This window comes from Carassius auratus, chromosome 16 (assembly GCF_003368295.1).
Source record: "Carassius auratus strain Wakin chromosome 16, ASM336829v1, whole genome shotgun sequence".
Taxonomy (NCBI): Eukaryota; Metazoa; Chordata; class Actinopteri; order Cypriniformes; family Cyprinidae; genus Carassius; species Carassius auratus.
Genome location: NC_039258.1, coordinates 6,015,705 through 6,159,883, shown reverse-complemented (window position 1 = coordinate 6,159,883; position 144,179 = coordinate 6,015,705). Strand labels below are relative to the sequence as shown.

Sequence of the window (144,179 nt, the reverse complement as noted above, 5' to 3'; positions counted from 1 at the left end):
TGAACACAATGATTCAGTTCGTCATGGGTCTGACAGGCATGCAGCAGAAATCCTGCATGTCCCACCCTGACAGACACTGCCCTGCCTCCCTGCCCTGGGCAACTGCCAATATTGGTCAGTAAAGCATACAGAAGCTAATTGGTCCACAGTCCAACACATCCAATTCCAATACAGATCAGCAAACAAAAAAAATGCAACTGTGTTACATAAAACATGACAACGACAGCAATCCATGAGAGAGAGAAAATGTCATGTACTTGAGTGACCTCCCCTCAGTAAAGCGCAAAATGATATAAGCAGCTAAAAAAAAATAAATAAATAAATAAATAAATAAAAACTTTCTGCAGAATATTTCTACAAAGTCAATTGTGTAGATATGTTAAGCTTATATGGATCTCAGGTCTTGCATCATTCAACTGAGCTTACATTAAAAGAGCATGGGGTGATTCCTGATACATCGCAATGGTTGGCCCACAGAGAACGCATTTTCATTTATTCTTTTGTTCTTGTTGCGAAAAGAGCAGATCAATGGATGCTCGAAGATAAAAAGAAAGAAAGAACAATCAGAACGGCAGAAAATATAGTTTAGTGTGGAAGAAGTGCCATCTAGTGGCCACGTGTTTTTATGTTGAATATTTTACAGTATTTAACAGCTCCTGGAGACTGGAGTGAACTATAATATTTAAAGACAACAATACAAAATTTTATTTTATATAACATTACTTTCACGATTTTTTATCATCTATAGTATTAAAAGGCGTTCACTTTTACAGTAACCTAAATGTTGCATTAATTCATCTCAGTGACGTCACATCTGTTGAAAAAGACTTTATAGTTTTTGTTTTTTTGTTGCTATAAATGAGTGTCGATTAAAGTGCTACACCCAGTTAAAGGTGAAGTGTACGGAACAGCACTTCTGTTATGACATTGAGTTTTATAAGTGCTTTTATTTTAATATGTTAATTATTCATAAGCTTTTATATTTATATTAGTGCTGTCAAACGATTAATTGCATCCAAAATAAAAGTTTTTATTTACATAGTATATGTGGTGCATACACTGTGTATATTTATATACACACACACACGGTATACTTTGAAAATATTAATATAATTTATATTATATATTTCATATTATTTATTATATATTATTATTTAATATATAGCATTTTTCTGAATTATATTCATGCATGTGTGTGTATTTATATTTATATGCATATTACATATACACAGCACACCCACATCTAGTGTAAACAAAAATGATTAATCATTTGACAGCACTAATTTATATATGTGTTTTTATTTTTTAGCTATTCATTTATGTGTGTGTGTTTGTGGGTGTAATCAAATACATATAATAAAAAAGTATAAAATATACATGAAAATGTATTGAATAAATAGTTAATAAATAACACAATTTGTAAATAATTTGATTTGTATAATTGTTTCCATTTTAGCTATTTATGTGCATGTGTAAACAAAATGTATACATTTATTTACATATAATGATTCAATAAGTAATTAGATAAGTAAATGATAAACAAATATTGACACATATTTAAACTTAATTTTATTTTATAGTAAATTTTTATTATTAAAACATTTTTCGTGTACACTTTCATAATTGTGTATAATAAAAAATAATCAAATGTATTTGTTCATATTAATTAACATAATGATGATAACAATAAATATATTTAATAAATAATAACTTATCAATATTTAGATGTTATATTTGTTTTTATACAATTATATGTGTATATAGTTTATTACACAGAACTGATTAACATACATATTTTAATTATTTAAAAACATATTTTTGATTTTTTTTTGTCTGCCCTAAATTGATTTGAATCTTGTGTTTTATTGTGATTTATGATCAACACAAGATGGCACTAGAGAGAGCAGTTACTCCGCGTTTCTCCTAGTCCAAAGAGTCAAAACAAAAACACATCCAAACACCAAACATTCTTTGCAGGGAGTGGCTCCACAGTACATTTCCTTTAGCCAGTGTTTCCAAGCCACATGTTACTACATGACCTACATCATTTCACAGATCATAAACATTAAATGGGTTAATTCAGGCTTTGCGTTAACAATGTGAAACAGCATTTACATTGAGATACTTAATTACTTCACGAACAATCCCTATTGTTCGCCTACCATTGTCTAGTGCAGTTTCTTTGAAATTATATAAGTTTACTTTAATACTAGTGTACAGGCTTTTCTGAGGCTAGTCTAGCAACAAAGTGTCTTACCAAACAACAAAATGAAAGTGTTCATTGGTTGCTCTTCTGCATTACAACCCACAACTTCTTGAATAAACACACACATGCTTACACATGTCATGAGAGGAACAGTTGTGTTGTACGTGAGATATGTGCATGTCTTGAGGCAGGAAGAAGTCCCCACTGCTGCTCATCTCATTCATTACTATGTTTTGCAATGAGGGAAGTAAGAGAGTAAAAGGAAACAACATCCGAAACACCCGATGACTGAACATGTTACTGTCCCACCCTGCTAGGGCCTCTTATGACATCATGAGGGATAAACTGTCCTCTGTGGTTGAATTCAAAAACACTGCAACCAAACTGTCATGGTACTCTCCCTGTGTTTTATTGACCTTTAGTTGCATTTCAGATAATGGCATTTGATGAATCAGTGCTGTAATTCAACTTTTAAACTGATATGCAAAAACTTTGATGCATAGACTTTTTTTTTTTAATGCAGAAATGTGTTCTGTATAAATGGCACCCATTAGTCTTTTAAAGCCTTGTCACACACATGTACTAAAACTAAAGGGGTGTTTACACAGTTATATTTTCAGCTAAAAAGGGCAATTTCTGATTACCCCAGATTGGCGTTTTGGGGACCTGAAAACACAAACTAAAAAAAAAACTTATTTAAACCTTTTTTTTTTTTTTTTTTTTTTTAATGCAATAACATTTTTAACTCAGTGGTAACTACAAAAATAAAAATTTGTAAAAATGCTGAGAGATGTGGCATTTCTTTTCAAAGTGACATCGCCAACTACTGGCCTGGCGTGCATAACATTGTTGTCTGTACACAAAAGTTTTCGAAACGCAGACAAAAAGTAAATTGTTGTTGCAAAAGGCATTATTCACTTAAAATCTTAACTTTTACAGTAGCCTTCTCAGAATTTCTCCAGTTGAGATGCCAAGTCACTTCAACTTTATGAAAAACAGAAGCCTTTGTTTTCTTTAGAGAAAAATAAATGTTCAAACAACATTTTTAAGCTTTTTGTAATGAAATACCGAACAAAATATTTAAACAATAGAATATAATAGAATACAATAAAAAAATTGAAAAAACAAGGGGTGGAATGGGCTAACATGGATTTTTATAATACGACAGGAAGAGTTTTACATAAAAGTAGATTAGAGAGGCTTCAGGAAATCAAGGAAGGTTTCCCACAGAGCTTGGAGTCAACAGTGTAGATTGGGCTCCAATAAATGTACACCTTCCAATCGTAAAACATGGAACAACTCAGACAACCAGGTTTTGAAAAATCGGGAATCTGAAGATTTCCATTTTTTTTTTTTTTAGCAAGGACCATATCCAAAAACAATTATGGCTGTTGAGATCTTGAAAAAGTGTTCAGTACCTCAGAAGTCTCCAAAACTGCTAGAACGGGATCAGGCTTCACAACATTTTTAACATGATTTTTGGATGACTTGTCCTTTAAACTAGTTGAAGTAGTAGAGTGTATGAAGAATATTTACTCACAAAACATTTCATAACGCAGACTCTAATCTGACAGTTGTTTACTTGTCTGTTGTAACACAAGTGCTTCTAAGAATAGTCCCCATATTTCCACACTGACCATTCTATCAATAACTGTGCCACTCCACAGTCCATGTCATTTGAGATTTGCTTCACATTTTAATTGCTCTGGCAATGAGCTCTGTTTGATGAGGTGATATACGTGAGACATACATGCGTGAGGCTTGCGCTGTAGAACAGCACTGGGCTAAGAACGAACGTGTGTGCTGACCACAGCACTTCGCTCCGTTTTCATCCGTGGCCTCCAAAATGGAAATCCAGAGAAAGTCAAAAAGCAGAGGGAGGGGAGTGTGCTGTTGTAAACACAGCTATTAGAGCTCGCATGCTGGCTGCAGCTCAAGGGCCGAGGGCAGCCAGTGCGGCTCTCAAACACGTGCTCCCGTACACACACACATGGCCTCCATCACGGGGGAGGGGCGCTGATTCTAGGAAATCATAACTCTGACTGACACAACCTTCACTAAAACTAACATGTGGCTCTGAGAATTTCTCCCTCCTTCTGTTATGAGAGATGTGTTTTGGCATCTCCGTAATGTTTAGTATTTTATGCCGTCCTAAATTATCAACCACTCTTTTGAGCAATATGCAAGATCATATATCACACGCTCACCCTATCAACACATTACCAGGCAGTCATGTTTATTTCTAGACTATGATGAAGTCAACAACGGCATAAACTCTTGTTTGTTAAGAGGCATCTTCAGGCAATCTGTGATTTCAATGACTGTGTTTACACAATATTCTGATACTTAGTGTTTTTGCTCATAGTGTCCTCCACATGCATTAACATTACCATATTAAACCAATATTTCTAGAAATCGAAATGCGGCCGCTGGCATATGCCTGTAATAATCACAGTTTTGGATCATCCACACACCTTTTTTGGGATATCCACTAAAGCAATAGGCTGTGTACATTACTAAACTAAGGATATTAGATACAGGTGTTTTTAAAAATAAATAAATAAATCAGTCTACTGTAGAATACTTTATTGTAGCAATTAACATTTTAAAAGCATTAAAACAAACGTCGTGTTCTACATTTTGCAATTCGTCACTGTTGAATGAATGATTATTGTTTATGAATGAGTGATAATGAGCTGTTTCGTAGATCTTAATAACTGGCAAGAGCAATCATATCCAGTATTTCAAGAAAAGATTCCAGGAAAAGAATGTGCATTTCTGTCAAAATGTCAGAAAAGAACGTGCATGTGCATGCAAATGACATTCAAACAGGTAAATTCCAATGACTGTGAAGCATGTAAACATCTTTGAAAATAAAGGTTTCACCCTGATCACAATACAATGTGCATGTACTCCCATACAAATTTTACAATAACTGTTTTCTATTGTAATATATTTTCAAATGTAATGTATTCCTAAATCATTATAAGCTGGTTTGGTGCTCAAGAAACATTCTTCTTCTTAGTTAATAAAAAAAAAAGTATTCATTTCTTAAAAAAATAAACTGACCCCAAAGTACTGTCATCAAGTAGCCTAATAAAGTGATATAATCAAGAAGCGTACAGCATTGAAGTTTGAACTAATAGTGGTGACCTCTCAGCTTTTCAGTACTGTCCCAACTGCAATCACACACTCTGATTAGGATGAGTCTCTCTTAAGTAAGACTGTATGAGATTTACAATTGTCCCTTGCACAAGAAAAGTCTGTGGCTAATCCAGTTCAGCCCAATCCCCGTCCGAGAGCTGAGTTCACTCGTCTGAGGAGGTCGACACCAGCCAGCTACAGTAAGACTCCTTTGATAGTACAGGAGAAGTTTCTGGAACACATCTAATTGAGTGTTTTGTCCAAAGTCAGAATTGTTTGCGTTCATGCAACTACCATTCATCCACCCCCACAATTCACACAGGTATGATGAGTCAGGCAAATGCAACCTGACTGGGGAACTGCATATGTGGAGGTCTTTAACACTTCAGGAGATCTAGCTTTTAGCATTTACATTCATCGTAGAAGCAGCTGTTAAGTTGGGGCAGGACTCCAAGGAAGTATGTAATTTGAAATCTGCCAACATTGCTCATGGCAGTTAATGTAAAAAGATACTTTTGGGCCTAGAAATGGTGTGGTTATGGCATGTGGAACACTGGTATCTGTACAGAACCTTTCCAATGCCCCAAAGGTTCTTTAAGAAAATATTTTTCAAATTAAGAAAGTTTGCTTATTTTAAGGATTTTTTTCAGTGAAAGGTTCTTTTGGGAACCAAAAATGTTGAAGCCTTTATTTAGGCACACAAAACAAAGTTAATGGCACCCGCAGTTCCATGAAGAACCTTCAATGCCCAATGCAAGGTTCTTTATAGTGGAAAAATATTATTTGTATTATGTGTGTGTGTGTGTGTGTGTGTGTGTGTGTGTGAACCTTCATTAGCCTAAATGAAGACAAAAAGGTTATTTTATGAATATTCACTGAAAGAATCTAAAATGGTTCTATGGCATTGCTGTTAAACCCACCTTGTGGAACCTTTAGCAATATTTTTCAACTCTGCACTTAACATTTTTCATGTGGCCATATGCAAACAAGAATGTTGCCACTTTAAAAATAATAAACTATCAACGTTCATACATTTATTTCTGTACCCAGAAGTATATTAGACTGAAGATGGCATTTAAACAGGAAGAAAATAAGCAATAAAGCTTCTCGCTTAACGCTATATAAAGAACAGGGCAGTAAATCAGCAGGGAGAGGTTCTCTGCCGCTCATTCACTGGCTTATGGATTATCTCCTTGGTTACTTGGCCCTGATTTGTTGTATGCTTCCATTTAAAAAACAAAGCTAGCAGAACACTTAGAAATACCCAGAATCCCTCGACCCTTCATCTGAAACAAGGCCTCTTGAATCCTTGAAACAGACAGAGCACTTCCTTCCTCACATCATGGGTCTGTGTTAATGTTTCTGTTTATTGGCCTCGCCCACAACAAATAACCCATGCTCCCCACCCATGTAAACTTCAAGGACTGACTTGTCCAAAAAGAAACAGGCCTGTTCTTCCTTTCTGAGAAACTAATCTAAGATAGTCCAAAAGCAACAGAACAAGTTTTACAACTTTGACGATAGCATTGAAGATTACAGACCATTACCTCTCCATTCAAATATTTTATGCAGGCTAGATTTATACAGGTTTTTGATGATCCTCTTATGAGGGTCTCCTTCTTAAAACATTAAAGCAAAAGCTATATTTTTAATAATACCCATTTACATTGTATAAATTAATAATTTGTTTTTATACTGTTATAAAAAATGTTGCATTTTTAATGCATTTTTTATTCCATTCAAACAGCACTTTTTACAATAAATATAATTTGATATTATATACATTGTACACATTGTTTACACATTATTCTGTTAAAGCAGATAAGAGATCCTTTGCAGCTGGTTGCATTTTTTTTTATAAACATCTATAAAATAGAAAGCCTTAACTTAGATTAACTTAATTTAAAATCTGAAGAAAGATGCGAAAGTGTGGTGCTTGTTCATGAAAAAGTAGCTGCCACAATGATAATATATTGTAGGGAAGATATTAGAAACATATTGCCAAAGTGTTGCCGGGTGTATTTTAATGGCCCAAGTTAAAAAAAAAAAAAAAAGTCTCTTGTATACTGGTCTTTGGAATCCCATCAACCGTTTTTATTCAATGCAATTTTATGGCACGTTTATACTTGTTTTACCATCCTTTAGGTGGTATTCAAGTCTGATGCTTATGAAAGTAAAAGCACATCTCTCATCAATAAAGTGCAAGATTTGAGTCTCTAGCACCAACAATTATCAATATATATAAGGTTAAGGTTTAACCATAATATAAGCAAATACTGAGTATACCTACTACAGTAATAGCATCAATCAATATGTGACTGAAATTTAAGCACATGGTCAGACAACTTATTAAACGTTTACTCATATCACAGTAGTGTCTGAATAAAAAAAGAATGACCTCAACTTCTTTTATCACAATGACCACATGGCACACTGGGTTCTCAGTAAGTTGAATTCTGAGAAACAAGGTCCCTGTGGGCAGGCTGATGACTGAGACTGTAAGCAACGGCACACCAGTAGCCTGTGTAGATACTTCAGTCTGTGCTTAAGACTGTTCTCCTGCTGTGAGGTAAACAAAGAAAGCTGCTATGGATGTTAGATGGTGCAATCTGTGCAGATACAAAATATATATAGAATCACAGCTTACAGGCTGACATATATTAATTTACCATGAAAACAAAACATAAGGAACCTCATCTCATTTTTAGATGTAGAATAATGTGCTCAAAACATCTAAATAAGAGTTTGAATCGACAATTCAATCCCTTGATTCACTAAATACATCTTATCCAGCAGCTCAGATCATGGAAATTATAATCACATGCACATGGTAAACAGTGGCATTGTATTCCATGATCAATACATTTCTCTTCTTGTACTACCCACCCCCTTATGTTGTGTAATACAGACACCAAAACTGATTGTGTAAGTTAAGAAATATGATATTCATGTATGTTCTTACTTTTTCTGCAAACTGTCAGCATACATTATCAGATTAATACTTAATTAAACATTGCAATGTGTGTCATGAATGAAACTCTACTCACTGAAAAATGCTTGTGCAACAGCTGGTAAAAAAAAAAAAAAAATGTAAGCAGCCCTGAGCTATATTCAGAGTGATGACCAAATAAAAGTTCAGTGCAAAAGTTTGGAATGAATGACCACAAATCTAGTTTCAGGGCACAGGGCACACTAAGGATAGATAATTATTAACCAGCTGAAACACTGGACATTAATTATATGGTTTGGTGCCATATGCAATCGAACATCCAAACATAGCAGTTGGGTGAAAATAATTCACTGACTGTTTCTAAGAACTCAGAGGCCTCTTCCATTGAAAGAGGACGTGGTCAGACTAACAACTGGGAAACAGAACAGGAAGTGACAGAGCAGACATTAAATACTATTTACATTTGTGCATGGTTAAGAAAGTGACAGGAATAATTCACTTCAAAGTTATTTTTCCCCTCAAAAGTTATTCAGGCAATTACAATAAAGTGGTACTGATTTCAAGGACATAAAATCTTTGTGAGAGTATCATAAAAGTAATCCACATGACTCAACCTAAAAGATGATTAATTCAAAGAGCATTATTGTCAAGAGTAGCATAGATAAAAAAGAAAATAAATACACTGTGGCCTGTTTCTCACACAAAGCACATGAGTCATATGGACCAAACAGTAAGTAAATAATGAAGAAGATTCATTTTAAGGGTGAACTATTCCTTTAATCTGCGAGGATGATTCAACCAACAAGCTGCTGCAGCTCAGCTAACTTCTGTAGAGTCACTGTTGCAAGTCTGAATAAATCAGGTTATTTAATTAGATTTTTGACACAGTTACATAAAGACAGAACACACCTTTAATACTGGTATGATTGCAAATATTATGCAAACATAGTACACTGTAAAGCCCTTCCTTAATAGCTATATATATAATATATATATAGGCCACAATATATGCACAGTAGAAACCAATGATGGAGATATATGCTCTTTACAAACAGATGTCTAAAACTAACCGTACCATGAATTTTTTTGACCCTTGTACGACGTCCCTGCCTACATATTTTAGTTCAACCTATTTGTCATGTTAATTCAATAGGCAATTAATGTGTCTACAATTTGATTACTTGCAAAATAACCGCCTGCCACATGCCAGACAAAACAAACAGATCACCCGTTCCAAAAATGAAAATTAAGTTATCAAGTATCATACTGATTTGATGACCGTGTATACTTCAGAAACTTCTTAAACATCAAGTACTTCTAATAATCTCACATCCAGTTACAACAGCAATTGGGTGCAATGAGTTCACACGTGTCGCGGTCTAGTACAACGTTTTTATCCATCCGGGACTGTTATGTAATGCCATGATTGATAATACAGAGATCTACGGAGATGCATGGCGGAGCCAAAATAAATGAAGATTTTAAACCGAGCGGAAAATGTAATTTATGTAGCAGCTGATACGTATAAAATAATTCTCCAACTTTCTGAATACAATATAACACACGGGTTTACATTTTAAAACGACCGAGCATGCCCCCCTCTTGCTCAGAAATGGTACGTGCCGGATTCTGCGTCATCCATTGTTTACAAATCAACCCTTTAGCTGTTTCTGTTGGGCAGCGTGGCGGACGCCGGCTAAACGGTCGCATCTGTTTGAATAAAAACAACCCTCTCGGCTGGATATTTGTTATCTGAAGCTATAATAAAAATGCCATGTCTAAAGGAGAACTATTTCTTTTTGGAACAGTCGGTAACGGTTGATTCTAAGGAAGTAGACGCACTCGTGTCGAAAATCGGCGAGGCGCTGCAGCTTCACAACAATAGCTCGAGCCAGAAGGCGATGTCACGTCTACAGGGTCTCGCGAGCAGCAGACCTGACGTTAACGACGGCAGCAGCGCGGTGGGCGCTCAGCGGTGCATCCGTCTCCGCAGCCGGAGTTTACGTACCACCCGGGCCAGTCCGTACAACCCACCTGGATCCAGCGATCAGGAATGGGACCATTTCAGATCCCCGTGGAACCGAAAGAAAATCGACGAGGACGATCCGCACCAGCTCCTCCAGGAACTCATATTGTCGGGGAACCTGATCAAGGAAGCGGTCAGACGACTCCAGTTTACCTCAGAACCAACGGAGCACGACATCTCCAAATCTGTAGACTGACTTGAACAAGTGAGCCCGTAGATGCATGAACGTCCTGGCGTCTTCAGAGCTCATTGTCATACGTTGGTTTGACAAACTTTGATATCACACCTTTTTGATTTTTCTATTGTATATTACTAAGATGGAAACGTTATGTATTTGGACTATTTTGGAACTTCATCCTACCCTATTCACCCATTTTTAAATCTCAGTGTTCGGATTGAAATGCAAACGTGATGGAAAATTTTTATTATAGTATTAACTGGCCTCTGGTTGGTTTGTCCTAGAATGGTGCATCATGTTTTGGTTTGCTGGAGTACAGCACTGTGTGTCAGTAGCAAACAAGAACTGCTCAACTGCTTTGTTTACAATGTAGATGTGCTCGGTCTGCTGGTTTGCAGTCCTCGCATAGATCAGGTAACGGGTCACACTTTTTGTTTACTCGTTTTGAAACCGTTTGGATACCGAGATATCACTATTTTGAATTCAAACTGGCCCTGTGTGCAAGGCCCTTGTTCTCAATCTCTTTGATTTCCATGCGAGGAGCAAGGCCAACACTCCTTCTCAAAGAGAAAATGAGATCAAACTCACGTGTGTGGGTAAATGTGTTATACACTGGGAATGTGATCACAACATGATACTGTGGTGCTTTTTGACTCCAGTGTGGAGTTCTCAAGGTTTTTTTTTTTTTCGTTTTCACTTTGTGTAAACCTGCGTATGCTTCGCAACGAAGTGTTTTTAATAACTCTGATTGTTCAGGGAGTTTGGTGTCTAATAAACATGGTGTTTTGGCATAAGATAGTTTCATATGGTTGTTATTGCAATCTCTGGTTTGTGTACTCTTTATTTTATTTATGAATATAAATTCTGCAGATCACCATCGTTCATATAATATGGGATTACTTCAAAGTACTTAAGACCAAGTACTTCAAAGACCATATTCAAAATTCAATGTTAATACTGGGAGATTTGATATTAGTGCCTTAATCATGCTTATGTTGCACATAGAGTAAACATATAGTTTTTATTGTCCTCATGTACACATAAAGGAAACATAAACAGGTCGTTCAAGAATATGGCCACGTTATTATGATAAGCGAAAACACCAAGTTAGCTGACTCACCACAGCTATGATATCTGAAGCGATAAACGCAGCTATGCTCTTTGAACACGGTCTGTGATTTAAAGTTAATTAATGACTAGTAATGTATAAACGCAGAATTATTATAGGGTCTAGCTGCTACAAATGTGTTTAGAAATTTGGTGTCACAATTCCGTGTAGGCATTTTGTTTAAAAGCACAGTAGATGGCAGCACAATGCAAGTCACAAAAGTGCAGTATAGTGTTCCATTAGCTCAAGTGGTAGAATATTGCTTTAGCAAGCGCAAGGTTGGGGGTTCGAATCCCAGGGAACACGTGTTAGGAGATGATTGTTAGCCTGAATACAGTGCAAGTCGCGTCTGCTAAATTTCCAAAATTCCCACTTCCCACCAAGACTGCATTCATTGATTCAACAAATGTGATTGACCTTGCTCACTTGATTTTGATTGGTCAATAAAACTTTCACAAATTGTTTGTAGTCTATAACCTTGTAGGCATATAGCTGGACCTAAAGTTCTTTAGAGTGTGTACTGAACTGTGTAGTTATAAATACATCCCCAGGCATAATCTACTACACTCTGCTGTTGTTCTTAATTTGACCATCTAGGACTCAACCAACTTCAAATAACAATTTATTTTGGCATTAAAAGTTATTGACACAAAAAAAATTTAAACGCCGTATCAAACCAGACAGATCTACGACATTTCCACAATTCATCATTTCGACTGTCATAGTCTTATTAAACAAAGGGTGGATTGGTGGCACACATTAAAATCTCATTGGGATGTAGGTCATCAGGCTAATTTTTACCTATTGAATATCCAGATGTTTAATTTATTTGACTTATATTGGGACGTACGGATGATGTTGACAACAAAGCTGTTGTACTTCCATATCGACTTTTTATACTAACACAAGGTCATTGGCGCCATCTTGCAATTCAAAAAGGTACTGTAGAAAACCATTTTTAAAAGTGTTAAGTTTTATGGTGAAACAATCTGATAGCTGAGGAGTATCCTGTTCGTGCTAGAAAATCAGAAGACCTATGAGTTAGAAAGAATGCACCCTTAAAAAATATGCAGGGTTCCAATTTCATTTATTTATTTATTTTAGGTGATGCCATATGGAACATTTTTGGTTTCTCAAATAACCTTTCAGTTAACAGTTTTTAAAATAATGTTTTTTCCTATTAGTGTGAAGTACATTTTAATAATCTGACTAAATCCTTTCCCAATATTAAAAATAAATAAATGTCCAGTTGGTTCTTTTTGTTTCTTTGGATATTAAATGTTCATCATAGAGGGTGATGAATAATCTTTATTGTGTGTGTGTAAATTAGGTAAAAACTTGTTATATTCTAAACTAAACTAACTATAGGCTATTTAATATTGTAATATTATTTAATATTTTTTGTCCGTCTTGTGGCCAGGTCAGTTGTTTTCTTAGTGGAAGCTTTAAAATGTAAGTAAGATAATTAACTATTGTTCTGAATCATTTCATCAAATTAATGAAGTTGGGATGCTTTTGTTTTAGCAGTGCTAAAACAATGCATTTTTTATTAGCTTCAGTCTAGAGAATCTAGACTCTTCAAAAGCTTCTTTTTAACTTTGCACAATGCACCGGCTGTCTTTGCCTGCTGAATAAAACCACGCATCCTCAAAGTCACACAGCACGGGTACGGCACAGTTCTCACTTCACATTCCCAGCCACCAGAGGCTTCTGCTGTTCTTTCAAATGTCACAAACACCCAAGGCTCAAAAAACTATACATAAACCTTACATAAGAAAAAAAATCTCATGTCCTGTCCTACATTCTGACCTACATCACAAGTGACAATGATTAAATCATGGATCCAAGATCCAAACCAAAGAGTGTTGCTGATTTTCTTGCTTTGAAGGCGAGGATGAGTCACACCGGCAGATATTTTGCTTTTGAGATCATGTGGTGTGCCTCCTCATTTCTCATGATATGTTATGCACCTGGACATTTGACTTAAAGGAACACTCCACTAAAATAGACTCATTTTCCAACTCCCATAGAGTTAAACAGTTTACTTTTACTGTTTTCGAATCCATTCAGCCGATCTCAGGGTCTGGTGGTACTTTAGCTGTAGCTTAGCATAGATCATTGAATCTGATTAGACCATTAGCATCTCACTCAAAAATGACCAAAGAGTTTCAATAAATTTCCTATTTAAAACTTGACTCTTCTGTAGTTACATCGCGTACTAAGACTGATGGAAAACGAAAAGCTGTGATTTTCTAGTCTGATATTCTCTAGGCGCAGTGATGCAGCACCATTGGAAGTTAGCTGGGTACTATTTTGGGCCGAATGCATCATGTAGCATTTTTAAGTTGCTGTGCAGGGGGTTTTGGATAGATTTTAGGTTGTTCTGTTTGGTTGCTAGGCTGGTACAAGCAAAAGTCAAGAGTTAACTGCCAAGTTACAAAATGACTTGAATACCTTCTTAAATGTTTATATTTTTTGACAATTTGTTCATTAGTTCAACCAGTAGGTGCCAGCCATAGACAGTAAAAGAAATGGACACAGCGACCCCATTGGAACTCAACTGAGACAATTGAAGCCAATTTTTAGCGTCTTTTAGCACTTCCGTTTCTGACGCGCAGACTCAAACGAAGCTTGAAGATGTCAGCAACCTGTCTGACAGATGTAAATCTTCTAGTAGCTGTGCGTGCAAACTGCCATCGTTAATCTTGCAGAGACGGCGAGCTTGAGCGGGGAGTTCTTTGGCGTGAGTGAGCAGGAGTAATATTCTGATTAATTATTTTGTATAGTATTTTAAAATGTAACCCCAGTACGCCATATTAAGTAAATTGCCTGCGAGCTTCTACTCCTGTCTGTACGGTAATGCGACAGAGAGTCGAGTGGTTATGATGCAATCGTTAGCCTATTTTTTACAAAAACTGTTTCTACGGGGCCATAATGTAACATAGAAGGTAATGGAGCCCTTTATACATTGTCGTGTATCTTTAGAAATAAATAATGGACAAACGGAGTCTTTAAACGCCTCAGATGTAAAGTTATTTGCTGTCAAAGTGACGCCAAAATGAATGGGAGTCAATGGGAATGCTAACGCAAGTGAAGTTCTGCTACAAGATGGCAGCAAGCAGCCGACTTCAACCTCCGATTGGACTTCCTTGCCGCCTGGTGCCAGCAGATGACCGTTTGTATGAGCGAATCACCTAATAATTAATTCGTCCGACTCGTTCAAAGCACTGATTCATTTAGAGATGATACAAATGACTTGTCTTTATGAATGAGTCATCGAATCATTTGTTCAACCAATTCGTCCAAAAACACATTTACAACAAAAGGTCAATGTATGTTTGTTGCTTGGAAACATGGTCAATTCTGAGTGAATATTGTCGTTTTTGAAACAAAAACAATGTAACTGACAATACTGTAGGCCTAGCTAAAATGTAAGTTATCACTAATTAACTTTTTGTTTATTGTTCCATTGTATAAAAACATTGTAAAGCCAAAAAATGTTCATGTTTTTTTCAAGATTATAGAAACGTATGATGTTGTGTGGCAAAACAAAGATTATAAGATCCTATGATATTGTGTAGCATATTAATATCAATAATGTTTCCCTCAACAGACACAAAAATAGGGGCATTTTGCAGTGTCCTTTGTACGCATTTTATGGGAGGTATTGAGACTGTTACCATACTGAGATACCAATAAGTTTGTTTAGCCTATTTCAAAAACCTTTTTTTTTATCTCACTGCAACATATCTTGCGATTTTAAATGCAAGAACATTCTGTAGGTTACTAACGACCACTAAGACACAAAAATGCTCTAAATTATAATTGCACATACCAGACAACAAAATATATTTAGAATGCTAAGTGGACGATACTGTTTTTAAAGCAAACAGCTTTAGCCCAGCTTTGACACAGACCCAGACGCACACAGTCTGCTTTTCTGTAATTAGTGCCCATTGTGTGGCATCATTCTCTCTGATCAGATACCTGCTGGTTCACAGGGCCACTTCAGGGCACACCTGTGAGCAGTTGGAACATGAACAAACAACACCAGAGACTAATGTGTAGCTAAAAGCTGAGATAATTAACCTCATCATCAGGGTCCACCTGGGAAAAGAACAACCATGAGAGTGGCCAGCGACCAGAAAAGCAGCTGTGAATGAGTGCAGCTAAAGGGGTGCATTAATATTTGATTAAAATGTTTGTAGTCTTTGGGCCCATATCCAAACACACAGGCGGCACTTCAGCTTTAGATAACATTCTTATTTTTATTTATTTATTTATTTATGTATTTATTTGCCTGTTCTTTCACAGTGTCCTATTTACCAGGGCCTTCTAATGACAGCACTGTTAGTGGAATCAAAGCAAATGGTGCATCTTGAATTCATTTAAAAGTACACTGATGCATTTTTAAAACAACACTTACAAAAGAAGTACCACGGTGTTATCAATGTATTTTGGACATGTGCCATTCATTATGAAACCATGGTTTTCTTTGAGATAATGAACATATGCAATAATTGTTCACTATTCATTTCCCCAAATCGTTTTTGACAGGAAGTGTCTTTATTTTGAAATTAAGTTTATATATTGACAATATAATTTGGACAAAATACATTTGTAGAGAAAACAGATGTGAAGTGAAATGATATTGAAGTTATGGCTCCCTTAAAATTGGGGCAAACGTTGTCATTGGTGTTATTATTTAATCAAATAATTTGTGTATTTTATAACGTTATTTTATAATTCCATTAAGTAGGCTACTTCTCAAGCATTTCTTCATTATAAGCTAATGACCAATTGAGAAGAAATATGAAATCTGAATTTACAGCATTGCTATGTGATCTGTTTGAATAATAGTAGCCTACAGGCTTGTATCATTATTCATTGCCATATATAACTACATATAGGCCTATATATATATATCTAATCAGAAATATTCAGTGTAATTTAGACACATCTCTTTGACTAATTCTGTCATTTGATAAAATGCATATATTTAGAAATAATATTTCATTTAGTCTTTTGCATTGATGACAGCATTTAAAAAAAATCATACTTACAAATGACATTAAATGTAATTTACATATTTACTGCAACACAGCTGGGATGGAATTAAACATTGCCCAGTTTAGTGAAATGTTTTGCTCTAAGTTTGTGCTATATTTTGTTAACATAAATGTCATTTGGTCGGATCATTTGTGATATAACATATACAATGACATATATGGGTGAATTATTGTTCTTCTGCACTGAAGTACATCCAAACAGCACATTTTTTGTAAAGGAATCTCTTGAGAAACAATACATTTGGTTTTGAAAGAAGGTTTCCCACAGTCTTTGTGAATTACTGCTTTTGTTGTCCCAAATAATTGCAGTCTTGGAGAAAAGTGCACAGCACAATGGGCTTCCACAGCTTTCTATCTCTTTTTGATTCTCTCTTCCGTTTCATTCTGTCTCCCTGTTTTCTGGCAGGCACGAAGATCCATCAATGTTCAGCCCCCTAAAATCCCGTCTTCAAAATTGGGCGAGCTTGTGACTCACTGCAGCATTTTTTTGTTAGGTATTTATGAAATCTCTCACACCATGTGTTATTGCAGATTAGCAATTACATGAAATTGGTGCTATAATTTAAATATTTGTGTTGGACATGATTATACATTCTAGATTACTCTTCACCTATCTGAGTGTGAAAACAGATAGGGTTTTGAAATGAATTGTTGAATGCTGTTTGATTGCTTCAGGAAAAAGAATTCTAACTCTCAAACATAAATGCTATTACAGTCTTTTCTGCATTATTACAGCATTATATTTGTTCAAAACCTGCATTTTAAGTCATCATAAATGCATCCCAAATTTGAAAGCTGTTCCAAAAGCCATAGGCAAGAGAATCATGTTGCTACATTTTGCTAAATTCTAAGTCAGCACTGAATACATTGTAGCTGTATATTTATGTGATTATTTTATGTATATAATTATTTTACCATTACAGTTACATTTTGGAACCGAGCTAATGTGTATATCTGCTTATCTAAGCACATTAAGCACACTTCCATTTAACTTATTTTAAGTTCACCTCAACATTTTGAATATTTTATAAATGTCTGCTCTGCAGATATGATAGCAAAGTGTCAGTTAGCAGCACCACAAATAAAACAAACCCTCTGTCTTTCACATTTTACATGTGTAGAATATCAAGAAAAAGTGTTTGGCGTACAAGCAAATGTTTTCTGACACGGCTTCAGATATGGGATAACATATTCCTCCCACAGAAAAGAGAAAAATATCAGCTGATCTTCTCTTGAGCTACATAAGTAGCACTAATGTTTGATCTGTTGCAGGAAGTGCGGTAGATAGCGGTTTAATCCGGCATCACAGGTCTGCAAAAAGGACCAAAGAGTTGCTAAATTGAAACATACTCTTGCTCTGAGGTCCTGCTGAAGGTTAGGGTTAGGTTCACTTTAAAACTGCATCTTTCTGCAATATAATACAGTATATTAATGCAACGCTGGAGATATGCGTGTGCAGATAGCAGACACTTAACAGATAATCGTCCCAGTTACCCATTTCTATCTGGCCTTGAGGAAATCATTTTGTGCAACTGGATGGGCCTAGGATAAGGCCAAGGATAGTCCTTGGGCAAAGACAAGTTGATATGCTAAACTCAGTTTATAGGTCCTGTCATAAAACAGGGGCAACCATTAGCACCAACAGGTTGACTTCAGATGCATAAAGCTTCCTCCCACTCACCCTACAGGCATGAGTCCAATTTTAGCTGTCTGTGGAACATTGACTGTTAAATATGAAAAAATGGTGCAATTTTTTACCAATTTCATGCACTGGAAACTCCCCTTGAGCAAGTGTGCTTCTGTAAAGGCTTAAACTAGTTACTGTATGTCCAAAAGTGTGTTTTCCTTAAGAACTGACGGTTTAAAAAGCAAATGTTTGAAGTCTGACATCAAAGACTTGTGCTCAGGCGATCATTATTTAATCAAAGGAATAGTTTTTATTAAGGCAGAAAAAGATAAGTTATACAACAGTGAAATCAGTAAAATTATCTGAAGGCCAAAAGACTTGCTCACTGGATAAAAAGTCACCGAATGGGCGCAGTTAATTATTCTTCTGCATTTTTAAGGTCATTGCACAATTACGTGTGCTCGGCAAATTCATATGCTTAGATATTCAAGATGTTTCATACAGCTATAATAAGCCCATCCTTGGTTTCAGTGGCCTTGTCCTACTCATATGTCCCAGCTGTAATTTGTTTGCACATCTGCCTTGGGCTTTCTTCACTTCATTTCTTCACTTGTTTTTACTTTAAGGCCGTCACCTGGTCAACATTTGACTTTGCTTCTGTCCTGCCGCAAGTCTGTTTCCAAGAGTATGCTCAGTTTTTGGAAAGCATAGAGAGATGCATAGACTGTAGAGTTGAGAACATTGCTATATTTAGGACATTCATTAATTGATTACAAATGACATGGAATGACAGGAAGATAAATTTACTGTCTTTCTGTCTCTCTGTCATTCTGTTTGTTTGCCTGTCTGTCTGTCTGTCTATCTGTCTATCAGTCATTCTGTTAGTCATTCTGTCTGTCTCTCTGACAGTCGTTCTGTCAGTCAATCGTTCCTTCGGTCATTCTGTCTGTCTGTCTGTCAATCTTTGTGTCTATCGGTTCTTCTTGTTGTTTGGTAGACGGTTATTAGGTCTGTCTGTTGTTCTTTTGGTCAGTCTGTCTGTTGTTCGGTCTGTTTGTCTGACAGTCGTTCTGTCTGTCACTCTGTCTGTCCTTCTTTCTCTCTATCATTCATTCTTTCTGTCTGTCAGTCATTCGTTCTTTCGGTCTGTTGACTTCTGTCTGTACTGTAGGTTTTTCTTTCTGTCTGTTTGTCTGTCTGTTGTTCGATCTGACTGTGACTGAAAGTCATTCTGTCTGTCTGTCAGTCTAATTCATTCTATCTGTCTGACATACATTCTTTCTGTCTGTCAGTTTGTCTGTCAGTCTGTCTGTCGTTCTATCTGACTTATTGCAGTTGCAGTATTGCAATTCAATTTGAATTCCACTATTTACATTTTTAATTTCAATTGCTTTTTATAATCTGAACTGAAATTCTGGAATTTAATTTTGAATGGAGGACTCACAGACATAGATAGATAGATCGATCGATAGATAGAGTTAAATGTAGATCCTTGTTGCAAACCACCATCCTCCATATACAGTCCTGAAGCCTCACAAAATGCTGGCCGTCCTTGCCTATGCTCCAAAAGACCGTGGGGGCGTCCAACTACATTGCCCTGGGCTTGTTCAGATCGAAGAAGGAGGTTGGTGTTAAAGAAGTCAAAGAGCACAATACAGTGGTGCACAAGTGCATGAAGGCTCCAACTGAGCAAAACTGTGCTTTATATACAAAAATAGATGATCCACTTCACTTCTCCTTGATGCTCCAGCTTGTGTTTCTTTCTACGTGGATGATGTGAAATCTATTTAGTGCAAGGTTGATCAGTGGGGCAATTTCACAAACATGGTAAATCGATAACAACAAGATCTTCAGCCATTAAGGTAAGTGAACCAAAGGGCAATTTGTTTATTGAGTACAATATGCAAAGAGAGAAGAGAGCTGTACATTTTATTAAACTACTGAATGTCATGATGTGGCAGTAAATTGGACAAAATAGGATTTTCATATGAAAAAAGTCAGACGGAGAAGTCTTTCATGTCAGCCCTCGGGTTCTGCTCAAATTACAGGGGAATCTATGGGATCACACTTCACCATGCTGTTTTGATATGAATGACAATCTTCTGTGTAGATGGTATTGATTTAAATTAAACCTATAAACAATACATCACCAGTTCAATATTTGCATCGCTTAAATATTATTTAAATATTAAATAAGTATTTGAACATCTTTAGACAAACAGTCTTTCTTCTAGTGTTTGTTCTAAGCTTGTGCTCATCTGTCTCTCAGGAAAGGCCCTTACCCCTCCCCAGGTGCCCTGACCTAGATGTGAGACGCCTCATGGAATCACGGGTCATTTTAGCACTCGTTTTTCATCACCACTGTCAGGTCTCACCGGTAAAGAGAACAGCTTGACCAGTGTCCTTGACTTCAAAGAGGAAGGATATCCTGGTTACCAGGTGAATGGAGGATTTTATAACCATTAGCCAGTGTCTAGTATACAATGCTAATGCATCTAATAAAAAATAAGTGTATTGTTACTTTTCTAAAGTCAAACTTTATAGTTCATACAAAAAATTTAAATTCTGACATTAATTAGTCACCCTCATGTCAATCCAAAACCTGTAAAAACCTCGTTCATCTTCGGAACACAAATGAAGATACTTTTAATGAAATTCAAGAGCTTTCTGACCCTCCATAGACAGCAACACAGCATGTTTAATGCCCAGAAAGGCACATCGTTAAAATAATATATGTGACATCAGTAGCTCAACCATAATTTTATGAAGTGTGATTCTGTGTGCAAAAAAAGAAAAAAAAAAATTATTTAGACAATTTCTTCTCTTCTGTGTGGTGTGTTTACGAGACCGCCATGATGCATGAATGTGATTTGCTCTGCTTGTAAACAAAGCACAGCGCATCCAGGTTTTAAGTCAAAATGCAGACTCTTGCATCAGCAGCACCACACTCATGGCTCCCTGAGTGTCGCAGCATAAATGATGCCCACTGCTCCGGTCGTATGTGTGTGTTCACTGCTCTGTGTGTGTGCACTTCAGATGGGTTAAATGCAGAGCACGAATTCTGAGTATGGGTTACCATACTTGGCTGAATGTCACTTCACTTTCACTCAGTAGTAAAGCATACATATTATAGTAAAATTCAGTGCTCTTGAAACGTTTTAATTAAAAATTTTTAGAGTGATTGTTCAGAGACACTTTTTACAGGGGATTTGGTTAGTGTTTCCGAGGTGATTTGAAAATTGCTACACTTCTCTGCTGACAGTCTTTTTTTTGCTCAGGCAAAATAGTCTCAAGAAGTGCTTCTCTTATTAAAAGATGTCTTATTAAAAGATGTCTGCTTATGAGTGGAAGAATAGCATTTGGAAAACACAGTTAAAGTTTTCTTTCTCAACACTGGTTTGTGGCCCAGGAGTAAAATAGGTTCTCTTTGAAGTGATAAGTAGTATATGAAGAGCTGGTGTGTGTGTGTGTGTGTGTGTGTGTGTGTGTGTGTGTGTGTGTGTGTGTGTGTGTTTTATTAGGTTAACCCCTTATATCGTTTTCAGGTCATTTTGAACCATTTGTAGTAAAAAAAATTCACTATAAAAACCAACACAGTTGTTTTTTTATTAAAAAGTCTTTCACAGATTAGAACCACACTTTACTAACCAGTCACAAACTTTCACCTTTGACCTTTCAGCGTATTCTGCAGCTTTAAATATACTACTATTTAAATTAATACAAAGACTGAATTGAATTCAGTAAAATACACTAAAAACAGCATTATTGTAAATTTTATTACAATTAAGCATACCTGTTGTCTGTTTTAATTATTCCTGTGATGACAAAGTTTAATATTTACCATTACTCCAGTCTTCAGTGTCACATGATTATTTTTTACTATCGATATTGAAAACAGTTTTCCTGCATTGTATTTTTGTGGAAATCATGACACAATCTTTACTGGTCAATTTAATGCATCCGGATATAAAAGTATGAATAAAATGTCTTATTTGTCCAATGTAATCTATACTTTTTGTCCAAATTGTACTACTTCTGTATTTCATATACATATTTGTTTTTTTAACCACCGTACACTTGAACCTTTGAACCTTTTTAACCTTTTTAACCAGTCACTTCTCCTTGGTGTTTTTTATGTCCCCTCTGCTTCTGCCTTGTCCTGTTCATTTCAACTCATGCATGCATGCATGCACACAGACCTCTACACACACTCACAAATGCAGCTGGACAGACAGTTCACTTTAATTACATGCGGGCCCTTTGGACTCACATCTGAATTTCTGGTGCCAGGAAGACAGGCTGGGGACGTAGTCACCTAGGGAATAGACACTGCTCTTGTCTGTAGATCAAACACATTCAAATGCATCCTATTTTTAGCTCAACCAGGGCACGTAGAGTGCTGTTTTCCTTTGACTGAGTCCCAAATGAATCAAGTCAATTTTAATTTTATGAATGTAGTTGAAAAAATGCCATGTTTTAACATGCTTCACAATTCACATATGATACAAAGTCAAAGAAAATTTCTATCAGCTGTGCATTTCAGTAAAATCTAAGACATTTGTTAACTTTTTTTTGCAGGCCTTTTGTTTTCCAGCTGAAAACAATCTGCTAATGACAGAAATGGGACGCACACAGTACGCCTGTTTCCGTTTTAAATCATACACTAACTACAATGGTTGTCATAATCCCTCTTATTTTTAGGTGCATTTAAGATGGTTACTGCACACTTCCTTAAGGTATTAAAACATCTTCAGGCGTTTGAGCCAGCCCTGGGAAATGTCCTGGGAACAGGACGAGCAATCTACTGTTAGAGGAGCCAAAGCACCATTTAAGGACTTTCATAGTCTGATATATTGTGAGCAATTGAGAGGAGGTATTCTTTTTCATTTGGAAAGTTTTCAAAAGGCACAAGAGATAGAAATAGCACAAATCCATCATATCTCCAGGATGTGGATTTAGCATTCAAGTTGGATTCAGTGGATTTATTAGGATAGCATGCCTGGTGATGTCTTTTTCACAGACATGATGGCTTTTCGTTGATTGATTATTTTCAAAAAAATGTTACATGAACAATGTTCTTCTTTATTGAAAGTCTATGTGATATATATATATATATATATATATATATATATATATATATATATATATATATATATATATATATATATATATATATATATATATATATATATATATATATATATATATAAAATGTTTTTTTTTTGCCAATTGGACCAAAAATATTTTAGAAAATAATATATCATTAATCTCTCTAGCACAAAGAATACAGAATTAGTTACCTTGAAATCATAAATTAATCTGGGGATCTATTTGAAAGCTGATTTCTTCTGTTTTCTTAAGAAGAATTTCACTGAAATTTAGATGAAAGGCTTTAAAGGCTTGTTATCAATTGACATGTCATATCTTGTCATATAATAACATGTTCATGCACTAAATCATTGCTACTGTTTAGCCATGGCCAATCTCTCTAAGATTTTAAGCTCTGAATGTGTAGCTGAAACTGTTTCAGAGCAATGTGTCAAATAAGCCATGCGTCTTTGAGCAGACCTGTTGGTCTTACAAGGTCATCGTAATCTTCCAGCCATTTGTGGTTTTTTAAAAGGATCAACAAGTCGCAGGGAATATGCACAGGAAAAAGTGTTGGTCTGATGTAAATGCTGCAGCCCTTAAAAATACAACCTAAACGGGAAAATTCAGACATAGATTTTATTACTTGTCTTTAAATGGAACAGTAAAAACTTATATTACAAATAATCAGTGAGTTGCATAAAGATGAACAGAACAGGCATGTAGCAATTTTGAAAAATCATTTTTACGTTAAAATACCTCTCCCAGCTTAATGTGCAGAGACAATTTGTAAGTTGATTCAGTCAAAATGTGAATTGCTCTGGTTCTTTTAAGCAGCATAAAAACACTGATTCAACCAATGGTGCGAGTCTGGGACGGGGTTAAGTGTTGTCCAGCCAATGGCAGTGTTTGGGAAACCTGTTTGAATAAAGTCTTTATTTTTGCAATTCTGTTTTGTGCCACTAGTCGTGAAGAAATCACACACTTCACCTTAAAAGGATTTGTAAGATATTTTATCTCAAACATGTTGATAAAAAAATATATATAATAACAATTTAGTTTTTTTTTTTTTATATAATTTATAATAACAGTTGTAGTACTTTTTAAGAACATTTTTCCACTCTGTTAAATGGTCTGTTTTTGCTGCTGCTGTCTTTTAAAGTTGGTATTAATGGAAAATCTGTTTTCTAATTGCATTTTATTGATCTTATTGGGAACCATTAATTAATATATATATATATATATGTGTGTGTTATTTTTTGACCTCGTAATCTTTAATCAAAAAGTCATGTCATGTCATACTGCTGGCAACCACAGTTTTGGTTCCCAATGACTCGGATTGTGTTTTTTGTCCATGCAATGAAAGTCAATAGGAACCAAAATTTGTTTGGCCACCAACGTTCTTCACCAATGTTCCACAGAAGAAAGAAATTCATAAAGGTTTGGAACAACATGAGAGTGAATACATTTTTGGGTGAACGATACCTTTAAATCATGCCTCTTACAATTGACTGCATGTTTGCATGTACAACTGCCTCTATCCAATCAACAACTGAACCAAGTTCCCAATGGATGTACATCACAGTATGAAAGAAAAGATCTGTTGCTACTTCCATTATATCGCAACATTAAGAAATGCCCCATTTGCATGTGAAACGAGCAGCAGTTTGCACTCATTTCAAATACAGTTTTACCACTTCAGTCACTTTGCAAAGCTGCATTAGATTGTTACAGGATTGCAAAGTAAGGTTTGTGACATCAGAAACATGACAGTTGTTTTTGCAGTATGATTTAAATCAATTATTTTGAGGCAAGTTACAGTATGTTTTCCTAATGCAATAAACTCTATAAAGATAAAGCAAATTTTGATTCCTCATGATATGAGGCCTTGTGAAGGATTTGTGGTCCTTAAAAGACCTCTTTCGCTCACTTGTTCTTTATCTGTCCAGTAGCTTGCAGGCCTACTGTTACCACCAGAGATCTCCTGCACTGCTGCGTGTGCTGGCTCGCTCTCGCCCCTGCAACCGCAGCATCTCCAGCACGCTTCTGGCGTAGGCGTCCCGCAGGTTTACTCCTATCGCCGACATATCTGAGGCCGAGCTGCGCGTCAGTCGCTTCAGTGCCTCCCCATGTCGCAGTGCAGCTTCTTTCATTTTAAGCGTGAAGTAGCAGGCAGAGAACCGATCGTTGATGATGGCGATAGGCAGTGCGAGAATCAGAATGCCAGATAGGATGCAGATGAAGGCCATCACCTTTCCTAGCACCGTGTCCGGACGGATGTCTCCGTACCCTACCGTGGTCATGGATGTGGTGGCCCACCACCAGGCGCTGGGCACGTTTGTGAAGGTGGTCTCTGGCATGTCATGTTCAATGGCGTATTCCACTGTGGCGAAGATGGAAATGCCCACAGAAAGGAACAGCATCAGAAGGCCAACTTCCTCGTAGCATTGGGCGATCGTAATTCCCAAAGACTTGAGACCTGGAACACACAATGAGGAGATAAAGTTCCTTAATCTAAAGGCTAATGTTTGTTAAACTCGTCAGTGAGAAGAAATGAAGTCAAACAGTATATACATGTTTTGGAACAGCTGTTCAGAAAAAAACATACCAAAAAAATAATTAGTGGCACGTTAATATTTGTTGCATTTTTAACAGATGTACTGGGATAGTACACCCAAAAACAAAAATTCTGTCATAATTTACTCACCCTCAAGTTGTTCCAAACCTCTATGACTGACTAAGTTCTGATGAACACATAAGAAGATATTTTGAACAATGCCCGTAATCAAATAGTTTTGGTACCCAAAGACTTCCATTTTATTTTTGTCCACAAGTCAATGGGAAACAAGTTACCAACATTCTTTAAATGTGTATTCTTTTGTGTTCCATAGAAGAAAAGAATTGTCAGTCAATTACAGAATACTCAGATTAAATCATAAATTGAGCTGTAAATAATTGCAAAATTAATTAAATAATTTAATAGACATTGTAAAAGTGACTTTGAAACTCAATAAAGTGGCTGTTTTATTTGCATCTCAGGTGAATGATTTGTTTATACTCTTTAATTTAAAAAAATATATTATTTAAAAAATATATATATTTTAATATTCAAATGCACTAAATAAATTTGGGTAACACTTTAGAATAAGGTTCCATTAGTTAATGTTAGTTAATGTATTAATTAACATGAACAAACAATGAATAATACATTTATTAATGTATTTATTCATATTCGTTAATGTTAGTTAATGAAAATACAGTTATTCATTGTTAGTTCATGGTAATTCACAGTGCATTAACTAATGTTAACAAGCACAATGATTTGATTTAAATCACACTTTGATTTAAATAATGCATTAGTAAATGTTGAAATTAACATGAACTAAGACTTATAAATGCTGTAGAAGGATTGTTCTTGCTTAATTCATGTTAACGAAAGTAGTTAACTAACATTAACTAATGGAACCTTATTCTAAAGTGTTACCTAAATTTGTTAAATTAACAGCCCTAATTTGAAAATTATTACTGCATGCCAAGAGGATAGAGACTAATAAAACTAATTAACCTAATTATGTAATTACTTTTAAACTTGAAACACTAGTATACAAAAGGAGAGGCCTTTCAAATAATTAGGAAAGGAAAAACATTATGGCACTTTCGGCTAATTTATGCCAGCATTCCCCAATGCACTGAACTCTGTGTAACAAAGACTCAAGCTACAGGAGTTATATGTTAATCTGTTGTTGTTGTTTTTTGTTTTTGTTCTTTTTTTATATGATGCTCAAATGATTTAATATTTGACCTCTTTTGCCACTGACCAATTGAAGTGTAGCCAATGATTACTGGACAATTTGCATGGCAAATCATGACTAACATGAGATATTGTTGACAGAATTTGAATCACAGACCACATGGTTTTATTTTGTCTGTAGCATGTTCTACACAGAACATGAACTTCTCTTAGTGATGGATGAAATTGTGTTGATTTCCATATGCAAACAAGTTAAAACTTTACAGGATGGCTATAGATATCTTTTATGGAAATACTACTTAATGTAGACTCAAAAGTCAGTAGTGCCCTTTTTTCAAGTAACCGTGCTCAAGTGTTGTTCTTGTTTTCAGAGAGCCTTTTGAATGCATGTTTTACATTCTCTAAGCTTATAAAGGTTAGATCCCATATAGCAACTAAATGTCTTTCTTAGTACATATAGAAAAACCTCTAAATTTGCATCTGCCAGTGTTTGACTCTTACAGCAAAATATAAGTCGAGACGTATAACAGTAATCAAATCATCTTGGAGATTCTAGCCTTTAAATATAGACACCTGAGAACAGCTGCTACACTTTCACACACCAAAATGGCACGGCTTCCTGAGAAATGCTTTATTTATTCTTTTTTTAGCTGCCTTGCTGAATACATTTGCAGAAAGAACATAAATTCGACATCTAGCCTACTTATTGTGCATATCAAAGCATGTCCTTTTATTTTTAGTAGCAGAAACACGCTGATTTTTAATGCCCCTTGACCTACGTCTGAGGTGTTGGAGTCAACATGAATGGCTTCTATTTTGAGAAAATGAAAATGCACTGGGTACCAATCAAAAGATTGATATCGAATTAGTTTTTTCATTTATTTTCATTCTCATCTTGACTAACGTGTCATATTTGTCTGAAGATGGCTCATATTTGATGTTTACGACTATGGGGACTGTCTGCCTGAGTCTGATTTTCATTTGGTTTGTGTCTTCTGATCAGATTAGGTACTACTGAGAATAAACACCTTCAGAGGGGCCGAGAGAACACTGTAGACGAGAGGGACCCCATTATTAAAATGTGACGGATATGAAAATTCCCTCGTGGATTATCTGTCAGTGTTTACTTCAGATATTTATCCTGAGAACAGAACCTACATTGTCTGCTTAGAAATGTGTTAAATCTAAATTGAATGAGAGCGAGACCCTGTGAAAATTCAGTCTAGCCACAAAATAAAATCAAATACGGCTTTATCTCCTTTAAAAAGAACTTTTGGAATGATTTCCCATCCAAAGGATTAATAATCAAACTCTGTTTTTCCTTATTTTACATTTTCACATTGAGATTGGCATTTGAAGCCCCAGTCCCGCCAAATTCCCCAACCGTACCCTCCTCTTTTTAGCTCTTGCATATAATGTTGTTTAATTATTCATGACTTCGTGGCAGCATCTTAGAAAGAGTTTTTTTTCCTTCCACAAAAATGCAAGATCAAAGCCACAAGTCTGTGCTCAGTAACTGTTTGTGTGTCTAAGGATCTTCCACTAAGTCTCCCTGGGATACTGTCAAAATATGAATGGATTAATACATTTACTCACTCTCCCAAAATAGACTTGCATCTTCATGAATTATTTCATTCTCCAGGTTTAGAGTCCATCAGGAGAGAGTGTTAAAATGCCCAAATGTTCTGGTGGACTGCTGAACAGTGTGCTGTGTATTCTACTTGATTTTATGGTTTAGCCTACAGTGTAGTCCATTCATGCTCGAAAACCCTCAAATGTGGCCGAATTAAAACAATTCTGCAAAGAAGAGTGGGCTAAAATTCCTCCATAGCGATGTGAGAGACTCATTGCCAGTTATCGCAAATGCTTGATTGCAGTTGTTGCTGCCAAAATGTGGCACAACCAGTTATTAACTTTAGGGGGCAATTACTTTTTCCCATATACAGGGTCAGACAAGTTTGGACAGGTTTTTTCCCTTAATAAATCATTATTTCAAATTTGCATTTTGTATTTACTTAGGTAACTTTGTGTAATATTAAAATTTGTTTGATGGTCTGAATTATTCAAATATGACAATTATGCAAAAAAACAAACAAACAAACAAAACAAAAAAAACAGGAAGGCACGGCATATGATTTTATATGCAGAGCTTCAATGCAATTTCTTCATCTTCATTAATACATAAATACGCATAAATAAATGTATTATGTTTAATACAGGTTTCGACATTGATTTTACTGATTTTCTTTTTCCATTTTGCCTTTTTTTAGTTGAATGTAGTGGAATCCTTGCTTGAATTTGCTAAAATTCTATGATTATACTGCTTCATGTGACAAATAGACTAAAATGTACCGTACTGTAAATGTCAGTCTCTGTATTCAGGCTTACGTATTTGTTTTGTGAGTACCAATGGCAAATATGGTGCACTTGATACACTATTTAGGTTTAGGTTTAAATATGTGCAACTTGCAACAAGTGCATGTGTGAATGAAAGACAGACTTCCAGTAAATTACTTCATTTTCAATTTGTTCCTTATGCAGCATTTGTGTTTGTATATTTTCTGCCTGAATTCACTTAAAAAAACTCCACTATGGTTCAAAAGTTTAGGGTCAGCAAGATTTTTTTATTATTATTGCTTGTTTCAGCAAGGATGCATTAAATTGATCAGTAAATATTTATAATGTCCCAAACGATTTCTATTTGAAATAAAATCTTTAAAAGCTTCTATTCATTAATGAATCATGAAATAAAAAAAATTATCATGCTATCCACAAAATATTATTATTTATTCATTTTCAAACAAATATTGCATATTGATGATAATAGTAATGATACATTTTTTCCTGAACACCAAATCAGCATATTACATATGACATTGAATACTGTAAATGAGAGTAATGGCTGATGAAAATTCAGCTTTGCCATCACAGAAAAAAAAAAAAAAACATTTTAAAATATATATAAAAAGAAAACAGATTCTTTTAAATTGTAAAAATATTTTGCAATATTACCGTTTTTACAGTATGTCTGATCAAATAAATGCAGCCTTGGTGAACGTAAGAGACTTCTTTCAAAAAGATTAAGAAAGCTCCCCAAACTTTTTTTAACCAGTAATGTATGATTATATGCTAAGATGATTTGATAAGTTTCAATAGGTATGTCACCTGTGGAGTGCCGGCCAAGTTTGAGCATCCTGAGAAACCTCATAAGCCGCAGCACCTGAACTACACGTCCAACGTTCTCCAGCTCCGTAGATCCTCCATGCAGGCTCTCCACAGCCAGAGTCACATAGAAGGGCAGAATAGCCAGCAGGTCAATGATATTCACCACACTCCTGCTGAATCTACACTTATCTCTAACACACATGAACCTGAGCACCAGCTCACCGGTGAACCAAATGATACAAATGTACTCAAGAGTGTCCAAAATGATGGGTGCGCCAAGTATAGTGAAGTCCAGAGAAATCAGAGCCATGTTCATGATGGACACCACCACAAAGAACATGGATAGCGTCCCAAACGTCTTGGCCGCCTTAGAGGAGTCCGGCTTCTCCATAAGGTCCCATAGACGCTGCCGTAAGTCGTGGCACAAAGCACCAGTGAAGTCCTCCTCCTCATTGTCCATTATATCAGCATCCTTACGAATATCCAGTGACTCCTTCATCTCTTTCCTACGGTAGTACTTGTCCCTGCAACAGCTGTCTATGCGGAGCTCATCGATGCCCCAGTACTCGATCTCCTGAAGGAACGAGATCACACACAGCTCCTCTCGCACATGTAAGTGACCGGTCTTGTAGAAGTTCATGATGTACTGAAAGGTCTGCGAGTTGCGGTCAAAGAAGAACTCGTTCTCCAAGAAATCTGCATCATCGCACAGATCTAAAGCAGAGTCTCGATTGGAGAGTGCCAGCTTTCCCAGGCGCGTTTCTGGGTGAGAGGCCAGCAGTTCCTGAGAAAGGATGTAACGGCTGCCTCCGACATTTATAATGAAGAAGTCCAGCGGATCGTCGCTCGGTAACGCGGGCTCGCTGAAGAACACACTAGAGTCCAAGGACAGCAGCGATGCCTTGTCCTCGTAGAACTCTGCCGGAATTGATGAATCTGTGATCATGGTGTTCTGGGTAACGGTGAGCACTGAGAGACCCAGTGAAAGAAAGTGCATTAGTATGACGGACTGGAAAGAGCAGTATCAATAATAATGAGGATTTGGCTTCTGGTCTAAATTTAGAATGAAACTGACAGATATTTTAGCTTTTCATATTTGAATCGTCTTTCTTGACTCTGGGCGAGCAAAACTGAGTATCATGTTTTACACTGTTCTTACTTCACCATGGTTTGGTAAATATTCTTTAGTCAGGTTTTGAGATTCAACACTGTACATTTGTGAACCACTGGTTTATGGGGATAACAATAATGCACAAAATATATCTGGTTATATTAAAAAGTTAAATCAGATTGAATAATAAAGTCATCATTCACCCTTGTCTGTTTCCAAACCTGTATGTCTTATTCAGATATTCAGAAATATTAACGTACAGGTACATCCCTTTGAAGGACAGTGGGGTTCACTTTTATTTTGACAAAAATGGTTGAAAATTCTTCAAAATATATTATATTGTGTTCCACAGAAGAAAGAAAGCCATACAGGTTTGGAAGGACATTGTGAGTAAATGATGACATAATTTTCATTTTTTGGTGAACTACATCTTCAAGTCTTCAGAAACATGCAACAAAAAAAATAATAGTCTCTGCATCACTCCAGTTAATGGTTTTTTTTTTCAGATCCTGGAACTTTCAGCTTTGCAAGTTTGCAAGTGTGTTTATCTAGCATCATATCACACGACTTCATCTGCCTTACTTTTCCAACATATGCATTTTAATTAATATAAAAAGTCAGTTTGGATAGTCTGTGTATAAAATTATATGCTAAGTGTTATACCAACCTATTGAAAGCTCTGTGTATTGAATGAGCAAATTCCCTTAATGAAAATGTTTTTTTTGTTAGTTTTTTTTTTTCACTTTTATGGCATCACTGGCAGACATCAGACACGGTGGGAGGGAGAAGAAGCCTTTGGCAGTGTCCTACTTTTTCAAAGCTGCGTTGAGATTTAAATATTTTAGCTGGCCTGTCTAATTAATTGAACTAATGGTACTATTCTTGTGATCATTAATTCTCTTTGGTAAGCTCCTCTATAATATTGTCAAGATGGTCATTTTAAACCCTGCATTTTATAACAAGATCCCATGGGATGTCACTAAAGAGATCTGAACACAATCTGAGAACAATACCTTTCAGTGGAGATTTTATTTTCGAGCAGTTTTATTTTTATTCACTAAAGCAACCCACTGTCACTGTACTCTAAAAGTGAATAAAAGCACTGCTGTTTATACCTCATCTGATCCTTAAAAATACTTTCATTAGTGTAACCCAAAATACTCAGCCAGTCCAGTCACATTAAATTATATTTCTGACTTAAAACAATCAATCTAGATGTTCCCATATTACGTACGTTAGGATTTTTAATTAACTTAGATTTAAGTGCTTGTTTTACTTACATGCTGACAACATAAAAACATTAAGATTGCAGTGGAAAAGAAAGGATTGTCTTTGATTGCCAAAAAAAAGAGGAAAGCATAGAAGTACAAGCAGTCTTTATCTTAGCATTCTGAAAATAAAAACGTCCAAACTACTAAAATAATACTGACATACTTTTATTTATAAGCAAAATCTAGTTCAATGTTAAACGTATTCATTAGGGAACAAAAAGAAGATGTTTGGATCCAGAGAAGTGACAACAATAAATTTATATTTTATGAAATTCAAATAATGCAAATCTCTCAATCGAATCATGCCTCTGCAAATTCATGATGTCTAGAAGATTCTAAATTAATATTCATATGAAATAAATTAATATTTTTAAAAGCTGTATTTAAATAATTCACAAATTAATGTATAGTTTTATATACCAAACAAATATCTAAAAAAAAAAAAAAAAAAAATACAGAAATAACAGTAACTGTGGACACCCACCTTCAGTCTATAAGCCTACACTGAAAGCTTGTGCGCTTGTGTGAGGTGAGCTGGATCCATCTGTGTCTTTACTCTGTTCCCACTTCAAAAGATGCTGCTCCTCTGTCGATAAACTGAAGTACATAATGCAAACCGAATGTTCCAAAATGCTGACAGTGAAGAACCGATGCAGCTCAAGGTTTCACGGGTTCACCAGAGTTCGGAACAGTTCTGAAGCGCGCTCGCTCGTGCACCTTTCACAAGCTTTTTAACGCGCTGGAGAGAGTGCGAGCTATCAACCAATCAGGAGACATTTTCAGGCTGCTAGGCAACAAACTCCAGACACTTAATACAACCAGTAAAAAAATTAGACGCGTTGTAATCGTCTGGAAAAATCAAAGCCTTCGCTGTCACGAGATCTACGCTTGGATGCGCGCGCAGCACGTAGAAAGCAACTGTGCTTTGTTCCTCGTGGGTGGGTCAACTTTGCTCTTAAACCTACGCTTGATTCAAATAACTTTTCCCACACATTTCAAAACAAAGTACATGGTTTGGTAGTATGAACAGGGTGGACACAGGACATGCAGCTTCGAGTTGCTTTACAAACTCAGATTTAGATCATTAGACCTGACAAACAGCGTCCCGTGAGGTGGATATGTGGAGAAGCAGGTTATAAAGGTTTGGCAGTCCCTGCTTTTAGGAAACCTAAAATGAAGAAGCACATGACAGAACACTTCTTTAGCACATCAGGTGTATTTATTTGACTGTTTTTTATGTTATATGATATACCGGATATATGAATAATAACAGCAATATGGAATTAAATGTACAATCTATTCACTTTGATTAGAGAATTGCTGATCTTACTGCAGACATGTATGTTGTATAACTACATAATTGTATAACTGATGTTGCTTTAATGAATGAATGAGTAATTACTGAATCAGCAGTTGAGATGGATCACAAATGTGTGGTTGGACTGTGATCAGAATAGCAATAACTATAATGTGTGCACATATTTCCTCTACACATTAGTTGTGATCTTTGACATGTTTTTTCTTGATTCATTATTTGGTCTGACTTCCTAAAGTTAGAACATTTCTATTGGATTAATTACTGATTTTATGATGATAACCACTTGCTGAATGTAACTTGCAGAGTGATTGTTTGACAAATATTAAAGACACATAGTGTGTAGAAGCTAGTAGTGTACGCTTTTGGAAGTGTTATTCCACTATTTCTTAGTATGCATGCAGTATAAAGTAGCATGTTGCCCCCTGCTGTTGGAAAAACTATTGCTGCTATAACCAACTGGAAATATTCAGCTGCCTAATATTATGTAAATGACACAATCGCATTTGTTTACAATAAGAGAACAAAATTAAACAAATTAAAAATATTTTATGATATTTAATTTCGTGGCACTAGGTATGAATCTTGTTAGATGTTCTAAATGAAACATGAAACATTAATTATGACGTGGTGGCCCTGGCCCCACAAATATATGGACATTTAAGTAATTGAATGCCACATATATCACTTTGTATTAGAATAGGCAAACAGAAGAAAAAAAATCAAATGGCATCTAGACATGGACTAAAATTAGCTAAAGAACAATCTGGATATAACAAACAAACAGACACACACACACACACACACACACAAATAAATACATACATAAATACCACATACACACACGTGAAAAATGTAAATGAATAAACGATAAAGGCTACATTTATTTACATTAAACCTATCATTTTAATGTCACACGCCAAGCTCATAACTGACTGACCCTCATGGTCCATACTTGAATATTATTATTCTCTGGACAATGTTATTTACAGGCAACGGTCACCATTTACTTTAACTGGACCTGTTCTTCATACAGCAAACGTGAATGCTGACAATAGTGAGTGAGTTTGTAATTCTTAAATCCTAACATCTCCACAGTATAAATAAAGTCTTACTAATTCGACACAACATGGGGTGAGTAAATAAGTATTATCTGTAAAACTTATTATCATTTTAATACGTTTTTGTATCTGTGTGGTCACGTGACAGCCCGCCCTCTCTCTTCAAACGCCATGTTTACTGCGCGCGCGCGCACATCAACAGCGGCAGCAAAACTAACGTACAGTGAGTATGTCTATATGTATTAAAAGTATGAGCACATTGAGGCTTTACAATCTGTAAGATCTTCTCTAAATTGTATATTTACGTATACGAAAGCAGGACTTGCCAATATTTGTTGCAAAAGGAAATTTAATTGTGTTTTTTGAGCAAGTAGGCGGGACGAATATGCTAGTCTGCTGTGCTATCAGTCCCGCGCCGCCTAAAAGCTTTCAGTCGCTAGCTTATGTCTAAGTAAAAGTTTATATTTCTCTCACATTTGATTATGTCATTTGCGTTTTCCACCGTTTTCACATAGTTTACTTCTACTTTAACATACTTTCGTAGCCTGTTAGTACGCAGAAGTTTTGTGTCTGGGGCATATTCAACTGGGATGCAAACGCGCCAAATTCGTTCTAGAGCAAGAGCGCACTGTTTATAATGTGATTACTAGAGGCGATGAATAGAGCTGTTGTGTATGTCTATGGAAATTATATAAGTAATACACCTCTACTAGTATAGTACAGTATTCTGTTGAATTCGACTATTATAACACCACGACGTGTCTTTTTATCCATTTAATTTAGGGTGAAACTGAGAAATTACAATCATGAGTGAAGAAATGGATGCAGTCAAGACAGAGAATCTTCCTTTGGATGAAAATTCAATGAAAAAAGGAAAGGAGGATGACAAGAAGAAGAAAAAGAAGAGTCCATCTGATGATACAGAGGAGGATGAATCAGAAGAACTGAAACATAAAAGCAGGTCTAAACCCAAATTGTGTAAGTAATAGTTTATGTGAATTAAATGCAAAAGCTTTTATTTCAAGAAATGGTGTTTATGATGAGAAATGTCATTATACTTTAAGTATTGTTTCTTTGTATAGAGTTTATATATATATATATATATATATATATATATATATATATTAGGGCTGGGCGATATGGAGCAAAAAATATATCTCGATATATTTTGCTATATCTCGATATACGATATATATCTCGATATCTTTACAGGAAAAATAACCCCCAAAAAACTACTGCAAAAACAAATATGGCAAATATTACATGTTAAGGGGCCTATGAAACATTTTATTTTTTTCTTCACCATATGTTTTATTGTTACCTAATTCTGTGTGCATAAATGCATAAAAACAACTTAATTAGTTAAAAACAATTCTTAAAATAGCCTTATGTGAAATGTTTTTTTCCCTTCAGAAATTATGTGTATTTACATTTTACTGATTATCAAATGAAGGCATAAAACATTCATTTAATTTATCTTTTAATTATTTAAAGGGGATTTACTATTAAAAATAAAACATGGGAGAAATGTTGTGTGATTATTCCTTATAAAATTATGTTCGTTTCATTTTAATAGTAGTAGTAGTGGGCTATCTACATTCTGCTGTACAATAGTAATAGATTTCTGTCAAATACTTTTATTTTGACGGGTTTACCTTTACAGTTCTGTGTATGTGATACCACAGTCTATGATGTGATATGAGCTAGTCTTACTCAAATCAAACGGTCAGATGCTCATGAAGTGACTCTCAGTGCAGTTCTGGAGATGTTCCTCATGTGTTCACGTCTTTATTTAGAGAGAGGAAAGACAATGTAATCAGCGCGAGCGTTATGCGAGCTTCCGTGTTTAATGAATGAAGACGCGCTTCTGCTCCATTCGTTGACACAGACACGCAGAACATGCAGGATTCATATTTAAATAGACTTTTCCGGGTTAATATTTGCAGATATTAGTCCATTTCGCGATTTGATGTAAGTGCATGACCGACTTTTGATTAATTCATTTAAAATTTGACCAATTCCGTGACATTCCGCGTTAAACTGTAAATTCCATTTTTATGACTGGATTCCGCGATTCCGTCCGCGTTTCATTGGGCCCTACAGTAGACATCTGCCTGCCGTTCGCCCTACGCCTTAAAACTGAAGTATCTCCATATAATGGAGCCAGTTGTCTTTTTTTTTTTTTGACTAGTTCTCTACACGCGAGGTGAGGGGGGACAAAAGCAAGGAGGCGGGGGGCGAGCACAGCACAGGGAAGGCAAACAAGCAAAGTGGCGGAAATCAGAATATAAACAATATATCGATATATACGATATGTCAAAATCCATATCGTGTTTAAAAAATATCTCGATATATTTTAAATATCGAGATATCGCCCACCCCTAATATATATATATATATATATATTAGCTTGTGAATTAAATTGTCCTTAGAATCTCCAGTAAAAGTTACAATTCTTGTCCTTTTGTAAGTTATTTTGTGTTATTGTCTTTGCAGTTGAACCTGAAATTCTTGAAGGAAAACGGGAGAAAAAAATCATCCAGAGACTTGATTTGATGAGCAAACCGAAGGAAAAGCCAAAGATTGAGAGCACAGGAACAGGTGCCAAACTGGGAGACATTGTACGGATTAATCACTCCATCGGAAAGCTTAAAGCGCCTCTCCTCAAACCTCTGCATAAGATTGTTTATGATCGCCCGGGAACTGTAAGGATTAGTTTTAGAATTAATTTAACACACTCAAGTAGCCAAACTCGTGTTAATACAGATTATTTGTTAGATTGCAACTTGTATCTGAATAATGCTACTTAATGTTCTTACAGGCATCAACACTGCGGAAAAATCTCAGGCTGTTTAATGGATTTCCTTTTGGGGAAGAAAGTGACCTTTACAACAAAAAAATGGAGAAGGTGAAAAGGTAGTTCATTTAACTTTCAGAAAAGTGTTTTTTTTTTTTTTTTTACTTGAATATGTTTACACATTATTGGAAAGTAAGGCTGCACAATATTGGAAAAAACCAGAGGTGTCAAGTAACGAAGTACAAATACTTCGTTACTGTACTTAAGTAGAAATTTGGGGTATCTATACTTTACTTGAGTAATTATTTTTCAGCCGACTTTTTACTTCTACTCCTTACATTTTCACGCAAGTATCTGTACTTTCTACTCCTTACATTTAAAAAAATAGCTTCGTTACTGCTATTTCATACCGGATTGTTATCGTTCAGAGAGAGAGAAAGAAAAAAACCCTATCCAGATAAATCGCGCCATCAGGATGGAGTGAATTTGATTGTGGTTGGATGAGAAGTATACACATATACCATTCCGACACCCTATTGGTCCATACGCGATCCATCACACCTGCACATGACACAAGTCACATCACACTGCATAGACAGTTTTGGGTTCGTTTATCAAAAAATATATTTCTTAAAAGTAGGTTGGAATCAGTAGTATCCGATCGACTCAGAGTCAGTCCGCTTAAATTTCTAATGAAACCGGCGTCAGTCCGGTCTCCTCCCGTCTTTCAGCGCGCTCTTCAATCCGCCGACCACGGTGGAGCAGCGCGAGCTCAAACAGAGACAGAGGACACAAGGTGTGTGTTTACCGATAGATTGTTAGAATATCTGTATCTGTGAAGTTCTTTGTCATAAATACAGTTTACAAAAGGTCACGATCAGTCGGTTTCTCATCTAGTGTAAAGTTTTCGCTTGTCACCGCTAATCACGAAACAGCTGTTTCCTTACACTTATTTAAATATACTTCATTTAATCATACGTACATACACTGCTGTGCAAAAGTCTTAGGCAGTATTTTCACTTAAAAGAATGGTGTTCGGCCAGTTATTTATATATTTTGCTGTAGAGTGTCACTGTCAGTATAAAATATCAGTTTACATTTCCAAACATTCATTTTGCCATCGTCAAACTGCTTGTGCATTCAAAATCGCACTAGATTATTATTAAAATTAATGGCAAACTACTGTCCTACTGACACATTGCAGCAAAAGATATAAATAACTGGCTTAAAACCCTTTTTTGGGGTGAAAACACTATTCTTTCTTTTCCATAAGACTTTTGCACAGTACTGTATTTTAAAAACGAGATTGTTGCTACTTTATAAAGAATGAGCATACAGTCATTCACAGAACTGATTTAAGACAGTGACAGACAGCACTCATCTTAACTAAATATCAGAGTGAGTGACAGAGATACAGTAGAAACATTATGTGTACTTTTGTATTAAATAATGACCCAGATTGTGAAATACATTTATTAGCCTTAGATTAAGGGAAGCACAACTTGGGAAATGAGAGCATCCAAGGTGAAAGCTATGGATTTATTTTAAATATTTGTAATGTTCTTTAATGTTATCCATAGTTTTTTTTTGTAGTTCTTTTTTTTTTTTTTTTAAGTATCGGTTCAGGCACGTTGAGGCGCCAGTACCATTTTAAAAGTATCGAAAAGGCACTGGACCCTACTTAAAAGTTATTATTTATTTCTCACTACTGGCTCATTTGCCAAATGGGTGCTTTCTCTTCGTCCTCCACAAATTAAGCTACTGTAGGTAGTTGGGTAGTGAGACGTTTTAATAAATTATCGTTTGCAATTAATGACGCAAATTACAATGTTGTGATATCTAGGCTATAGAGCATCACAGTCCCACCCACAGCTGGTGCCGGAACTAAAAATTCAATGCAATTTCTGCATTGACATTTGGGGTACAAGCCATTAAAACGTAACCATACATGGTAGACTTAAAACCAGCTACGGCTGTACTAAGCAACAGTATATGCTCATATAAACGTAAAAAGATCATGGGGGCACTAACCTTGTTTTGATCTAAATGCCTTTTATTCGCTATGTCTTGGCTAAGTACTTCATTACCCACAATCCTGAACAATCCCACAATCCCACAGTGATGCATCTGATTGGTGGAGCTCGTATAACCGTCTGGTTAAACCCCTCGAAGGTCCGTGAAGACTGAAGATCATTAATAAAAAAATAAAATAAAATAAAAACCTGTATTGCGTTTTTGCACGGTAGACTTATCAGTGCAATCATGATCTCCTTGGCTGCCATTGAGAGTTTTGCAGGGAGGTTGGTAACTTTAGTTAGCATTATCGTCCACTTTAGCTAGGCTACTGTAGCCTCCATATGAAATGAGTCATATCAAGCATTTTATAATGCCACTGTCAAAACAATATTTAGCCTAGACATACCTTTTTGTGCATTTACTGAACATTTGTGTAATGGCAACGACATGTGTTGACAACTGAGCAGTGATTGCAGTCAGATACAAAGCACTGCACCATTGCTGACGTTATCGTTAACCACTTTCACACACGCACACAATATAAAATACACGATGATAAAATAAAAATCAATACACAATACATATATAAAACACTATTTATTTACACGATTAATACTGAAAGAACTGCTATTACTGCACATTCACTATATAAAATAAAATTCACTGGAGGAAAAAGTTCGCGCGAGCGGCCGTCATCAGATTTGGATGTCGCTAAAAAGGCTCGTTGCCTCGTTCGCAGTTGTGGCTTCAGTCGAATTCAATGGGGCGCGGTGGTTTATGGGATGAGTAGTTCCTGCGCTCGAAATGAAAATATGTACACAGTCTTGTACCTTTGACTTTTTTTGGATTTTGTCTTAATTTTTTCACTTGAAATGATATGTTATATGCTTATGAGTTCAGCCGTAGCTGGTTATCCTCACACATGCTCTAAAACTCTTTATATACGGATTTTTCCGAAAGTGAATGGGAGAAATGAATGGGAAATTTACTTCCGCCACCAAGGCTCTCTCGGGCTGTGGGTGGGACTGTGAAGCTCTATATCAACTTTGTAACTCGTTACCCTCCGAACACTGGACATAGCAGACGTATGTACCGAATACAAAAAGCTATCAATCAAGAAGGTATCAGGATTATGAGTTATTTTTCATTTTTAGTTTTTGAATAATCACTTAGATTAATCATTCATTTTGACAGCACTATAATGTTTATTGTAAATAGTCAACCACACAAGAGTAATTGTTTCTTAGCCTGCACCAATGTTCTTGTCCATTGCCCTCACAGAGTCCTGCAGCTAAGCTTGGATGTACTTTTACATTCCATTCAAGGTTATTGATGACATGCCTCTGAAGTTTGACTTTTTGCACCATAACAATACTTATTGGCAACTAGTCATCATATCTCTAGCTCTTTAATGTATTTGCATTGTACTAAAATGAGTTCATTTTCAATGGCCATATATGTGGCTGAAACAGGTAGCCTAGTGCCTCCCAAATTTTTCAACATGAACATTTTAATATAACATTATAGTCATTATGGCCTTTAGAAAAATTTTTTTTTGAGGCGGTGGGGTAGTACACAATAGACCCCTGTGGCACGGCCCAAGCTTTTGTTCTTAATGGCATTTTTTTTCCTTACATTACTTTTACTTTTATACTTTAAGTAGTTTTTTAAACCAGTACTTTTACACTTTTACTTGAGTAAAAAGCTTGAGTTGATACTTCAACTTCTACAAAAGTCTTTTTAAACCCTAGTATCTATACTTCTACTTGAGTAATGAATGCCAATACTTTTGACACCACTGGAAAAAACTCACAAAAGCTTAAATAGCGATATTATGTTTTTATATAATACGATATGAAAAAAATTGCAAGGTAACTTGAATAGCTTGGGGGGGGGGGGTGATTGAGTAATGATTGGGGTGATTTTGTAGGTTTACATTTTTCAGGTAAGTCTAACAGTATTCAGGTACAGAAATTGAATAATCAAATGTAAAAAAACACTGCAAAGTCTTCACTGTATAAATTAAATCTAATAAATCTGCGTTAAAGTTACTGTATTTTCCGGACTATAAGTCGCACTTTTTTCATAAAAAAAAAGCCCTCTCGCTGCTGGAGAAGGTAATGATTTCTCTTGATTATTTTTTAGTTAATTTCTCTTGGTTCATGTCAAATTAATTTTGATAAGTCGCACCTGACTATAAGTCACAGGAACAGCCAAACTATGAAAAAAGTGCGACTTATAGTCCGGAAAATACGGTTTGGTTCTAAATAAATGCGACTTATAGTCCAGTGCGACTTATATGTTTTTTTTTCCCTCATCATGACGTATTTTTGGACTGATGCGACTTATACTCAGGTGCGAATTATAGTCCGAAAAAAACAGTACAACATTTTCTCACACATCCATTTTCTTCCTTCACCTAAGCCATACAAGGATACTTGCAGAGAAATGCATTTTGACATCATTTTGCATGTATGTGTCATTAATAGACATGGAAGTAAATGAAATTTAGAGAAATTCAATTGCTTCTGCTTGGCTCTCACTGTCTGCACTGGACGCGAGTGGCGTGTCATGACAAAATACTATGAGCCCATTATAATCAGTGATGCTGTACACTGGATGTGGTGTGGCATGACAAATCCCCAACCGTAAACTGATGCTGCATTCTATTTATGACGTACTGACACAGAGTTCAAATGATTAGCAAAGGTTGCTTTGTCGCGTCACTGTGTGTACAAAGAAAATTATCTTTGTTTGCAATGTAGATCCTGCCATGTGACTATTGCGGATGCGCACATCACAGTATCGAAGCTGAAACGATATGTGCAGCCCTAGTGGAAAGAGACATGATTATGTGTGCTCTAATAGGTGTCATTGACAGACCCATTTTTGTCCTGTTGTTTAGTCTGTGTCAATTTAACAAGAGGTCCCTGGATAATAATTTATCAAGTCAAATATTTGGTTTAATGTGGGTGTGATGATGAGTCTTTTATTTTCTGTCAGGCTTCACAAGGAACAACTCCGAACCATTTGTCAGACTCTTGATCTGGAGAGATCTGGAACGCAAATTGTTCTTTCAGAGAGGATCATGAAATTTCTTGCACATCCAACCAACTCAGGAAGGGTGAGATTTATTGAGTCTGAACAATAATAACTCGCCTATATGTCACTGTACAGCCAATGTACTACTGGATATTATGGGCAAAATGTCTCATGAGTTTGTCTTTTGCTGTTTACCAATGGCTAATTGTGTGTTTACCATCTACAGCCTATTCTAAAGAAGAAAAAGAAGTCAACCAAAGATGGCAAAAGAGAAAAGTCTTCATCCAAAAGTAAGAAACAACAGAAAAAAGTAGAAAGTGGGAAGTCCAAACCTATTGTCACTGATTCCAGTAGTGATGATGATGACGACGACGACAATGCTGAAGAGCTCAAAGAGAATAGTAAGGACACTGAGAAGTCTATGACAGCAAGTAAAAAAATAAAGACAGTGGAGATGAATCATCTGACAAAGAGGAAGATGATGATGAGGATGATGATGGTGATGATGCTCCTGAAGAGGACAGCGAGAAGGAAGAAGTGTGTGAAATGTTTCTTTTCTTTAATGTGACAAATTTTAATATATTTTCTTAATATTTATGGTTTTACAGTTCAGGCAATATATTGACGACCTTAATATTTTTAAATTGTTTGTGTTTTGCTGCAAATCAACAGAAAACCCCTCAGAAGAAGAAATCTTCAACCACGAAGTCCACAAAGAAATCTGAAAAGTCCGAACAGTCTACATCAGATGAAAGTGACCAAGATGTTCATGATGAAGACAAGAATGCAAAAAAGGTTAGACACAAACACTTGTTTCTGTGCGTGTGAGACGTTAGCGTGATATGGTCATACCAGTGCTGGTTGGTCATATAGATAGAAGCAAGACATCATTCAAAACTGTAAAGCTTTTGCAAAATAAAGAAAACTACTGCCGTCTCGTTTTCCTTTCCGAGAACCGTGGAACGCATCACAATGAACCATAACTTGCTCCTTTTTTCTGTCGTTTTGTTAATCTGTTAATGATTTACGTGAAATATATTTAGTGTATGTGCCTGTATATTCAGCGGTGCACATAAGTTTTTCAGCCTAGTTGTCATATGACATATGAGAACCTAGAGAGTCGGTTTGGTCCTCACTCTGTGGCACATGGTGTGACCCATCAAATATAAATAATATAAAGCAAATTAATAATAATGATAATATTACTTTTCTTTATTTAGTTTATTTATTAAATAAAATAATAAATTAAATTAAAAAAAGTGTCATAATACTATTTTATTTTAAAATTAAGGAGTATTAAATAAAAAAAAGTATAATTATTATTTTAATTTTAATTTCTTTTTAATTTTCAAAATTGAAATCAGCAGTTTTGCATTGTGCTTTGAAAGTGTTATTCTAGATAAATGCTTTCAGTTTGAATGGAAATCTTATAGAGTACAGTTTGTCAATCTAAAGTGGCAATTGTGATTTAACAGCTCAGACGTGCGCTCTGAACTAATTTACACAGCGCATTTCTTATTTTGGTCATGCATGCAAGACCACGTATGTACACCCCTGTATTTATACCTTTTTTGTAAGCCTATAGTTTTATCATGTTTTCTCTATTCACAGAAGCGCTGCAGGTGTGTGTGTGTGTGTGTGTGTGTCTGATCTGTTGAATCCATCTTACACTATCCTCAGATAAACTAACGCCGCTGTATTGGCATTGCAACTTACCTATGAGTTCACAGCAGTGGTCGACCAATTTATCACCAAGGCTTATATATCGGCTATTGTTTGGCATTTTTCAAATATCGCCATATTGCGATAACTTTTTAATGCTCGGTCGATGTGTTTGAGGCGGGACTTTTTATTTTGATGGCACTGACAGTGGCAGCGCCAGAGCGCACACAGCTAAGCTCCCATTCTTCCTCTTGTTTACTTTTGTCATTAGCTGTTCTGTACAGTACGGATAGAAGTCTGTCTAATAATCAGATAGACCGGTTGATCAAAGGAATTAATCATGTATACAAAAAGTATTCTAACAATTGCTTTTATATTATGAAATTGACATGACATTCAGCCAAGTATGGTGACCCATACTCAGAATTCGTGCTCTGCAGAACACACGCACCGTGAACACACACCCGGAGCAGTGGGCAGCCATTTATGCTGTGGCGCACTTGTCATCTAAATTATAAAATTATTTTTAAATTTTTTAAAATTATTATAAAATTATATTTTTATTTTTTTTAATCCATTGTCAAATGATTTAAAATTTCTTAAGTATGATTTAAAATAAAAAAATTATTGGCTATCGGTCCATCGCTTTCCAAGATATTGGCATTGGCTGTCAAAAAACCTGTATCGGGCGACCACTAGTTCACAGCTGAGCGCAGCCGGACATTTCACTCACTAAATGCATCAGCTCACATTTGCCTAGGCTGGAATTCGTGCTTGGTTTACCGCAAATTGCAAATATTAAAGTTTTCATGTCTTGATTTACTTTACTGTATGTATGTGACTACATTTAAACTGACCATTTATTTCAAAACTTTTTTAGACAAAAAAGCCTGCAGCAAAGAGGAAAGCTCCTGCTAAGCCTGTCCCTAAAACCAAGAAAGCTGACAGCAGCAGCAACCGAGGGAAAAAGAAAGCAAACAAGATCATGGGTAATAATGCAGCAAATGCTTCGAGATGCAAGACCGGAAGTTAAAATCTGATAATTGTTGAAAAAAAATTTGTCTGGAGCTACAGGACACAAAATCATTTGGCATTATCTCAAAACTGAAACCATTCACTTTTTGACATGCTGTAATTTTTCTTCCAGATGAAAGTGAAAGCTCTGATGATGATGTGCCGTTGATCAAGATGATTAAAAAACCACCAACTGAAGAACAGTTGAAGGAGGCAATCAAGGATCTGTTGAAAGATGCCAACTTGGAGGAAGTTACAATGAAGCAGATTACCCGACAAGTATGTTATTTCTAAATATTTATGAGGACAAAATGGCTTTTTGAGGGGTTACAGTTCCTGTTTCAGTGCTGTAAATGTGTGAATGTCATTGCATTGATAAAATATTAAACCAAGTTGTGTCTTCAAACAAATGAGACATTTAACTTTATATGATTATTCAGTTTTCTGATCTATTTGAACCAACCAAATTTATTTTTATATCAAGCCGTCAGTTCCTCTTAAGTTCCTGCAGGTGTCCTAGATATAGATATGTTCCCCTAATGTTTGACTTCCTGAAAAATGTCCAGATACTTATTATTTATGAACTTCCTCTTCATTGTAGGTTTATGATAAGTATCCTGACTTTGATCTGACCAGCAGAAAGGAATTCATCAAGGAAACAGTTAAAGGTGTAAGTACCTCCTAAATACTAAACCAATGTCTTATAATCAGTTTGTTGGTTGTCACTTTTATAATGGGTAAATTTCTTGTTTTACAGTTGGTATCCTGAAGTGAAGAAAATGCCTTATTTAAAAGGACAAGGGTGAAGATCGTGTAAAAACTCAATTTTTTGTATAGTTTTTATTTTATATAAGGTTCTTAAATTTCCAGCAAAATCTGCTTTTTTTTTTTTTTGGAAAAAGTATTTTCTAAAATTTACATTTTCACATTTGACAGTAAATGATCTGGTTGGTTTTAGTTGTTGAAATATGCCACATTTCGAAAGCGACCCTTTTTCCCTCTTATTTTAATGGCACATACATAGTCACTATATTGCATTTTGACAGTCATATTTGAATGTCTTGGCTATGTCAGTGTGGCGAGTGGGGCGGGGCCGAGAGGCGTGGGAACGAGGAGTGAGGCCAGGTGTAGTGATTGGAGATGAGCTACACCTGCGCCCCACCCCTCGTTCCCACGCCTCTCGGCCCCGCCCCACTCGCCACAGTCAGTAAGCCCACAAGTTACCAAGTCCTTCAGCTGCATTACTGTTGACATGATGATGGCAAGATATTGTATGCAATATTTAGGAAAATTTGATTGATTTGACTTGTTAGTGCTGAGTTTCGTTTCTGAGGTCCAAAATGCTGGATGAAAAAAAGAAACTAATTTAGAAATGAATGTTTTGGGCCGTTATTGTATTTAAACATAATACATTTGGCAGTGCCAGCTTCCATTTCAGTGTTGCGCTTAACAGAGGAATTTGGGATTTTAATACAAATGTGTAAAGAGCAAAAATAATTGATTTTAACTGAATTTTTGTAAATATGCTTTAAATGTGCATTTATTTCTTCATGTATTTTAATACAAGTCATAAGGAACAAACGTATCTTTAAATCTGAGATTTTACTCATACAGTACCTGCAGTTCAGTGTTCTAGATTAGGTTCTCTGATAAGACATGAGATAAGGTTGATCTGTTGATCTGATCTGATCTGACCTCAGTAGCCACTTTTATCATTTATCATTAGTTGCTCCGTTATAAAATGTCACTAAAACGAAGATATGTTTATTTTGTAATAAATAGATTTTTCATAGAAAATACCCTGTCTGTTTTTTTTTTATTATTGTTTTTTTTTTTAAGGCTAAGCTTCAATGGCCAATTGATGGTGTTGTGCTTCAAAGTTTTTGTAATAGTTAAAACAGTTTAAATATGTCAATATTGGGCAGATTTCTATAGGTAACTTGTAGAGTTCAAACCAGATTTACAATTACATTGCATTTGAAATTACATTTATTGCATTTAAAAATAATTGCATAAAAAGAAAATCATTCCCTGACCGGAAATCGAACCTGGGCCGCGGCGGTGAGAGCGCCGAATCCTACCCGCGCCGCGGCCTTGAATTGTTTAGCTAAACGGCCCTAAACCGTTTCCCATTCATTCTCAATGGTAGTGCTAAACCACTACGGATGTAATATACTGTCGGCCGCTAGCGCTCTCGTGGCGCTCTTCCGGTTTTGGGCACCGCGGGAAGTTTGAATTCGCAGAAGAAGGAGAAGAAGAAAACACACAACAGCGATCGCCTCCGTTGTTAAATTCAACGCATTCTCAAGCGTCTATCAAAGGTAAGATACTTTACGTGATATCAGCTGACGTTTCGTTACCGTTAATGATGAAATCACGTTGGTAAACTTTGCTCGTTTCTAAACGGTTTACTATAGTTCAGCCTAGATAGATTTGTTTGCAAATTATGAATGAACATAGCCATGATTTACGTTTCTGTCTATTGTTTGTCATCATTAACATGTCATCTGTTGATTACAAGTTGAATTATGAATGAAGTAAACATTATTTTCACTTTTGTGATGAGATTACATGTATTCCACAGTTCAAAAATGTTTTCTGACTATGGTTTTACTATAGTAACCATGATTTAGCCATGTTATTTTAGTAGAATCAAAACAATAAATGTACTATTGTTGTTATTGCATTGGCATTATATTTACAGGACAGTCATGAGACTTTAAATGAATATCAGTCTGCCAAGAACAGCAAGATTACTATAGTTTTACAATGAAACTGCATACAGTCTTACAGGATTTAAAAACTTTTATTTGTGAATATCATACAGTCCCAATGCTTACACACACACACAGAGACACACACACACATATATATATATATATATATATAATATTATGTGTATCAATTTAAGTATTATTTATGTGTGTGAGTGTGTTTGTTCGTGTCTGTAATATAGTTATAATTATTCCTTTTTTTAATATTGCTATATTGTTGTTGTTCTTTCAGAGAGCACTGCTTCTTCACTGATTGTGTCTTTGCTGTCATCTTTTCCTGGGACCCGAGCAGATCTTCAGTCAGAGACAGGTGAATATTTAACACATTAACAACAAACACACAAGAGTTCCTGCAGGTTTTAAAGTCTTAAAATGTCTTAATTTACCCTTACACAAATTAATGCCTTAAGAAAGTTTGAAAGGAATGAATCACTTCCTCTGAGTTTTGTCTTGTTTTCCAGTGCAGATATCTTTCAATCAATATGTAATTTATGATGCAAATGTAAAATGAAGTCTTGAAAAATGTAACACTAATTAAATGAGTTTACTAAGGAGCCTCGCACATGACATGCAGGAAAAAATATAAGGCTAAAACGTGTGTATGATTTACTAATTCATTCCCTCAATGTACTAAAACGTGCACACGATTACTATAGCGTTCCCTCGATTTACTATTGCCAGCAAATTAGTAAAGCATGCACACAATTTATTTATTTTTTTCTTGCATGTCATGTGCGGGGCTCCTTAGTTTACACTTAAAACAATAAAAAAATATTTGTCAATGATTTACTAGAACTTTTCTTTGAATTTAGGTGACTTTTTTTCCCCAAATGGCAGATATTACTTCTTGTTATAATCACACAATTCTTTCAAACAAGTCTTTGTATTTCATGTAATTTTGTATCTCCAGTAAATGTATCTTTATTTAATAATATGTATGCATGTTTACTGGAAAACAAGGCAAAAACACTGAGGAAGAACAGCCTGTTTTGCAGCATGATCTGAACGTACAGTAACATATGAAATGTTGTAGTGTCTGGGAGCAGAGGCTTTCAGTGTGTTTCTGTCAAATTAAATTATGAATATCTGTTGGAAGTTGTGTTTTCAAACTCTGAAGTTAATACTACTATCCAGACATTTCCATTTACAGAACATATTTGTGTTTTTCCTCATTTGTTCCTCAAATTTGATTTGCTTGGTTTTAAAAAGGTCTTAACTTCACCTTCATAAACCTGAAGAAACTCTGTTTCCTTACACATTAAACTCAATATTCAGCTTGTTGTAGACCCCACTGGTTCTCTGTCTGTGTCCTCGCTGTCCTCATCTCATGGGTCTCATGTGGAGCCTCACTCTGAATGTTCATGATGCAGAAATTGATCACATGTTTCCCCTCTGTATAGGAGCTACATGTATGTCACCTCTGCATGTGCTGCCGTACCTGACCTGTGAAGACTGCTGACAGGGTGTTTGTACTGGACAACGAACGCTGAGCCTATCGACAACGTGCTTAATAAACACCACAGGAAGACATCCTAACAGCACGCTCCATATGACCACAAAACTACACGTCACATTATGTCAAGCACCTGACCACACTGCTGAACACCAGTTCTTCATTAAACACGACTGCAGAAAAGTAAACACCAGGATGTCATTCCAAGACTTTATGGAAATGGAGCACTTTAGACTGAACTGAAGGACACAAAGAAACGGGACTGCAAAAACACGAAAGGCCTGGAGATGAACGCGTTGTTCACTTGTGCAGATTTTGTGAAATGGAACTTAGCCAGGATCCAAACAGTCCTCACACACACACACACACACACACACACACACACACACACACACACAGGCTATCCTGAAATAAGTTCAAAAAAGTTTTTGAAAAAAAGTAAAGCTAAAGTCTTCTTTATTTACCAACATCAGGGCATTGAGAAAGAGGTGACCTGGAAAGAGTCTAAAGAAAAATATGAGATATTAATTTGCAGCTTATTTAGCAATATTTAACTCATGTATATACTGTATATTTTAATTTTTCAGTGTGAGATTGTAATATCTATTTATATTGTCAGAATTCTTTTTTCTATTTAATTATTTTGGCTTGATCTTAAAAGGTGCTAAAAGCATTTAATAAACACAACTGAAAAATACAAATTGCTTCACGAGTGCTGTTTCCACTTCTTATGACTAATATTTTACAGTGTCTATGGTTTTGAAAACTCTTACTTGATCAGTTATCTTAAGTGTGACTTACATTATTCCATCAATCAATTTTCACTCAGTACTTGAATATTACTCAGTTAAATTAAATTTTCTTCAATTTACATTTGAAAAGTAATTTAATATAACCATTTGTGTTTTTATATAATCATGTAATGTATACTAGCATTATTTTACTGTGTTTATTTTATATAATCCTTTGCTTTGTAATCCAAAAAGGAAAGACATAAATTTCAAAAACTTTGTAGCTGTAAGGTGTTGTTAAATGTTAGATTTTTTTTATTTATTAAAAAGCATAAAGCTGAGTTTAATAATAGTTTAGACCTGTGTGAGTGGGATTCGAACCCCGGTCCAAATGAATGCATGAAAAAATCTGATTGGCTGTGATGTAATTTCCGCTCTTTGGCCAGCTGCTGCAGTCTGATTGGCTGTCAGCGCATGACAACTATTCGCGGCTGGCCACCACTAGACCACCAGGGAAAGTTGACCTGTGATTTTGAACTATGATTATATTAGAAATACAGAAAACAATATATTTGTATTCAAACAGTTTATTGCAAATAATGGAAACATACTATCATGTCTTTAAAATACATTGAACGCCTCAGTGCTTCTAAGGAACTACAATGTTGAAATGCACCTGCCAGCAAACAATGGCAATTGAGAATACATCATAATATAATATAATAAAGGGTTAATATAATGCAAATTAACAAATCACAATCCTTTTACTAACGTTAACATTAGATAATTTCAATTAGGAAAAAAATATTGTCTACACTTCATTCTTACTTCGTCTTTTTTTTGGCCAGTAGAGGTCGTAGTTTGACGCGTTTCAGCTTTGTTCTGGAGGTTGAAGTTGAGGGGTCACGTTGGCTTACTAGCTGATATGATGCAGACAGAACAGTAGAGTCGTACAGTCAGTCACCTGTGTGTGAAACTCAGCAGGAGCAGATTCAGCGTTACAACAAGCCCCCAGAGAGGAAGGATAGAACCTGTCATTAGGGTAAGTGGTTATTTTAGCACATTTTCTTTCCTTTGTGTGTTTATATTGCTAAATTAGAGCATTTTAGAAGCATGGCAGGCCCTTAATAGTGCTCACTATTTCTGTTAGCTGGTCCAGTAACATGCTGTCAAAGCACTTCCTAGATAGATGCCCATAGCTTGCCGTCACGTTGAGTCAACGGAATGCGTATTTTTAGGGTGATGTGCTCTATTTATTGTCTATATACGTCAAGCTAATCTAAATAAAACTGGCAGATGCTTTAAACATCAACTAATGCTAAAGCGTTAGCAGCTCGGCTAAAGTTAATTCCATGGAGACGTGTAACGTTACCGGTTTCATCTCCTTGTATAACAAAAAGATAATAAATAGTATCTCAGGATTTTGAAAGGCATGAAATGCAGGACATTGCAGACAACCGAGTTAATGCAAAACTGTATTCATGTGTAGTTCAGTGCCCGTTAGCTTTAGCTCTGTTAGACTGATTTCAGCTCAGCTAATTTACAGTTTAATATCCAGAAACGTGGGAATTGCATCAGCCTGAACACCGCACGTTACAAATATACTACGTATTTTGGTATGCTATGACATTTAGGAAATAAAATATTATGACATAAAAAAATAGCATGGTGTTACCGTTTTATACGTAACAATGCCACGGTGCTATCACAGCATTGCTTTTTAATTATATTAGTCTATTAAATAACCTGCAAAACCGTCAGTTTTTCTCTGTTGTTTATGATGAAGCATTGAGAAGTGAATGTGAGCAGGCAGATATCCCTGACAGCTGTTCTGCAGTAGAATTATGATCAGAGGATTTACAGTGGAACATTCTGATACAGATGTAAATCTAGAAGCTGTCAGATTTCTAGTTTTTAAATTCCTTCATTTTGGAAACCAATATTAACTTGTGTATTTTAAGAAAGCACTGCTGTAGTTTGTGCTCTTAATATTGAACTGTTAGTAATTTTTTGATGGTTATGTCCAAAGCAGCGACTTTGCGTTGCACTCTAAAGTTTTATCCCAGCATTCATGATAGTTGCCAGGTTCTTATGTCACCAAATTGTCAAAGAGGGTTGGTTTGGTTGGCAAAGAGGGAGGCCAGTCCGTCTGTCAGCTGCAATTGTGTTTCTCAGCCCGTGCCTGCACATTCACTTAAGAATTTAAAGTAATTGCCTGTTTCCATGCTGTAGCATTTGGGTTTGCCAAGTTTTGCAGACTGTGAATGGTGTCTCTGGACTCCGATTGTGTCCGATTGCAGTAAGAAAGAAACTGTAAAGACACAGTTTGATACAGTTGGTCGCTCTCTAAGCTGGAACGGGAAAGGGACTGTTGGATAAGTTGGAATAATTGACCCCAAGTTGCAAATTCTGTCATCCTTAATTAGTTCACTCTCATGTCTTTCAAATGTGTATGCCTCTCTTTCTAATGGTGAACAAACAGGTCTGTGTTGGGTGATATTTTCCATACAATTAAATCCTGAAAATGGAGTTTCCAAACTTCAGGAAGGATGAAAATAAATAATACAACTATAATAAAAGTGTTCCTTATGTCTACTGTTCTGTAAGTCTTGAATGTTTGTAAAAAAAAAAAAAAAAAGAAAGTATTTTGTTATTTACTTGTTCACCACAAATTACTTATGATCTGTGTTAGCATTCTTCGGTTAATTCTGCTTTCAGTGGTGTGTTTAGCTTCTCTCTCTCTCTCTCTCTCTCTCTCTCTCTCTTTCTCTCTCTGTTTGTTTTAATGAAATCTCTTGCATCATGTGTTATGAAATTTCCCCACAAACTTGAGTAGTACATGTGTAGCATCTTTGTGAGCCTGTATGTGTCATCTTGTTTATGTAATATTTATAGAAAAGCATGAACTGTAGCCACTCAGGAGGTAAATTCCTGGGGGGAAAATTTGTGCTCTGTGGTATAGTCACAGGGGCACCCGATGACAAAAAAGAGCTCTTTGTAAACCATAGAGTGCCAGTGTAACCCTTGAACCCACTGGTTTCAGAGTTTGAAAGTCCAGAAACTACCTCTAGGCAAAGGGTTAACTCTAACAGATAGGTTTTCTAGAGAAGGAACTGCTAGCCAGCTGTTGGCAGTGTTTAAGTTTGGTTGGTTGGTAACGGATCACAATAAGGTTAAATTATTTAATGTTATTTAATTCATTGGGTATCATAAACTAACCAGGAACAAGACTCTTTTAGCATTTCTTTTAATCTAGGTTTGGCTTTAACGCCTACACTGCCATTAAAATGCTTTGGGGTTGGTAAGATGTTTAAAAGAAAGGCTGCAATTTTGACCAAAAATACAATAGAAACAGTAATATTGTAAAATACTATTGCAATGTAAAATAACTCTTTTCTGTTTCGATATATATATATATATATATATATATATATATAAAATGAAAAAGTAATAAATTCCTGTCATGCAAAGCTAAATTTTCAGCTACCATTTCTGCCGTCTTCTGTGTCAATTATAATAGTAATTTTGTGGAAACAGTGATACATTTTTTTTTTCTCCAGAATTCTCAGATGAATAAAAGGTTCAAAAGAATAGCATTTACCGGTACTAAAAATTAGTGGTGGGCCGTTATCGCCGTTAACGTGCTGCGTTAACGTGAGACTCTTATCAGGCGATAAAAAAAATATCGCCGTTAATCTATTCTCAAAGTTGGGTTGGGAGCTGGGTCTATACTAAGCAAGCTATGATGACTTCCACCTTGATATTTTATATAACTGAATCACTGAGGACAGCCTAAAAAGATGCTCAGGACAGTTTACGGGCCACTGCTGTGCATCGTCACGAAAGCTTATCTTTCTCACGTGTTGTTTAGCCGTACCGCTTGCCGATTTAAATATAAAAGCATCCAAAAACTAGACGCGGAAAAGCAGAACAGAGTAGCGCGTGCCGGTTAGGTGCGCACGAGAGAGAGAGCCGCGTATCACGGACAGAGACACTGAACCGAGCTCTCTTCTGCAAAGTTCACCTCGAAGTTCCTCCTTCACCCGAACGAACAAATGCAAAGCGCAGTTTGAACAAACAAAAAGATGTGAAAGAGCCCATTCAACACCGCGGTGTTCTGGTGTTCAGGGCTCGCGCAGAGAAAGGCGTCTCAAAACACTAGAACATCGAATTTGCTTATTTTTGCTCTTGTGCCGACAAATACATACAAAATATGTCAAAATATCCACCTTGGAAATTATGCTAGAAAAAACGGTCAGTTATTTCTTAAGTGAAAGTAAACAGTTGAGGAAAAAAATGGGATGTGTATTATATTGGATGCGTTCATGGTCTCTTAAAGTGACCGCGCCTAATTTAGCTACTAGCTGCTGTAATGTTAATCCAAGAAAATGAAAAAGAAAATCACTCACTGCTCTTGACTGAATTTCTTTGTAGTTTTAACAGTCAAACCAAAAATTATTCAGAAACCAGATATAATTTTTGATATATATACCAAAACTGTAATAATGTGAGAAATGTTGAAGGTGTCTGAATAAATGTAGGTCTGATTGTATATTTCATTTTTACATTGAAGACTATCCAGTGCTATTATTTGGTTTCTGTACCTTGACACCTACAAACCTGAAAAAAAAAACTTAAACATTGGTGTGAAACAGGAGTAATGTTGTTTGCACCTTGTGTAATGTGGAATTAGTTTACAGCTTTTTCAAGCACTTTGTGATACATTTTGGAAACAGGAGATGAGGCCCTTTTCTAATGCACCACCTAGCTTGATAAACCCCTTCTCAAAGACTTACTGTTTGTCAATTTTATTTGGGTAACACATATTCTGAATGCCTTCGGCAGAATTCGAATGAGCCATTTTAATCTAGATTAATTTCAAGATCACAGTGAGATTAATCTAGATTAAAAAAAAATAATCTATGCCCACCTCTACTAAAAATATAAATCTTATGTAACAAAATAGATGTATTTACTCTCACTTGTGATCAATTCAATGCATCCGTACTGAATTTCTTTCAAAATTCGCTTAAAAAAAAATTGTTAGTGTATGCTAACATATATATGTTGTATTCTTTCAACTGTATATTCGCTGACTTGTGTCATGTCAGAATCAATACATACGTTTTATGTTGGCTATACATGTGAATGTTTTTGTACTGTTGGTAAGGAAAAGCAATAAAGCTTGCCATAAGATACTACTCATTTAGTCGGTTTATGAAGCAAAAATATATATATAATGCTTTTAATATGTGCTCTAAATGACTATAAAAGATTTTGGGTTTTATCAGCAACAGGAAAAACACGTTCTTCACATCACAATGACAGAGAGACAATTATAGTTCTGTTCATGCCTGTTTGCACAGATCCCTGGATGCACGCCGGTGCCCTCGCCCTGGCCGCACACGCAGACTCGATGGCCATCAGCTGACCCCTCCCCCCAGGATGACGGTGAGAGAGCGGCTTCGGCAGAACATCTCGGCCGCCTTCTACCGGCACGGCCTGCTATGCGCCTCCTACCCGGTTCCCATCATTCTCTTCACCTCTGCCAGCATCCTGACCTGCTGGTGAGTGTGCAGTCGTGATGCTTCATTCAAACAGGAAGTAATGGGATCAGAGCGAGATTTCAATTAATCGGGGACACAATGGCTGCCAGGCCACGGCTCCGATGGCCTCTGTCAATGTTGAAGTACTTCATGTACTTCTGTGGGTTGGGAAAAGCAGCTTATCTTTACAAATCTGTGGGTGGGATGTTTTCGGGTGTGAAAGGGTCAGAGAGGGCAACAAAGGAATGAAGTTGGCTTGTGGTCGGTTGTTCTGCACAGTTTGATTCGACAGCAAGATCATGCCAGGAGGACTGTGTGGAGCCCTGAGCTGGAGAAAACAGGTTTCTCATGGCTTTTCTTTTAGCCTCAGTCAGCAAAATGTGAATTAAATCTCTGACGCTTCAGATAAAGGGCAAAATCCATGCGGAAAAGAGTGAGTGTGTGAACATTTCTCCCAGAGAACAGCTCAGTGTCTTGAGCTGCCTGGAGGAACAGAAGTAGGCTTTGTGAAGTGGCAGCTACTTGTCACTGCGGACGTCTGAATTCTTTCTCAGCTAGAGAGGAGAATGGACTGGGCAGAATAGCTTGACTAGGCCTCAAGACAGATAATCAAGTAATATACTGATTTTCCTGATAATTTACCCACCCCAATGTCATCAAAGATGTTCATGTCTTTCTTTTTTGAGTTGAAAAGAAATTAAGGTTTTTGAGGAAAACATTCCAGGATTTTTCTCCATATAGAGGACCTCACGATTTAAAAGTCCAAATTGCAGTTTCAGTGCAGCTTCAGAGATCTCTACACGATCCCAGCCAAGGTATAAGGGTCTTATCTTACGAATAATGGGTCATTTTTAGTGGTCGACCGAAGATATCTTGGAAAGCAGGGGGTCGATATAATGCTATTATAATAAAAGTTTTCTTTAATGTTTTATTAATATTTAAGAAATTTGAAATAATTTGACAATGGATTTAAAAATATCTGTATATCCATAAACATACTTATACTTTAGATTACAAAGTATTTTTCACAAATAAATATTTAATACAAATATAATTCAAAAAGGAAGTAAACACTGTAACCATCAGGGCATTCGGTATTCTGGGAAGTTTGTGTGCACTGGGAATCATATTTTTTGCAAATAAAGCCAAGGTAACACTCATTTTACATACAGCACACAGAGAAAATGACATGAAAATGACAGTGGGGAAATTCATAAAGTTCAGCATAATTTGATACCAGGAGTTTCAAGTTTAAAGCATTCAATTCACATAGACCGACCGTCACACAGAGAACACGTGATCACGCTGGATACACATAGACACTTCACAAGATCTCACAGCTGGATTCAACTGAGTTTGCAAGGTTTTTAAAATTAAATGTTCATTGGCCTTTCAAAGAATTGTTTAAATGATAAATGCGTAATTGCTGAATGCTGTCGGCAAAAGAGAAAGTATTATAATGTTTGCCTTTCTATTAATAATAGTATAAAGCAATCATTATAATACTTTTTGTATACATTAATTCCTTTGTTTAAGCATTCTATCTGATTATTAGACCGACTTCTATCCGTATTAGACAGACCTGTTAACAAAAGTAAACAAGAGGAGAGTGCCTTTCTCAGCGCCATCAAAATAAAAGTCCTCAAACACATCCAAATATCGGCCGATACAGCCGATATATGTCGATATATCAGTCAACCACTAGTCATTTTCTAAAAATAAATGTAAAAAAAAAAATACCAATTTATATACTATTTAACCACAAATGATCATCTTGCAGTAGCTCTGCAAAGTTCTTCGGCTGTGTACTTTGGTTCAAAAAGGTAGTGTATGGTGAAAAACTCTCATTTTCTCTTCCAGCATCAGTTTTAGGTTCTTTTGGAAGGGGTTTTTGTCTTTGCACCTTTGTTTTGTAAACACTGGGTCAGTATTCCACCGAAGTCATGCATGACCTTTCCAACGTGGCTACATAATACGTGAGGTCCAGCCAGTGCAAGATGAACATTTGTGGTTAAAAAGTAAATAAATTAGTGTATATACTACATAAGATCCTTATTCCTCGGTTGGGATTGTATAGAGCTTTTTGAAGCTGTACTGAAACTGCTATTTGGACCTTCAGCCAGTGAGTCAAAAACCTTCATTTCTTAACGACTGAGACTGAGAAGAGATGGGGGGTGAGTGAATTATCAGAATTTATATTCAGGAAGTGAAGCACACAAAATGATATTGGGTTGTCCCTCAGTTTGTACGTACTGTGTTAAGGAAAGAACACATTGAGATTCCAGGTGTAATGTATTTCACACAATAGCCTTCTGTTTCCCTGATGTCAACAGTGTCATGTGTTTTAAACCTTATCAGCTTGTGCTCCTCTCTTCAAAACACTGCTGTTGTTGGTGGGGGATATTCGTGGCTTATGAAGCACTTTACAGAGGAGTGACAGATGTTCCTTTTGTGAGAAGTAGGGGTTGGTCAGATCATCCATCTGGAGAGTATCCCAGTCCTTTGTGTTTGTACTGCAGGCAGTATTGTAGGTCTTGTACAATCTTTTTCTTTTTTTAATAAAGTGTAAAATTCTTAGTTTAGCCTGAGGGTAACACAGACGACAAGTTAATCATAGTGCTCTGTGGTACTTCCTGGTGCAGGTTTGTCTTATAAGTTTACTCTTGCTGCACCTGTGTGACTGATTGAATGCTATAAAACTGTCAGTAAAAAATGCAAAAACAACACTTTGCATACCTATCACCCTTTTCATTCAAATATGACTTGTTTTATGGACCTGTTCATCATGAGAAGGCTATTCCTCTATTTGGAGGGACCGTGTCTATGAGGAATGCAGCTTGACGTTGGTAATAAAGATTGATTTGTTGTTCTGTAACCATGCTTTCTTTTCCAGTTACCCTCTGCTGAAGCTGCCTCTGCCAGGAACAGGGCCTGTCGAGTTCACCACTGGAGTACGAGATTACTCTGTTCCATCCCATGAGTCTCAGGGTGACCTGCCGGAGCTCCCTGATTGGGTAAAATTAAATGATTGTGTGATATACATTACTGTTAGAATTTCAGTTCTGTAAGATCTTTTTATTATTATTATTTTAAATTAAATTAATATATTTACCCAAAGAATATGGAAAATAATTCTAAAATAAAATGTATCAGGATTTTCCCAAAAATATTAAGCAGCACATTTGTTTTCAACATTAATAGTTGTAAATGTTACCCGAGCACCGAATCAATGTATAAGAATGATTTATTAATGATCATGTGACACTGAAATTATTTATTTTATTTATATTTTTGTAATAATTGTAGCCTTGGTGAGCTACATTTTAGGAGTTTTAGGACTATTTGGCTTTTCTGTGGAAGTATTAACATGATTGCTAAGCCCGGCACTTCATAGGGATTGTAGACCTTGCAAACGCTAGGTGTCCTACACTGTTACAGACCTGAATAAACATCAAATCATGTTGAAAAAAAGGTGTATTCAGACAATTTCACCTGTTGGACAAAACACCTGACTGTCTATGAAAAGTTACCTCTAGACTTGGGGCCAGCAAACAACCAGCTGCAACACTTTAGCATCAGGGAATTAGCTTAGTCAGGCTCCACAGAAAATGTAAAAATCTATTATTTTTTTTAAAGAACTGTTACTTTTGATCTAATATACTGCTGTTCTTGCAGTACCGGGGTCCTCCGGTGGCCTACATCCAGCAGGTCCTGGTCAAGGCAGCAGTTTCACCATGGGACAACAGTCTGGTTCCTGTGGACGTGTTCCGCTCTCCCCTTGGGCGCGTCTTCAGTCTCCTGGAGGAGATCAGAAACCACGTTTACACAGACAGGTCTAAGATTCCCCCCCTGGCTTATTAGCTCATGATTTACAAACCATTTCTGTTTGCCCTTGATACCACACATTTCTCAACCCCAGTCTTTCCTGTTTTCCTCACTTCTCTCTTCTTAGAAGTTTGGAGGCGCTGTGCTTGCAGGTAACGGACTTGTTGCCAGGGTTACGGCGCATGCAGGCGGTCCTTCCAGAGCACGGCTGCCTGCTGGTATCCCCTGGCAACTTTTGGCAGAACCGGCGGGACCTGTTTGATGCAGATCCAGACCTCCTGAAAACAGTCCACCAACATGAACCCAAAGGCCTTCATACTTCAGCCACTCTGAAAGGCAGGAAGCTCCTTAAATACAATTTAACCTCTGCTCGAATTAAACGTTTTCCCCTGTTCATTAAGAAAGCCAATTTTTACTTTTTAGATTTACTCTTTGGTGTCCCGGGGAAGCAGTCGGGTGTAAGCCTGTACAGCAAGAAGAGAGTGGTGACTTACACCATCACAATTGCACTAAGCTCCTATGACGCAAGGTCAGCCTTCGTAATATTTCAAATTAATTGTTTTGTATAAGGCCGGCGTCACATTTTATAAACATATCGTTTTTGTAGTGAACCAATCATAGTTTCCAAAAAAGTTTAGCATTTCCTGTGTGTGTCTTTTTGGACAGGTTTGTAGCCAGTCTCCGAGCCCGTCTGAAACAGCTTCATCCTTCAGTGAACTGCACTCTGCGTGAAGACCACATGGTGCACGTCCATTTCAAAGAGGAGATTGGCATCGCTGAGCTCATCCCTCTGGTCACCACCTACATCATCCTCTTTGCTTATATCTACTTCTCCACCCGTACGTGTCATCTCTACCTATATTCTGTCTTTAATTCATTTATTTTTGTAAGGAATTAAGCATTTTATTTAGTAAGAATGCATTAAATTGATTAAAGTGATAGTAAAAAAACATTTGTGGTGTTACAAATTATTTGTTTCAAATAAATGCTGGTCTTTTCAACCTAGATTAATCCTGAAAAAAGTATCAGAAATTCCACAAAAATATTAAGCAGCACAACTGGCTGCACAAGTTTTTAATGATGAAAATAGTACGAAATGTTTCTTGAGCACATATCAGAATGTTTGAATGATTTCTGAAGGAGCATGTGACACTGAAGACTGGAGTAATGCCTGTTGAAAATTAGGAATTGCATCACTGTGTTCCTGTGACTCAGTGGTAGAGCATTGTGTTAGCACTGCAAAAAGGTTGTGGGTTCAGTTCCCAGGGAACACACATACTGGTAAAAAAAAACTGTATAGCCTGAATAGATTGCAAGTCGCTTTGGAAAAAAAGTGTCTGCTAAATGCATAAATGTAAATTAAATAAATATATAAATATGCATTCTATATTTTAAAATATAAAAAAAGTTCTATGTTTCTATATATATATATATATATATATATATATATATATATATATATATATATATAATTTTTTTTTTTTTATTATTTCATAATACTACTGTATTTTTATTAAACAAATGGTAAACACAACACGTCTTCAATCATGCAGGTTATATATTAATGCAGTTTTTCTACGTTTTTCTGGTTTTCTGTTATGGAATACCTGGTTGTGTAATGTAATGTGTTCCAGTTGTAAATTCTGACCTTGGAGATAAAACAGGGTATCATATTAGGTGATATTCTGTTTACATGTTTGTAGAAGATACCAGAAATATTTTATTTAAGGTGCCATCTGATGAGCATTAGATTCTATATCTTTTCACGATTGTTTGCAGGTAAACAGTTTCAGACCACTTTGTGAGAAATAATCACCAGTGTTTACATCCAGAAATCTTTAGCTTTGAGCCTTGATCTGTGTCCACTACTGTTAATATTCGTCGTGGAAGTACCTCAGTTGACAGAATTATTGCAGGCAGAAATGGGAATATTTGTAGTGTTTTCTACTGTTCTCTATTAATTTTTCTAAAATAATCATTGCATATCTCTTAAATTAGTAAGAAGTAATACAACAGTGTTCTCCGGGGAAAGCAGTAAATTGGCAGCAGAAAGCTTTCAGATTAGCGATTATCCTCAGAACAGCACATTCAGCATCAAGAATTCTCATACCCTCTTTCCAGCAGCATTTTAAATGCTTAATGAAGTTTTCTAAAATGCTCTTGACAACAATAATTCTGATAATCCCTGCCTCTTACTTCACAGGAAAGATTGACATGGTGAAATCCAAATGGGGCCTGGCGCTGGCCGCTGTGGTGACGGTCCTCAGCTCTCTGCTCATGTCTGTGGGACTCTGCACCTTGTTTGGCCTGACGCCCACGCTGAATGGAGGGTAGGAGCTCAGCCAAAACACACCTTGATTCATACCTCTAGAATGATTCTGTTCATCACTATCACAGGGCTGCTATAGACTTAATCCCTCAGGAATAATCAGTCTGATCTTTGAGCAGGTTGATGTATAACCAATCATCAATAATAACGATAGCAGTTGAAGGGGATTTCATTGCCAGGAAGTGTTTGAGTGGGCAGGGATAGTCCTACGCTAGCCTGTAAGGTTGCATGTAAAGACAGTGGTTTGAGCTCAAGCTGTCCAAACAAATTTGACTTGGTTCACCAGAACAGGCTGCAGTCAATACATACACACTCTTTAGGCCAGATGTATTCTCCATATTTTTCTAAGATACAATAGGGCTGTATAAGGTCAACTCTTCAGCTAATCAAAGAACGCTACAGTGGATTTTTCTGTTAGGTTTTTATAGTTAATAATAAGCTAGCTCCTCACGTTCCTCACATTTTTTTCATCAGACATTAATTTTGATTGATTTTCTAAGGTTTAGTTGTTTCTCTGCTGCTGTTTTACAGGGAAATCTTCCCTTACCTTGTGGTGGTAATTGGTTTGGAGAATGTCCTTGTCCTCACCAAGTCTGTTGTGTCAACGCCTGTCGACCTTGAAGTCAAGCTGCGTATTGCTCAAGGTCAGAGATGATGCAATCATCTGCACTGTTAAAACATGTACACTCAGTTTTTCTTTCCTTGTGTTTTGAATACAAGTAGCAGCCCATTCAGTACTAAGCACTGTCTTACAGTTAGGTAGTGACACTTATAAAGAATTTTTCATTACAAAGCTCTCTCAATAATATAGAATATAGTTCAGGTAACCGTGTTTAAGATAAACAACAAACATCAATATATATAAAAAATTTTTTTTGCTGCTTTAAACACTTTTTTTTTAATTTTATTAAATTTTAAAAATGTATTTAATTTTTTTTTTTTTCTAAATCCCTTAGTAACCTGTTTTTTGTTTGAAGTCTTTTTTTTCAGTTTAAAGTGTTTTGAAAGTTTGGGATGTTAAAATTAGACCAAATTGAATGGCACACTCTGGCAAAAGTCTGTATTTTTTTTTCTATTTCTTGGATCTGTCTTCAGGTCTAAGCAATGAGAGCTGGTCCATCATGAAGAATATGGCAACTGAACTGTGCATCATCCTCATTGGATACTTCACATTTGTACCAGCAATTCAGGTGAAGCTCTTGTAAATATCTCTGATATATGATCTGCTTTTGGTGGTAGTTATACAGAACCAGAACACAAACGCTTTACACTTTCCGCTTTTTCTTTTGTGTGTAGGAGTTCTGTCTATTTGCTGTGGTCGGTCTGGTGTCCGATTTCTTCCTGCAGATGTTTTTCTTCACCACTGTGCTGTCTATTGACATACGCCGCATGGAGGTGAGAACCACCCGCACAGAATATTTTTTTTTACAATTCCATGAGAAATGGCTGAATCATTCATTGCTTCATCTGAGTACTTTGTGTAGAATGTTCAGTTTGATTTGTATCATCTTTCCCAACCCTCATGTCTTCCATTAACAGTTGGCTGATCTGAACAGGCGTCTCCCGGCAGAAGCAGGGATGCCTCCGCCTAAACCAGGCCCTTTGCGTCCACGAGAGACACCTCCACCACCCCGCCCTTCTCCCCACACCATTACCCTGCAGACTCCTGCTTTCCGGAACCTCCGCTTGCCCAAGAGGCTCAGGGTGGTGTACTTCCTAGCCCGCACTCGCCTGGCACAGAGAATCATCATGGTAAAAATTACACCCCATTTACTCACCCCTATGTTGTTCCAAAACTGTATGAGTTTCTCTCTTATGTTGCACCAAAAAAATATCTATTTTGAGGAATTTTGAACAACCAAATAGATGTTGGTCCCCACTGACCTCTATAGTAGAGAAAAAAAATGGTCACCATCAACTGTTTAAATACCAGCATTTTTCAAAATATCTTCTTTTATGTTTAACATAAGAAAGAAACTGATATGTCCTATAACAAAAAAGGCAAAAATGGCAAAAAAAAAAAAAAAAAAACATGCATACAACTTTTAAAAACTTTGAAAGATCTTACGAAACCACACTTTTGAATGGTCTAAAATTAAATGAAAATAGAAGCATAAAATAATGCTTTATTTGATCTAAATGTGTTGTCTCTTTATTTATTAGGTTGGCACTGTTATCTGGATTGGTATCCTGGTCTACACAGACCCTGCTGGTCTGAGTACTTTCCTTGCTGCCCAGGTGTCAGAGCAGAGCCCTCTTGGGGAGGCGGGGCTTCCTCCTCACTTGGGCGTTGCTCCAGTATTTCCTGGTGGAGACCCAACCAGCACACTGAGCGTGCTTCCTGCCCCTGAACCCACTCCTCTACCTGAAAACCAATCTCAGGGTCACCGAGCAGCCCGCCCAGGTGTTGCCCTGGTGTCCAGCCCCCAGATCACTTGGGGCCCTGAGGACGAGGAGCTGTGGAGGCGGCTTTCTTTCCGCCACTGGCCCTCACTCTTTAGCTATTACAATATCACTCTTGCAAAGAGGTGCGCTACTTTCTTACCTCTTAATAGATGATATGGTTCAGGCCCTTTCTTAGTTAAGCCTTTATCTGATTCCCTCAGGTACATCAGCATTCTTCCAGTCATCCCCGTCACGCTCCATCTCACCCCGCAAGAGGCCATAGACACACGCCATCCCCAGGATACACACCACGCTCCTCCTCCCAGCATCAAGACCTCTGATCTTCAGACAGATCTCACACTCTACAAGTCAGTGTTGCACTTCAGCTATTTGGGCACTCTACCTATTTTTATAAACGTTACTTATTCAGTTACCCATTCAGTTTGAGTTATTATTATACATGAACCATAGCTTAGGCAACAATGCACCAGATATTTAACAAATGAAGCCAAAAAGATGTATTCCTGCTTTTGTTTTTGTTTATTTAATTTTATTTATGTTTGATACACCGAGTGTATCAATGTTTATGAATGTTTGAGTAGTGTCTTATGCTGACCTAAGCTGCATTAGTTTCATCAAAAATACAGTAAAAACAGTAATTGTAAAAAATTTAGTATTAAAATATAAAACAATTTTTTAAATGTACTTTATTTTTGTGATGGTAATGCTGAGTTTATAGCATCATTACTTCAGTCTTCTGTCAAGTGACCTCCCTAAATCATAGTTTATGTGCCGATTTGGTGCTCAGCAGTTTTTATTATTATCAATGTTGGAAATCGTTGGGCGTCTTAATATTTTTGTGTAAACCATGGTAGGATGACTAGAAATTATTGGTGGCAAAAACAGCATTTATTAAAAAAATTATTTGAATTATTATTAGTAGTATTATTTGAATTATTTTTTTCATGAGTTTACAGGTTTGAAGTATCTGACATAAATATATAAAATATAACATACAGATATATTTTATATGCATATTGCCCTCAGGTAAAAAAATACTCTTATCATTTCATTTGGCATATATATATATATATATATATATATATATATATATGCCAAATGAAATGATAAGAGTATTTTTTTTACCTGAGGGCAATATGCATATAAAATATAACCTGTACAAACCTGTAAATTATATATTGTCCCTTAAGAAAATGTAAAAGGCCTGGCTCAGCAGTGTCACAAATTCCCTTTTTATTGAGTAATCTAATGTGGTGCATTTTGTGGTGACACCGAAGAAACAAATTCCACCAGCTCTGTCAGTTTGCGATAAATAAAGACTTCATTCTCTTTCGTAAAACTCCTACGCTATTTGGGTGTTCACCAAAGGGTTGTAAGGATAAGAAAATATTTTCTTTTGTCCTTTTTCTTGTATTTATAGATCAGACAGCAGTCTTTATTAGTAATCTGTAAGTTACTCAATGACCATTTTCCTTTGTGGTCTTTCTGTGAACAAATATCAAGCGGTTTTAAACCTCATGACCACAATATTTTCATTTTGTAAACAAACACTTACATTCACTTACTTTCATTTATACGTGGAAAAATGTCACTGATTAACCACGAGCACTCGTTCATATCTCTTACTAGCACAAGGAGATCCATATATTTGACTGCAGAAACCAACAATAGTCTATCTCATTCACAAACAAACATTCAAGGTCATTGTTCCAAGGCCCCGTGCTTATCTATGAGAACGTTATGGTTGTTAGATACACATCAGATAGATGTAGTTCAGTTTGTTCTAAAACTTGGCCCCTCCTCCTTATTCTTCCTTTGGCCCCCTGCCTGTGTTTCCTGTTTTCTGTGCTGCATTTATCCCGTGAGGACAGATCAAGAGTATGTGCACATGCTCAGATGTTGTCCCAACTTTCTGCATGTAATGCTTACCTTTGGGTTCCCATTCCTGGAAGTGGGTGGACAGGAATTTCAAGAGAGACTTGTCTTGCAGGGGCTCATGCTCACATGCCAGCTTTAAATTGATTGATTGACCCATTCATTACAGGTGAAGTGTGTCGTGTATGTGTCAGTAGGGCACCACGCAGATTAGGAAAAAAATAAGAAGTGTTTAATGTCAGGTTTCTCAAACGCTCCCCCATCTGACATTGTTTGGACTAATTGATTTTATTTTATTTTACTTTACCTTGTTGTAATATGTGTTTGTGCAGAGTGGCAGCTCTTGGACTTTTCGCCGGTGTGGTGTTAGTTCTCTTACTCTTCTGTCTGTATCGTGTGCTCTGCCCTCGGAACTACGGGCAGAACGGGGTTCCCCATGGTCGCCGTCGCCGTGGAGAACTGCCCTGCGATGAGTACGGCTACTCGCCGCCAATCAGTGAAATTTCCCCTCTGCTTCTGAGAGGCCACAGCATGGTGAGAATCAACTTGACTTGCACTGATGCAGTGACGCATTTCCATAAATGCGTCTGAAATATATCAAATTATCTTTGGCATCTCTTCACAGGACATTGAGTGTCTGGCCAGTGATGGAATGCTGCTGGCCAGCTGTTGTCTGGCGGGACAGATCCGTGTGTGGGACGCACAGACTGGAGACTGTCTTACTGTTATACCCAACAATGGGTAAGGAAATTTATAAACTCAAACCTGCAACCCACTGCATGGCTACTAATAAATGAAATGCATATGTTTATGTGTCTTATCTTTAAGTATGCGCAGGAGCAGCAGCAGCAGTGGTTGTTGGGAGCACCGTAATGGCTGGGATCACATAAGCGCTTGTGAGGCCGAGAGCCTTTTGGCGGCAGACTTTCGGGAACCAGGAGGAGTAGTGATGGGAGGGCCAGATGTAGACGTTTTCCCAATAAGGAGGAGGACCACCCCTGCACGCCCTGCCCTGTTTGGGGACCAGCCAGACCTCACTCCTCTCATAGACACCAACTTTGGGTCATTGCCCCCATCTCAGACGTTAAGCAGCTCTGGCTTTAATTTCGGGGTATTGGTGGAGAAAGCTTACCAGGAGCATGAGCCCTCGCCAACATTGGCCTTCCCACCTTCTCCTCCGGCTTCACAGCAAAGGCGACATAGCCTCGGGGACCAGCCTGTTTTACCACCAGAGCTCCCCCCGCAAGGCAATGGCGACTGGGACAGCTCGGTGTGGGCCATGGAGCTGAGGGGTAACCTCATTGCCACGGGCCGCAGCAGTGGAAAACTGGAGGTGAGAGAAAGAGCGGGCTTTTTATAAGGAGAATATGTTGATCTAGCATATAGATTGATCTTATTTTCTTTTATCTATTAGCTGTGGGATGCAGTAGAAGGATCATTACGGTGCATTAATGAAGATGGAGTATCTGGAATCACTGCCTTGGCTTTTCTTAATAACAGGTGCATTTCACAACAACCTGAAGCTCACATATATCTAAGCCACACTCATGTCACACCTGACTCATGTTTTCTTGCTAATGGGAGTATTTTCAATTGCAGAATTGTGGCAGCTCGTTTAAATGGCTCACTGGATTTCTTCACAGTGGAGATCAACAAGCCTCTGGGGTTGCTGCAATATCGCGGTGAGTCATGGCAAAATAATAGAAAAGAGGATACTCAAATACAACATTCTCACGGCCTTGAAAAATGCCAAAGCCAGGCCAGGAAATGTCATGTAAAATAATGAAATGGAATGTGATTTAAAAAAAATTTTCTGTTTGTCCGTTTTTCAACTAGACTTTTTGGTCTTATTTCTATAAAATCAACACAAATGAAGCTTCTTTTGATGAAATCCAAGAACTTTCTGACCTTGCAGAGACAGCATGTTCAAGGCCTTTTAAGCGTTTTTATCTTTGTGTGTGTCTGTGTTAGGACCCCCAGGCCGAGGAAGTCTGCCCCCCTCCCCCTGTTACAGCAGTGAGGATGTGATCAGCTGTCAGCTGACGCGCTCAGTGCAGTGTGCCCACCAGAAGCCCATCACTGTGCTCAAAGCTGCCGCGGGCAGAGTGGTCACCGGCAGCCAGGACCATACAGTCAGGGTAAGAAACATATGAGTATATGGGAAATAGAAATAAATATGTAAAAGGGAAAATCAAAGTTTGCACACCACAGCTCCAAAAGTAGAAAAATATTTGTTTTCAGCACAGGTGATGTTTCAAGCATAAACGATCTTCATCAGACAATGAACACATACATAGCTCAGCTATATATATATATATATACATGTGTGTGTGTGTGTGTGTGTGTGTGTGTATATATATATATATATATATATATATATATATATATATATATATATATATATATATATATATATATATATATATATATATATATATATATATATATATATATATATATGTGTGTGTATATATGCTGATGTGCTTTTATCGAAATGACAACATCACGTGATTGACGTTTGAAGATTCGAACGTCATGCGGTATTGGAAGGGTCCGGAGAGCTGGTTTAAAAAACTGGCGCTTCACGATCCCACCTGATGCATAAAAGGAGGACATTTAATCATGTTTATAACAAGCACAACATAGGTGTATAACAACTCACCCAAAATATATTTTTTCAGCTACCCACGTCAGTTATTAATTATAATCAATTTGTGTATTTTATATTATTGATCTATATGTGAATCTGCTGACCAAGCTTTACATGACACAAGTTGTGGTTTTATGGGCAAATTATTTTTGATGAGATTATATCAGATTAGATATTGTATTGATCCCAGATTGATTCCACTCTTGAACGCCACAGACTTCCATTCTTTCTAAAAGAATGTGGTTAATCTAATTAACTTTGTATGGCCAGCTTTTTCCCTTTAATAAATGAAATTAATATTTAAAAAAGGCATTATGTATTTTCTTTGTGTAATATTAAAACTTGTTTGATGATCTGAATCTTTTGTGACAAATATGCAAAAAATGTTAAAAAATTAAAAATAAAACAGGAAGGGGACAAAAACCTAATCACGCCACTGTGTATGTGTGTGTGTGAATACAGTAAAACATGTTAAATAGGGCAGAAAGTGCAACACTGGTTATTTAAAGCATTATTATATGCAAAATATTAATTAAAAACATAAGGGTTATTTGTGGAACTTTACATTTAGTCCTCAGGCTGTAAATTTGTTCAGATGCTGGAAATTCTGTTCAAGCCTACAGTTAACTCATGCTTTAGTTTGTTGCTTATGACATTTTTCTTTGATAGGTGTATCGTTTGGAGGATTCTTGTTGTCTCTTCACCCTGCAGGGCCACTCGGGTGGAATAACTGCCATATACGTAGACCAGGTCAGAATCCCATCACTATCTCAAACATATACATCTTGTGTAATATTGCTGCTCATATTTCTCATTTAAAATCCTGTAAATTAACTGAAAACATTATGAATGGATGGATGGATACACAGGTGAAAAACAAGTACACTTCCATAATAACTTCCAAATTTTTCTGTGCTGTGTTGTAGACCATGGTTCTAGCCAGCGGGGGTCAAGACGGTACCATCTGCGTGTGGGACGTCCTTACTGGCAGCCGTGTGAGCCACGTTTACGGTCACCGCGGTGATGTCACCTCATTGGTTTGCACAACTTCCTGTATCATTAGCAGTGGGTTGGATGACCTCATTTGCATTTGGGACCGTAGCACAGGCATAAAGCTGTACTCCATACAACAGGTGTGTGATTAGGAACATTATGACTGCAGGATTTCATCAACAAATCAGCATGTTGTGATTTGTTATTAATGAAGTAACAAAACCCCTTATGTCTTTCTCTGGGTTTCAGGAGGTGGGCTGTGGGGCCAGTCTAGGGGTGATCTCTGAAAGCCTGCTGGTGACGGGAGGACAAGGTTGCGTGTCGTTTTGGGACTTGAACTACGGGGACCTGCTGCAGACGGTGTACCTGGGCCAGAGCAGCGAAGGTCAGAGCGTCAGGCAGCTCCTGGTTCTGGACAATGCCGCCATAGTCTGTGACTTTGGTAGCGAGCTCAGCCTAGTCTACGTGCCCTCTGTTCTGGAGAAGCTGGACTGAACACACACACAAACACCAGCCCACAAAATAAGCAGATTTTCAGAGTGGCCCGTACAAAAGCATTCGCCCTTTAACCTGTATCACCGCAGGTTCATTGCAGACACGAATGACGTTTCTCGTGTCTTGAGTGGCTACTTCCACATCTGAACAGGATGTAAAATGCAAAACCTGAATGTTTGGTGTTCAATAGGCCTCTGATGCTTCATCAGAGCATTTTGTACTTTTGTTAGAACATCGTACAAATTATTCTGTATATGAATCCAGACAGAATTGCATAGCTGCTGACAGTGAGAGCTGGCTCACTTGGCCTGCCTTAAGATGTGTGTTTGTGTGAATAGTAACAAGCTCACAGTGAGAAGGCCAGGCCGCCCAGCCCAGAAACTCTCAGCTGTGTGACAGAGTTCACAATAACATGTTTGCTGAGGGAGAGGAGGAATGAAAGGTGGTCGTTGGGGCAGAAAAAAAAGGCATAGATATTTCCTGCTGAAAGGAGTTTGCTCTTTGCGTGCAACAGTGTTTGAGTGTTTGAATCCTCAGAAGTGTTCAGGTCACATTGCACCCCATAATCAAAATAATTATTTTGGTTTGATTAAAGACTGAAAGCTTGAACATGTTAGCAACCGCATAGGAATTCCTTTTTCTTTTTTCTTTTTTTTGCAACCGTGCATAAAGAACGTAAACATATTTTAGGACCAAACCTATATTTTTTTTTATTGACAATTAAACAGCCCTTATATATAGTTATATAAAGTAAGTTATATCAATTTTTTTATATTAAAGATTATTTTACATGTATATAAAATAATTTGTATATTATATATTAGAATTCATATACTGATTTTTTTTTCATAAAAAACAAAACAAAAACAATGATTAATTTTATTTTATTTTTTTTATTTTTTCATATTAATATTTTCGGTATAGAAAATTTGGGATGGGGTGTTAATTTTCACAAAAAAAAATCACAATGCAAATATTGTTTATGATCTTTTTAGTAGACCTTAGTTTCTTTTTGCAATTTATTTTGATTTTGGGGTGAAATTTGACCTGGATGTGGTGTTTCTGTGAGTGGCTGTGTTTGTAAGAGCGTACTGTATACGTCTGAATCTCTGGGTTGAGGTGGGGGATCTGTTTTTAATATTGAAATCAATTATTTATTAGTGAAATTTCTAACGATTTGTATGAAACTTAGCTTGTAGATAAGCTGAAGTGGAGATAGATGGTGGTCATGCATTTTTATATACTAACTTACACCAAAATAATATGATTATATTGATCAAGTCAGTTACTGACAGATGTCGGGCAGCAAGAAGGGTGGCTAGAGAAAAGAGAAAGGGAGATGTTCTCATTCCAGTCCTGCCTTAAACACATGGAAAATATTCCTTGGCACATGCTATGATGTCATATCTGTTTCCTGAAATCCTGAATGAACATTTAGTAGGGCTCACTTCTGCAGCACCTGTATGCCAGGTACATTTTTAGCTAAGCCATCGATACGAATCACCCAACGTCAGAGCATAACTACAGTCCCCAAAACAATTGAAGCCAGAAAAATGGTTTACCGTCTGATTAAGTTAATAGAAAAATGCACATGACTCAGTCAGTTATTAGCCATGTTTTACGAATGTAAATATTAGTTAATAATGTTAATGAGAGAACTTATGTTTACCTAATTAGTTAATTTTATGAACGACACGCTTGAAACCATGTAGTAGCATTGGTCAAAACAATTGTACTATTTTTTTTTTTTAAGGATATGTATGTGCATTTTTCAGTGGGTTTGTGATCGTGGCATTGATACTGCTCAAGTTTCAGACTGTGCAGCTGTTGTGTGTAGTGCAAGGATGCTCAAATCTTGTTTAAACATGAGAGAAATGGCAAAAAGCAATCATTTTCACCATGACGTGATGTATGGCCAGTTATCGCTCAAGAACAAATGTATGGCTAGCAGCCGGGAATTGTTCAGAAATATTTACGAGTGGTTAAAACTTGTCACATGATCAGATTAACCACATGAGAACAGAGGTCTGAGAGAAGACAATGATTTATAATCCTTTCCGCGACCATACTGAAAAGCATCATTTAGTTGATGGCAGGGTCGCTGTAACGTACAATGGCAGTTTTTTTGTGAGGAGTGAAATAGCACCAAGCTCCATTGTGTTGATTCTACTGCTCGCTCTGCCTTCCCAGAGGAGCGCATTCCTAGACATGATCGATGCATGCGGTATTGAAGTGAAATACTGCTGTCAACTTGCTGTATCTTACTGCTGCTGAAGTAGAGTTGGAGGATGTTTAAAGCGATGTGAAATGCCTGAATGTTGCACTGTTTCTTAAGATGGGGAGGGGCAGAGAGAGACTGGGTGTAAATATTGTTTTGTCTTTTTTTATGGGGGCCTGCTCTGCCCTCTTCTCTGTCTTTCCCAAATACACTACATAGTGTAATCAGACAGTAGAGGATGTAACTAATGCTCTGATCTATTTTTAACACGGGAGAAGAAAAAAAAAAACTTTGTACTAATTCGCAAATAAAAAGTCTTTAAAAAGTGTTTTCTCTGTCCTCATTTGTTAAACTCATTTGTATTAAAGTAATATTCTGGGTTAAATAATTTATCAGCCGTATTTGTAGCTTGCTTGCAGTAATGCACTTGGTCTACTCTTTAAACATTATCTTAGTGGTACAGGATTTTACGATTTTAAACTAAATAGCAAACTTAACCTGACAGTAAACAGAAACACCTTGCATTTATTGAAAAGAGCAACTTGATGGAGGGAAACATTGGTAATTTGAATTGTAACATGAGAATAAGGTGGATATGTTTTCAGAACAAATAACAAAACTTGACAAAACAAAAACAATGATTAATTTTTTTTTTTTTTTTTTTTTCATATTAATATTTTCGGTATAGAAAATTTGGGAGGGGGTGTTAAGTTTCACAAAAAAAAATCACAATGCAAATATTGTTTATGATCTTTTTAGTAGACCTTAGTTTCTTTTTGCAATTTATTTTGATTTTGGGGTGAAATTTGACCTGGATGTGGTGTTTCTGTGAGTGGCTGTGTTTGTAAGAGCGTACTGTATACGTCTGAATCTCTGGGTTGAGGTGGGGGATCTGTTTTTAATATTGAAATCAATTATTTATTAGTGAAATTTCTAACGATTTGTATGAAACTTGGCTTGTAGATAAGCTGAAGTGGAGATACATGGTGGTCATGCATTTTTATATACTAACTTACACCAAAATAATATGATTATATTGATCAAGTCAGTTACTGACAGATGTCGGGCAGCAAGAAGGGTGGCTAGAGAAAAGAGAAAGGGAGATGTTCTCATTCCAGTCCTGCCTTAAACACATGGAAAATATTCCTTGGCACATGCTATGATGTCAGAGAAATGGCAAAAAGCAATCATTTTCACCATGACGTGATGTATGGCCAGTTATCGCTCAAGAACAAATGTATGGCTAGCAGCTGGGAATTGTTCAGAAATATTTACGAGTGGTTAAAACTTGTCACATGATCAGATTAACCACATGAGAACAGAGGTCTGAGAGAAGACAATGATTTATAATCCTTTCCGCGACCATACTGAAAAGCATAATTTAGTTGATGGCAGGGTCGCTGCAACGTACAATGGCAGTTTTTTTGTGAGGAGTGAAATAGCACCAAGCTCCATTGTGTTGATTCTACTGCTCGCTCTGCCTTCCCAGAGGAGCGCATTCCTAGACCTGATCGATGCATGCGGTATTGAAGTGAAATACTGCTGTCAACTTGCTGTATCTTACTGCTGCTGAAGTAGAGTTGGAGGATGTTTAAAGCGATGTGAAATGCCTGAATGTTGCACTGTTTCTTAAGATGGGGAGGGGCAGAGAGAGACTGGGTGTAAATATTGTTTTGTCTTTTTTTATGGGGGCCTGCTCTGCCCTCTTCTCTGTCTTTCCCAAATACACTACATAGTGTAATCAGACAGTAGAGGATGTAACTAATGCTCTGATCTATTTTTAACACGGGAGAAGAAAAAAAACTTTGTACTAATTCGCAAATAAAAAGTCTTTAAAAAGTGTTTTCTCTGTCCTCATTTGTTAAACTCATTTGTATTAAAGTAATATTCTGGGTTAAATAATTTATCAGCCGTATTTGTAGCTTGCTTGCAGTAATGCACTTGGTCTACTCTTTAAACATTATCTTAGTGGTACAGGATTTTACGATTTTAAACTAAATAGCAAACTTAACCTGACAGTAAACAGAAACACCTTGCATTTATTGAAAAGAGCAACTTGATGGAGGGAAACATTGGTAATTTGAATTGTAACATGAGAATAAGGTGGATATGTTTTCAGAACAAATAACAAATTTGAATGTGTGATGTACAGCATACTTGGAAAATATGTAAATATTATTATAATTTTGTTTTAATTTAAATTAAAAAAAAATAATAATTTTTGAAAAATTTTTGAATAGCCCTCAATAGAGAAAGTTGTGTAGTTACAGCATCTACCAACAGGGGCAAATGGGTCCTTGCTAAACCCCCAAATCTTATCCTCTTTTCATATTTTTGCTATTTGCTATAAATATCTATATATCAAATGAGACCAACATCTTGACATCTGTTTAGATTTATTTACATAGTTCAAAGAAAGACAAGTTAGAATCAACTCATAAAAATGCTATGATTTCTGAAGTGATTCAGAAATTTTAGTGTTTTAAGTATAACGAGTACATCAAGTCATATCAAGTTGTATTTTCATCACCAGCTTCAATACGTTGCAGATCACTGTAGCTCAAAGACAGGTGCAGTGACTAATAATATACAACCCACAGTGCAAGCAGGATGTGTACAAAGTGTGAGATGTCGTCGCTCAGTAAAACTGATAATGACAACAGTAGCTTCAATGTCAGTTTTTCTATCACACTGTTTCCATTCTCAATGTTTGCATTTTTGGTGTGGACGCAAATGCCCACTGCAAAGGAACCAACATTCAGGCACCTGACAGGCAATCACAAACACCATGGCATTAGGAGTGCATGCTAGAATACAAAACCGGATTTACTGAATGTAACCAGGATCAGAGCTGGAAAAGTGGCAACTGAAAAAAGACTTCATGACACAAGTGGACAAACAGACACACAGTGATGAGTTCATAAGAGGACTGCCTGTGGGGGAGAAGATAAAAGAGAGCTTGGTTATGTTGTTTCAGCTTTTTTTGAGTGTCCATAGAGGATCCAAACTACTGAGCGGATCGTCGCCCTCTGGTGGTCCCTGCAGGCCTTTGCCCTCTTGCGGCTGAAGGAAGCTTTGCTTGCTAATACGTTGCTTGCCTCGATGGACACTGTCCAGAGTGAAGGCTTCAGGTGTGAGAGAAGCAAGCAGATCTAAAGATGAGGAGGGGGGCGGAGAAGGAGCATAAAGCACTGCTTCAGTCGATGGGTGGTGATTTGAGATGGGAGATCCAGGAGTGGACCCGGTGAACCCATTCCCTTGGCCGCTAGGAGGCGAAGGTGACTGTGTCTTGCCTGGAGAAGAGGTGCAAGAAAGTGGGGGACTAAGGGAATCAAGCATAGCTTCATAACAAAGCGTGTCTTGAGAAGGCCGAAGTGACATATCTGTAAAATCTGGTTCCACTGTGCTTGCCGCTTCAGAAACAGAGGGCATCTGGTCTTGGTTGGGCTCTTGTTCATGATCAACACTGGGTGGTCGAATGCTAAGTTTGGCCACGGTGGCCTGTATGGAACTAATAGGCATGTCTCCTCCCAGAACAATGTCCTGAGATTCCTGTCGCGAGTATGTCTAGAAAGTCACAAAATATTACATAATCACACTGATGTTTGGTTTATAAAAAGACAAGGAAATAAGAAAGAAGTTGTTACCTTTAACGCAATGTTATTTGGGGTCCTGGTGCAAGGGGATGTAATAATGCCATGACGTTGCAGAACCTGCTCTGTATGTTTGAGAACAGCCTCATAGCAAAATTTGAGATGAAGCTGTGGAGGTTTTTTAACAAAAGTACCATTAAATTCTATCAACTTAACACTGTGCAAAATCTCAACCTTCTTTGGGAGAGTACCATTACCTTTTCTTGCAGCATGTTCTTCCTCTGCTGCCTCATCTTCCTCACCAGCTGAATCAGGTCAGGTATACCATTGCCAGCCTCAACTTCTTGCAGCGCTGCATAAAGCAGACAGAAGGCACCAGTACGGCCAACACCAGAGCTATAAAAAACAGAAACAATATGGTAAATGTACTTGTTATTTTTTTATTTTGCTTAGCCTCGTCTATGTGTTCATTGTAATTTGTAATGTCCTTTATGCGTTTAAGTATGGTACCTGCAGTGCACTACGACTGGAGTGTGTAGTGGGCGCTGAAGCAGGTAATGTCCATGGACTTCTTGAATAAAACGGATGAGGTTGCTTTTACTCTCTGGAAGGCCCCTTTTTAGGAAAAAATACAAACAAAAGTTATTAGTGTTCTGATAGGTAACAATTTTAAGAGATTGACTGTTTAAGAATGAGTCCTCACAGTTCAGGCCATGAAGTAAACTGAAGGTGTACGACAGTGCGTCTCAAACTTTGGTCCCGATACTGCAGTCCTATCATGCGCTCTATATGTGTAGGAGTACTCTTCTGAGTAGTCAGGGTAAGAGTGATTGGCCCCTGAGCAAGTTGTTGGCCTCTCTCTGATGGAAAGTATCGCAACACCTTTTGCTAAGAATAAAATAAAAATAATTGTAAATCACATTAAATAATGTCAAAAGCCAATGTGATTCTAGAACTTTTCAGGAAAAGGAGATTTACCTTTTCCAATTCTTGCTCAGACACTAGCATGACGATTACAGAAACTTTCTGCTCATAAACCATGAGCCAGAAGTCAGCTGCAGTGCCAGTGAGGGGAGCCTGTGTTGCAATGAGCCAGGGGCAGTATGGAGACAGGTCCTCAATGAAACTTGCATTGATGTAATCATCTTTACCGGAGCACAAGACAACACGATTGCAGTCGTAGGGCATAACATCCTGATGCCGGTTCTTCATGGTATAGCAACGAGCAATAGCGATAGAGAGCTGGCGAGTATCCTTCTCCTGCTGCTCCTGCAGTTCTTTCCATTGAGCGTCAAGTTTTGACAGACCTCCTTCCCCTGTCGGGCGCTCTAAGGATTGAACGGTTGATCTAAACCGTTCTAGCTGTGCACTGAGTTTCGAGACCCTCTCAGGTGCTTGGTAAGGGTCACCTTGGATAAGCCTCACACCCTCTGCTTTTTTTCTGTGATGTTCCTTCTGAGGGTCAGCTTTTGTGGGTAGTAAGACATTATCCTTGGTGCCTCCATGCTGGCTCTCTGGGCTTGAGGAAAGCAAGTCATCAGTACTAGAGTTCTGTCGCTGAAACAAACTGGAGTCAGATGGAGTCATGGGACCAGTGGGTGTTGGAGCCTGAACTGAGGAATGCGGCAATGTTGCTCCTCCAGCTGGGGCAAGAGCAGGAGAAGGTTGTTGGGTGACCATACCAAGGGAGGGAGGACCAGGAGAGGGAGAAGGTGATGGGGCAGGAGAAGGTAGCACATGAGGCTGTGGTGCCCCTGGTGCTCCTGAGGATGGAGTTATCATGCTTTGAGGCCCTGCAGGAGTAACAGGTACTGGATGCTGCACTGGTCCAGGAGGAATGTTCACACCTTGTGGAACAGCATAAGACATTGGGCCTCCCGGGGGCAATTGTTGCGGGGCTAAAGGCTGTGAAGTGGGTGGTTGGGACCGAGGCTGCACAGGAACAGGAACACCTCCTGGAAAACTCAAAGGTGCAGAGCTAGGAGGAATTGTTGGCTGAGGTTTGTAGATATTGTGAGGGAGTGCTGGAGGAAAGGATTGGGGAAGGATTTGAGGATGAGGGTGGTTTTGATGCTGTGAAGGAGTAATGGGGTGCATTTGAATCTGTGATGAGAGAGGGCCATGCGGTACCGGAGGTTGAACAGGAATATTAGCCCTCAGAGGGAATGCTGGCTGTTGGCTGGGTTGGATCATTTGTGATTGGGGGCAATGAGATAGCGATTGGGAGACTGAGGGCATTTGTGGATGGGAGGAAGGAGACATGTGAGTGGATGGCACAAGCATTTGTGGCTGCTGAGGAGGAGGCATCTGTTTTGAGGCAGGAGGTATCTGCATATGAGGTGCAGGGCCTAAATGATGAGACGATGGAGGTATCTGGGGATGAGGAGCATTGGGTAATTGATTAACGGGAGGTGTTTGTGGCTGTGAAGCAGGGGGAATCTGTTGATTGACTTGTGATAAGTGTGGCACTGACACAGAGGGCACTTGATGGGAGGAAGGGGTAATTTGTTGATTAACGTGGGCTAAGTGTGGCATTGACATCGAGGGCACCGACTGGGAGGATGGTGGCATCTGTGGAGGTATGCCTGTATGGGCCATCTGGCCCGGGGTGACAGTGTTAACTTGTGGAGGTTGGGAATTCGGGACAAATGAGGCAGGTGGGTAACCCTGATAGGGCTGCCCATGGGTAGCCGGAGCTCCAAACTGTCCTTGGATTTGAGGTTGATGAAAGTGTGGTGGTCCTGGTTGTCTTACTTGGGCCATGTATTGTGGAAACTGAGGCTTAATATGTTGTGGAGGCTGTGGCCCAGGCAAAGGTCTTGGCATTTGCTGTTGAGTTTGTACAGGTGGGTAAAACGGCTGTGGTTGACTTTGACCACCCTGTTGAGCAAACATTTGCTGAGTGTGAGGCTGTGGATGAGGGACTGGCATTGCCTGTGGTTGGCTCATTGGAGCACCAGGTTGTTGCATGTACTGGACGTGGGCTGTCATCTGAGGTGGAGCTGCATACACTGATGACACTGTTGGCATTTGTTGGTGTTGGCCAGGACAGGGCATAACTGCCTGGGCAGATGCAGGACTGTAGCTAGGAATAGGTGTCTGTACACTATCCACTGTAGTGGTGGAAGGTCGGACCGGAGTGACTGAAGGGCTGGATTGGTTCTGTGAAGATGGAGGGCAGTACCCAGGCACAGATGGTGGTGGAAGGACCCGTGGGTTGGGCAGCTGTGGGAACTGTTGCTGTGCCAGAGGAGGCTGGGGAAGACTGTGACTGAAACTCTGAGAAAGGGGAGGAGTTGGAAAACAGGAGATCTGAGCAAGAACTTCAGGAGGTGGTAAATTTGGAGGAAACCTGGGTTGTGTGTACATCAAGTTAGCTCCAGGCCAGCGCAAAATAGAGCTAGCAGTGGCGCCGGAAAGCACAGAAGGATGACCAGATGGTGGAATGGTAAATTCTGGAGGCAGGCTGCGTAGCTCTTCTGGAAGATCTCCACCAAGAGCTAGGATAGCAGCACTCAGCTCTGCCAGTTCAGGGTCATCTAAGTTGGCAGGATCCACACTTTGTCCTTTCTTCGGGGGTGGCTTTGGGGCAGTGGGTCTTTGGGGCACCTTTTTTTTTAGTTCTCTGTGAAATATTAAGCAGTCAAGTTAGAAGAACTAAAAGTAATTGGATGAAACACATTTAACTTTCTATTAAAAACAAGAAAGACACTGTCTGAGTTTCTGTGCAAAGAATTATACAACAGAGTAAAAAGACTGGTGATTGTAGTTACTTTTCCATTATGGCTTGTCTCTCTTCCTTTCGAGCCTTGCAGACAGTCTTGGCTTTCTCCAACAGGCGAGAGGCTTTTGTTTCCAGATCTTCATAAAATTCCTTGCCCTCCTGAGATTTCTTCATTAGATCTTCATAGGCCTCATAGGAGGCCACAAGCATCTGTACAGTGCTGTTCCATCTAAAAAGTAAATAAGTATACTGATGATGCTATGCTTGCTCAAGTTTACTTTAAGTAACTGTCACGTCAATGTTATTTCTTTTGAGTCATACTTATGTTCAGTTTCTGCCAGGCCCTTGCGCACAGTAGCATACTGCACATTGGCTTCTGTCAGTGCCCTCAGGATATTCTCCTGAGCTGTCAGGTTCTGATCAATGTATAATTTCACCTGCTCATACTTCTTAAGCTGTTCTTTAAACAGTTTCTATGGGGGAAAAGACAGCAAAGATAATCTATAATGCAGTGACAAATTTCTAATGCAATCGCGTAAAAAATTTAGTGGCACAGTCATGTAAAAACAATACCTTCATGTCAGCAAGCTCAGTTGTAACCAGAGAAGTAGTGATGTCATCCTGCTGAATGAGGTCTCTAAGTTGCTTTTCCAGGGAGCTTCGTTGGTCCCGCATTTCTTGCACTTTACCCAAAATTCTTTTCATAGTCTGGAGACCTGCCATCTCATCTGAAAATGCCAAAAACTTTGATTCACATGAACATGCATAACATGACCTTAATGTGAATTGTGTCATAAAACACCCACCCTCGCTAAGTTGGGGTCTTGGCAGTGCCTCTCTAAGGGTGTCTAGTGGTCCTCCAAGGAGTCTCAAATTGCTGATATGCAGATTCATGGCCCGATGCAGTTCTGTGTTGGTGAAGCTAGCTTTCTCGTGTGCTTCAAAATACTTTTCCAGGTCTCTCCGCAGCTCGGTCAGAGCTGAGGGCCGTTCTGGTACAGCCTGCTTCCCAGCAGCCTCTTCTAAACTTCGCTCCTCTGCCTCATCCTCATCCAATACATCTCGAATCTCCCGTAGAGAGGCTTCTACATCGGTGAACACACCTGAGAGGACTGATGAGGGTCAGAAATTGAATACAAGAATTTAAATTTTTCTAATGTTTAACTGTACATTTTTAAAGAGCAATTAAATAGACTGAATTGAGAAGCACAACTTGATTCAAAAAGTAAACCTGAAGTATTTAGCTTTATAACTGGTAACATGAAAATTCCATGAAAAAGGTATTAGAAGTGTTGCCACTAACCCTGCATTGACTGAATTAGGTTTTTTACAGTATCAGGTCTCACACTCAACGCAGCACATTTTTCCATTAGCACAGATGGAAGGGTATTATACATCTCCATATTGTCTACTGACTCTGAGTCCAGACCGAGAGAGTCCATGAACTGTCTGTGGGAATATGACAAAGGAGACATTTAGATGCATACTATGTGTTTGTTTTAAATTTCTTTAAGTTGTTCATACTCACTCTAATGTCTCATTCCTGCTGTCGATTTTTTCCATGACAGTCCTTAGCAGCTTTGCCTTCTCTTCACTGTAAATTTGAAAGAAAAAAAAAGAAGAGTTTTTAGTAGTAAAACATTTAGCAGTAAAACAATCCAACCATATTGGATTGCCCTTCAAGTATAACGCATGGGGAACTGACAGTTATCAGAATGAGGAAGTGTAGAATGGTGTGTGTGTATATTTAGATTATTATGGATATATAGATAAAATACTAATTAGTCAAACCTGTAAAGAGATGAAGCCTCGTGGGCAGACATGGGCACCAGCTTGGCAAAAATGTCTGGGCCAGTGACACTGGGGTCTGTTGGGTTTACAGGCAAAGCTTTCACCAGTGGGGCTCCTGTGATGGAGGCAGGAAAGCATTCACTTCTAGAACAGTTTCAAACTTTCAACTCTTGTTTTTTGTTTGTTTGTTTGTTTTTATCCCCAGCAAATCTTATAGCACTTATTCTAGTCGTGCCATATAATGAATAAATGACATCCCCATGCAGTTACACAGCACTACAACATAATGTTGGCCAAAATACCTTTCACTGAGGTCAGTGTCTCCAGAGGTGGCACAGATTCATGGTAAATGAAGTCATTGTCTTTTTTGGCAGAATTAAATCTAAAATGAAAAGTGACATGAGAAGTGACAAATGAGTTTCCTGCGATTTTTTTTAATACAAAATGAATTATGCTGTTTTGGTAAGTTAAGCATAACCATCATTATCTGCTCACTTTCCCCCAATGACATCCATGGTAAATCTAAGGGCTTCCTGTACACTGTCTGGTTGACCCTTAGCCATCTTGATTGCCTCACTGAGTTTGTCTAGTGAGCTCTGAAGGTAAGCAACCTGTTGAAAAATAAATAAAGTATTAGACTAGATTAAAAAGGTTTACAAAACGGCTGGTTCTTTCTGGGTTCATTTCAAACTTATTCCAAAATCATCCTCTTCCTCTCAGTGGTTTAATTGGTGGAAACAAACTATGAGAAATGTTAGCCACACTGTTCTTTCTATAAAAAAAAGGTCCTTTTTAAAGGGCAAGAGGCTAAGATGAGGTTGAAACTTGTTCTCCATGCCAAAAGAGAACAGATGGCCACTAACTGAAATTGAAGACAGAAAAACAGGCATGTTGTACCCTCTCTCCATACTTCTGCTGCTCTTCAGCCTGTTTTCCCATGTGCAACTGTTGAGAGAACAAGGATTTGTTTGACTTGCTTAGAAACATTAAAAGAATAAAAATTACATTCGATCCGCCTGCTCTGTAGTTAATTAAACCTCAGTTTGGACAGAAGACTCACATGAGCAATTGCAGCAAAGTAATAAATCTTCATTTGCACTAATTTCTTCCAGTCTTTCTGTATCTTTCCTAACATTGAAGCGGTTTCTGAGTTCTCCAGAGCTCTGCATGCCTCTTTATAATAGTCCACCACCTGAAGACAAAAAGATTTAATATCTAAACTTATCTTACAGTCATACTGCCAGCAAATGGGATAGCCATGAGCATGCTCAAATTGATCAACGAACCATGGTCTTGAGATGAAATTTATTTGTAAATGGTAGAAAAATAAGCAAGTACCTGGGCACTTATTCGGGCAACGAGAAAGCTCTTTCTGTTGTCCAACATAGATTTTTCCAACAGGCACTCTTGAGCCTGACCCTGAAAACAGCAATTAGAACTTTAGCCCTAATCTACAGCATGGCAAAACAAAAGATGTAAACAAGCACCGTTATGGCAGCAGATGAGTTAAACTAACAAGAGATCATACCAGCATGAGGTTGATATTGAGATTGAGGATCTGGTGACTCATGTCCACACTGAAGTTGTGGCTGAAGTGATCTCTCAGGTAGGTGAACGCTCCAGCAGAGCACTGGAAGTGTGTGCAAGACACTTTCATTCCCTAATAGTGTTGTGAAAAAATTAAAAGGTAAAAATAACATTTAAATACAAGTTAAACTCAGATATTTAGAATTTTATGAAATCTCACTTTTCCCTCTTAGTCACTGCGTCACGTGGCACACCCACAGACTTCTCACAGTCTGTTCGCTGACTGACCCATGCATATTTCTCACAGAACTCACAAAGCATTTTCTCAATCTGGTGTCATGTAAAATGGTGGCGAAATAGCACTGTACACCTACAAAATTCTGTTCTGTAAAATTTTTTGAATTTTACTATTGATAATGTCTTTAAATGTCTTAGCATGAAATGGAAATTCACATGTTTTTTCTATTGCTTCGCTTTGGTCTTATTGTGAATGATTCATCAATGCACATGCTTCATTTATTATTTGTGAAGTGTTTAAAATGGAAATAATTATTTCTCAAACTGATGATATACGAGTAGCTGAATCCGCAATTCCGACATGATGTGCAAATTGCATTAGATTGCATTATTTTTTTAATTGGTGTACGTATGCTTCTCTAATTCAGCTTACCTCTTCGGACACCCTGTTGTCCATGGCTCCCAACATTGAATGGAGTGCTCCTACAACATGGGAAACATGACTCGAATCAGGAAACAAGCCAGGATTTGAACAATACCCTCCTCTGAACACCACAGTAGCTATTTTAATCACAGACAATGCAGGCATTTACTAGAGGAATAATACACATCATTCTAGTACTAACTCACCCAAATTATAAAGGATGCATGCCTGCTCATAGCAGATGTCCTCATGGGTCACTGTCTTCTCAGAAAATATCTCTGTCCTATATATTAAGGAAGAAAAGTGTTAGTAGAAGACTAATTGTCAACAACAGGCAGTATACGAGAAGGAAACATGATGGCTTGGTTAGTGCCCTCACCAGGAGATCGGGACAGCAGCTTCCTGCCCCAATCCCAAAGGCACACGACTCTGAAGATAGTGCAGTTGCCCAAAGTACTTCCTTAAGGTGCTGCAGCCTTCAAAGTCTCGTGTGACATTCACAGCACTCTAGAAAGGCAAGATAATGCAAAAGAATATACAAAATCTATAACCATAGACTTCCCATCTACCGCTTGGTTAACTGGTAGAGCATGGTGATAGAGATGTAAAGTGTGGTTTTCAGTGAAGTGGGGAGAATATTGATTTGATCCCCTGCTGATTTGCCCACTACAAAGAAATGAGGGGTCTGTAATTTTTGTGGTAGGTTTATTTTAACGGATAGAGGCAGAATATCAACCTGCCTTTCCAGAAGAAACACATTATATAAAGGTTAGAAATATATTAGAAAATTATACCGTGAATGCACTGTACGACTAACCTGTCTCAATTGCTCCAGTTTCTTCAGCTGCTCATTATAATTGTCAGGATCTTCACCGTAGTTCTTCAGTATGAACTGAGAAAAGGACAAAAGCAAATAAGGATTTATACACAAAAGAAACAAAGCAGGGGATAGTTCTTATCTTTCTGGCCACTTAACAGGACAATACAAATTTTCAATAAAATACAAATATTAACAATTAAATACAAAATATTACAGAATGATGAATTATTTTGTATTCTTCAAATTTCCAAAATAAAAGTTGAGAATTTCTTAATTTCTGGTATATTTAGTGTATTTATTTTATTTTTATGTCATTTATTTATTTTCCTCTAACAAGACAATTTAATACAAACAAAATTAAATTAAAATAAAGAAAGAAAGAAAAACGTCAGACCAACAGAAACAAACAAACAAACAAAGCTCAACCTTTGGCATTAAAGAGACTAAATATTTAGTCTGGAAAAATCCGGAAAAGCAGTTCCTCTCGAACTTGGTTCACTAAATTATAATAAGTTCTATCAATTTGTTTGCATGCAACTCTGTTGATAATTACCATGTATAAACATAAACAACAACCTTTAACAATCTGAACCTGCTACTCTCCCTTTGGCCTAGTTTGAAAGGAATGGATCTGATAACCACTATGACACAAGCTGATAAAAATTCCTGACTACTGTGAGGAAGCGATGACGAAGCATGATTTTAAGTTTAACACAATAATATAAATATTTAATTCACTGCCCAACAATATGTATCCTCAGGAAGGGACACTGCAATAAATTGCAGATGAAACAATCATAATTTCATATACTCACCCTCATGCCTTATAAAACCCATATGACTTTGTCAGTGTAACTTAAAATGTGTCTTTTGTAACAGAATGTCTGTTCTTTTCAAAACATCAGAGTGAATGGTGACCACAACTGTCACGTGATAGTAAGAATTTTACTGAGTAACTGTTTTGATGTCTCTATATGGTTCTCACTCAATGCCATAATATGTCAAAAGAAGATTTGGAATATAACACAGAAAATCATTCTTAGAAGGTTTTTTTTTTTTTAGTTTTTTTTTTTAGTTTTACACCACTGTACCCCATCCCCATATTCATTGGTAAAAAAAAAAAAATACAATATGAAAATGTATTAAACCATCTCCTTTTGTATTCCGCAAAAGAAATCAAAAATGATTTTAAATGACACCTTGGTAGGTAAATAAAATCTATTTTTGGTTGAACTGTTCCTTTAAGAAAACACAGAATAGCTCACACCATAGCTGAAAAACAAGGCCCTTGGCTCAAACATGAGTTTTGGGGTAGATCACCTAAAAAAAATAATACTGTGTTATTTCCAGTGTGTATTTTAACAGTGTCAGTAGCGTGTGGCTCGATCAGGCCTGTCTGGTCCCTCACCTGTTTGACAGTCGAGCTGAACTCAAACTCCCCTGCCTCCTTCAGATCCAGCCAGATCATCGGCATTCGCGGCACGGCTTCCATCGCAGCCAACGATGTCGCTCAGCCGCCTAAAGTAGAATCGTATTATAGAGATCACGCACCTAAAAAGATACCTGCGGAATTATTATTTTCAATTTTACAGCTCTGAACGACTGTGTCATGTCCCCATTCACACCCAAACAGGAAGCGAATGCAGCTTCCGGAAGTGACGTCATTATAGGTGACCTCTGATTCTGGGAAATGTAGTTCTGCAAAAAAAAGCACACATTTTTGATGCTTTATGAAGAATTATTTAAATATATCATTTAACTTTAATATTGCCACGTTTAGCTTAGTTTAGTTTTTTACTGTAAATGTCTTATATTAGAGATGCGACCATGTTTTTTCTCGGATCATATGTATTATGGAAAAGGAAATGTGGTTCTGTTCTGTGCACTGCTGCATACTGATGTCTGTTATTCCACCTAAAAATGTACTGGTATACCTAGGCTATTGCATGTGTAAAAACTTTATTAAAGAATACTGTGTTTTAAAATAAAAAAAAAGAATTCTAATAAAGTTTTAAAAGCTTCATTATTTATTTTTTTATACATTAATGTGTTTTTTTTTTTCTACAGCTGGAGTACCTCGGTTGTGTTGTTTCCTAATAAGGATTTATATTATTTTACACACTGCATATTTTACCATGGAAACCTGAAAGACTATCGTTGTCATATTGTGTGCGATTTTTTTCAATTATATATTTTTATTTTTTTATTTTCTTTAAAGGGTAGACCTAAGCCTATTTTTTGTTGTGAATGTCCCAACTGAGGAACAGGATGTGAAAATTCAAGATAAATGTCCATGTAATATGTTTTGGTTGCGTTTGTGAGTAAATAAAAATGTAGATGGTTCTTTAAAATAGGTATATAATATAATAATATCAATACATTAATATTCTCCTGTATCAAAACGTGTTGAAATCGTATTGTCGATTTTTTTGAAGTAACGGTAAAATATTGTGTCGTGACGAACCATCTGATTTACACCCCTACAAATTATGTAATACCAACAGTAATAGATTAATTTATGACAAGAGTGCACCCTCAAAAAATCTACATCATAACAGGAGTCCTGACCTTTGTCACAAAAAGCCTTTGCCTTTTTCCTGATCAATTTAAAGAAATCATCAAAAATATCAACTGAAAGCTTAAAATCTCAAAATTCATCACGTGGAAGCCATTTTAAAATCAGACGGGGCATAACCATGGAAATACATCAAAATCATGTTACAAAATGTTTTCGTTCATGAATTATAACAAATGAAGTTTAGATTGTGCACTTTCACATCTATGTTCAAATGGAGGTGACAGTTGAAGGGTTAAGAAGGAAATAATCAACATTTGTCTGAGCAGCTTCTTCATTTTCTCTTCTTGTGTTTTGTCTTACACTCCACACAAAACCTCTTCTGTAAGCTAAATAACTGAAACTGTGAAGTGAAATGCTGCAAATTATTCTGCTTCTCCTGCCTGGTAAGAAAATATGTTCTTATGCATTTTGTTTGTTTTCCAGTGTTCCTCTAATTCATTTCTAGCTGATTTTAATAAACTGAAAATTGACAATGTAGACCAAATTCTGGGGTGTCTAATAAAACTGTTGCTATTTTGTGTTCTTTTTGTTTTAATGAAAAGTTAAAAAGAAAAGATTGAAAAGATTTTATTATTACCTGTTGTATTTTGCATCTGCTTGTTTTATTAGTGACATAAATATTACAGAATCTTGAATATCATCGCTTATTAATTTATGCCATAATTTTTCTTTATTGAACCTTACAAAAAAAATGCATTTAATGTTGTTTTTTTTTATGTGAGCTCAGACTTTTGGATGTTAAATAAAAACATGTACAATACAGTAAAAACTGCCACAATAGATGTTCTAGATAATATCTCAAATGGATATTGTGTCAAAAGATGTTTTAATTATTCATTTGAACTATCTACAGTAACAAATATTCTAATTAAAGCATTCTGTGCTCCTAAGGTGTTGTCAGTGTTGAGTGGGGTGTGAGTTATCCTCCTCCGATCTGTGCTGCGAGGGGATCCAATGTCACTATTAACTGTACATTTATTTATCCACATGGATATACCGTTACGCAAGTGCGATGGTGTTCAATGAGATCAAACACTGGTCATTGTCATAATCCGCCATATGTTTATGATAGTGGAGAAAACAATAATCAAATCAACTTTCAATACATTGGAAACAAAACCTCGGATTGTTCACTTTTGATCAGTAATATTAATCAATCACATTCTGGAGTGTATAAGTTTAGAATTATAACCAATGAGGAAAAAGAACGTTGGACAGGTGATCCTGGAGTGGATATTTCAGTACACGGTAAATATAAATGTTTACTCTGAAAAATTACTTGTTGTTGTTGTTTGTTAGTTTTAGTAAAAGGAATCTGTCAGTTTCATTATGGAGTGTTTTTTTTATTATTATTATTTGATAGATTTAAGCGTGTCCATGTGGAGGTCAAGAGAACATGGAAGCACAAAACCTGGAGACTCTGTGAATTTGACATGCACTCTCAACTGTTCTGGTAGTTTAGCTGAGGTTCAGTGGTTTAAGAACGGTGATCTGATTCATCAGTCAGATCCCGTCCTCACTTTCAGCAGAATAACCGCTAAAGACTCTGGGAATTACTCTTGTTCTTTGAGACACTTTAAAACAACTGTGTCTGAAGAATTTGCCATTTACAGTGAAGAATTTACCATTTACATTGAAGGTTTGTTGAACAGATAAATATTTGAACACTTTTACATCTAAACAATCATATTTATATTTGGAAAATGCAAGATTTATTTCACATACTAAAAAAATAATTTTAATAACATTTTGTCTTCAACAGATGTCACCTGGTCCCCAGTTCTGATTATTGTGGTGTCTATATTCTCACTTGTTTTCATCACTGCAGCTGTGATTCTTATAAGAAGGTAGGACATTTAGATTTGCTTGTATTTGCACACACCAATATATTATAAATCTCTCAGTTGCTCTATAGTCAGCCTAAATTAAATTATTTTTTTCTTTAGAAAGTACAAAAAAAGTCAATTTAGTGTAGCTGCCAGGGGAGTTTTGTAATGCTGATGAGGCCAGTGGTTAAGACTTACGACACAAAGTTGCCAAAACTGCATGTAGCCTCAATCAATTGTATTGTGTTATTCTTATAGAGTTGCATTGTATCAAATTATGTTTTAGGATTGAAGGAAATAGTGTAAACTTAGTGAATAATGTTCTTGTAATTCTCAGCCAGTATGTTGTCAATTTTTCTACAATTTTTTCCCAACATAATTTCTTTGTTTCTTGATTCATTTAATAAGGAGTAATGAAATAATAATTGTAAATATTTCTGTCAGAATCAAACCCCTTTCCTGAAATCATCAAATATTTTTATGTATGAGCTAAACTGTGGTATTTATAATATATTTCTGTCACATTTACTCTAGAAGGAAAGCAAAAACTCAAAGAAAACCAACGGAAGAAAGAAAAGAAGAAGTCCAGGATTCTCTTTACAGCCCCCCTCAAAAAACTGTAAATATATTCGTAAAACCTAAACATATGAAAACAAACAACATTTATCAGACACTTTTATCCAAAGCTTACAGTGCATTCAGGCTAAATTTTTTTTTTTTTTTAATCAGTATGTGTGTTCCCTGGGAACCCACAACATTTTGCACTGCTAACACAAGTCTCGTTTGGTCAACCAGTTTCATCAAGAAAAAAAAACAAAAATAAAAAAACACACTGGTTATGCTGAGCTAAGCTGGTCTTTTCAGCAGGGTAGAAAACAGAAAAAAGGATGAAAGTTGCAGATAAAGACATGTTTTTGTATCTGTTTGCTGTCAGGCTTACACAAACCTACCGGAAGCCAAGGATATACAGCAGGAAGATGAAGTAGAATATTCATCTGTCAATATTAAACCCAGACAAACGATTCAAATGTGAGCATTCAATACACATATAACTGTGGTCAAATACATACTGTAATTGCTTTATTTAATCTGACCAGTAGTTATGGAGGTGATGCAGCACAATTCATCATTTGAAATCATAATTATTTACGTAATATGAGTTTGTGAGTATTTCACTGATATAATCTCCTATATTTCTATAGGTCTGTAAACGCAGAGAAGCAGGATGATGCCACCATCTACAGCGCAGTGATGAACAGTTAATCTTGAAGTGAAGATACAGTACTGTACTGTAACATGTTTGAGGGTCTGTGGGTTTTATCTTTAAAATGTCTCTGGCTAGTTCTCTTTCTTATGTGCTTCATTTGAACAGTCTTAAAAACATTGAGTTGCAGCTGCGTTTGGAGTAGACAGAAAACTTCTCAGATAATCATTGCTTGATAGCTACAAACAGTAAAAAGATGTATGTACACATTTGCACATGGCCTAATTATGTGTACACTATGTGTGTGTTTCTCTAATTTTTAGAATGTAAGCTTTAAAGCTCATAGGAAGTCTTATGATTATGCATAATTAAAAGTCATTGTTAAAGTTGCATCATTTTTTTTTAATTTTAATTTTATCTACAGGATTTAATGAATTTGAATGATTCTAGATGCATCCTCTGCAGGAGAGAAAATATTCTTGTTCACATTTTGGTTTTGTTGAAATGATTTTAATAAGTTTGCCAAGATATTTAGAGAATTTTATTTTTTATTTTTGAAATTCACTTCTCTGTCTAGCCACCTGGGAGCAGCATTGGTCTTTGTAACTAACCAGTCACTATTATTTTCTTTAGAGATAGTTGAGGAACCTTTCATGTTACTATATGTCCTTATAATCACAAATGGTGTAGGATCAAACTCTCTGATCCTTTCATTAGAGAGGAACAATTGTAAATGTTGCTCTCCAATGAAAAAATAATAGAGTGTTTGATCTTACACCATTTGTGATATCATTTTAATACTCTCATGGTTTCATTGGTTTGTAAGATAAATTTGTAAATATTTATTTTTCTGTATAGGTGAAAATAACATTTTGTACTCGGATAGAATAAATGACCTGTCATAGGAATATTAGCAAAACTGCATAAAGTCTTATGCAATTTACTAGATTCTTATAGCTTTTTTATATTTGCAGTCCTGAGGGGAGGTTTCACTGGTGTCATCAGGATGTGTTGTGGAATATGTATAGTTGATTTATTGCTTTTGTAGAGGACTGCAGTCTTAAACAGGCAGGTTTGCTGTCGAAACAGAGAAAAGGAAATTGTGAGTCATTTTTTCAGGAGGCATAAGGTGCTTTGGTGATCATGGCAATATTACATCTTACCCAGATCCAGTTCACAGTGAAGCTCCCACAATAAATTAAAACCAACAGCTCTTACTTTATGAGGATATTGCTCTCTGAACAGAACAAATATTTGCCAGTGTCTGTTACATACGTGGATTTATTACATGCTTCTTGATTCTGGTCAAAGGTGGCAATGAGCACTAAACTATTGATCTTTTTCCTAGACAAGTAATTTTCTTTATAGTTTCATGTCTTCTTATAAATATCTGAAAAAAAAAAAATTACATTACCACTCAAAAGTTTGGGTTTCATAAGATTTTTTTAAATGTTTTTGAAAGCTGCATCCTATGCTTACAAAGGTTGCATTTAATTGATCTAAAAATACAGTAATAACAGTAATATTGTTAAATTCAGTATTAAGAACATTACTTTTTAAATTCTGTTTTAATATTCTATTGCTGTGATGGCAAAGCTGAATTTTCAGCAGCAATTACGTCAGTCTTCATTGTCGCATGATCCTTCAGAAATTATTTAATGTTGAAAAATAATTTCATGAATAAATTAAAACCAAAAAAGAAGTATACTGCTTAATATTTTTGTAAAAACTGTGACATATTTTGCCAGGACCCTTTGGTGAGAAGACGGCAGCATTTATTTAAAATTGAAATATTTTGTATAAAACAAAATTAAATTAATGAGGATGTAAAGCATTATAAAATATCATAAAAGTCATGCATATCTGAAGTCATGTGATAGTTTTGTGTAAGTAATAAACTGAAATCCAGTTTGGAGCTGCGATTAAAGATAAATGGGATTTCTAATAGATAGTTTCATCTGTGTATTATAGATTTTGGACAGTAGAGCTCTGTCTTGATCACCCTATTTTGCCTTTTCTACAGCCTTTGTTCTGTGGGTTTATAATTGGATTGGCATACACAAGCAAACTGCCTGGAGAAGAGCCAGTTACAATGTTGTCAGTTCATTTGCTGCTTTTAACTCTTCTCCATGTCTATCACACTCTGCTTGGCAACACACTTTGAAGCCCATATCAGACGAGGAGCTGGAACAGAAAGCTGGAGAGATGCTGGTGGAGATGGAGGCCAATTAGGAAGAGCTCCACGCTTTAGCTGCCCACAGGCAAAGAGTGGCGTCACGCTACGGGTTACTGTTCCTTTGGCCCTCAGTTTTCTGCTTGTTAGCCCATCGCAGCTGTTTGCCAGCCTCTGACCTGTCACATGCAGAGTGCTGGCACCAAACCTGAATGCCCACCTTCAGGATACCACCGCACCTCCGGTTCCTTTCTCTCCAGCACACTTACACACCAGTTCAACTTCCTTAGTCTTCTCTCAGCTTTAAAATCCTGCTGGGTGTGTGTTTTGTTGTTGCTGCCTCAGTGGCTCTTATAGTGCTATGGACTCCTTTGTTTCTTTGTGAGAGCCAAATGTCAGTGCTGGGCGCTGTGAGCCGAGACTGCCGTACCCATTTCCTCCAGCTGGCTTCTCACTGGGCTTTATTAGCTCAGACAAATGACGTCCTATTCCGGATTCGTCCCAAAAGTAGGGCTCACATCCTGTGGGTCCCATAGCAGGTCTTTCTAAGAAGCCACTGCTTCAGCATTTACTGGAATGCTTTATATAGTCAGACTGGAATTGGTATATATAGGCTGATGATGAAGTAAAGCTGTAGATACTGTATGTTTTTAGGGTCATGCTTATTGCTTGTTTGTGATGATAAATAATGCTTTTGATGTACGAGGCCCCTTCTAATACATTTTAAGACAGGTTGTTTTACACATACTGTATTGGTTACTTCTGGTTTGTTTTTGTTTTCACATCTCATTTATTATTTTAAATTCATGTACTGGAGACTTATATTACAGGACTGTTTTATCATGCTTATTTTGTCCTTTTTGGTGCACGAATACCAATCTCCATCTAGTTTTCTTGTATGATAAAAAAGTTGTTTTATAAAAGAATGAAGATTATATGAACCATATAACAATTTTGAATATATATTCAGTGTGACACAACCTGTATTGTATCCAGATGGGGAGCCATTTCGAGAAGGGTGATCTTTATACAAACAACATCTCTATTAAAATGAAAAATAAAAATGAGTATGAGAAGAGAAGAGCTGCCGGTCATCTTCTCTGGTGTTCATTAATAGTCTCACAAATGTGCCAAAAGTACCACTGTGATCGCCAAGTGGTGTTGTTTTCTAAATGACTCCACATACTTTAGGGACAAAGATAATTATAATAGCAAACTTGTTATTTAACCACTTTGTCCTAGTTAAGGTATCACAATTTATATTGCGTTTTGGAATAAATAACCCAAAAGGAATCAATTCTTTTGTCATTTTCTTATGCTTACCCGTGTTACTTTAAAATCCAGTATCTCAAAATATTTAAATATTTCCTAAGATCAATAAATTACTAAAAAGATTGTCAAAACTGAAAAACTCAAGTTCTTTAAAGTAAGTTAAAGTAAGTTTATTTATGCACTCAGTACTTGGTCGGGGCTCCTTTATCACAAATGACAGCATGAGTGTGGTGTAGCATGGAAGTGATCTGCCTGTGGCACTGCTGAGACACTACTGAAGCACAAGTTTCTTTAGTAACAGCCTTCAGCTCGCCTGTATTGTTGAATTGACTGTTTCTCATCTTTCTCTTTAAAATATCCCAAATATCCCAAAGATTCTCAAAGGGGTTCAGCTCAGGGATGTTGGCTGGCTAAAGCACAGTAATATCACGGTCAGCAAACCACTAGGAAGTGGTTTTGGCATTGTGGGCAGTTGCTAAGTCCTGCTGGAAAAAAAAAAAAAAATTTTGGAAACTTCTCACTGGACTTCAAGCAGCTGATTCTGAGCCTCTCAAGTCTTCCTCCAGTAGGGTGGCCATATGCACTGCTCATACGGGACACGTCCCGGCCATGAGTTCAATATTGCCTAAAATATCCAGGTTTGGCTGTTTGCACTATGTAGGTTTATTACTGATCACACTTTTTTCATGCAATTACAATGAATTGAGCTTTCAAGCTTCTAAAAATACACAAAAGAACTGTAAGTCATCAAGCATTACCTTTGAATGCACATTTTGTTGATGTCAGTGAACTAATATTTCAGACGCTTTTGGGCACTGGATGAATCAGTTCAGTTCAGACTAAAATGAATCATTTGGTCTCAAAGCAGACATTTCTCATGTACTCCAGAACACCAATTGTAGCTAATCTGGAGCATTATGCATGTCATTTGTTTATTCTCCTCTCAGAGGCCAGAAGTGACTAGTCTCACTCAAGGAGGGAAATGTTTCTCTCTTCAGCTCTGCTAGCCCACTTTCAGCATGTCCTCTATGGATTTGCCTGTCAGACAAGATTCGTTGGAGACCTGGCAGCAGTGCTTGTTTCTGCTCGTCTCATGATCCAGCTCTCAGTTGTGCAACCTCCCACTTGGGTCCAGGTCCACCACAAATCTCCCAGATTGTTTGTAGGTGCCCAGATTCTCTTACAGGCTGGTCTCTCTCCACCTATTGATTTTACTCTGTCTCTCTTAGGTACTCTTTCCTTGCACACCAATGCATGACAGATTTGGGGCTTTCTTGGTCTATGCTGCTACAGCCGTTTGATTCCAGACCTTTAAACTGGTTCATTCACTGACCTGGTTCATATATCATGGGGATTTTTCTCTCCATTTATTTTTTACATTACACATCATAGTAATTGCGACTTTTAAGGTTATCTGACCTTAACACTTCAAAAGGCAAAACATCTTTCCAAGTTTATAGAGAGAGTTGCTCAGCTGATGATGAATATGTTACCCCTTCGTATTGTAACCAGTCTAACTGTTTTTAAATGGTCTACCTGTGTCTGTGATAATCTTGGATGATGTAATTATTGTCTGCAATTCCGAGAGACAGAAAAGGGGTGACAGTTTAATTTGGGCCAAGGCTTTGGATAAAATGGTGTAGACTGTGAAAATGAGCAGGATTTGATCAAAAGAGCCCTGTCATTTACTGTACCGGTTCATACCTGTTTCCTCTGATCTCAGTGTTGAAAAAAAATATGGAACCATGCAGGTTAAAATTGCAAAGGTTTGTGGTTGGTTATTTGCTTAGCTTTCCGATATCCTTAAAATAGATCTCAAATTGCCTCAACGCCTCCAAAGAGAGACTTAAAAATGGGACATGAACGTGTTTTCAATCATTCACCACAGGAGATATCAGTGATTGATGTTTTTTAGCGATGGTAAACCATTTCCTGCAGAAGAGGTCTAGCTGAGCTTTTCTTTACATTCTTGCAAACATAAAAAAATGCCTGGGATTTAAATAAACATATATTGTGCAGGTTGAAATTAAAACCTCACATATATTTACATGTAGACTAAATTAAATAATGGATTCGCTTTGCGCTTATCAGGCAACCGTACCAACACAACAGAAAAGTATACTGTATTTGCAGAGTATGCTTGTATATGGTCATTCTGTATCACTTTTTTTATATTTATATCACCGTATTAAAGAGAATTGACAGTCTTGTAGATACCTGTATTTAATCTATCTTCAAAATAAAGTTAATGTCAAGGTTCAATACTGTATTACAGTCTTGGTAAAATAGGCATGATCTGCTTTGACATGAGGCGACTATTTATTCTTCATTATCTTACAGACTAGAGAACATTGATTAGCGGATGTTTACATTAACAAGATGAGACTGAATCAATTGTCATATATTGTACGATATATTTCATATACTACAGCAAATTAAAGAAAGAGAGGTTGTTTTCATCAATATAGTCACAGATAACTGCCTCATGTTAAATGTTAATGAAAAAATGAAAAGTGCTAGAAGATAAAATCCCTGACATGGTATCAACATGTAAACTGTAGGTTGGTGATGATCAATTGTAAACAGTTTAATTTGTCCAGAAAATTGGATCCTTTACTTGAATTGGATAAACAAGAACATATTATCTTGGATGATGTAACAGCTTTATGGATGATCACGATATCTTGTTGTTTTTGATCACTTATCATTATTCAGGTAGAAGCTTCTTAAGTGAATCCATAATACAGAGTGTAAACAGCTTTCCACAACATCAGCTCACCCGTTCATTCGATTGGTCTTGTGACATAATGCATTATCAAGGTATGTTAGCTCTAATGAGACATGAGAGGAAGTGGCCAGGACCAAATTAGATTTTCGAAATTAGACCGACCTGTCATACTTCAATGTAATGATTCTTTGTGTGTCTCGCCATTGAAGTGAGTCTCACTTATGTGAGCTTCAGAGTGGTGCGGCCTAGTATTTGTGCCAAATCATTGTTTGTTATTTGAGCTGCTACATCACATCATGAAGTTGATCATGTTGGACATGTTATTCGTTAGGGGAGGTTAAAAATATGGACGTGTAACTGAAACCGAAGCAATATTTCAAAACATGCAAAAAAAAATTATTGTTGGTTTTAGCAATATGAGTAGTCCACACCTAGCAAACCTACATTAACCATCACTTGGGCTTGAATATTTAATTTAAAGTTGAGCATTAGTTATAGTTCTCTCTAGAGATATATGATATCTTATAGCATGATAAAGAAATCTTGCCATATTTCCCTCGGGGTGTTGTGCCATTTTAGAGGTATTAAGTGCACAAAATGTTCTGTTGTGCATGTTGAAAAGGTTGACAGGATAGTTAAACAAAAAGAAAGAAAGGTCTGCCGTCAATTACTTGTTCTCATTTAATTTAATTTGCAGTGATTTTGGTATTATTTTTCCGTAGGAAAACACAAAGCTCCATGTAGTGTCCAGTTCATGAACTAATTGTTCTTTTGGTTCAGATCTTCTGAATCACTTGACCAAGATATGGAGTTGCTAAAGGAACATGATGGAAAAAATTTGATATTGTGTTACAGAAATTATTTTGTAAGAAATATTTCAAAGCATTAGCTCCAAAAGAAAATTATCATTCTCATTCTCGCAAAACAACTGATAATGGAAATAATGAGGTGGGAGGAAAAACTATGCTAACACCCTCAAACGTAAACAAGAGCACCCTAAACTGATACTATAATTAGAGCATATTGGCGAAACAGATTTGACAAACATGGTGCATATTTGTTTTTGCGCTCTGAAGAGCATCAGAGGTTTGATATTGATTTCTTGAAGACATTGGATGGAAACAACTCAATGCTGAAAACAGTTTTTGGCCAGTGCTGAGTTCTGCATTGTTTGTGAATCATCTCATTATAAAAAAAGAAAGTGTAGACAAATAAATAAGAGATTCTTTGTGCAGTGTAAAGCTTCATGGGTTACAACAGAACTTTGTGAGATTGCGATGAATTAAAATCAGAGACAGCTTTTTATTGATTATAAAGGAGGTGGTCTATGTCCTTTCTAGGCATATAATCACATTCAGAATTTGAATAAATGTTTTGCATTTGATGCTGCTCAGAAGACCAGCCGCCATGTACATGCTGCAAAGTGTTGGGAATAACATCCGCATATAAATGTGGGATTCACTCTCAAAATTGCAATGACTGACTTAGAGATAACCATAGCAGGAGTTTCGTAACACAAATTCCATACACAATTTCGATCATGTTTGCCACATTTGAAAACAAAAACTGCTTGTCACTTGTGTGTGAGCTTAATACATTGCTATACTATGGACAATGTACCTTTTTGATAATCACATACAGTGGATGACTTTTATTAATCTTATGATACTTTTGCCCCTTGTACTTAAATGCGCCATTGCCCATATATCAAGTCATATGGGTTTGGAATAACCTGGGCTGCCAAAATATTTCATTCTGAATGAACTGCTTCATTAAGGAATTGTTTCCTGCATCTTTAAAAACACATTACCAATTACGACCATGTCTCAGCTTCCAGGAAAACACAATGCATGAAAGCTATAAGGCCAGCATTGAGCTACCTAAGTGCACTTTACCAGTTCACTTTTCTGTAATAATTTTTAAGTATGAAGAGGAAAGAACAGAATGTAGGAGTAGAGAGAGGAGAGGTAAATGAAAGTCCTCCTTCAACAACCTGAAAACCCATTTACAGTGAAACCAGGTGGCAGATGCAGTGCGTTCCTCTCTGTTGGTGGTTTTTTATTAACTCCCTTAAGGTTGGGAAGTAAGGTCACTAAAATGTGATTTTAAATCCCTGCTTTGTGTTAAATGCTCATTTGCATTTTTCTTCTCGCTAAAAGCCGATGGGATTAAATTAGCCGCTCTGAGCATTCCTTATTTGTCGCTTTAACTTGAATTATGATGTGCATAAAGTTTGATCAGCAGACGTGGCAGTCATATTCACTGCTGACTGGAGGAAAAATAATCCTCCACAGAGTTTCTCTCCAATTATCATTCATTCCAAGATCATTCTTCATTTTTAAAAATGGCTAATGTTCACACGTTCTGCATTATTCATGACCACTGGTTTTCTGAATTTAATAACAGTGTGATAATTTATGCTTATTGTTTTCATTCAGATGGATTTTCTCTCATTTTAAATCAGTGTCAGTGTGAGTGTCTTTTGTCTGAAATGCATCAGAAGGTGGCTGATTCTTTTTTCCTTCTCATTGCGAAAGGTCAAATAGGCCAAGGCAACTTTCTGTCAGTGGATGTCTCTCCCTCAATTTTAACACTAAAAGCAAAATAATTACAGTGACCCTTCATAATTTTGGAGCTAATGACAGACAGAATTTACAGTGTGGCAGTGGCTTCCTGATCCCTTCAGACTTGAAAAGGTCAGGGAAAACAATCTGTTTTTCCCTAAATTACATTTTTGGGGCCAGGTTACAGCTGGTAATTGAGGGACGTGACGCTTATATAAACACAGGGCATCTGAGCAGCGGTGAAAAGGGCACGGGAAGTAGGAAAATGAAGAGAAAATGTGGAAAATTAAAGGCTGAACAAGCAATAAGATGACAGGTTGAAAACCCACAAACTATCACTCTTTAAAAACTTGATTTTTTAAATTTTCCTGGTTGTATAAGCTGTCAGTCTTGAGCTTCGTGTGAAAGTAGGATTCTTAAACCTCTGGAGGTGATTCATGCGTAAACGCGTAATGAGCCATTTTCTCTTGATAACCCTGAAAATAACTTAAATAACACTTTCAGTTTTGATCGTACAGATAAGAGCAATACATCAATCGAATCTGTAAAGGGTCTACTTTTATTTGTATTCAGACATAATAATAACAAAACTTTGTGCATTTATAAAATATAGATAACAAACAAGGTGTGCTGTCTGCAGCCTTGCTCTGCGCTGATCTTCATTTACAAACGCGTCATTAAAATATACTGTAACTCAACGAAGAGACATGAGAGGGATATCTATAAAAAGCCTGACATGTCTACTTTTAAACTAAATAAATGCTGCCGAAAACAGATATTCTGTGATAAAGTAATCCATATGAAAACAACGCGATGTTCGTTTTTCACGTCTCCCTTCATTATCTTCTAATGTGACCACGGCCCCGCGCTGAACGCACTATTCAGATTCCATAACAGAAGACAACGCAGCAAGACTGTTCTTCATGTTTTTTTATATTAATGTTTGCTTCGCGATGAGAGGAGCAAAACAGAATTCACCCCAAGAAGATGTGATGAGGATTACCTCAGAATTTGAGCTTTGGATTTCCTCAGAAAAAAAGAATTAAGCGCTTTATTCAGCAGAGATCATAAACATGAGTAAGTCTTTGTTTATTTATGTATATACTTGTACTAGTTTTCACATAACGTGTAAACATTTTACTAGTTAGACCTTTTCCAAACTATAATTCCTGTGTATAATCAAGTGAAACATTATAAAATTTCAATAACAATATAGACTATACCATTCAAAAGCTTGATGTAAATAATATAAATGTAACAAATAAATGTAAATGTAACAAATGTAACAAACAATGCTGTTCTTTCAATTTATCCAAAATCAGCTATTTTCAAGATTATTTTTAATAATAATACCAATACATATTTTTGTTGTTGTAGAAAATCAGATTGTTAAAAGGATTTCTGATAGATTGTGTGACTGGAGTTATGATGCAAAAGATTCAGCTTTGAAAGTCAGCTTTGATTGTTCCTAATAATCTTTTTATCTGCACTCGCAAGTGAATATTAATTTATGTTGTGGGATAATTAAATGTGTTCTAAATAAACTACAAACATAAAATTATATACATTTATTTTGTCCTCACATTCTTTCTTGTAACTCTTCCCTCTCGGTCACAAACCTGACTGAAAGACTCATTATGCAGCTCATTATTTTGTCTTCTCAGGTGAAAATCACAACATAATGCTGATAGTTCATGCCCTCTCACATAGACCCTTTCTACACAAAAAGTCTTAGAAAATTTAAATCAATGTATTGTTTTCTGTGAGTGAGTAAACAAGAAAAGAAAAACTATTGGCTACAAGCTCCAGTTCTCAAAAGTATGTTTTTTATGGCCTTATTCAAGTGATTTAACATTTTTAGTTTTTCACTAACCACGCATAAACATTATTTTCTCAAAAACACAATTATGTAAATACATGCTGCTCTTACATTATTATAGCCTAGTTTGTGCTGATTACAGTGATATTAGACTTTAGCCATTTAGATGCTTATAAGCAACTGAAAAAAACACAAATGTTAGGGCATGTCCAAACTTCTCTGGGCCCCAAAAAAACTCCAATTTTATTTTCATTTATTTTATCAACTCACACTAAATCTGCATTTAAGTGATCAAAAATACAGTAATTTTTTTTTTGTATATTTTAAATATTTTTACAATTTTAATGTATTTTTTTTCTACAATGGAACATCTGAATTTTCAGAAGCAATAGTTTTTCATTGCTATATGATCCCTCAGAATGTTCTCTTATGTTTACTATTATTACATTTACTATTATCAATGTTGGAAACTTGTTTTTACTGCTTAATATTTTTATTGAAACTGTGATACGCTACCATTCGAAATTTTGGAGAAATGTAAATTGTAATACTATTTCACAATATTGTATCTTTGATTACATAAAAGCTGCCTTGATGAGCATGAGACGTGCAAAAATTGTACTTTTTCTTATGTAATTAATAATTTTTTACAATGCATTTGACTGGTCGTGTATATTGCACTCAGCATTGAAATAACAAGCTTCTCTTCATTGTACTTACACGTTATAATCCAACTCAAGATATGTTGCTTCCTAAAATTTTTACCCTCCTCTCTGTGGAACCGTTTATTGTGCAGGAAGGCAGTCTGAAACCCAATGAGACGGGCCGTGCCACTTAAGAGGCTCAGCTTCTCTCTCAGCTGAACCATCCTGCCATCCTCAAGTTCTACACCAGCTTCCTGGAGAGAGATTTCTTCTATATCATCACTGTGTACTGTGAGGTAAATCGTCCATTGGGAAGATTTTTTTGGGGGTAATTTCTATAAATAATAAGCCTGAAGCAAATCACCTGATCCGGTCCTGGTAAACTGTGTTGGCCTGCTGTGGTGACATTTTGAGCAAATGTCTTGTTGTGCCCTTGAAATACACTCTGGGGATGGAATACTATTTGCAGGGACGTTCCAAATTAAAGTGAGTGATAGAATCACCCTCTTCTTCAAGGGTTTTAAAATGATGATCTTAAAGACAATACGAAATCAAAATTGACTCCATTTACTTTCTTTGTACATGCTCCTGGTGTTATTATGCATGATTCATTACCGCAAAAAGTCATTGAAAAGTAATAACTTGCTCTTTTCATTTCCTCTTTGAATTTCACATAATGTTGTGGAAGTAAAATGAATTCCATATATGCCTTCCTAACCATAATTCTGGATGTATTTTCTCCTAACCCTATTCCGTAACCAGCTTTCAAACATACCAGCTCCTCCTTCATCTCTGTGGTGTCTTTTCTATGTTCAGCTTTGGATCGGAAATGCTGAGAGTGTTCTGACATCACCCAGAGATCACGCCAATCCCCCTACAGCTTCTGTCTCAATCTCGCCATCTGATCTTCTCATCTTTTTCTTGTTTATTAAGACACATCTGCAGGTCAGACTGGTCTCATGTCATCACTGCCCTGTGCTTTTAGAAGGCTTGGTCAGTGATTATTACATTTTGCACATCTCCTTTATCTTTTTCTTTGGCACACAGGCTGTTGTCCGGAGCTGCTTTGTTCCGCAGGTAACTCTCAGTGAATTTAATGGACAATACCCTTAGGAAAGAAAAATCAGGAATGAGATCTCTGATCGTTTCTCCTAGACAGCAGTGAGAATAAATGGAGAGCAGATGAAGACATTTACTTGGTCTGCTTCTCAGATTTTTGAGATACTGAAATATATACTAGTAAATCTCACATGAGTCTCATCAAGAGTTTCAGAAGATATCTTAAAGGGATAGTTCACCCAAATAAGAAAATGCTGTAATAAACCTGTATACATTTATTCCTTCTTTTGAAAACACAAGAAGATATTTTGAAGAATGTTGGTGACCAAACAGTTGCTGGTAGCCATTGGCTTCCATGTTTTTTGTACTTTGGAGTTCAGTGGCCACCAGCAAGTCTCTGGTTAGAGACTCATACAGCTTTCTAACAACTTTAGGGTGATGGACTATCTCTTTAAATGTCACAAAATCTGCTAAGAAACCAGAGTCAGTGATTTCAATACAAGGACATTTCTCATCAAATTCTTACTGTATGGCAACAATTTGTGCCCATTTGTATTTCTCCATGGGAACTTTTGGAGAAACGTGAGAAAAAGGTGATACTTAGATGAAACATAACTGAGAACTATGTGAAGTCTCCTGGGTAGCAATAAAATTCTGGATTTTCTGGGTCTGTTTTCATGCCTTTCTGCCTTGTGTCTATTTTTTTTGTTTTGAATGGAGATGCTGCAGCTTTGTTACCTTGGAAGTGTGTTTCTTACCCTTGGAATGTTATGGAGATAGTTTGCCTTAGAACACCATATTTTTCTTGTCCAAATCGCTGCACTAAATTGATGTGTCAGACCACATCCATATAAGATGATTAGCTTTATTAAAATTGTCACAAAATTTGAACCTGTGTTGACCTGAACTAAATGTGAAAAAAAGTCTAATTTCATTTTTGTAAGACTGTCCTCTTTATATCAAACGTGGTGTGAGGACAATGACATCTTAACTTATATGAGATGCTGAAATCTTTTGTAGATTCCCCATTACAGTAATGATAATTTGGAGGGAAACATCCTTAATTATTTAATTGACTGCCAGATTACAAAAAGCAAATGGGCAGGAGTTGAACTGATAGTCTGACCAAATTTTAAATGTCCAAAATTTGCAAAAGTGAAAAATCAGATTTTATTTTTGTAACTATTGTCTTATAAGAGTATTGATATCCTAATATATACAAGATGCTGAACTTGTAAACGTTCTAAACATAGCCATGATTTTAACAGGGAAAAGTTTTTATAAAATCAAAATTGCACAATAATGTATGATTTTGCCATCTTTCACAAATTAATATATTTCACGATGGTGTGTTTTAGTTTTTGAGAAGTTTAAAAACTTATATTGGCCACATACATTACAAGCAGCTTAAAAAAATTAATAAATAAAAGCAGTAGGATTTTACCAGGTGTTGATTCCAAATAGTTTCCAAGATAAGAGGAATAAAAAAACCAGATTCCATAAAAAAAATAAAAAAAACTCTTTTAATATTAATGCTGCTATGATTGTGTTCCGTGCTCAGGGTTACTGTGTGTCATGTGGAGTTGCTATGTAGATTAAGGGGGATCCCTCCTGTGCTGAGCATGTGCATTGAGTTCCATCCTCCTAAGAGACATGGGATGAACAATAGGCCTCACCATTGATCTTGTTTCTTGCTCGTTTTCAACGAGGCAAGTTCACTCTGATCTACAGCAGCTGAATAAAGCAAGCAGAAAATCTTATGAACAGAATGAAAGAATATCTCTGCTTCCAGCTTCTAGTTCTGCTCGTTCTGTTCTCTTTCATCTTGTGCATGTTTGCCATTGTGTTCCACATAGGTTGACTTGCATCTGACAGACACTCACTATAATCAAGATGGATCATGGATCTTTAATCTTCTGTTTGTAGTACAAGTGTACTGCTTTTCTGTTACTTAAGGTTTCTGTGCATAATAGGTAAATTACCCTTATTATTATATATTATTAGTATTTATAGTATTTATTCTAATTTTTTTTTATTATTCAAATAAATAATGTTAAGAATATGTCATTTTTATTACTATATTATGAGAATGAGAATTTTATTTTTGTCTCTTCACAATACTGAGAATTTGAGTGGAAATTGTCACAATGCAAAAACTTGGTAACACAATTTTGATTTGACATTCTACTAACAGTAAGTACTAACTTTGCAACTACATGTTAGAGCAGTTAGAGTATTAGTAGACTGTCTGCTTAATATCTTCTAACACTTTCTTTGTCAACTTATTCATCTAACCCTAAACCTACCCCAAACAGTCTACTCTGAGACTTAGTAGACATGTCATTGCAATTAATGAGATTTAGTTGACATGTAGTTGACATGTAGTTACAAAGTTACTTATAGTAGAATGTCTAATGTGTATGGACTATCAAAATAAAGTGTAACCAAAAACCATTCTGACAGAAGCAAATATGCCTGAGCTAAATTGATAGTCTGTGACTGTATTAAGGAGCCGGCTGTGTGTGTTTACTAATTGTCTGGCATACACCATGGAATTATTTGTGGAAATGTTGCCTTTGATATCGTCACAAGAAAAATATTCTTTTATAAATTAATACAAATTTCCTCTACGCGACTCACTGCAGATCTCATCACCACCTACTCCTTTGGATAAATGTCATGCTAAGAGACTGAAGTCACACACACACAGAGAAAGAGGGTCTGGCTTCCTGTTAGAAACAGCTCTGGGTGGGAATCATTAGGGATGGGAAGCCTCTATTAGGCTCCAACCATTTGATCCTTCATGAAAACACACACACACACACACACAATTACATGAAGAAAGTGATCTGATTGCCCTGGAGCACTTTGCACCTGAACGGCTGAACGGTAACAGTGAGCTGACATGGAGCTCTGCTCTTTCTCCAGCAGTGTGGCTCAGATCTGTCTATGCCAGTCATCTCATCTCCTTTAGCAGGCCAGTCTTCACCCCGCCAGCTGCTCCCATCTCAAGATATCAAAGAGACTGTTGAGACCAGAAGTGTCATGCCCAATCAAACTGAAAGACTGCAGTCCATATCTGCTTGATGCAAAACAAATAGATTTTGACTTCAACTTTAGTAAAATAGTGGCAGTATTTTAAAGTATTTTTGTCATATAACAGTCTTGTCTTAGACTAAGGCTATATTTATATAGCTTTCCTTTCCTTCCCTTCCCCTTAAAATTTAATTGATTCCTCTGATGGCAAAGCTGAATTTCCCCAGTCTTCAGTGTCACACGATCTTTCAGAAATCATTCTAATATTGCTGTTTTGTCACTCAAGAAACATTTCCTATTGCAATCATCAACACCTTCAGACCCCAGAGGGTTAAACAGTTGCTCTGCTTAATAGTTTTATGGAAACTATTTTATGCATGCTTTTTTAAGGATTCTCTGATGAATAGAAAGTTCAAAAGAACAGCACTTACTGTATTTGAAAAATATATATTTTTGTAATATTATAAATGTCTTTGCTGTCAATCTTTTTGTGTCCTACTTTTTTAGAGATCACACTCTGGCGCCCCTGGTTGCCTGAAGCATTTGCTCAAAAACTTTCAATATATTTCACTTGAGATCCATGACATTCTGCTAAATGAAAAACTCTTTTTGTGTGTGTGAAATGGAGGTAGAACTGGCAGGGAGATTCTCATTACTTCCGTTCATCCACAATGCTTATTCCAAAATTCATTGCTCAATTAAACCTGTGCACTCATGAAAAGCATTGATGAAAGCTTTTTGAAAGCATTCGAGGAGGCTTTTTGAGTGATGATGGTCATAACCGTAGATAAACATATTACGGGGCCAACAAATTAGCCAGTCCCAATTACATTCATAATGCGAATCATCCTTTGCTTGGATGCGTGGTGAGCCACACTGACATTGAGCAAACACTGCCCTCGGGCAATGTGCAGGAGGGCTTATCCAAAGACTTTTCAAATGAACTGCTAAGCCCGCAGTATATCCACACAGTGTGCTAATATGACTCATACCCATCACTGCGTTAACGATAGAAGACTTTCCTAATGGAACTCACTCTCCCGCGACATTGACGAATGTTTGTTGTTACTGAAATGAGGGCTGCTGAGTTCAGCTCCGTGTTCAAACTGAGCTCTGCTTCAGTCGTATCAGTAGTGGGATTGATTATTCTCCTGGTGGCACTTGGTGAAAACAGAGATCCTTAAATATGCCACATATTGATATGCTCATTCTGATTCCATTATTGTGCACTTAAGGAATAGTTAAGAAAAAGCTCTCATTGGATCTCATTTGTACTGATGAGCTTTCAAACTCAATTGGGTCAACGTCTTGTAACATGAAAAGCTGCATGTTTATACGAAATCCATTATGGCACTTAAACTTTAAACTTACACTTCTGGGCAAAATACAAGCACATAATCCATAATAATGCCTCTCTTAGTGGAAAAAAATATATTCCCTGTTGGTCAAAATTCACAAACATACTTGTTTAGAATGTTTTTCGATTATAAACAGTGCATCATCAGTGCACATTTCTCTCCTGATTCAGATATAGCCAAATTTGTCTTAATGATGGATTTGTTTCCTATAAACAAAGCTTTTCATTTCACAATGTGTTGATTAATGGATTGGAGTTGTCAGCTGTTTGGACTCTCATTCTCATGGCACCCATTCACTGCAGAGGATCCATTGGTAAGCAAGTGATGTAATAATAGAATTCTCCAAATCTGTACTGATGTAGAAACAAACTCCTCTACATTTTAGCCAGAGGGTTAACTTTCAGCAAATTTTGGGGTGAACTACTGTATTTCTGGAAACGTATGTTAGCTATTGATCTCACATGAAAAGAATTAATCTGACAGCATTAAACACTCATTTATACTAAATGCAAAATAAAACAATATTGCATTATTTGACCAGTGAAAATTAATTTATGTAAATAAACATGAAAAGTGTTCTTGTTTGTTTAAATGAACACTCTAAAAAAGCTGATTCACTGAAGAATCTGACTTTTCATGGCTCTTGAGACAGAGAAATATATTTTATGAGAGTGCCTATTTGATTGTCATCTCAGTTCGTTTGGCTGTGAAAAAAAATCATCAAAGTTTGAAATGACAGTGAGTAGTAGGCCTTAATTATGATAGAATATGAATTTTTGAGCGAACTATGTTTTTAATTGACACTCTTTGATCATTAGCAGTGGGGTCTCTTTCTCTCTTGCTCTCTCTCACACTCCCTGCAGAGGTCTCAGGAGACTCGGGGCATCGTGACTGGTGCTGCCAGTGTGTGTGTGTGTGTGAGCAGGAAAATTTGGGTTTTTCTGAAGTGTACATAGATGCCCAAAGAATTACTTTCTTAAAGACAATTTCACAATCCACTAATGCAAACAGAGAAGGAACATAGAGAATGTACACATAGGGAACCAGAGAAAAACTCCACAGTACTACTCTTTGAAGTATCTTTTTGGGAACAGACTGTTTATACTTTTTGTCTCCTCTGTGTAGCTAGGACTCCCAGTGCTTCATACAAAAGAGATGGATATTCATTTATAACATTTTGTGCCTCTAGTCTTTAATTTCCCTTTCTTCCACAGAACAAAGATTTGGACTGTTAGTTGAAAGAGCTGAAACGCACAAGCCGGACATTATCAGAGCCTCAGGTCTGTGAGTGGCTCTGTCAGCTACTGTTGGGAGTACATTACATACATCAGAGGTGAGCAGAGAATATATTTGACCTATTTTCTATATTTACATTCAAAATGAATAACGTCTTTTATAGCTGGCCCTTACATTAAAGTTTGCACTCTTCATTCTTGTTTGACTTGCTTAAACAGGAGAATACTTTGTAGAGATCTAAAGGCCAAAAATATATTTCTAAGGAAGAATATTGTTAAGATAGGTAAGCTCTGCTTCACAGCCCAAAGGTTGCTTGATATGTGTTTGATGTTCTGGCAACACTTTCAAAAGCGACTTTTAATGGCACAGAAAGTCCAAACACCTCCCATTCAGTAAAACAGACCGTTTTTTATGACAGTTAAGACAGTCATCTACAAAGAAACAAGATCATTAAAAAATATATGTGGTCAGCTACCTCAGATAGTTTTGACAGAACGCAAGAAAAGCCAGATGAGCATTGCTTTTATACAGTATTTTCAGTTACAGTGCATTGATGGGCGCAGCAATTTTATGCCATGCTTTTTGTTATGAACTTTTAAGCATAAAGTCACGTTTAGCTCATTTTGGTGCAGAATAATGGATTTGTGCAGACTTGAAGTATGAAATTCTTACGTACAGCCGACTCACTAGAGTGCTAATCTGTGCATTTGTGTTGCTTTACGTCAATTTGAGCCTTAGCCTGCCAAAATAACAGTGTTTGCTTCAAACTAATTCTCAGGTCACAATGTAAAAAATGAAACATTGAGAAAACTCATAATATCATGCCAGCATTATGCAAGATATTTTCAAGTTCTAGCCAAAGTTTCTCACAGCTCTAAAATGTATTTAACGTTAAAATGTAGTTTTACGTTATCAAAAAAACAATCACCATGCATTGCGACTTTAATTTGTACATTCACTAAATGTTAAATGTCATATTTATCTAATAAATTTGTCACCGCAACTACAGGTCTCTTATTCAGTTGATGTTCAATTGGTAACACAGGATGCTTTGTCTTTATCATTACATTTTAAATGACTTTTTGGCTCTGAAGAAGGCTTTTTACCTCTAAAAAAGAACACAAATTGCAGCCTTTTTTTCCCTCAAAAAGATACACATAAACTCTAACCACTTAAAGTAACGCATAAACCTCTAGAACTTTGACAATTAACAAGCATCTACACGATGATTACACATCATGCAAAATTGCAAGTAATGAGGTATTATGTTTGATTGCTGTCAAATGGATGTCTTGAAAAATATGTGAGTTCCGTCAATCCATAAAAGTAATTTTAACAAAATAATTCACTGAAAGATGCAGTCAGGTGCAGGTGAAAAATCCAAGCATAATTAACATAAATTCGGATATTTCCGGCTACTTATTGAGCTGTGACAAACTGTATCTGAGCTGTGTGTGGTAGGGTGGAATATAAATTCATGGCATGAGACACCAAAGGCACCAAAGCGAGGTTCCCCCATTAAAGATCTTCACTACACAGCCCCTTAACACCACCAGAGCTCTGTCCTCTCCTCCCCCTCCACTTACAGTATGTGCCCAGATAGATATATGACAGGAGGGAGCATGGGGAAACAAGATCCATTGGGAAATAGTGGGATAAAAGCATATTAGTAAAGTAGAAAAACCGAGGGGGAAAAATGACCAGAGAACAGTAAGATAGAATGAAGGAGAAAGTGAGAAGACAATCTCATTTGCCAAACGGCTACTGGCACTAGCTGCTAATTAAAGAGTCATGCTTTTCCTCACGCAATCACCTCATTGTGTATGTGCAACCGAGAGCTGAGGGTCTCTGTTCAGACTCATAAAGCAGTCTGCTGGGAATTGGACTCTACACACTGTGGTCTCGAGTTTGTAAGAACACAAGCACCAGACACACTGGAGGAAAGGGTTCACTGTGCTGCTTAACAGAGATAGTTCAGAGAGCAGAAGGATGATTTCTCTCTTTCTATTTTTCTCTCTGTCTTTTGTGTATTTTCAAATAGGGCAAGAGATTATAATTCTGTGATTCCTTAAATTTTTACTATAATTCTAATTGCAAATTGTATTAGAGTTCTGATTAATGCAGTTCTTAATGACACAAACTAGAAAACCACTTTTATAACAACCAAATGAATATTTGTTTAAAATTATAATGATACCTTTATTATTATTTGTTTATTTGTTTATTCTTCTTTTATATTCTCTTATTCTCCTGCCAATCTTTCTATTGACAACATTAAGTTACAGTAGTGCCACTATTTGTGTTCCAAATGCTAAAATTACAATGGCTGGAAATGTAAATATTAAAGAAATGTTATGCATACATGAGGTTTTGAATAATTGTTCCCTTTGACTTTCATTTTATGGACCAAAAATAAAGCGGAAGTCAATGGGAGCCGGAACAGTTTGGCTTCCATCATTCTTCAGAATATCTTCTCTTTTGTTCCACAGTAGAAACGTTAGTCATGGTCAGTCAGATTTGGAATGACGTAAGGTAGGGATGGGCCATATAACCAAAATCTTATATCATGATAAAGGTAATTTTATTTCACAGCAACGCTATATCACAATACAGTTAATTTTTGCTTTAAATAAGGTCTTTATGAAATATCATATCCTATAAATTTCATAATTATTGTCACCAGAGCCAATACCATGAAAAGATATATACAAAAACATGATTCTCTCTTTAGTTTGATTAACATGCATGGCATCTCTTTGAGATGGAGGATGCTTTTGAGGTGAAGAACTTCTTAGCTATGGTGATAAGGATTGTGGAGGGACCTTCTCCATCCCTGCCAAAACATACTCACGGCAGCTAAACTGTCTAATGCAGAGTTACCAGAAACAGATGCTGCCCTGCAGGCACAAACCGGGCCCATGTCAACCCACACCGCCAGGCTATATCTGTCTGTCTGCCTGCTCTGGATGAGTAGAAAAACCCAAATCAATGGCTTGTTTGATTCAGCCATTTTTTAAAGCAGATTATGTAAAATCCAAGCAGGTTTAAAAGCATTCAGCTAAAACTATCAGCATTTCTTGAGGTCTTAAACATAATTCTCTCTCTCTGTTCCTGTGGTGACAGCATGTTAGAAAAGGATTCTTCACACAAGATCTTGGCAGCAAATGTGCTGAGGAGCAGGTTCTTTGAGCAGAGCTTGCAGGTGAGGAGACAGCATTAATCAGATCAGCCGGACGGGAGGGCATCCGACCAGCTGTTCTGAGTATCTGCTTCAAAGGTTAATGGGAAGGGCCATAACGCACCACGAAGACTTTGATTGCTAGCCAAGCTCGATAGGTTTCTAAAAGTCTGTTATGCATACTCATCACATCATCGATTGGCCATCACATTTGACTCGCCCGGTGCGTAACCTTTTCAGATTGTACTTTTGAAATGTCAGTGATTGGCATTGTTGCTGCTTGGTGATTGTATTGATTGTGGCTTGTCGTAGTTGGCCTTGTTTGCTGGAATATATGAATTTTTATGCATCTCTCAAACAATAGATCAGTCTGTAAATGTACGAAAGATCAGAATGTTTCCACAAACATTTCTTTACTCTTTTTGGACAGGACCATTTTCCTTGAGAAGCTTACATGAATAAATTTTTTCACAGATTTCAATCGAAATAGTTTAATACATATTAATACTTCTATCAGTTATAAAAATTTAAAATATATATATATTATGCTAGTGACAATGAATACCTTATGTAGACAGGGAAAGTTAAAATCTGAACTACTGTTCCAACTGCGCAGAATCTTATTATTGTTGAGCCGTGAAGCATTATTTTTTTATCCAAATAAGAAATATATGTCTACTACATTATAATATTTTTCCCACAGGGCTTCTCCTCATGTATTTTTCCCTTGGTCAATTAGCATAACAAAAGCGAAACTTCTTGTTACGTTGCCTGGTGTGAATTCATTATGGATCCAGGCCTTTTTCGAACTTTCTGTGTAAAATAACAGTTGGTGGTTGAAGTACTGCTGGCATCGCATCGAACATAAAATGAAGTGAAATCAAGGGAATTAGATCACAAACTGTTCCGAACGAAACCACAATGATTTATTCCCATAATAATAACATAATGCTTAATTGTATCAAATACAGTATATAAGACGTAAACATCCAGATCACATGACGTCCCTAACGCCCACATCCAGCCAAGATGTCTTATTAATAACTGCAATCCAAAGATCATGTAGAAATCTAATCTAATGACTTCTTAACTTCCTAGAGCTACTGTACATGTCGTTAGTATTCTTCATTACGTAAAGAATTCAGAAAACCATCCCACTGTGAAAATATAATTGCACTATAGGCATCTTTATCATGATGTGTGTACTCATAATGGCCTTGTGCATTGATTTTTTTTTTATAGCCCCTGTTTAATGCATCTCGGTTACAATATTTGCAGTTATAGCACCCTTTCATCACTCGCAGTCATATCGACTTGTTTACATCAGGGCGTTTAGTAATACGTTTCTGCTTTTGGAAGCTAGTGATCCCCTAACCCCCATTTGTAACATCTCCTGGTGGGATGTGTCTCTTCCACAGGCTATTACACCATCACCATCTCAGAAACATGTAATCACAGAAGGAAAGGGCATCTAAGCGACAACTCTGTATACAATACTCTCTGATGGCTTTTCCCTCCTCTGTTGTTGTGTACAGTTTCAAGTCTTTCTTCTGCCTGTGTACTGTAATTTGCACCTTACAAATGTCTCGTATTGTTCTTTAAATGTGCTCGTGGCAGATTCTATCCTGAGGATAATATCAGTCTTTCTCTCCCCCTTTTTCCCTGTTTGCTCTGATTCAAGAGTTCTGAGATTCGCAGGAGTCTTTGTGATTGAAACGTAGCTTTGTTGCTGCAGTTTTGCTTTTTGCTTTTGCAGCTGCTCACAGAACTTCTTTTACAAAAAAAATCTTTTACGAGGCCTCAGAGAACAGCATTAACAAATTTTTCATCTCTTCTGTTATTTTTCTCAGTGCAGCGCATGAAACATTGTGCGCAAAGTTGATGTGGGGAGAGAAACGCGCCGCAGATCCTGAGAGCACTGTAAGTTGTGGATTCAGAGAGAGAGAGATTTTACAGGCATTCACACTTCTGACACTGTCAGCTGAGAAATGAGTCTACACCAGGGATTTCTGGGAACAGGACTGTTTTTGTGCCTTTTATATGTTGTCATTTTCACAGTGGCTTGTTGGGAGCTATATGTATATAGCTCTGTTGCTGTGTAACCAGTTTATGGAACATGATAATCAGTCTATGGCAATCTATGAGCACCAGACTTTCATTAATTCAGTCATCGCTTTCCATGCTTATTAAAAACTTTGTCACCAGAGCATGTGCCAATCATAATTAGATATGACCTAGTGAAAATCTATGCAATGTTAAAGTCAAAAGTGCATAGCGAGATCTATCAAGCGCAGTTTATTGATTCTTGAGCACAGAGACAAAATAAGTACAGTGGCAAAACTGAAAAAGTTTTTGTACACTACCGTTTGTAAGTAAATTCTTTCATTCAGAAAGTAATTAAAAAAGTGATTTTCAGGATGCTGAAAATTCGACTTTGCCATCCCAGGATTAAATCATATTTCAAAATATATTAAATAATCCTTAAATTGTACAAATATTTCACAATAAATATTTCACAATATAATAAATGCAGCCTTGGTAAGCATAAGATTCTTATTTCAGAAATATATTATATTATAATAACTGTTAATGCATTTAATGTATTTATTATATATTATTCTAATTATATTTATTAATTCAGTCAATTATTCATATGTCTCTTTTAGTGTAATTTATTTGAATATTCAATACTGAAATATTCATGAAGTACTGATCTGTTGTTATTATTATACAGTATATGAACATTGTTTTATAGGTAGTATGTGATAATGCACATCATAATTTTATTATATTATAAAACACTCGAATGAAATGCTGTAGTATGTTTGTGTTAAGAACATTTGAGGGATCATTTGCTTAATTTCAAAGTTTAAATATTAGTATTTTAAAAACAAAGGGCAGATAACGTTGTTGGAAATAATTTGGTTTCACAGTAAAATTTGTTCCTTTATACATTTTTATTTTCCTTTTTGTCTGTACTCACCATGAGGCATAAAGCTGAGACATATGCATGAGGTTATAAGCAGCCTTGGCTTGAACTGAGAAATCTGCCTGAACCTTTTGCTCATTAACTTGTTCAAACACCATTCTAGTATGCTTGGTGTCCAAAGCATCTGAAGCTGTCTCACATAAGTTCTCATGAATAACCTAATGATACACTTTCCTTGTTTGGATTCTACTCTCTTTTTTTGTTGGATTAAATCCTGACTTCAAATAAAATGCCCTATTTCTTTTGAGATTTTGACACTGCCAAAAATATGGACACATTCCTGTTTTTTTCTTAACTTGTTGGCCTTTTCCACATTTTTGAATAATAACAAAGTAATATATGCTGACTAATAAACCCCAATGGCAAATTTATGAACATCAACAACTTCATCACATCAGCTCTGATCACACAGTTCAGACAATGTCTGTAAAAATAAGTAGTCATTAGTGATTTCAGTAAATGTAGTCCTTGAACCCCACAGGCAGAAGGTACATCTACAGACACTGCGGAGAGATCAGAAGTGCAGAAAATGAGCCCGAGAGAATGCATGCGGCTCCAGAAAACTCCAAGCAGAAGATGAGAAAGCAAGAAAGCTGAAGTGAGTGACATTCATTGCGCTGACCGTGTCACACTGAATGTTAATCAAATGTGACTCGCAGTTCATATTTCATAAAGATAGCATGAGTGTCAGGGCTTTTCTGTTTTCACGGTGCAAAGATTTTTGGCAGTGTGTCTCACGTCAGCTCTGATTCTTTGTGTAGCACTGATAGAATATATGAACAGTCAATGATGGCATATATGCACACTCAAAAACAGACTGGTATATTATGCTCATTATAATACTACATTTCTTGTTAGTGTAAAGTCTAAATGCAAATTTTGTCTTACTCTAGGCATTTTCGTTTTTTATAGTGATAGAAATATGAGCTACAGCAGTGTTTTTATGTCTTTTCCGAAGTTGAGAGCCGAAGAAGCAGTTAAGCAGCCTCAAACGATTCAGAGTGAGACACCAAACAGAAACTCTGAACTGTCAGGAAGCATTTCTCAAAACTCTGATAAGATGTGCAAGTCTGTGTCAAAAGACCATGGTGAGTGGTATTTAGGTCAGATGGGATAAATTGTAGGTCTGGGTTGACACACCTTGGCTGACAAAATCCATAACCAAGGGTCAAAAGCATCACTTAACCCTGTATCAGAAGTGGCATTGGCCTAGCAAGACCATAACCCAGGGTTAAGTGTGGCATGAATAGCCCTAGAGTTAGAAAAGAGGGTTTTTGACACATTTCATTTCATAAAGTAGATTAATTAAATCGTTTTGAAACCTAGCTCCCCTGGTATGTTTCGCTTGCTTTTTAAAGTCTATTACGAAACGTTTGTCTGATGAAATTCTACACATCTCTTCCGAATCAGAAAGTCTAACTTTCAGAATAATTTTCTCGTTTTCTACATCTTCATTAAAATTCATTGTGTGCTTGGCGCTAGTGCTTCTTTCTCCATGGTTTAACAAACAACAGATCCCAGAAACACATATTAAGAAAGTCTGCAATAGGGTCAAGTTTAGTTTAGCTAATTTTAGATATATTAGAAGTGCCCTTACTTTTAATGCTGCTAAATTATTTATGGATGCAATGATTATGTCACATCTAACATATTGTCTGACAAGCTGGGGACAAACTAACAGCTCATCACTTAAGCCACTAGCAACTATTTATAAAAAAACTCTTAAAATCTTGGACCAGAAGCCTAACAGTTTACACCATTGTATAATCCTTAAAAACTATAAACTGCTGAGCTGGGAAAATGTAATCAAATACAAAAATATTTGTCTGGTTCACAAAATTTTACATAATACCGCTCCGCCTCCTTTCAATTCATTCATAATCCAACGTAATAACAGCAGTCATAATACCAGAAGCACCACACGTGGCGACCTAGTAATCCCACTAAGAAAAAGTGCATTTGGTCAATTATCATTTTCTTTTACTGCAATACATAACTGGAACTCATTGCCCATTACAATTAAAAACATACATATGTATTCGACTTTTACTGCACACCTTAAAAATTGGCTAACCGACAATTACACCTGCACACATTAATATGCTAGATGTGATGTGCGCACTAGATGTGACATGATCATGCTTCTGCCACTTGATCTCTGCTGACTGTCTCAATGCTATGTCTTATATGTGCTTCAATGTGGCCTTTGCATGATTATCTTTGGTGTCAATTTTCTCTAGTTTATTGCTTGACCTGCTTTTATGTCTTTGTAATTTGTGCCTGCTTGTCTGTTTCAATTTTGTACCACCGTGTTTGTTTGTCTAAGCTCTTGCTTAAGCCTTGTATTAATTGCAATGTATTTATTGATGTATGCCAATTAATAACTGGCTGGGGACTACAGCTGGAAATTAGCCGTAGAGGCTAAAGCTGCTCTTTTGATTAAAAGAGGTTGTCCACATTACTATAAACCAATAAAGTAAAGTAAAGTAAAGAACAGAGCGAGGTACCATGAATATTACACTGCACTGTCACATACACACATTTTAAGAGATAGAATATATATATATAAGTCTGTGAATGCTTTCCACAAATATGTTGCTATTTCTAGATACTGTATATCCAGATCCCAACAAACCTGCTGTATAGTGTGTACTCATGAATAATGACTATATGAGCTCCACTGTCAACAGACATTAGAGGGGAAAAAATCTTTCTTGGAATATATTAACAGTGCAAAAAATAGATGCTAATTTAAATTACATGTTTGTATATTAATTTTAATTTTTTTTTTCAGCAAGGATGCATTAAATAAATAAATGTATAATGTTTCAAAACATATCTGCGTTTGAACTTAAAAACAATTGTATCATGATTTCCACAAAAAATTAAGCAGTAACTGTTTTAGCATTCAACACGAAATGTTTCTTGAGCACCAAAAATCGGCATAATAGTATAGAATAGTTTAGAATAGTATAGAATTATGTGCCAACTAAAGACTGGAGCAATGAGCAATAAAAATGTAACTTTGCCATCACTGGAATGAAATAGATTCTAACTGTAATAGTATTGAACAACATTGTTGTTGTTGTTGTTTTTTGTTTTGTTGTAAATGTATACATTTATTAGCACAAAAAACTTATCGACCTCAAACTTTTGAACCAATGATTTTAAATTCTTTTCACTATTGCATGTCACTTTTAGCTGGAGTAGATTTATACAATTTATTGTTTTCATTTAAGTGGAACATGTCCAAATAGTGATTCCTCTTCAGGAACTCTGGAGGCTAATGCCGGCTTTGGCGCATGTGCTTTTAAGCTTCCTGGTCTTTGACATCACCCGCCTATGATGTCTTGCCCATCCATTGGCAATTCATGCTGGAGGCGTTCCCAAAGCATTCTCCGACGCAGTGTCTCGTTCCTTCGAGGAACCAGGGTTACATGCGTAACCTGAGATTTTGTCTATAACTGTGGTTGCTCTGAGAGAAACTGACTTTATGCATCCATTAAAATGACCTTGGTTGTGCCCTAAACCTGATAAAGATTCCAGTATAAGAAGGAGGGAAGGCATCAAGATGCATCCAAATTCAATATTTTTGTCACAACCTGTTTTTGAAAACCATATAGCTATATTCCACTATAGCATCATTACTCTGCTATGGAAGTTCTAAGCGGCCATGCATTATATATTTTTTTTCCTTTTTGTTTTCTCGTTATAACGACTTAATTTTCTCGTTATCTCGACATAACGAAAGTCGTTTTCTCGTTATAACGACTTATTTTTCTCGTTATCTCGACATAATGAAGTTCGTTTTCTCGTTATAACGACTTATTTTTCTCGTTATCTCGACATAACGAAAGTTTGTTTTCTCATTATAACGACATGACAGTTTTACTGTTGCTATAGTAACGAACTCAACTTTGACAGGCATCTGATGGACAGCCATGCAGGGGCTATACTGTAGCCTATATTTCGCCTAGGTAATAACATCTACAATACTGTATATAAATAAAGGCTGATCAATCAGTGTTTTTTTTCCAGAGACAGTACAACGAACGTTTTGTTTTTGTAATTAACATGTTTAAATGGCAACACCGCGAAATTAGAGCTGCTTGGATTAAACTCACTTTTCATTTTCCCTTTATTTGAAATAAAATTATATATAATTTGTAATTTGTAGTAGTCATTATATGATGTGGCAGATATCATGTGTGTTACAAGCTTCTGTTTGAAAAGAGCGTCCATGTGTACATGTAGTGTGTGTGTGTGTGTGTGGAAAAAACGATTACAACATTATAGAACAAAACTGAATTAAATAAGCCTATGGATTTTACATATATATCACATTTCTGATTAATATGGTTAACAATAAAGATTAGTAATAAGGAAAAGAAGCACATCAGCCTACATCTTTAAATCCCGTCCTACTGTAGATAAACAGAATACAGTGATGTCAACCTTGGTTTTGATAAGCAGTTATTTTATGACACAGAACGCGTTGGTGAAACTAATGCATCTAGCAGGAACTTAATACACAAAATATTCATATTGATTCAAGCATATTTAACATTTATGAATTAATTAAATGTCAGTAATGAAGACTGCACAAATTATAGCGATCACGAGGAAGGTCCGCGTACAGTAAAGTGTATAGTATACAACACCCCATCAGTTATATTCAGGTCTATAGTGCCACCTGCGCAGTTTTATAACTTCTTAGAGAAAACTAGTTCGTTATAACGAGAAAACGAACTTCGTTATGTCGAGAAAACGAACTTCGTTATGTCGAGAAAACGAGAAAATTAAGTCGTTATAACAAGAAAACGAACTTCGTTATGTCGAGATAACGAGAAAATTAAGTAGTTATAACGAGAAAACGAGAAGAAAAAATATTATAATGCATGGCCGCTTAGAACTTCCGTACTTTTCAGATGCCACTTGGATAATATATTATTATCTAATGCAATGACATTTAGACATTTTAAATGTGTCCAAAAGTATCCAAATAGTTTTTTAAAACCACGGTAAAAGATTAGGCATGAATACCAGACAATGGTTCGTATTTAAGTTGGCACATTTCTTTAGGATGACCTGTCATTTTCTGGTGCTCATTTGCATCATTGCTAAATAATAGAATTGGCTTAAGTTAATATTTGTGAGGAGGCCAATAACCAGATTTCTGACATAATTTTGCGTTGGCTGTGAATATGCAGAGTCTGTTTTGGCGTATTGCTGGTTTTTGGTGACTCATGCTTTTACCAGCGTCATTATATGCATCAAGGGAAAGATAAGTTATGGCCAAAACACCTCCTTAATCGGGTTTTGGTATCATGATGATAAATCTCAGAGATGTATTTTCAGGAAGTCCTGAGAGGTTATGTATCAGTTCCCGTCTCTAATCACTTTAGATTCCTCAATAAATGAGATGTTTTAAACGAGTGCAGAGCCACAGCTGTGCACTTAGACGACTCGGGGAGAATCCACACCGTGTGATTTATCGATAGAGGACGCCGGGGGTGCAATCACTGTGAATCTGAAATATTACTGTATTGTAAGAGGAAACATTCGGGAAAGAAAAGCGTGCAGCAAGCCTCATGTGTAAGTATGTGGATCTGTATTATTAAAAATTAAAGAAGTGATGCATTGCTGCTGGGTTTTGAATTAATGGAGTCAAATCTCTTGTCCTTAAATTTAGCTAATATATTTATTATTTAGCTTCCATAAAACCTCATGATTTAAGTTGTCTCGAAGGCAAAGAAAACTGAGCGAATGTATCATGCATAATTAATGCTAAAATGTTCCTGTTTGGGATCGTTTACTTAGAGTCGCCCAGCAGAAACACTGAGCAGGTTAACCCTGCTACATTGCAAATAAAGGTAAATGCTCTTCTGGGATATAATAATCAGACATCATTATTTTACTGCTCCTGTCATTTTGAGAGTTCATAGTTTCATATGTGCATGTTATTCAGGGACCCAGATGGCCCTTTCTGGTGATCTCCTCATGTTCTGAAACTAAATAAACATTACCATATGGTGTGATTCTGCTCATGTCTTCAGTTAAACCATAATGACTACACTATAGGGACTTCTGTGTCTTGGAAGATGCCATTCAAATGAATAAACTCTGACAATAAGCATTATATTATTGTCTCCAGTCTGTAACAGGCTCCTTCATTTGTATGCACACATCACTACTGTTATTATTAATTAGTACTGTAGATAGAGTATGCATAATAGAGTACAGCATCAAATGATTTAATAAAGCAATAAGCCAAGTATGACAGTGTATTCACCTCGTATCTGTCTGTATGAATGGGTGCGTTAATATAATACCTTTTATAAACATCTTTGTCATGGTATGTTTATGAACATTTGTGGCCTTTTTTAAAATGCAACATTATAATTAATCTGGTAAAGGTTAGCATCAGGCACAAAGTTATACAGGTAATTTGCTGGGGTTCTATTAGGAACGTTGACCCCAGGGCTGGGACTCATAAGTGCTTTCAGTATTTGACCAAGAGAGCCTAAAGTAAATGGCAAGAAAATAGCTAATGATTGTTTAATCATTGTTAAATATCTCGGTGTGTCATTAGCATCGCTAATTGGAATCAATAGTTAGGAATGGAAGGTTCTCTGAAAAATGCAGACTGTCATCCGTATAGGGCTTTTCATTTATCTCCATTTAAAACTAATTTTAATTGATTCTAAAAGTAAAATAAGGATTTAACCTCGAATTAGTGTTGGTTGACCCATAGTCCTCTACTTTAGAACAATCTGAGATGTGAGGTTTTGCCATAATATTTAGTGCCAAATGTTTTACAAAATATTTAACTTTTGTCTTGTAAAATTGGACAATAAGTGTCTGAAAATGTAAACTCTGCTGCACAAAACTTGGCCTGTGTTTGTTCGAAACCCTTTCAACATACACTACCAAGGCTTTATTTGATAAAATTAAAAAAAAAGAAAAAAAAAAACATATTGTGAAATATTTACAATTTAAAATAACTGTTTTCAACTTTACATTTATTTTTTCATATAGTCCTGTGATGGCAAAGCTGAATTTTCAGCATCATTACTCCAGCCTTCAGTGTCACATGATCCCCCAGAAGTCGTTAATAATATGCTAATCTGGAACAGTTATTATCAGTCATCAATGCTAAAAACAGCTGTGCTACCTAATATTTGTGTGGCAACGGTAATACCTTTTTTTCTTTAAATAGAAAGTAAACAAAAAACAGCATTTTTCTACATATTTTGTAACAATGAAGTCTATACTGTCACTTTTGATAAATGCAGCTTTGCTGAATAAAAGTATAAAGACAACTTTTAAATGATAGTGTATGTAAAGAAATTCAAACTTCTAGTACAGTCCTTCACCTAAAGTTCCTTAAATCTATGCAGAAATATTCAGAGGCATAAGCAGAGTCAATGAGGCAGGACTGAGGCCTAAACAAATGATCATTTGAGATGACTGAGCTGAATCTGAAGCAGAAGCTTCCTGCACAGTGATGCAGTAGAATGCTCTTTCTGCTCTTTGTCATGACTAATCCTCTTTACTGGATAAAACAGAGCTGTAGTGTTGTAAATGTGCTCCAGGGGCTCTTTTCTTTAATTCTAAATTACAGGTTGCACTTTCACTGTGGCGCAGCAGTTTACTCATTTAGACAGGAATGAAAAATAGAGCATGGTGTGGTAGGACATCAGCCCCTCAGGTTATTAACTGAAAAAAACCATGTATTTCATCAGAATACATGGCTGTCTGTAAAGAAACATGCTTTTTCCTGCTAGATAGTGACGTTATATCATCTACAGGGGCTAACTGAACCATGCTAACCAGCCAAAACTTGACCTCTTGTTAATAAATTGCTTCTGTACTTTTTGCACTTTGATGACAATTTTATCCCTAGTTGTTGGTCTTTAGGTGGCTGTTCGTGGGATGCAGGTATAAACGTACATGCTGACTCATTACGGTTCTCTTTCAAAACGCAGGATAGTTCTCAGGTGGAGAGCTCTACAAAAGAAAATGAAACTGTTGAGATGGTGAATGGGAAGTCCCTCAGAGTAAAGTACAGTCTAACACCCTCCTCTCGCTCTTTCTATCTCTCCTGCCATCTTTGTGTCTCCAATGTGAAGGTCCAGTCACTGGCAGCTGTCTAATAGAATCTGAGGCATGAACCTGTGTAATCATCTTGGTCGCACGCCCAGGAACCTGTGTGTGTGTGTGTGTGTGTGTGTGAGATAGAGGTTGTCGGTGTTCATTTGTTCACACGTGTTCGGTGTAGAGGTATTCTGTTGGTTTCTGTTTCAGAGATGAAACTGGCACAGATCCATTCTCATTGTCTCAGTGTCATCAAGCAGAAAATGTAAGGTGATAATGACAGAGGCTTTCTTGTCATATCAAAACATTGCTCAATAATTCAGAATATTAGCTAAACCTTTGCTATTTTTCAATCGTTTCAGCAATCCCCGAGGATCCTCAGGCAGCAGAGGCATTTTACTCCATGGATGAATTTGAGTCATGCTCGGAGGAAGATTCAGATGGAGTGGAAGACTCGGAGGAAAATCTCCCCACAGACGCTTCCTGTCAGACGTGTGGACAGGTGAGGAGAGATCCACCGCCTGAGAGAAGCTCTTGTCAATCAGATTTTATGAAGATTTTAATGAAGATTTAACTCTGTGCTGCCTCAGTCTTGTACACACTGTAATTAGAGTTTACAGTAAAATAAAAACTGAAATGAAATAGTTTACTATACAAATTAAGCTAAAAATCTGAAAGAAATTAATACTTTTATTCAGCAAAGAAATATAATATGTTGAACTTCATATAAAACAATTTTGAATATCATTTTGTTAATTGTTTTATAATTATTTTAACTTTTAATAATGCATTCAACTTTTATGACCACACATTAATTTAAATGTTGCATTGCAACCATTTCAGTTGAAGTAGTGTAGGCTACATCTTTTTTAAACAGTGAAAAATATATAAATGGTGACCAATTACTTACACTTTTTACTTTATACATTCATACAGTATGCATCTGAAAATAAACTGGATCAACTAGCCATATGCTAATACCATACTTCCTTCCATCCTCAAGGACACTTTTGGTTTGATATTCCTCAAGTATCCTCTTTTTTCTTCCAGTATCTTTTTGAATTATTCACACATTAAGCTCAAAGACACCCTCAAGTCTTAATAAACCTCCATTGACAAGATCATCTTTTTATGAAGCATGGAATAAGATGATTTCAGTCATATCTCACATGCACTCGGGTCCACAGGTAATGGTTAATGTACAGGTAATATGATACCACTTGTATGCGGTATTATAGTCCGCATTATGCAAATGTATTTTGCTCATAGGGTTTCTTAGCCAAACTCAAACTCATTATTGCAGATACTTTGTAGTGCTCGAGTTTTGAGGCACAACAGCAAACACATACGTTTAGATCAGGTGCAGAAGAGCCAGGGGCTCATCTGGACTCCCAAGAGATCACGAACTACGCACCTCAGCACACTCTTAAAGCGGCAATCCAATACCAGGCTTCTGCACGATTCGATCAGGCTAGCCAAAATAGATTAAAACTATTTGTCACCTTTGAGAGGGAGGAAAGAAAAAAAACTCTGAACCGTGATGGTATAAGTATGAAGCCAAAAGAGAGAGTGGAATAGACTTCTGCCCCAGTGGATATTTGATAATTAGCTGGCTCACAGTAAGAGTGGAGTGGCGATGTTTGTGCCGCCAGCCGTGGCCGGCTGAGATTCCCCCGGAATTGCGAATAGAAGAATTGTTTTGTAAATTGCAGAATAATACATAGCCCGTTCTTCTGCACCAGCATTTTTTCTTTTCTCACTTCGATGCTTTGCATAGATAGCACGATTTGATACCCTTGAGCTACCAAAAGGCCTACGTTCTCCCACAATGCACTTGTGTCTCATTCACAGTAGACTAGGTCCTGCTTTCTGCAAACCGATTGCAGTTTGAATATGGTTTTCTATTTGCAGTACTGTGTTCCTTCATGCATGGCACTTTTATTTTTGCTTCTTTTCTTATGTATATATTTGGATTGTTTTATCCACGTCCCGGACCTTTACTATTACGAAATGAAACTCAGAGTATATATTTTTTGTGCATCTTTAAAACTATGATATTCTAAACATGGAGTTAAATATTTATAAATAATTTAATTTGTAAAAAATATTTTTTTAGCTTTTACATTTTATCTACAAAAAAATATTTTTAAATTGTGGCAGCTATATTTTTGCATGATTTTAAATCAAATCAAATTAATATAATATAATGTCATATAATGATACATTCATAATTATTATTATAATTATCCTTAATAATAATAATAATAATAATAATTATTATTATTATTATTATTATTATTATTATTATTATTATTATTATTATATATAATTATATATATAATACAATTTCATGATGAAATGTTCATAATTTGTTGCCAAAAAATTTAATAAACAGTGATAAATATATATGTAAAAAAAGTATTAGTCTTGTATTTTAATTGTATTTTAATTTTAATTATAATTGTGCATAATTGTCTGTTAAACTGTAAAATATAATATTTTTAACAAATATATATATCAAATCCTGTGAAAAATGTATATTACTATGAGTTTTTAAAAATAGTAAGAGTGAATAAATTTTAGGAGAGGTTATTTTCTAAAAGTCCATAAAGGGCAAAAGTGCACTTTATTATTTTGCTGATGGACCTTTAGCCCTGCTTCAGACTCATTCAGTCTACCCTAGAGGCTTTCATCTTAACAAGGTGAACATCTCAAGGGAGTATGAAACCCTTCGGGTTGCCTTTATCATGGTGCTACTTCCTCCCTCCAGGTCACGTTATCATTTCAGATAGGAGACCCATTGATCCGGAATGGTGTTTATACGACCTGTATTTCAAGACCCCTGTGAGGCTAGACTGTCATTGGGGAGTTCGTCTAAACTGAAGAAGGCACCCTCTCAGCCCTGTAATTTCCAATAATATTGTAATGTCTCTGAATGTAGGCCAGAGGGAACATATGGTTCCAATGTTCCCTGAACATGTCCTGAATTATAATGTCTCTGTATGTAGGCCTGAACGTGTCCCTTCTTGTGTGTCCTTGTGTGTCACAGGACAGTGACCTGGAGGCCATGATCAAACACATGGAGGATGCTCTGAATGGTGACTCGGTCGGTGAGTATTTATCATGATCTTATTTTCCTTGTCATTCCACACAGGAAAATGCATAAAACAAAGATTAATCCATCAAAGCTATGTTTTGTTTTGTTTTTTGGCTGATGTGTTTTTCTTTTTTGGGATCACTGTGAACCAATAGGTTCACTCCATCGCCATTGTGAGATATATAGCGTCTTTTTCCAATAGTGACTGGCCAATTACGTTAGGGGTCAGCGAGCAGACAAAAACTGCTGCAAAAATGCTAGCTTCATCTAAAGACACGTGAGCACGCTGGCTCAGCTACAGTATATACACACAGAAAGAATGACCCATTTGCCAGCGTCACCCCTCTCAGAGTGCGATACTGAATATTTTGATGACTCTGAGGTGAGAATGTCGGGAAGCCTGTTTGTCTTCAAGTTGAAGCCATGGCTACATTGATTAGGTGATTCATGTGAGGCTATTTACAGGCTCTGACCACATCTGATAAGTTCTGTGCATTTCCTCATCGATAGAACTGGAGTATTTATGTCCAGTACCTAGTTTCTTTGCTGGCTTATTTTACCTTCTTAGGTTTCAAAGGCTTTATATAAACTGACATTTTGGACCAAATCAATCCCTGACTATTTTTCCCCTCTAAAAAGTACCACATTCTATCTAGAGAAATATCACGGTGAATGTTTAAATGTATTAACCAGTTTTTTTTTGTTTTTTTTTTATTATTTACCTGATATTCATTTTAATGTAGAATCTTATTAAATTTTTCAATGTCATTGTTATTTATTTTATTTTCAGCCTCTTATCTATTTATGTCATTTAAAACTTTTTTGTGAAATGTTTGGTTTGAAACGTGTGCTTTTGTATCTCTTTAAATGCTGCTTGGTATTGTTAGCCAATGCAATGGCTTTCATACATTACTGAGTGTTTGCATATATCAGCTTGAGTTAGCATTTATTTTTGAGTCTGTTCATGCATGCTGATATCTTCATTTCTCAGTAGCTTTTGTCAAACCTGTTATTCATGAAAATGGGCAGGCAAATTACTAAATCCTCATATCAGGCTTTCTATAATAACAATACACTATTCACCAATCCTCCTATACCCTGTAATGAAAATGTTACTCCTCACTTCTGAACTCAGCTTCTCTGTAGTGTATGATGAATGATAGCAGGATAATGCTAGATGGGTTATATCAGCCCAGGGTTGGTCTTTTGGCAACAGTAAGAGAAGAAACACTTTCTAACCTTATCTTTTTCTTTTTTTACTTTAACCGTCTTGTCAGCACATTGAGTGTCAGATTTGCTCTCAAAAAGAATAGATAGAAAACATGGAGAGAAAAAGAATCGTTTCTTGGCTGAAAGTGAGAAACAGCAGATTTAATTTCAGATGGTGCATTCATCTCGAACTATCTAACTTAACTGCAGTTTAAAAGATGGATTTATGTGTACTTTTAATTGATAAGTAAGATAGAGTTACAGAAAAGTGGTGCATTGAGTGTTATTCATCTAATAATTATGCCGCTAAAAGACCAGCAGTGATATTATCACAAACACATATTTGACATACAGTACTGAACAACAGTGCACAAGGTGCTCTGACACATGATTTCTGTGTCCCCTCATCACCTGGTAAAACACACACACACACACACACAATCTCCTTCGGCCTGGTGAACCATAACGCACATGTCACTGTGGCTGACAGCTCAGAAATGCAGCTTTCTGCTTGAGCTCCACTATCACATCTCTGACTTCATTCAGCACCGGCCTACATAAAAAGTGAACTTTAACAAACCTTTTGCTTTATGTACTTATTTAAGTAAAACATTGTCCCCTGGTACCCATTGTCTTTTGTTATTCTCTAATAGCTATAGTATGATGTCAATGAAATCATAAACTCTACAATATTCTGCCGTAAAACTGGCATTTTATTAGAGACTAACTCATACACATGAACTCATAATAAACATAAAAAATATGTGCAGATAAATACATGTATTGCACTGGGTTTGTTGTTTTTGATTTTCTTTTTATTATTATTCTCTTGATTTGTTTGCATCATAGATAGCATAGAGCTGTAATGTGTAATATCTCTGTGTGATAAATTGAATCAATAAGGCCACTTCCTTCAGATTCAAGTCAATTATTTTACTTTGTACATACATCATGGCTGAGAGCAGAATACAGTGCATGAGAAAGTGAGAGTGTCATCCTTGACCTATTCACAGCCATCACCTTTTTAAGAGTTTCTAACACACCCCGGGCACCTCACAATGGGTTTTATTTACTAATAATTGCATTTACCTGCATGTTTGGAAGCATTTTTATAGATTAGATAGATATTATTATATCCTTCTATCCTATAGCTATGTTGTTTTATAAAGCTTCTCTGTGTTGTTATATGGGTATAAAATGTCTGTGTCTCCCAACAATAGAGACTAAGAAGTGTTGACCTGTTCAAAGCAGATATTTAGCTTTTTCCAGACCCATTAAAGACCAGCTAGTAGGTCACTTCTAGGGCTGTCACTTTTGTTAAAAAAAATCATTTTCGATTTTTAAGACATAAGTGTTCATTGAATCGATTGTAAAATCGATTTTCCATGTCTAAAAATAAAAAAGTTTCCTTTTTCAACGTCAAATAACGGACGAACGTAAAGAGAGCGCTGGAAACGCACAATTCAGCAATATTTCTTATTTATGGGCATGAAGTTTAATGCAGAATAACAAACAGCAACAGGAGTGCAACATTCTCAAAAAAATAAATGTGCAGAGGGGACGGCTGCCATAACAAAAGAAAAACATCACTGCAGGCTTCAACCCAGCTGCATTTATGATTTAGGCAATTCAAAAATCTCCAAGATTATTTTAAAAAATGATTCAATCCATTTCAAACAACTGTTCAAAAGAATTAACTTTAAAGGGGGGGGTGAAATGCTATTTCATGCATACTGAGTTTTTTACACTGTTAAAGAGTTGGATTCCCATGCTAAACATGGATAAAGTTTCAAAAATTTAGTTGTATGTTTGAAGGAGTATTTCTGTTCCAAAAATACTCCTTCCGGTTTGTCACAAGTTTCGGAAAGTTTTTTTCGAGGAGCGGAATTTCCTTATATGGGTCCTGAGGGCACTTCTGCCGGAAGAGCGCGCGATCCCGTAGAGCAGAGCAGAGACATTTACTGATCAGAGCGAGAGACCGAAATGTCACAAAAGAAGTGTGTTTTTGGTTGCGAGGGCAAGACAACCCTGCACAGATTACCAAAGAAAAAACCATCAAGGGACCAGTGGGCGGAGTTTATTTTTAAAGAGCATCGACGGAGTTTTGCAAGTGTTTTTGTTTGTTCCCTGCATTTCGAAGATGCTTGTTTTACAAACAAGGCCCAGTTTGACGCCGGATTTGCATATAGTTTATTTCTTAAGGATAATGCAGTCCCAACGAAAAAGGGTCACGATCGTGTGTTGGAACCGCAGGCGGTGAGTAAAACTGCTTCAAATATCTCTGTGTTGTTAACTTAGCTATCAGTGTGTAAGCACATCAAGTAAACCTTGTACACTTTTAAAGAAAAAAAAAAGACGACATAAAGTGGAACTTAGTCATGTTCCAAAACCACTAAGTGTAACGGAGGCCAGCGAGTAGTGCTGTGCAGGTAAACCTCCCCGATCTCAAGAGACGCACTAGCAACAGACGCTAGTGGCTGTAGCCATTTAGCCTCCTTGTTAGAGGAGACCCGGGTTCGAGCCCCGCTCGGAGTGAGTGCAAGGAGCGTCAGAAAGGACCCGGGAGAGAGGGGTTACATAAGCAAATATATACAGTTTCAATACATACCACATAGAGACGCTGTTGTAGTCGTTGCTGCTGCTGCTCTCGTTCAGTTTCAGCCTCGGGATCTGATTCTGGATCATAAATATACGGCTGAATCTGACTGTTAGCCATGGTTTGTTTTGGACGATGTTTTTTTCCTCACGGTAATGTCGCAGCTTCCAGCTCTCAACGCAAAAGCCTACTGCCGCGTGTGATTCTTTAGCTCCGCCCACACGTCACGCCTCCAGCGGCTCGTGTTTTTCCGAAAAAAATCGGCACAGACTATTTTTCTCTTATAAATATAATAATACTAAAGACTTTTTGGAGATATGAAGGATGCAGTACTACTCTATAGGTACTCAAGATTAACAGGAGATTGAGTGAAAATGAGCATTTCACCCCCCACTTTAAATGGACTTGAGAACAGACCATGTGTCCAGAGGAGAGCGTTTTTTATTCAACTATCCAGCTGTTGAGAAGACGCGCTCCGACTGCACTGATGTCCCAGGGACACTCAGGTAATGCTGCGCAAGGTGGGAGTATTACTGCCAATTGTCCACCACAAAATCCGGTCGCTCTCAGCTTGCAATGGTCCTTTTCATAACTCAGAATCTCCTGTAACTAGATGCGCGAATAAGACGAATTCGCGTCTACCTCTCCGCGAGACCTCCAGATGCGCGGAAACGCATCTTTACCAGGCGGCAAGGAAGTCGACCAGAAGTTGAAGTCGGCCGCGTGCCGCCATCTTGTAGCAGAACTTCATTTGCGTTAGCATTACCATTGACTCCCATTCATTTTGGCGTCACTTTGACAGCGAATAACTTTACATCTGAGGCGTTTAAAGACTTTATTATTTATTTCTAAAGATACACGACAATGTACTGTATAAAGGGCTCCATTACCTTCTATGTTACATTATGGCCCTGTAGAAACAGTTTTTGTAAAAATAGGCTAATGATTGCGTCATAACCACTTGACTCTCTGTCGCATTACCGAACAGACAGGAGGAGAAGCTCGAAGGCAATTAACTTAATATGGCATACTGGCATTACATTTTAAAATACTATACAAAATAATTAATCAGAATACTTACTCCTGCTCACTCACAACAAAGAACTCCCCGTTCAAGCTCACCGTCACCGGAAATGCTAAAAAACGCTAAAAATGGGCTTCACTTGTCTCAATTGAGTTCCAATGGGGTCGCTGTGTCCATTTCTTTTACTGTCTATGGTCTTTACATTGCCTTAACATTGAAATCATTCGCGCCAGACGCTCTATTCGCTTTCGACGTCACTGGGTCTTATAGGCACGTAAAATTGCTGGTATTTTCTGTCTAGCTTTTGCAAGGCATACTGCACTTTCGGAATTCTTAATTTTCTTTTTCTGCTTGTTTGTGAGTTTTGTTACATCTAGATTTTTTAATTGTTTAATTATTTTAAAATAAATACTGTACATATTTAGTTAAAATTGATTCCCTGTTTTCATTTTCGAAACTTTTTTTGGTTGGTCCGATCGATTATGCAATCGATTTTCGAACTAAAAGTGACAGCCTTAGTCACTTCTGATATAATCCACATGCCACTGCAGTCAGCATATTGTCTGACACTGTTCTGTATTTGAGCATGCTTTTCCTGGTCATGAGGCTCCTAAACCCATCCTGACACTCATCAATCCCTGAAGCCTGAGTCTGATCTTCACAAGGCCAGACAGATGTGTGGCTCACAGCTAAACCCAACATGAACCCGACACTAAACTTCTCTAATGATTTGTCAGAAATAGAATAATAGCTGTATCAGCAGGCCACAAACATTGGCAAAGTGCATCGTTGATCATTAGTATGCAGTGTCATCAAGACTGTAGCATTGGTTCTTAATTGTTTTTAGCAATGGCCATTTAGCACTTTAATGGCTTTGCCATTTCCCTTTGTTTCAGTTTTCTTTCAAATCACATTGGATTGCAAAGGCAGATTCTAGTACAAATTTCCTTTTTGTATATTACTGTTTCATGTGTGATTCAATTCATGCATTATATGAGTATAGTATGAACATTATATGAGCATTATATGAACTCAAAATTAAATATAGGAGCCTCTGGACAGCATTTCCAAACATAAACAAATGTCTGAAAACACAAAAATTCATATATATTGGTCTTTTTGTACACTTGTATATATTAATATCTGTGCCTGCTGTGTTAGTAACTCCTCCCTGTGGTGTTTATCTAGGTATGTTTTAATATGAGGTTCTGCTTTTAATGTCCTATATGATACATATAGCTTATTTACTATTTTTCAGGTTATTGTGCACAGATGCTATTTAATTTTTCCTCAGGACATCATCTCTGTCATTTTCTGTATAGATACCTTCAGCTTCTTTTCTCATTTCTTATGTTGTTTGTATACATCTTTCTCTCCACTGAACAAATTCTCTTCTTCTATTCACTCTAGTCACTTTTTAAATTTTTTTTGAGAGATAAATTTAGACTGAAGCACTGAACGGATCAAAAATGAAAAGAAAGACATTTACAGTGTTACAAAAGTTTTCAATATTGATACTGTTAAGAAATGTTCCTTGAAGGCCAAATCATATTAGAATTTCGCTTTTCATCACAGAAATAAATTACATTTGAAAATATATTAAAATAGAGAACAGTTATTTTGAATTGTAATAATATTTCAAAATATTACAGGCTACAAATAAATGCAGTCTTGGTGATTGTAAGAGACTTTTTTCAAAAACAAATTTTAACAACACCAAACTTTTGAATGTTTTTTTATTTTCTTTGACAAAAATAAAATACAGTGAGAAAAAAAACTATATAAATATTATCTGGAATATATTTTACTGTTTTATATGCACGTTACATTTTTTTCTGAGTCCATCAGAGTACTTAAACAGTAGGTGTACAAAACTAGACAGTTTATATGTTTTCATGGCTGTCAAAGGAATAAAATTGGTACATTTTAACTTATTTGCCTTTTTTGATATTATTATAGTCTTTTTTTTCAGAATTCACGTTTTACATACAATATTGTACCATACCATTGCATACTGTTTACACTATTCTCCAGTATATGCTTGGTAGAGTCCTCTGTCTTTCTTTCAGCATGACGGCAGGCCGGGCCAGTGGCTTCCCTACTGAGTGTGGGTTGAAGATATTAATAACAGAAGCGCTCATCCTGTGAGGGCAGGAATTAGAGGCTGTCAGCTTCCTCTCTGCAAGTCTCATAAGAGCATAAAGATGAGGAGGAGGGAGAAGGAGAGCACAGGTAGCAATTTACAACAGCTGTATTTTCCCTATACAGCCTCTCTTCAGCTGTGCGGTGACTCTACAGTCTTGTTCTTCCAGATGCAGCTCCACTCAGCTCCCATTTCTTTCATTCGGAGTGAATAAGTTATCAGGTATGTGCAGGTGCAGGGAGATTCTAGTGCTGAACAAGTACAATTCTCTTACTTTGTACGGTGGTTTTTTCAGTTGAGTCACTTTTCAACTGAAGGAACTTTTTGGCAAAATAACAATATGGGTGACTTTTCAATACAAGTTTTTATGCTTTGTTTTTATATTTTGAATTAGTTTCTTTAATTCTTTCAAAGAACATTCAAAAGACCATTAAATAATGCAGAAATGTAAATACATTAATTTATTTCCCGTCATTGTATAAACGGTGTTCAGATAAGGCAACGTTTACTTGCTACTTTTTATGAGAAGTTAGAAAATAAGGAAAAAAGGATGGGGTACACTTCGTACTTTTTATAACAAACCCTTTAATGCTGCCATTACCATCACACCAAATATGAATTTATATTTTCCAGAAATAGGTTTTATCTGGTTATAGTGGACAAGTTTGAAAACCACTAAAATATTTCATGTATCCCTCACTGAAGAATCAGCCATACTTCTTGGTCATCCTTCCTTGTTCAAGGACACATGATACTAGGTCACCAGTCCCACCAGACCTCATCAGACAAACTATTAGGCTGTCACCGCATGTGTGATTCATTTCATTTCTGTACATTTTTATGTCCGAAATCTTGACCTTGCAAGCAACGGATGCTTTTAATATTATTACTGGCTAATGCCTCTTACAGATGCATGCCTTTATCAGCTCATTTGGATTTTATTTAAAGCAAATTAATTTCCTCTAAAAGCCACTTGTCAGCCTTGAGATTTGAACCCACGCCCCCATGTGAGACCAGCATGCTCTTCCTCTGAGAAGACTGAATCTCCTTGAGTCAGCCTTCTGACAGTAAAAGCTCTTTCATTGTGCTCTTTAGATTCCACTGCATTATACAGTATGAGCATTTGGGCAATATCTCGAGGACAGCGCTCAAGGGCATTTCTGAAAACAAAAGATGATGCTGTTTGATGTGATTGTTTGATGATGACAACACTCCTTCACCGAGCTCATCTCTGCATGACACGAGTTCTCTCAAAACGTGTTAACGTGCGGTATCGCGTCTTCTGTTTATCATTATGTAGGACTTCTTTTGTTGACTGCAGCTCATTAAGCCTTTGGAAATAGCTGATCAAAGCTGCGGTAGGAAGCGTACATTCAGATATCGGCCCTCTTTTATCAAAGCAAGCACAAAGAACCGGTACCGTTGAGAAACGTCTGAGCTGTCGAAGTACCGGCCCAGAGCAGTAGATGCTTGTAAGTCATTATGCTTTTGTTGTCGAGGAGGTTCCCAGGGTTCTGGGAGCTCTCTGTAGAAGGATGGTGAGTGGTGATTGCATAGGAAAGAGCCTGGAGTTGGCCAGGAAGCTGAGGGGCGGGCGGAGAGCTGTATTTATCATGCTGGGAGTGGGGGCTGATTGCAGCTCAGCCTTGATTACCAACACTAATCAGCTGCGAATGGACTATGTGCATGTATATGAGTGGGCGTGTGTGTGTGTGTGTGTTAGCTGCAAGTTTGTCGACTTAGACAGGAACGCCTCTCTTATATGAAAGCACTGTCTGAAATTGACTTAGAAACAACAGCGTTAAAGAGGGCTGGACGTTGAGATCTCAAAGGTCTCTCAGTCATAATTGTCTTTATTCCTGGCTTCTTGACAAATTTGTGAGTCATAATAACAGAGAGGTCTGATTGTTCTCCTTTTATTGTGGCATGTCTTAAACTTTAAGACTAGCATACTGAGCTTTGTCCTTCATGAAAATAGGACATTTATAATGCAAATTTGCAATAGTTTTCTTTAACTTCGTTGCTTGTTTGTTGTTTGAGTGATTCACCACACCTGCTTCTTAGAATAGTTATTAATATAAACAAAGCTTTCTAGTCATAACCCCCCAAACATTCAGCATGGACTGTCACAATGCATAACAAATCTTCTAAATGGAGAGAAAAACTGCTAATCAAATCCTTGTGCAAAAGAAATTTGTAGTTGTAAATATATTAAGAAATATCAAGATTTCTGTCATTTTTATATGAATAAATTCAGAGTAGAAAAAACTAAATTTCTCTGTATATGTATATATATATATTACATATATAACACAATGAATCACTGATTCCACAGAAATGTTAAAAGTTAGAAAATAATATTTTTTTCTTAAACAGGAAATCATTATATGAGACCCTTGACCACAAAACCATTAGTTATTTCATGGGTTATTTTTATATTATATAGCTGAATAAATACGCTTTCCATTTATATATGGTTTGTTAGGATAGGATGATATCTGGACGAGATACAACTATTTGAAAATCTGAAATCTGAGGGTGCAAAAAAAAAATCTAAATATTGAAATAATCACCTTTAACTTGTCCAAATTAATTAAGTTCTCAGCAATGCATATTACTAATAAACACTTATATTATAATGAGAAAAATAATTTAACTTATAATATTATAAAAAAATGTATTACTGTATTTTTATTTTTTATCATCTTACCTATCCTTCACTTTTGAACGATAGAGTTCACTATTAATTGAAACCTTGTTCGTGACATTGCCATAACCTTCTCATGATAGACCACTTTCAAATCACGGAAATCATACGCATATTCCATGCAGTTCATAAAAAAAAAAAAATAATTAGCTCTCTCAATTTCACCATGCTGGAGTGCTCAAACTTCCAGAGTCACAGTCAAACTCCAGGGGAGCGTGGAAAGAAGGAGACAGCAATTACCTCACGCTGAAGTAGGTAGGGGGGGGCACAATCGATTTAATCCCAGACCGCACACGCTCATATCCCGGTCCCCATTACTGCAGAGGATAGAGCAGGCTGGAGGATTGAGCTCACTGGAGCTGGAGCTGATGCCACCACATGCATCCCTGCCATTCCTCAGCATCAGCAGCTGTCTGCTGCTCATCAGGTCTGACACCTGTATCATATGACTGCTGTCAGCCTCGGGGCATAACTTTCCCTGTTGACAGTCAACACTCTCAGGTGACCTGTTATATCTTGTTAAGACAGCAATAACAGAACTAATGAGATGTAGTGACAACAGGTATCCTACTGGAAAACAGTATGGTTGTGTAATAGCTGAGTTTGGCAAAGTTAAAGTGGAGGGGCAGTCTATAAAATGTTTTGCCAGTTCATCGCGGTTAATATTAATTTCTTTCCCGTAATAAACGTTATGTGAATATATTTTTATTACATTATGGTTAGATTGTGTTAGCAGAAAGGTAACGGTAAAATGTCATGCTTTTACAGTTTCATGGCAATACAAGGCTTCAGCACAAGATTGTAAAAAAAAAAGTGATTCATAGAAAATTTTTTTAATGCTAATATTTCTAAAAATCATAAATGTTTCATTTTTATCAACTGTTTGCTGTATAAAATCATTGTAAAAAGGATTTACCTTTTATCGCCCCCATTTGACCAACATAACTAAAAGATGTGATGAAAAGAGATTGTCACGAAGATTTATGGACTTTTTTTTATTACTTAAAAAGATATTAACATAAATAATTAATATCTCAGCATGACTGAAAAAAATAAGTTGCTGGATTTTTAATAGATATTACAAAAATAAAAAATAAAATACAGTGTTGTTTTAGTATACATAAATATAGATATAATAGATATATACACACTAGTATTTATTTAAAATCTTCTGTTGTTTTCATTAAACATTCCATTATATTTAACGTTTTCACTTAGCATATATATTTTTAGTCCAGATTCATTTCAATTTAAAAAAAAATGTAATTGTTTTTTGTTAACAATGTCATTAACGTATTTGTATATGAAAGACAGAAATGCCATCTATTTTGTCAAATGGTCTCGGAAAATGTAATTATCTATGAAGATTCGGGAGGAGCGCGTCAGATACTTAGCCTAATCATCACAGGTGGACCACAATCAAGTAATCAATCCCACAGTATAAATATCGCTGACTTACCTCTATCCATTGACGGTTTATCAGCATCCCTCCTCCACCCCATCTCCTCACTTCAAGTTCACTTTACAATATACGGGGAAGGGGGGGTACTCTAGCTTCGGGCAATTCCCGAGCTCGGAGCCCTTCCCCGGACAGCACGCCAAATACGCATACCATACCTCAGCTAATTATATGTAAGCGTGAACTAGTGAATTCAATCTAAATTCTGACTGAAGCCATGAAATAATCCACACTCTCAGCTCATCATCACTAAATCTACTATTCACGTGCTAATTAGTTAGTGCTAATTAGTTATTGAAGGTAGTGGTCCTTTCCGGCTCGTGGGTCTAGATTTTCATCTTTTTACAAGTCTGACTCAGGAGAAAGGTGGCACAAATGATTTATGTCATTACCAGGCCCACCAGGAATAAGCAGCAATGGCATTAATTGGATGTTGTTCCTCCCTAAATGCTTTCATTCAGCTGGGAAGACTGGAAGGTCACTGGATGCTGGATGTGAGGATTTGCTCTAATTGAGGCACAAAAGCATCAGTGAAGTTTGAGATGAAATAGATTTCCCGCCATAATCGATAAAGAAAACGTGAAAACAAAAAGTGTAGAGATTTCATTTGGATCTGGTCACTGTGATTCTCTCTAACTGCTCTAGTTTCATAGAGGCTTTCTGATATCTTGTCATCAAGAGATATGCAAACAACTATATAATTAACATCTGCAAACTGCAAAAATGTTTCAGAATGATTAACAAACATTTTTGGCCATTTTCCATTTATTCAATGATACATTCCTCTCAACACCCCCTCTCCTCATATTTAACAGGAAACTTTTGACAAAAAAAGAAAAAGAAAAAAAAACCTCTCAAACTATAAATAACACCGTCAACAGGGGTTGTCTTTTCCATTGAAATATTTTAATCTGTCATGGAAATGACTGTGTGTTGGGATACAGATAAAAAATGAAAATTGAAAGCTACATATTCAGGGTTTCTGCAGGTTCTTAAAAGTTTAGTTGTATCATATTTAAGGCTTCTAAAAGCCTTAAATTGTACAATAAATTCTATGATTTCAAGAAGTCTTACATTTGGGAACGGAAAGACCAGAATTGCGCTATAGCTGAATGTGATGATTAAACTTCAAAAGGCCAATGTTATGATTTTATTGAATAAACATGTGCACTGCACATTCAATGTCGGGTGCTGCACTGTTTTGTGTTCTGGCGTTACAAGGGAAACATTGTATTTCTACCAAATGCTCCACCTGCTGGCAAAGAATGAATGAGCATTTTCAATAAAACTTGTTTTTTCAGAGTTCAGACCAATGCGAAAATACCCTGCAAACACCCAGAGCTTTAAATTTGATCTGGTGGATCAACAAGAAGGCAATGCATTATAAAAATCTAGACATAGTGGTGTGCAATATGTATGGTCTTCGATAATATCGCCTATAAAACCAAATAGTTAGATATTGGCTTTTGGAGTTTTACAAGAAAATACTACATTTTTATACTTCAGGATTTCATGTGTCAATTCAGTGTTACTTGACTTTTCTTTGTAATTGTTTGCGAAGTTTAGCAGCAATTTCTGTGTGAATAATTTTTTTTTTTCAGTGCATACAAACATTCAGTGGGTTCATTCATTTAGTCAAACTAAACCTTTCATGCTATCATAATTGTATATGTTATGCCCTTGGTTGCTTGTCTCAAAAAACAACCACACTAGTAATTTATTTCTTTGTATGTGCACAGCTGTATCATACAGATCATTTTCTTTGTTAAAAGAGTGTGAGATCACCGTCTCAGTTCTTTATACTTTCAGGAGACTCTGCTTCTGTGAGTTTAATCAATAAAACCAAGACGAATTGGGATGATTTGTGAAGTACTTGATTTCACAAAGGGACCTGAATCAAAAGTGATACCATATAATAATTCATTTCAAATGATAGTCACATTAGTACAAGGACTTAGTGTCTAAAGATGCTGCTCCTGCCTTTCTGAACTACAGATGGACTGACACAAAAGACATTACATCATCTGGACCCCTTGTGTTTCTTTTAATTGGCTTTTTAAGGGTGATATTGTTCATCTCTTCCAGCTGTCTCTTTCATTCCTTGTTCTCTTAACATCCTCTTCCTGATGGCATTTCTTTGACTTTAGGCTACTGAGACAGTGAAACAAACCCAAACCTTGTAAGTCTGAACCCTCTCAGATAATATTGCAGCAGAAACCTCTGAGCTACCCCAGCCAGCAATCCATCATTCACTCTCAGCTTTTCACACTTTGAGTCACAAATGTTACATTGTCCTGAACAATGAAGTGCCCTGTCTTGGAAAATCCAAATCAATTTAGTTCCCTAGACAAGAGGAAATCTGATTTCTATGGCTCTATCCCTCATAAGAATGACAATGCCTGATATAACAAAGATGGACCTAATTACCTTTTCTTCTGTTATCTGACCTTCACTGTTGAGTTCGGTTGGACCATTACTTCTATACTGTCTCTTCTAACTCTAGACTGTCTATTTCTGAGGATGAAATAGAAATTTCAATCTTGGTCAACACTTACATCAACTCATAAATCATTCAGATTTCTCACAGTCTCACATTTAATGGACATATTCACAAAGGCATTACTTATTTTTAACTATATTTGAAGGAAAAGAAAAGATCTTTTATTCTTTTATACGTCAGCTGTAGACGTATTTCACATTATGCATGTGTGTGTGTGTGTGTGTGTGTGTGATGGGCTGCTCTGCTCTTGCTGAGAGGTCCAAAGGTGCTAGTAGAGTTCACATTGACATTTATACAAGGAAGTGATTCACGGTGCCTGCTCACATACCCAACACCTGTCAGGGGGCGTTTTTTACAGGATGTCCCGCTTGGATGCATCAGCTTGTCCCACAGTGTTGAGAGATCGAGGATACATGTAGAGCAGGAACACCTGATATCTCCTTGCATTTGAGTTTTGAGACTTTTGCAAGTCCTTCATAAATGTGAACTGGATGATTTGAACTATTATTTAAATTTGGACTCTTAGGTCGGTGTGCCGGAAGCTAGGAGAAAAGGTCTATGAGAGAAGGACTATGACTATCTGAAGCTGCCCCGACAAAGACAGGAGAGTGAGGAGAACATCAGACAGGCTCTGAACCAGCTGGTGGAGAGGCCCGGTGATTGCTTTCAACTTCTTTATTATGAAGAGCCTACCCGATCTCATGGCAATTCGTACATTTTTCACAAGGTGGCTTATTCGTACAAATTCGTACGACCACACTCGTACAAATTCATACGATTGTTGCCAAATTGTACTTATTTTACGAGTTGCACAATTCGTATGAATTTGTACGAATGACCTACACCTAACCCCACCCCTAAACCTAACCGTCACTGGGGTTTAGACAAATAGTATAAAATCGTACGAGTGAGGTCGTACAAATCCGTACAAATAAGCCACTCGTAAAATACGCACGAATTGGCCGTGAGATAGCGTTGGAAGAGCTGCTCTTGGTGGCACAGGAAAACACTGTAAGATAAAAATGAAGCAGAACACACACTCACTCACATGTGTTGTAAATCAACAGCTATATAGATAAATGTATGTACTTTTAAGGTCTGCCTGTGATGCAACTTCATATTGTAAGAGTTTTACTGAACTGCAATTCAAAAAACTACACACAACAGCAAAAATGTTATAAGTCCAAGTCACGTTTTGTGGCAAATCATAAATACACAAATAAAAAATGTACAGTGTGTGTGTATGTGTGTGTGTACACAATACACACACACATCCACACACACTGTATATCTAAACTAATCTTAAGTTTAATACACCACAACATACCTTTTTTCTTGATTATTATTTTTATATCAAATTATGAATATTTAATATTAGTGTATGCTTCCACTGTATTCCTTTAAACCATGCACTTCACTGTGATCTATGATATACAATTATTTATTTAAATATAATGAAATATGAATCATATATATATATATGTTTGTATTAATTTTATTTTAAAAAATGATGTAAAAACCAATATTAAAAAACTACACTCCCTTTAAACTAAAATTCTATTTTCTGTTTGCTACATAAATTCAATTTCAGTATTGAAATAGACTTTTTAATTCAATTCTGATTGCACACAACTTTGTGATGCGAGATGCATTCAATTCATATTTAATAAAAAAATATACCTTGTAAATATAAACAAATAAAAATGTCAAATGTTTTATTTTATTTGCTTTATATTAGTTTTAACTTTTGATGGGCCTGTCACTAGTTCATTCTTCACTTCTTACAGGTTTAAAAGAACTGCACTGCACTGACATATTACATTTTTCATTGTTTTCTGAAAACCCAGTGTTTTATGATTATAGTTATTAATCGACCTGTTTTGTGATGCCTGTTCACCAAAAATTGGCTGATTTCTCACAGTTCAGAAGTTAGTGAGCTGAATAAAAGACAACAGTATAAGATCAATAGCAGAAAACACTAGGCACAGGGACTTTAGCACCCAGTCAGCCTTCTCCATTGTTCTGTTGTTATCGTTGAAGCAAACCGAGACATTTATTAAACTTATCGACTTTTCCATGACATGAATCTTAGAATGTTGTTGTTTTTTGCCCGTTAAAGATAATCCAAACTCAAAAGATGGCTTTAATAATGTTTCCAATTGAACTGCACACACTGAACCCCTCTGAAGATGGAGTGTTCTTCACAATACCGTCACTGATTTAATCAGATAATGTATTTGTTTCTACAAACAGCTGTTTGTCTTAGTGATGGATTACTAGTAGTGCTCTACTATGCTTTTTATCACACTGTTACAATTAAAGTTCAAGGTTTGTGAGTGAGGTTTGGAGAAACTTAGCATTACATGACTTGCTCTCCAATTGGAAACCACTGCAGTAAATGGGTGCCGTCAGAACAAGAGTCTAAACTTCTGATAAAACCATCATAATAATCCACAAGTAATCCACATGTAATCTACATGACTTCAGTCTATTAATTAACATCTGGAAAAGTCAAAAGGTGAATTCTTGTAAGAAACAAATCCATCAGGAGTCTTAACTTTAAACCGTCACTTCTGGCCAAAAGAAGTAAAATGCGAATACGCAGACTTTCACTTCACAAGATGTTATTTGATGTGGATTACTTATGGATTATGTTTTTATTAGATGTTTGGACAAAGTCTGACAGCACCCATTCACTGCAGAGGATCTAATGTTGGGCAAGTAATGTAATGCTGAATTTCTCTAAATATTTTTCAATGAAGAAAATGGATAGCATAAAGCTGACTCCATTTTCTGCAAATTAGCATTTTTGGTATACTTTAAGTATGAAGCAGAAATTTAAAGTGCATTTTAGCACATCAAGTTCATAGCTGTGCTTGTGCTGTCACCCTGTGCTTGTTAACTCTCATTTACACTTTTTAAATGGAATTCAAGTTTGCCGTCAAGTATTAACCACGTCCTCCTACTGTGCTCACTTTTCCGCATGTCAGAAAACAAAGCTTTCATACAGTACACCCCACAGCTGTAAGGTTCAGAGAGCTACGATAGCGAAGAATTTATTGTTTTAGTTGGTGTTGTGGTCATATCAGAGCTGTCTCATTACCATGACTGTGTTATCAGAGACCTTATCATGTTCTGCTTTACTGATATATCTTGACTGGAGAGAGGCAGAGTATTGTTACAGACAGTGATGGATGTCATGAGGGATTTGTTACTTGTGCTTCCTCCAGTCAAACAAGAATATTTTTTTAAGCGTTTAGGCAAAACGTTCTTTCGCTTGTTGGAAGCTGATTGCAACAGTAACTCAAGAGATCACTTTTATCACTTGCCTTTTTATCATAACAACTATGATTAAGGAACATGTCCTACTTGCATTCAGCTAAAATGCTAGCAATCATAATGAAAGATGCGTAACAGAATCAGAGAGGAACATTGCTCTTGAGAAACATTTTATGGCGAAGTGTTGTCATTTCCTTTCAGTTTGGTTCAAATGATTGAGCAATCATAAAGCTTCTCATAAAAAGGATGGAAAGCTTCTTATGCTCACCAAGGCAGCATTTTATGCTTAATAAACTAAAGTAAAAACAGTAATATTGTGAAATGTTATCACAATTTAAAATAAGTGTTTTCTATTTTAATGAAATTTTTTAAAAAGTGATTTATTCCTGTGATGGTAAAGCTGAGATTTAAGCACCATTACTCCAATCTTCAGTGTCACATGATCCTTCCGAAATCATTGTAATATGCTGCTGAGAAATATTACTTAAGGGGGAATCGGATGCCTATTTTCCACAAGTTGATATTGTTCTTTAGGGTTTTAATTTCTCAGTGGTATTATAAAAAAAACATCTTTTTTATTTTGTCAAAATCAGCTCTGTTCATAGCAAGCTGTTTCCTTGCATGTAGCTTTAAATGCTAATGAGCTCTGATCACCCCACCCCTTTTTCCATGGGGTGACAAGCAGACTGTAAACTTTAGCCACCAAACGTGCTAACTAGCACATTATTAGGAAAGGTGATTTGCAAAAAAATTTTTAAAACCCTTATACTCTCTTTTTCTGTAGATGAAACTGGAAAACAAATGATTCGCATGAACATATGCATTAAGACTAGAGGTGGGCATAGATACATTTTTTTAATGTAGATTAATCTCACTGTGATCTTGAAATTAATCTAGATTTAAATGGCTCATTCGAATTCTGCCGAAGGCATTCAGAATATGTGTGTTACCCAAATAAAATGGACAAACAGTAAGTCTTTGAGAAGGGGTTTAGAAAGATCACTTTCTCACTCATGCGCAGCGAACACAGCAGATGCTTTTATGTTTAAATCGACAAGCAGTAAGGCTTAAAAACATGTGAAAAAGATCAGCTTTCGTGACGATGCACAGCAGTGGCCCATCAACTGTCCTGAGCATCTTTTTAGGCTGTCCTCAGCCAGTCGGTTATATAAAATATCAAGGTGAAAGTCATCATAGCTTGTTAGTATAGACCCAGCTCCCAACCCAAATTTGAGAATAGATTAACGGCGATATTTTTTTTATCGCCCGATAAGAGTCTCGCATTAACGCAGCACGTTAACGCCGATAACAGCCCACCACTAATTAAGACAAATTGGGAATTGGCACATTCCCTTAAATGAAAGTAACATTAATCCTCTGCATCTTCGGAGG

The 144,179-nt window shown here is 36.7% G+C and overlaps 5 protein-coding genes, 1 long non-coding RNA gene and 2 pseudogenes across 7 annotated transcripts; 6 read left to right on the top strand and 2 right to left on the bottom strand.

Annotated features, from left to right (window-relative positions):
- The first annotated feature begins 9,940 nt into the window (after positions 1-9,940).
- On the top strand, positions 9,941-11,298 carry LOC113115922 (GSK-3-binding protein-like). The gene has a single exon (XM_026283654.1). The coding sequence runs from the start codon at positions 10,070-10,072 to the stop codon at positions 10,520-10,522; it is 453 nt and encodes a 150-aa protein (XP_026139439.1). The 5' UTR covers positions 9,941-10,069; the 3' UTR covers positions 10,523-11,298.
- Positions 11,299-23,593: 12,295 nt separating this feature from the next.
- LOC113115921 (potassium voltage-gated channel subfamily V member 1) lies at positions 23,594-33,787 on the bottom strand. Its single transcript, XM_026283653.1, has 3 exons — positions 33,179-33,787; positions 30,313-31,281; positions 23,594-25,875 (listed from the first exon to the last, which is right to left on the bottom strand). Exons 2-3 carry the CDS (start codon positions 31,256-31,258, stop codon positions 25,364-25,366), a joined length of 1,458 nt encoding a protein of 485 aa, XP_026139438.1. The 5' UTR covers positions 31,259-31,281; positions 33,179-33,787; the 3' UTR covers positions 23,594-25,363.
- Positions 33,788-35,200: 1,413 nt separating this feature from the next.
- On the top strand, positions 35,201-46,600 carry LOC113115919 (protein DEK-like; annotated as a pseudogene).
- A 1,082-nt stretch (positions 46,601-47,682) lies between these two features.
- LOC113115920 (uncharacterized) lies at positions 47,683-50,525 on the top strand. The gene is made up of 3 exons (XR_003293957.1): positions 47,683-47,922; positions 48,608-48,685; positions 49,776-50,525. It is a non-coding gene; the product is annotated as an uncharacterized LOC113115920 (long non-coding RNA).
- Positions 50,526-51,434: 909 nt separating this feature from the next.
- Positions 51,435-71,294, top strand: scap (SREBF chaperone). The gene is made up of 23 exons (XM_026283652.1): positions 51,435-51,601; positions 55,926-56,126; positions 58,999-59,119; positions 59,781-59,938; positions 60,058-60,266; positions 60,354-60,459; positions 60,597-60,769; positions 62,134-62,260; positions 62,791-62,903; positions 63,355-63,449; positions 63,556-63,654; positions 63,799-64,011; positions 64,423-64,787; positions 64,866-65,012; positions 66,873-67,074; positions 67,166-67,281; positions 67,369-67,873; positions 67,955-68,040; positions 68,140-68,222; positions 68,512-68,678; positions 69,860-69,940; positions 70,117-70,323; positions 70,433-71,294. The coding sequence occupies exons 2-23, from the start codon at positions 56,005-56,007 to the stop codon at positions 70,676-70,678; spliced, it is 3,741 nt and encodes a 1,246-aa protein (XP_026139437.1). The 5' UTR covers positions 51,435-51,601; positions 55,926-56,004; the 3' UTR covers positions 70,679-71,294.
- A 3,981-nt stretch (positions 71,295-75,275) lies between these two features.
- On the bottom strand, positions 75,276-86,504 carry ptpn23a (protein tyrosine phosphatase, non-receptor type 23, a). 2 transcript variants are annotated; one of them, XM_026283650.1, is made up of 24 exons: positions 86,421-86,504; positions 85,010-85,084; positions 84,572-84,699; positions 84,399-84,475; positions 84,202-84,251; positions 83,533-83,664; positions 83,343-83,423; positions 83,065-83,196; positions 82,902-82,949; positions 82,500-82,615; positions 82,307-82,386; positions 82,005-82,119; positions 81,742-81,807; positions 81,517-81,662; positions 81,020-81,325; positions 80,787-80,941; positions 80,535-80,686; positions 80,263-80,442; positions 77,468-80,114; positions 77,193-77,377; positions 77,000-77,104; positions 76,747-76,885; positions 76,544-76,657; positions 75,276-76,463 (listed from the first exon to the last, which is right to left on the bottom strand). In XM_026283650.1, the coding sequence occupies exons 1-24, from the start codon at positions 86,502-86,504 to the stop codon at positions 75,870-75,872; spliced, it is 5,907 nt and encodes a 1,968-aa protein (XP_026139435.1). In that variant the 3' UTR covers positions 75,276-75,869. The 2 variants fall into 2 exon arrangements, with proteins under 2 accessions (XP_026139435.1, XP_026139436.1); XM_026283651.1 differs by lacking the exons at positions 83,343-83,423; positions 83,533-83,664; positions 84,202-84,251; ... (2 more) ...; positions 85,010-85,084; positions 86,421-86,504 and having other exon boundaries at positions 75,870-76,463; positions 82,868-82,949; positions 83,065-83,153.
- Positions 86,505-87,942: 1,438 nt separating this feature from the next.
- On the top strand, positions 87,943-90,679 carry sc:d156 (Ig domain-containing protein). The gene is made up of 7 exons (XM_026285097.1): positions 87,943-87,973; positions 88,482-88,838; positions 88,954-89,229; positions 89,371-89,437; positions 89,954-90,035; positions 90,351-90,445; positions 90,619-90,679. Exons 1-7 carry the CDS (start codon positions 87,943-87,945, stop codon positions 90,677-90,679), a joined length of 969 nt encoding a protein of 322 aa, XP_026140882.1.
- Positions 90,680-98,718: 8,039 nt separating this feature from the next.
- LOC113116763 (serine/threonine-protein kinase Nek11-like) lies at positions 98,719-135,982 on the top strand (annotated as a pseudogene).
- Positions 135,983-144,179: the final 8,197 nt, after the last annotated feature.

Excerpts from the sequence above, each read along its gene's own strand:
- scap (XM_026283652.1), top strand. The coding sequence starts at position 56,005 with ATGACGGTGAGAGAGCGGCTTCGGCAGAACATCTCGGCCGCCTTCTAC. Across the intron at positions 56,127-58,998 it reads GCCAGCATCCTGACCTGCTG|TTACCCTCTGCTGAAGCTGC; the intron begins GTGAGTGTGCAG and ends TTTCTTTTCCAG. Across the intron at positions 67,874-67,954 it reads GCAGCAGTGGAAAACTGGAG|CTGTGGGATGCAGTAGAAGG; the intron begins GTGAGAGAAAGA and ends TTTATCTATTAG.
- LOC113115921 (XM_026283653.1), bottom strand. The coding sequence starts at position 31,258 with ATGATCACAGATTCATCAATTCCGGCAGAGTTCTACGAGGACAAGGCA. Across the intron at positions 25,876-30,312 it reads ACTTGGCCGGCACTCCACAG|GTCTCAAGTCTTTGGGAATT; the intron begins GTGACATACCTA and ends TGTGTGTTCCAG.
- sc:d156 (XM_026285097.1), top strand. The coding sequence starts at position 87,943 with ATGCTGCAAATTATTCTGCTTCTCCTGCCTG. Across the intron at positions 87,974-88,481 it reads TATTCTGCTTCTCCTGCCTG|GTGTTGTCAGTGTTGAGTGG; the intron begins GTAAGAAAATAT and ends TGTGCTCCTAAG. Across the intron at positions 89,230-89,370 it reads ATTTACCATTTACATTGAAG|TTCTGATTATTGTGGTGTCT; the intron begins GTTTGTTGAACA and ends CCTGGTCCCCAG.
- ptpn23a (XM_026283650.1), bottom strand. The coding sequence starts at position 86,504 with ATGGAAGCCGTGCCGCGAATGCCGATGATCTGGCTGGATCTGAAGGAG. Across the intron at positions 84,700-85,009 it reads AACTGGAGCAATTGAGACAG|AGTGCTGTGAATGTCACACG; the intron begins GTTAGTCGTACA and ends TTGCCTTTCTAG. Across the intron at positions 84,476-84,571 it reads GCTGCTGTCCCGATCTCCTG|GACAGAGATATTTTCTGAGA; the intron begins GTGAGGGCACTA and ends CTTAATATATAG.
- LOC113115922 (XM_026283654.1), top strand. The coding sequence starts at position 10,070 with ATGCCATGTCTAAAGGAGAACTATTTCTTTTTGGAACAGTCGGTAACG.